This window comes from Talpa europaea (genome assembly GCF_964194135.1).
Source record: "Talpa europaea genome assembly, chromosome: 6".
Lineage (NCBI taxonomy): Eukaryota > Metazoa > Chordata > Mammalia > Eulipotyphla > Talpidae > Talpa > Talpa europaea.
The window spans coordinates 28,425,842-28,551,481 of record NC_140072.1 but is presented as its reverse complement, the minus strand read 5'-3'; the positions used below and the strand labels follow the sequence as shown (position 1 = coordinate 28,551,481).

General features: G+C 51.7%; 1 protein-coding gene across 1 annotated transcript; it reads right to left on the bottom strand.

The window, feature by feature from the left end:
• Positions 1-13,833: 13,833 nt before the first annotated feature.
• TTC7A (tetratricopeptide repeat domain 7A) lies at positions 13,834-115,594 on the bottom strand (the record flags this gene model as incomplete). Its single annotated transcript, XM_084235654.1, is given in 22 exon segments — positions 13,834-14,055; positions 24,974-25,176; positions 31,839-31,973; positions 33,612-33,709; positions 37,283-37,399; positions 51,752-51,912; positions 54,603-54,675; positions 55,745-55,802; positions 57,084-57,201; positions 65,716-65,820; positions 70,033-70,116; positions 70,792-70,929; positions 76,167-76,230; positions 76,783-76,940; positions 77,813-77,891; positions 90,434-90,549; positions 92,060-92,190; positions 101,505-101,595; positions 101,597-101,628; positions 103,074-103,242; positions 107,913-108,076; positions 115,411-115,594. Coding segments are annotated over 22 exon segments (2,700 nt in total).
• Between the last annotated feature and the right edge of the window lie 10,046 nt (positions 115,595-125,640).

The window sequence follows — 125,640 nt, the reverse complement described above, 5'->3', positions numbered from 1 at the left end:
TCGGGGCGTCTTCCAAGAGACCGTCACCTGGGTGGCTCTTGCAGCAGCTGGGATGGTCCCTGATCTGCTCCTTGTGCCTCGGGCTCTTTGGGTCTCAACTCCACTAGGGTTACACCCCATGGCCTCATGGAGACCTTTCCTTGGTGTGGGGTGGGGGTGAGGGGGTGATAGGGGGACCGGCATTCAGCCAAGGGCAAGCTGAGCTTGACAGGATCCCAACAGGCGGTTCTTTCTCAACTCCCTGAAAAGAACAATATTGATTCAACCTGATGAGTATTTGTGGTTTTAAGTCAACAAAAATATTTTGAGCATCTGCTCTGTGCCAGGTGTTGTGATGGGCTGGAGAGTGGGAGCTTAAAACAAAGTTGAATGAGACAAGTGACTAAGTTTAGGGAGGGTTGTTGGGGAGACAAGACGAGGAAGGTAGGCAGGGGTAGTCCTGGCTGGAGAAGGTTTTGAAATGCGTTTCCAAGCAGCTCCTGCTGGACACCTTGGGCTTGAAGCCCGGGGCTGCTACCACGTGAGGGTAGTTCCTCAGGAAGGAGCCAGGCCCCAGTGTCAAAGCTGCAAAATCACCGCACCTGGTGCACAGAGGAGCAATTCCGATAAGACCAGAGGGAGGACAAGCAGCAGGGCCTGAGGCTGTGGGACAGGACAGCCGCCTGCGGCAGGGCCGCTTGGCTGGCACCCAAGGGACTGGGAGGCTGAGATAGGCAGAGAGGAGCAGAAAGGGGCCAGGGGCAAGGAACCCCGTCTGCGTGAAAAGCAGAAACATTTGCTGGAGGGGAACAGAGGGAGCCGGCCCAGCTGGCCTAGCAAGAGGAGGCAGGAGGCATTTGGAAGAGGCTCTGTCAGAAGCCTGGGACCACGTGCAGAAAGCCAAGAAGCCGGCCCTGCTCACGGCACTCCAGCCAGACAAGCCTACGCCAGAGGGCCTCCTCTCAGAAGGGGGGGAAATTCTAGAATGCTTGACAAGTAATTTCTTAATCCAAAAAATTAAAAAATGAACAAATGCTTGTAATTGAAAAGGAGAAAAATGCTACCTTCTCTAGTCTTATAAACCCGTATACAAATGGGTTTTGGGGATCAAGGGAGGGTAGGCTTCGTCTTTTCACTGAATTTATTTATGTTTCACATTTGTGGAAGAAACTCCTGCACTGCATTGTTCTAGACAGAACAGCCACTTGGGAGATCAGACAAGTCTCAGGGGTGGTGCCTGGAGCCCCACTTTGATGAGGAGATGGCTGCAGGGCACTTAGCGCCAAGTTTTATTCTCCCAGTGGGTGAAAGTCCGCTGCAGGACCAGAAAGTAAGGGCTAGCAGCTCTGGCGGTGTTTTCTCTGGGAAGCCGTGTCTCAGGTCACATGTGATGCTCAGGGAAGAGGTTCCAGAAAGGTGCGAGGCAGTCACACCTGTCTGAGGGCTTATGACTGGAAAGCAAGTGAACCCCTCACTCAGCAAAGGGAGAGGAGGGGACTGAGTTGTAAGGAGGTGGGTATCACCCCAACAAGAGCAAACCAGGGGTTGCCAGGAATCCCCTCTCTCTTGCAGGTCCCATGGTCTCCCCTCCACCTCCCTCTCAGGCCTACTTCTCCTTCAGGGCGTCAACTTTACTATCTCTTTACGTGCAAGGACCTAATGTTGCTGCCTTAGCTTCTCCTCACACCATTTCCTGGACCAACACCCTGAAAGAATGTAGCCAGCCCCTCTTGGTTCCAGCCTCAGATTCCCAGGAGAGACAAGCCAGCTGCCCAGCTTGGGTGAGGGTCTGCCCCCTGGTCTATTAGCTGTGGGGCAGGAGGCACTAGCCCCTCAGTGCAGATGAGCCACAGGGGCCCCATGTGTGGGGGTTGTGTAACTGGATAGAGGCAGTTCCTGGTGATTTGGAAGAGAATGAAGACCCTCTCAGGATAAGAAGGGGAGGTGTGTTGGGTAGCCTGTGGAGACCTCACCTGGAGCAGGAGCCTCTCAAGAACACTCTACAGGACCATCTGGATCCCCCTGTGTTTTGTGCATTCACTGAGCTTTGCCTTTGGTGTCTGTGACGTACTGTCTTTTCCAGACCTGGGGGTGCCTGTATCTCAGCCCCGTCCATCAGCTCGTGGCCTCACCTTCCTCTATGATTTCGGATAATGTGCCAGAAGTGCTTGAGGTGTTAACAGAGGGCAGCTGACACAGAAACTAATTAGTGATAAGAGCGATGTTTTCTCATCTTTGACATATTCCAATATTCACAGTACTTCATACAGGTAGTGGGGAAATTTTCCAAGAGACCAGAGAGATCTGGAATGGCTTTTCCTGACATGAGCCTAAAATTGGGATGCTATCTGAAGAGCAGGGCCTCCTATTCTTTCCGAGAGAGACTGAACAGACCCGGGTGGATTTTGAGCTTGAGCTCTGAGCCTGGGATACTAACACCTTACAGCAAGGGCTGTTGCGTGCCTGGCATGACCAACCAGAAGGGCTTAGAAAGCTGCGGATGGAGGATCTGCAGTGTTATCCTGGTCCCTGCAGGGCCTCTTCCCCTCTCCCTGTTGAGGGCTGTGACACTGGCTTCTCCAGGCCTCTCCCTGGCTTCCCTCCCTCATATTTGCCCACTCCCAAAAACCCTCTGAATAGGGCTTGGCTCTTCTTGGCTGCAAATATTTCCATGCTATCCCTCCTCATTAAGTTCGAGCAAAAGGCAGAGTACTAAGGGAGACGGCTTGTCTTCCTTCCCCGTTCTCCCGCCCTCCTCCTCCCTATCCCCTGCCCCTCACTGCCTTCCAGGCTTACAGGTGACACCTTGCAGACCTGGATCAAGGACAATAGGTTGCCCAGGTGACTGGCGCTGTCCCAGGCACCACCTCTCACCTGCTGGATGTCACCTGCCTTCAGCATGAACGAAGCTGCCAGGACTGGGGTAATCCTGTGCCCAGGATTACTCTGAAACCCCTACTATCTTGAAAACACTATTCAAAGGTTACAAGTTTAAAAGCAGTGATTCTAAGCTGTATTTCAGACTCCCCTGGGGAGCTTTTAACATCCTGGTGCCTGGCAACTCCCAGACAGATCACATTGGACTCTGTGGGTAGAGCCCGGCCCTTAGCTGCTAATTTTTAATTTTTTATTATTTAAAATATATTTTAATAAAAACATTTTCTCAACATTTTTAAAAATGATTTGCATTTTTTAATCTGCAGCTGCTCAGGTCTTAGGACTTCATTGCCGCGTGGCCCTGAGGGTTTAGAGGCCACCCCGCTCCTAATCCCCGTGCTCCCGGCACGTGCTAGCCTGGAAGTCCTTGTGGCAACCTGACGGCTGGATTCTTATCAAATGTTGAACTGCTTTTCAGTTTTGCCTTCACTGGAGGGATAGTCTTATGCACTTGGAGCATGTGTTTTTCTTATCCAAGTATCTTTATCATCTCTTTGTCCCAGCATGGGTGTCTTTTTGGCCTTTGTTCTGGTAACTGCAGTGTATGAGGGAACTGTGGGTCCCCACCATATTTTTCATGATCTGCAGGAGACTGAAACACTGTATCTGGGGTTCTTGACTTGGTAGAGCTGGGACAAACCCAGTCTGTTGTCTTTAGAGGCAAAGACTGCTAAATCTTGTTCAGACTGAACTTCTGCACCGAGAGAAAGTTGAGCAGCTGGTATTTTTTTAAAGCTCCACCCCGCACCCTTCCCCACCCCCACGTGATTCCAATGAGCAGTTAAGGCTGAGAATCACCAGTGTGAAAACACCCGTCACCATTACTTGGCTGGGGTGCAGGTAACTCTCCTGATTGAGATTTAAGAGTGGGCCCTTGGCCTAGGAAGTCCTCTCCAGCTACAAAGAGGAGATTGACCCATCTTAGCACTTGGCTGAGTCCTAGGGGGAATCACAGCCCAGGGCTGGTTTTTCTGGGGAGAGAGAGTGCCTGGTGCCTTGCCAGGTGGAGGTGGTTCTATGCAGAGGATGAGCAGGGGCCGGAACCCAGCACCTCTCACCAGCCTGGCTCCTGGCTGGGCTCCTCAGACCCTTTGGTTTTGACCAGGCCTGCAGTCAGGCCCATATGGAGGGTTTTGGGCTCTGAATTCAACACCTCAGTGCCTGGGTGGGTACGTAGGGGCAGCGCCAGAGACCTAGACCATGGCTGAGCTCATTTGGAACCTCCCAAGAGAAGCCACAGCCCCGGAGGACAGGAGGAGCCCTGGCTGGATCCACGGAGGCTGGAAGGTTCTGGATGGTGAGTGAGAAGAGGGAAGGCGATGAGAGACAGGGGGAAAGGAGTAGCCAGAGAAAGAGAGGCTCGGGGCGTGAACACACCAGTGTCTTGCTGACACCTTGGCCATATCAGAGCCCAGGGGAAAAAAAAAGTCACCCCTCTCAAAAGCACCACTGGCTCCAGCACTGTCAGCACAGGGGGCTCAGCATAGGGAGGATGTAGCTTCGTGGCTACTCAGAGTGAATCAGGGAGGGGATTCAGGCCCAGGGATCTCGGCATCTCTGGCCAGGATGGCTAGTGTATGGCCAGGCTGGCAAGCTAGGCGGCAGGGGGGCTAGGAGGTTTGGCCTGAGCCCCCCTGAACCTCAGCGCTTTCTCTCTCTCGTGCCTGCGAACCGCTGATGTTCTTCATTTCGTAGTCAGAGTGTGCAGCCTCACCTCAGGGGGACGCTTCCTTTTTATGCTCACCGCTCAGCACAGGTGTGCACACTTACGCATGCGCCGTGCTCTCTGCGCCCAGGTGCCCACAGTCACAGGCACGTGTGCCCTGTGCTCATGCCTCTTGGCCCTGGAGGGCACAAAAAAGCCTGGTAACTTCATTTACCCCTCAGCTAGGCAGGGCCTGACAAGGCGTTCCGTTCATTCACCCACTGAAGTCCCAGGGCATGGAGGCCCCACCTGGAGACGGAGGGCCATTCACAAAAAGGGAAGTGACTAGAGCTTCCCTGACTCTGTAGGGCCAGAGGGGATCCTTGGAAACATGCCGGGCATGTTTAGGGTTCTAATCCCCAGTCACTCCCGGGCTGGGCATGGGAGAGACTGCAGAGTAGCCCAGAGCCTGGGGTCTACAAAGGCCTCCCTGAACCCTTTGTGCCCATCCCTGGGCCGGGGTAGCTCTTTAACCAAACCATCTGTCTTCATTTCCCGTCTTCCTATGGCTACAAGAACAAAAACTACAGATTTTGTAACTTAAGACAACACATTTATTCTTACAGTTCTGGAGGTCAGAAGTCCAAACATCAGCCTCACTGGGCTAAAGTTAAGCTGTCGGTGGGACTGGTTCCAGAAGGAGCTTCCTTCGAGATGCTTCTAGGGGAGAACCAGTTTCCTTGTTTTTTCAGCTTCTAGAGACCACCTGCTGTCCTTTGCTCATTCGCCCCTCCTCAAATCACCCCCTTCCTTAAATCACCCCAAACTCCCAACCCCAAACTCCCATCCCCACATGTCCTGCCTTCCTCTTAGGAGAATCTGTTGATCATATTGGGCTCCTCTGGATAACTCAGATAGTTTCCCCATTTCAAGGTCCTTGGTCACATTTGCAAGGTCCCTTTTACCACATAAGAGAACATAGTCACAGGTTTCATGCTATAAACACCTTTGGTGGTGGGGGGGCATGAACCAGCTTTCCATACCATCTATTTAACCTTTAGTGGGGTTAGCTAATCCTTCTGCCTGAAGAGCTATCTCCCTACCCCCACCCCCTGGTGTGCAAACTAGGCACCCCTCCCATCTTCCCCAGGGTGGGTGCCTCTCCTCAGTGCTCCAGCAACACCCAGATCCTCACCTGAGGCCAGCACTGGATTGCGGGGTCCGGGGTCATAGACTTGGGGCTGGGGCATTGAGTGTCCCAGTGCTTCGCACATAGCAGATGCTATATATTCCCCAAGACACACAATTATCCTCCAGAAAATAGAGAAGTCTTGTATAAAGTCTTTTCTGTTACGAAGGCTCCTTTGATTTTGAGCCATCAAGAATTGTTTAAGGAAGATTAGACCGAATAACCTCAGTTATTCTTGGTGTTGGATGCTGACAGAATTCATCTGATGAAATGCTTTTAAAAAGAGATAAATGTAGTGCTGATAGAGGAATCATTCGTAGAAGGTTGAGCCTAAAGTTGTGTGGGTGTGAAATGCTATAAACCGGCTTTCTACAGATCACTTAAAAAGTATCTCTGTTGAGAGGGGACAAAAAAAGTACCTGTGGGAAATGTGGTACAGGGGGAGAACTTTAATATTTTACAAGTATTACTTGTGGCGTTGGTGGTATAGTGGTGAGCATAGCTGCCTTCCAAGTATTACTTGTGGCTCCAGATTAAATCTCTGGTGGGTACAGGATTCCAGAATTATAAAGTGCCCTATCTTATAGTTTAGATGAAAATTGAAAAGAAAGCTGCTGGAAAATTGTGTTCATTGACCCACGTGTCCACAGTGTTGATGAAGATCCTAATGGTAAAGATTCTTGTTTATAAAATAATTTGTAGAGCAGGATAAGGTATCTGTGTAACTTTATTAAGAAAATGTAATGGCTTGGGACCAACAGCGGGCCTTTGAGAAGCCACGATAGACTCAGGCAGACTGTCTGCTGGACCCCCGCCCCACCAGGGTGAAGTGGGGTCAGGATGGTGTGTGGGTCAGTTGAGAGGGAAGGCTAAGACCAGCCTGTGGGTGGGGGCAAGGTGAGCTCCATCCACATTGTACCCCAGTTTTCCCTATCTCCTTAGGGCCCAGATGGCTCCCACTCATGAGGGCACAAGTAGGCGTGGTGGGGCCCAGGTGTGCGAGATGTGGGGGCCGCACCCAGAAAGCAGAACCCGCGGCACCTGTGCCAGCAGTCCTGCCAAAGCACAAGCATATGTCCCACAAGATGAGGGGTGGGTGGTGGGAGCAGGAGGGAGAGGCGCTTTTGGAAGATGTGGGAACAGGGCCTCGAAAAGCTCAGGGCCGAGCTCTGTCTTTACTGAGATCACCTGCTCTGGTTTCTGCTCCCCTCTCCCTGCCCCTCCCAGTCAGCTGCTCCCCAGGCTCCTCTCTGCCTGTGGCTCCCTGCTCTGGCTTCTGCTCCCTCCTCCAGCTGCTTCCCCTCGTCTGTGCCTCATTTGTGCTGCAGAGACGCCCTCCCCAGCCTTCAGCCACGACAGCATCACGAAAGGCAGAATGAGGTGGAAGATGTTCCAGGTGAAAGGTGACTGGAGAGCTCTGGCAAGGAAGTAGAGTAGGGGAACCAGGCTCTGAATAGGCGTGACAAACTGGCATGAAGAGGGTGAAGATAGAATCTTGTGTCACTGTAGGCTCCCTTGGTAACTCTGCTGTGGTTCCTAGGACAATGACCTTGTGCGGGGCAAAAATACTGAAGTTTTAAGGGGTCAAGGGGTATGATTGATGCAACCAGCCTCCATGGCTCAGGGAAAAAATGTGACTTTAAAAGCAGCCCACAATGACTGACTCTTGCCAAACTCCAGAGACAGTTAAGAGAGCGAGTGAGAGCAGGTGAGAACGTGAATGCCTGTTGGTCACCACCAGGCTGGGGAGCCTCTGTCTGGGGTGCCCAGACCACCTCACAGGCCATGGGCCATTCCACAGTGGAGGAGCTAGGGTTCAGCCACCCACCCAGTGGGTTGGGCACATGGCCAGCGCACAGCTCCCTGTGACCTCATGTGGATCAGCTGCCCCTTGCTTTGGATGGGACCTTTGGCCTCTTGAATGACCTGTTTAAGGAACCTGCTTTCCCTCCAGCAGCTGCACAAGGGGCAAGGGTGGCAGGCAGCCCTGAGCATCAGCCCTACCTTCAGGGGTGAGGTGAAGCCACCAGCGGATGGAGGGTGTCTGGAAATCCAAGAGGCCCTGCCCTGTGTGTGTCCCCTGTGAGGCTGCAGTAGAGGACTCCTGGCCTCCTGCCTCCCTCCTGAGGTGCAGTGCGCTGTTTTGCAACCATTCCAGACCTGGCAGGTTCTTGGCTGATTTGGACAAATGGAATTTTGGAGCCTTCAGTATCTTTAACATTCCTTTAATGCTGAGTGAGGGAACCGGACTCACAAGCAGGCAAGGAGGCAGGGTGGGCCTCCTAGCCCCCCATGAATCGCCCCCGCCAGCTCCTCAGCCCAGGTGTCCACAATTGTAGGTGTGCGTGTCCTGTGCTCACACTCCCAAGTGCCTTTTGCAATAACACGTTATCATGTGTGGGTAATGACTCCTGGGCGGCAAGCAAGCCCGCAGGTGGTAGCTGTAGAGCCCGAGTACCCTGTGTCCCCTATAAGGCAGCGGGGAGACAGCGGATCAACTGTTGAAGGGGAGGACAAAGGTTTGAGGCCTTGCTGTACACCAAGTAACTGAGTGCAGACACCATAACCTCTTCGCCTGCCACAGGACAACACCCAATGTTGTTGACTACCAAAGGGGCTTGTCGGAGAGAGTTGGCAGGTAAGCAAAGGGCCTTACAAACAATACAGGGCGGGTCATCCTCATTCCAAGGGGAGAGACAGGGCAGGTGCCCCCTCGGGTGCACCAGAAGATGAGGAGGATGGGGGGGGGTTGGATGGGATTTGTGATATTAAGACTTCTAAGTAAAATATCTGTTTGGTCCTCACACAGATGACCAAAATATGGTTCTCGTACGTTATTTGGTCTCCATGCACAGGTCCCGGCTCACACCTCACAAAAACCTTGGCATTTCCTAAGAGTTAAAAGCGTCTTGCTATGTTAGTTTGGAAAGCACCTGGGGGTGGGGGTGGGAGCTGGTGATTTGAATTCAGTCGCCCGTGGCCATTGAAATCATCAGCCTAAGGAATGAAGCCTCCATGGACCCCCCAGGGGAGGGGTCTTGGGGAGATGCCAGGGGACCCAGAGCATGTCCACGTGCCAGATTGCCCGACCCTGAGCGTGAGAACAGATGCGCCTTTGTTTGGGACCTCGACTTAGGTTTTTCTTCATCTGGCTGTGGATTCATAACCTTTAGCATACTTTGAAGTGAACTGGTGATCCAGTGAGTAAACCGGTTTCCTGAGTTGTGTGCGCTGCTCTGAGGAGGGGGTGGTGGGAAGCGCCCGTCTGTAGCCCCTGGTCAGAAGCTCAGGAGACAGTCTCAAGCGGAGGTCAGTCTTGGGAGAGGGAGCCCTTATCCTGTGGCGTCAGATGCTGTCTCGGGGTAGAGTCAGAAATGAACTGAGTTCTCAGACGCTCTGCTGGGGTGTGAGGATGGTTGTTGGCATAGGGGAGCCTCCCCATACTTGGTGGGCATCATTCTTGGGACACTGTGAGTTCTGTTGTTTCCTCCCCCAGAGAACCCTGTGTTGTATTCAGTGCCCAGGATGCGGCTCGGGGAGCGGTGGACTGATGCAGGGTATAGAGGGCTGGGTGACTGCCTGCCCCCCAACTCTGGCTGCTCCAGCAGCATATTTTGTGTCCTGAGGCCCGTGTCCTCCTCTCAGCTGACTAGATCAGCAGTCAACCTATATAGGCTCTTGGTGACACATAGGAAAATGAATGGGACCGATGGGATCCTGTCACCCAAGAGAGTCTAAACTGAGATATGTATAGGAAAGGTATCAGGCTTTTTTGCCCTCCTGCCATCAGGATTGATGATAGATCCCTGTGGTCCCGAATGCATGCCTGATGGCGGGCACCTGGAGTAGGGTGTGGGCATGCGTAAGTGGATACACCTGGGCTGAGAGACTGGGCTTATGGGGGTGGCGTCACGGGGACGCCAGCAGAACACATCACCAGGAGGAAAGCAGAGCAAAAGAGAAGCAGAGACCATGAGAGAAGGCCAGAGAGCCCAGAAAGAGTGAAGACTTGCTGGGGGCTAGGAGGCCTGCCAGCATCCCGGCCCCCCAGCACCCCTGCCCCCCAGCACCCCTGCCTCCCAGCACCCCTGCCTCCCAGCACCCCTGCCTGCTGTGTGCCCAGTAAAATCCTAAAAGCCTGCAAAAGCTACCAAGGCTCCAGGACTCCTCCTTACCCCGCCTGCTAGAATCAGAGAACCAGCACTGTGACATTCCTGCTGCTACAATATGCTATGCCTTCTATGTGTGTGTGTGTGGTGGGGAGGGGGGTGTTAGCAGGGAGGGTGCCACAGTGCTGTAGGTGATCGGTCAGCAGGTGTAGGGCTGGAGCAGCCAGGGCACATAGCAGAGGCCGAGAAAATCATCTTGTAGGTGAATCAAACTCCTGTGCGCCAGGCGCTGTTGTAGTTTCTGTTTTTCTCATGTAAATCATTCTAGAATTAGTGTTTTACAGATGAGGTTGAAGTCACAGAGCTGGCCTGCTCCAAGCTGCCCACTCGGCGGTGCTGGACTCAGGCAGGTGCTGACTCCATGGGACTGACCTGGGGCTGCTCTGTGCACTACAGTGTGCCCTGGGCGTCCTGGGCCTCTTTCCTGGAGACACCATCAGTGGGTCTCTGTTTTTTTTTGCAACTTAAAGTGCCTGATGAAAATTTCAAAGAAAATCTGGCAGGGCAGAGGGGGAAACTTTTGGTCAGGGCCCTTCTAAGCCTCCAGACCCCCTTGGATCAGCGTCACGAGGGTTGGTTCCACGGGTCACTTATTTGAGAGGCTCCCCATGGGTTACCATCAAGAGCTGGCAGCATGGGCTGGGGGCGGTTGCTTGCTGGGTGCCTCCCCAGGCCAGGAAATACTTGCAGGGTGATGACATGTGCATGCCCGGGGCAGGGCTTGAGAGCAACAATGAGCCCTGTGGTGCTAGAAAAGGAGTTCGGGTGGTGGTGGTGCAAATGCCATTCATATTTGTGTCTGCAGAGAAACACTATTAATACTGAAGGGCTGTGTCCTGGAGGGGCGGGTGGGTGGGTGGGAGGTTCGTGGGGGGTGATGGTGTGACCCCAAGTATTTGTTCCCACAAAGTCTTTGTTCTGGTAGAAGGGGTGGGATGTGGGGCTGGCTCCCCCCATCTCTCAGGAGGTTTTGTGTGTAAACAAGGGGTCTGTAGACCAAGAACTGGGGGACAGGAAATGCCTGGATTTCATAACATCTGACCAACTTTAGGTCAGCTGGGCAAAGCCCTCATCAGGAATAGCAAAAACCTGGCCTCCCTCCCTCACAGCCCCTCTGTTCTCTTCCTTATAGGAAGAGGCTTTTAGACCATTCTCCAAGGTTGGCCTACTCGCTGACATCACCCCAGGGGGCCAAGAGCTGTGGGGGGGGGGGTGTGGGAGGGATGGTAAAGGTGGTGACAAGTAATCTGATGCAGTTAAATCACTAAAGATTATTAATGTTTCCTTAAAAAAAAAAGTATCCTAGGCAGAGAAATGGAGCACCCTAAGGTTCTATGATCCCTTCTGACTAGGACAGCGAGAGACCCTGTAAGCTTGAGAATGGGGCTGAGGGTGGGGCTGGAGGAGGTCAGGCTGCCATGAGGCGCTGCCGCTGGAAGCTGTCTAGGCCAGCCCTGAATTCTAGGGGAAACTTCAAGGGCAGCTGTCTTCAGTGGGTGGTTGCAGCATTGGGGTACACCAGATGATCCTTTGGGTTACCTGATAAAAAGTGCTGTGTAAATATCATCCTTTGAGTTAAATGCATGTTTTATAACACACACAGGATAGCACTATTTGTGTACTCGTATGGCCCTCAGCACCCTGGCCCATCTAGCAGGGCCTGGATCCTCACCACACAACCCTCTTCTGGTTTCTCACCAGGTGCTGAAGGTGCATCATCCACCTCCCAGAAGGTGAATCTGGCCCTGGTCTCTCCCAGCTGTGCCAGTCCTCCTACTCCCCACCCCAGGTCATAATAAGTCCTACTCACTGGCCTGCAGGCCTCTCTGCCTCCTCCTACCCATCTATCCACCCACCTCCAGGTTTCAGCCCCGCTTCATACTCTTCCCCAAGCCCTGCCAGCCTCACTTTTCCTCTCATTGGCTCAAATCATAACCTCCTCAGCAACCCCCTCCCCGCCCCCACCTCCTCCAGGCCCCTGTGGCCAGCCTGGCCTTGGGACTCTGGGCCTCCCCACTCCCTTCTATCCCCTCCACTCCAGAGCCTGATCTAGGCTGTTCCAGGCCAGTGAATGAACACAATGCTTCAGACAAATCTGCTTTCCCTTCAAGGATCTCTTTATTCAGCCTTGGCCCCCTCTGAGGCTTCCTACAGGGGGAAGCTTCACGTTGCTATGCATTTGGTGCCTTTTCTAGTACCAACAAGTGACCACCAATATTTCCGGCAGCCCAAGGCAAATCAATGACAGCATTGGTTTTTTTTTTTTTTTTCCTTTTACTATTTTTCTAACAGAATTCCAGAAAAAAAAATAGATCTCTATCATATATATATTTATACACTCACATACACATAGAGCCAGCCCCTGGCCCAGCAGGAAGGTCAGGAGGCACAGCTCTTCTGGAAAGCACGTGGGGTGTGCAGGGCTTAGCCAGTGCGCGAAGGGGGTGGTTTTCCACTAGCCCGGGGAAAAAGATTGGGCTATGACGAACCAGGGCTGTCCTCACAGACCTTCCCACATATCTTAAAACAACTGTATCTGATAGCGCTTTAAGACCCAAAGTGCAGATAAAAAAGGAATTCCCTGATAGGCTCATAGGGGCTGACTTCTTGGGGAGAATTCCAAGAGCATTATGCAGCAGGATAGGGGAGCCAGTGGGGAAAATACCCACCCACCAGCTCCTGGGACCCCTGCAAACAGGGTGTCATGTACACCGAGGCAAGGGGCCCAGCTCTTGCTTTTTCCTGGGGTCTCCAACCACAGTCCCCATTTGGTGCTGGGCAGGGGGCACCAATGGATGGCCAGAGTGGGGCTTGAGTCACCCCATAAGGCAAAAATAAGTTATGTGTGGTGAGATGGGACAGAGACTGAATATCCACATTGCCCCTAGAGAAATCTATACTGTACACATTGTCCAGAAAGGTAAGGCTTGAAGGAATGACATGTTGATGCAAGGCATCAGAAAGGCTGGGTCCCCCTCTGGGGGCTACTGGTCAAGGGCTTGAGGGGGCATGATTCCAGGGAGCTGGGGCGGTAGGCATAGGTCAGTTAGGTCCGGTGCTCAGTGTCCCTGGCCAGACACCAGTAGCCCCAAAGGCATTTGACAACAAAATCGGGGGAGGGGGAAGCAGTGGCATTCAGTTGACCACCTAAAGCAAAAAGGGGCCACATTTGGCCTGATCCACTAACTCAAAGTCTAGGAGAGGAACCCAGACATCCCAAAGGCCTGCGAGTGATTAAAAATCCTATCCTGAGACTGGAGTGTGAGGCCAGGGCTATGGGGCTCCCCGAGGCACAGAGGCATGGGAGGGGGTGAAGGTCAGCTGTGAAGGTCCCCTGTCCACGCTCTTGGGGCGCATGTCAGTCATGACTCTAAGTCACTTAGGCTTCAAGCCGACTGTCTCCCGAGACACTGAGGGAAAACCTGGGAAAGCTCTCAGCTCAGCCAGGAGCAGCTGGGGGGTTCATCCTTGCTGCTGCAGACAGAGGTGAAGGTCTGGGATGTGGAGGAAGGGCAGCGCGGTACAAGGCCTTCTAGATGGGTGGGAGGTATCCGAGCCACACAGATCCTTACTGCACGCTTAGCTGCACAGCCACTCTGGGGAGGGTCCCCATGGAGATGTGCCTCCTGGCTACTTCCTCGCTCATAAATGACACAATGTCTGCCTGAGTCCCAAAGAGCAAGGGATTTGCTTTTGATACAAATCTGGTCCACCCAGCTCCAGATGAGCAGTTCCCAGCCAGCTCTGTAGGAAAACTGCATATGGGGGAGGCGAGGAGAACCAGGGCTGCAGCCTGCAGACATGTCCCTAGAGATGTATTTCCCCAAGGCCCCAGGCCTCCCCTGCCCTCGCTTGCCCCTGTCTGCCTGTGACTGCCCACCCCTGTTGGGCACTCCTGCCCGCCGGAGGGCCTGTCAGAGCTCTCTGGGGATGATGCAGAAGGGCAGCACAGGGCTACTGGCCTCCAACTCCAGGGCGGTGAGGAAGCAGTCGACGGCAGCCTCGCTCTGGCCCTGGGCCTGCAGCACCTCGCCCAGGCCCTGCCACGCCTCATGGCAGGTGCTCTGCCTCTCCACGGCATCTCGCAGCACCTTCTGGGCCAGGCTCTTGTGGCCCAGCCGACTCAGCATCAGACCCTGGGGAGCAAGGATAGGGCAGAGTTAGCAAGGGCATCCTGGGCAGGGACAGCCTGGTCGTGGCCCCAAGGCGTGGGAGGGGGCTGGCCCAGCACCAGTCAGGCCTTGACCCAGCCCTGCGGCCCATATCGCCCACTGTGGGAGCTGTTTCTCTTTCAAAGGACAGGCTTTCAAAACAGCAGACTTTGAGTCTTCCTGTTACCAGCTGGGGGAGTCCTGGAGAAGCCACCACTCTGGCCCTCAGTTTCCTCTCTCACTGAGAAAGATCACTGCAGCCACCCCTATGAAAAGCACCTGAACAGTGTCGGTGCATGTGAGCAGCACCAGGCCTATTTCTCTCAGGTCTTGCTGCTGCAATAAGGACCTGCCCTTCTCCCCAGGGACACTGCGACATGGAGGAATCTATGCTATGGGTTTTGGACTCAAAACTGGCAGGAAGAACCTCAAGCTGGAGGAGGAGGGTGAGGGGCAGTGCCTTTGCCTGCATCAGCAGCGTTTTCTGGGTACGTCTGGCCTAGCAGGTGAGGATCACAGGAGGCCAGGGACCAGGGGCAGATGCTGGGTGACAGGAGAGGCTCTGGGAGGACATGTCAGGGGTGGACAGGCCGGGGGTTCTGCTTGGCCCTGCTGTTTGACCCCAACAACATTGTTCCAACAACATTGTTGCCAGAGAGATAGAGGAAATGACAGAATTATCATAAAAAGGGGCTGGGAAGTGAAACTGGCACACTGTCCCCTCTTCATCCTCTTCCACCCACACTAGGAAGGGCGCAAGGGGGTGGCAAGCAGGGGGAGCAGTCAGGGCCCTCTTTCAACCTCTAGTCCAAGAAAGGCTGCTTTGTACTGCCCCACTGATCTGTAGTCCAGCCCCAAAGGCAGCACCACAGAGCCCTCCTCTTGCTCAAAGATATGAGGAAGAGCCCAAACGACACGGACTTCCTGGACAGGCAGGGGCTGGGGTGGGGAGCTGCCTTCTGTGTGCTTGGAGCCCCCTCTCAGGTGCCCGCCCACTTACGGCCATGTACATTTTTAGCTGGAACATTTTCCTCCTCACTGCGCTCCCCAGAGTTAGGCCCTGCGTTGCTATGGAGACCCACTGGGGAAGATGCACATGCCTGATTTCATAGAGCCCTCTGAGAGCTTGGAACAGGGCCAATTAGGCAGGAGTGAGATGGTGCTCAGGAAGCCCTAGGAAAAATCTCAGAGGTGCTGGCTGGTGGGCCTGGGGCAGGCAGGGGGTGGTGGTGTGTGAAAGGAAGGGGGCACGGTATTCATAGCATCTCTTCCACCTGGAATGAAGCAGGAACCATGGGGACATGTGGGTGACAGTGGAGCCGTGGGCAGGGCCTCAGGCAGGCCCATGGGCTGGCTAGATGGGAGCCATGCTGATTTGAGGCTGCCCAGAGCTGAAGGACAGTGCCCAGTCTGGCCAGCGGGGCTCCAGGCCAAGCTTTTTCTGCCGGGACCCTGAGCAGTTCAGGATGGAACAGGGCCCACAGGAAGGAGGGAGGCAGGCGAGATGACAGGCCGCCAGACACCAAAATTAAGCACCAAAAATGGAAGGTTCGAGCCCCATGAGTGCTGCCTGAGGGGGAGTGAAAGGACAAACAGAGGGCAGGCCAGCAGTCTCCAGAGTTGGGGGTGGGCCTGTGGTGGCTTTTACAAACTAAGTTTTTTATATTGAGCTTCCACAGGGGATTTGCATTGAAAAAAACAGCGCTACTGCTAACAAGATGTTTGAAAACCCCTGATCTCAACTATGTGGGTGTTTGGCAGGCTGAACAGGGGTGTGTGTGTGTGTGTGTATGTATGTGTGTTGGTTTTACGCTCAGTTTGGGAGGTTGGCAGTAGTCTCCTCTGCATGTTCTATGGAGGAAGCAGCTCAGGGGCCCACGGCCGATTTTTCTGAGCAGTGGTTTCCTCATCGGTGAACTGGGGAGCCAGTAATCCTTACTGACGGGCTGCGGTGAGGATTCTGCACTGGCGGACTAGAGAGCCCATAGCCAGAGTGAGTGGACAGCCAGTGGCAGTGTCCCCAAGATGAGCAGAACGCCTGTGGATTAGGGGGATGGGACAGCTGAGTTCTCCACAGGGCAAGGCCCTTTGTGGGGGAAGACTGGCCTGGGGGGGGGTGGATCACGTCCTCCCCACCCTGGGGTGCTGACCTGAGAGCCTGAAAGGAGACACCAGGCGGGTGGGGGTCAGACTGGGGCCTGGAGGCCCAGGGTCTGTAACAGGATCTGCTGCCACCTGCCCGAGACACCAGCCGCCTTCGTGTTTGGTAGCAACTCGGAGCTGTTTGCTGCCTGACAACTGGGCGGGGCCCACCCTGGGAAGATGTGAGGTCTCACCTGCTCTGCCCCCAGCCCGGCGCTGTGCCAAGGGCCTGCTGTCATCCCTACCCCTGGCTGCCTGGAGAACCTGTCCCCAGGGAGATGGTGGGAACACAGAAGCTGGACCTCGGTGCCATCCAATATCCCTGCAGACTTGACTCCTCCCGCCCTTGTGAGGGGCAGCCGGGAGACTAGCCCTCCTGAGTGATGCCCAGCTTTGACCCTGACCTGTGTTGCCCTCGGGCAAGGTTTGGAAAGCCCCATGCGAGTTGTACACGGTGATGGTGCAATGTGCCTTGAAGTGGAGAGATGGGTAGACTGTGGCGCTCAGGGCTATGATGGAGCTCCCCAGAAATTCCTGACAGCGTCCATTTGTTCTTCTCTCCCTTCCTGGATCTTAGGGAGGTGGGAGCACTGGGTCACATCTTGCCTACTCTGCTCCCACAGGAAGACTTCCCCAGGACAGCAGCACTCCTGCCCTGGTAAGTGACTCTGCTCTGCCTTTCCTGAGCCTGAGGGCAGGGGCCCTGGCCCCCGAGGCCTTGCTATTCGCCACAGAGAAGCAGCTCAGTAGAGTTGAGTAGGAGGATCTCAGACACAGAGTCAAGCACACCAGAGGCCCTGATGCGGGCACAGTACTGCGTGGGGTCACAGAAACAGGCAGCCCGAGAGAACGAGGGGGAAGCGGACCCTGTCTACCCCCTTCAGGATTTCCACTGCGCACCATCTCTGTTCACCCCATCTCTTCAGAGCCTGACATTCTTGTCCAGAGGGAAGGGGCAGCAGGAAGTTCCTGGCCATGGAAGCCTCTTTCTTTTGAGGGGAGGCTTGCCTGGGAAGCAGCCCCCAGTGCTAGGCCATCTGCAGGCCAGGCTGAGCGCTCTACCGCCCCTACCCTCCAGTATTTATAGAAGTTATTTTGGGAATTTTCTTTCTGAGCTCAAGGCACATTCCTGGGATTCTGTAACAGTCTGTCCAGCTGGTTCAGCTGGGAATCAGCTGGAGGCTGCTGGAGCCTCCTGGTCCCTGGAGCCCTTGGCTTGGGGACCACAGGGCTGTAGGGAGGAGTCTGTGGTGGGGCCACCTCTGAGGCTGTTCCACAGGAAGGATCCCTCCCTGCACCTGCCCTGGAAATGTGGCGCTGACACACCCTAAGAGGGAGGTCCACATTCCAGCCACTCATGCTCTTCAGCATGCTGGATTCTCCCAGGTGTGTCAGCCTCAACCTGTCCAACTAGCCTGGGAAGGCAGCCTCTCTCCAGGCCGAGTACCTAGTCCATATAGCACCACAGCCCTCCAGGCAGCTCCAAGGCCACAGCTTGGTCCTACTGTCCTATTGGATGAAGGCCAAATCTTTTTAGTCCCCATCTGCAGGCTCTCATAGGGAGAGGCCCCTGCTGGGTACCCCAGACTCACACAGAGTCCAGCTTAGATGGCTTCAGCAGAAATGGCTGTGCTTCCTGTGTGGGGGAACCCATGCCTGTCCCTTTCTCCTCCTGGGGTCCCCAGGGCTGAGAAGTTAAAGACCATTGGGCCTCTTCACTGAGGCTGGGGTGTGGGGGTGGAGCTCATGGGGCAGCTCTGGTTGGATGAAAGGCTGAGCTGCATCCTAGGAGGTGCTGCCTCTCAGCAGGGGGCTTGGCCTTTCCTCCTTCCCCTTTCTGGGCTGGTTTCACATTCTGGGCTGGCTGTGGGCTCCACCCACCCTGGAACATGGCCCAGCCTCAGGGCTTGGTCAGGAGGCTGCAATGAGGCCTCTGCATTCTGGTTTTGGAAGCAAAGGCTCAGCGATGGGCAGTGACAAGGGGGTTCCATGGCAAGAGCGCCTCCCTCTGAGCAGGAGGCAGAGACTATGGGGGTGGTGATGGCCTCCTGGATGAGGGAGGCAAGAACTGGACTCTGGGCATGCATCCTCTAGACACAGTGAATCTTTCAAACCATTGATTTGGGGGCTAAATTAAGGCGACAGTGCTCAACTATCATTCTGATCTGAATCGCTGACAGCAAGCTTCCTGTCCACTTCCTCACCAGGGTTGGTATGCACACACCAGCCTAAGGTTTTCCTAGAGTCCTGCACCCAGAGCCAGGGAAAGTTGCTTTCATTCACATGAAAGTCGGAGAGCCTGGGGCGAGGGCACAGGGTGTGTGCTGGGGACTGTGCCAGCCCCATGGTGAGCAGGGGCCTCTGAACACCAGCGAGGCCATGCTGGGGGGACAAGCCCTTGAACCTCCTTCTACAGTAGGCCACCAGAACTCTCTTCCTCGAGTTTCCCATCAGGGAATGCAGATCTGGGGAGGGATGTGGAAGAGTAAACTTACAATGAAACTAGGCGGTTAAGTGGCCCACAAGATATTCTTACTGAACTTCTGCCAAACAAAAGCAATATTCTACCACACTGGGGCAGGCAGGCAGAGACACCACTGATGAGGCTGTGAGTGCAAGGAGAACTCGGGTTCTCAATACATAAAGCTGAGGGCAAGACTCAGGCTGCCTGGCCCCTCCTGGCCACCTGCCACAGCTCAGGAAGCCAAGGAACAAAAAGCCTAGATTTAACAGGGTGTTCTGGACCTGTGCATGGTACAAAAGCAATAGCCAGCAGGACCCCAGGAAAGAGGCCCTGCTACTTGGGTGCTATCAGGCCTCATCTGGCATCAGGGAACCTCCAGAAGACCTGGGTCTGAGTTTCACTTCTCTGCTACTCAGGAAGCAGGAAGTGTTTCCTCCTTAAAGTCAGAAAGCAGAGACTGTACCAGCTGCCATGACTATAGGCCAGAGTGCGGGGCTGAGCAGGGCCACTCCAGAACCTGGCCCTCCTGCTCCTTCCCTCCACTAGCCTCAGGGCCTGAGCATGCTGCTTTAGCTGAGTAGTCTCACCCAACATAGGAAACAGTAAGACCAGATCTCAAATACCCCTGGTCCCTCAACTCAGATTCTTTGCCTATAAAGCAGCTTCTCACACTCTCAGCTAAGGTCAGGGACGCGCTTGTCTCATGCATGGGCCATCTGGAGTCAGTGTCCTGGACACCTGGGCCTTGGTCTGCATCACCTGGTAGACTGAATGAGCAGCAAGCAGCTCTCAGCTACACTGAGTCACTGGGCTTCCCTCTGCAAACCAAGAGCATGGAACCTGTGCTGGGAGTGTGCTTCAAAATGTGAAAATAGTAACCCAACTGCTGGACCACTAACTTACAAAATGATTTCGCCTAGTTCTAACAGGAGCCCTCAGCGCTTGGCATTGTGAGTCCTGATTTACAGATGAGGACACAGATGCTGAGAGACAGAGGAACTCAGGCAAGACGAAATAGCAAGTAAAAGCAAAGAGAGACTCAAGTCCGTGCTGTAGACTCCAGGCCTGAACCAGCTCTGCTACGGAGGCTTAAAACCACTGCAGCCCACCAGCCCTAGGCAAGTTGGCCCCATAGTCAATTCTGAGGTTCCTGGTCCCTGCCCAGCAACCCCCCTGCCTTTTCAGTGCCCTAGTGGCACCACGCTCCCCCTGCTGCCCGAGCACCCCCAGCAATGCAAGGAAATTTGAGCCAATGACCTCCCCCCCAAGCAGTCTGGTCCAAGTGTGCTCAGGTCACTGCCATCAAGTCTCATGCAAATGGTGACAAAAATGCCCAATGGTGATTCATCTTTTTTTTTTCTTTTTTTAAAGATTTATTTATTTATTATTTATACATGCACTGGGTACAGTCAGAAGCAAGGGAGGGTGAGAGAATTCACCAGAGCCAGAGCGGGGAGCAGAGCAGGCAGAAGGACCGAAGTACACTGCTGAGGGGAGCAGCGGGCGGCAGGAGAGGTCTGCGCGCCATGTGGGACCCTCCTCCGGTGGCCGAGGAGCAGCCGGGGATCGAACTGGTGCTGCAGAGGCTGCGGGCAGCTTCGCAACCCAGCGCTCAATCGCTGCGCCACCGGGGAGGCCCTGATTCATCTTTTTATAGCTCTTAGCTCATCTCAGTCCTAAAACTACTGTCCGAGGTTGCAGAAGCCTGATTCCCTAGCCCCATTTGACAGGAGAGAAAACTGAGCCAGGGAGTATAAGTACCCTCTGTCACCAGGATGACTGAGAGCTGGTAGTGGTCTTAGGTCTACTGCCTCTCCTGTGGGTTCCATCCCTCAGGGAGGGGGCTAACTGAGGAGGGTGAAGGGGGAAGATCTGTGCAGCTGGATGTAACCCTTAGAGATCAGACCTTTTTGCAGGATTACTGAAATGCTGGCAAAAGGCTCACCCCAGAACCTCAGTCATGCGGGCCCCTCCCCTAGGGAGGAGCAGGAAGGGCCTTGTGAGCTTCAGGGGACTTAAGATGTGCGGCTGCATGCCTCAGCCCGGGGAGGGGGTGAGAGGCTCCTGGGCCATCTGGGGATGCTGCATGCCATGACCATGCTCTTGATCCCCCAAACCCACTTAAAGAACAAGACAGTCTGCTCCATGCTGGGAGCAAAAGGGAACAAATTAAGGGGAATAATTCATCACCACGCTCTCATCAGAAGGCAACAGATGACAGAAATGCTGTATTCCTGTCTTTCCAGGGTCTGCAGAGACAAGAGGCTGGTCACACAGCCAGGACTGCTTCAGAAATTACATCCGTATCACAGGAACCAAAGCTCATGCAGAGCAGGCTCTCTGCTGCTGCAGGGGGAGGCCTCCCCACCCCTCCCTAGGAAGAAAGCCTGCAGGAGCCTGGAGCGCTGCTCCAAGAAGAAAGCATGACCAGGGGTACAGAGGCCAGTGAGGAGCAAAGCAGGGACTCTAGACAGATGCATCAGGGAACCCCGAACTCCTCAGTCTGTCCCAGGAGGATGCGGGCAGAGCACCACCCACAAACGCAGGTGGCAGGGATGTAGCCGTGCCTGCCCACTCATGGCTGAGGCTTTCAAGCTGTCTCCTGCAGTGAAACAGGCTGTGCCAAAGCATCCACACTCCCTGTTCAACCAACAGGACAGGGAAAGTGAGTTCATGTGGCCACGGCTGGTGATCTACCTGCCATCAAGGCCAAGTGACTGCAAAGGAACCCCTTTCTCAGGAGGGTACTCAGAGACTCCACCACTCCATCATTCACTCCCTGGGCTCCCTGCTGTCCCCAGGTGGCCCAGCTCCCTTGGAGGGGCTGATGCAGAGCGGGTTCTGGAAGGTGGCAGTGTAGAGACAGGCTTGGAGAAAGGTGGGTGCTGGCTGCCTGGGGGGCCCTTCTTGGCCACACCGATGCAGCCCTCTTGAGAGCAGTGTGACCTGGGAGCCAGCTCTGCTCATCGTGGGAAGGACCCTGCTCCCCTGCTCATATTTCCTCAGGAGGATCTTCCCTGAATTAGACTCTTCTGCCAGCAAATTCAGTTCTGAACACCCAGGCTGAGCGGGGTTTCGGACTGCCTGAGGGAGCTGAGATGGCTCTGGCACAGGCTTTCAGAACCTGCTTCTGAGATTTCACTGGGAATTTCCATCTGCAAGAGCACACCTTTTTCTTCCTGCACTTGGCAGACCAGTTCCCTAGCCACCCTCGGGCCTGGCAGAGGTGGTGGCCTGCAGAACCAGGGCCTGGCAGAAGTGGTGGCCTGCAGAACGGCACAGTCTCCTCTGGGACACTGCTTTGGGTGCCATGGAGGCCCCTCCGGGAGGGGTCTCTTTCCTGGCTGATCTGGTAGAAGAGCCTGCGCTGAGTCCAGCAAGAACCATGAAAACATCTTTCATTTCCAGGGCAGGGAGGGCAAGAGGATCTGCTTATGGGCCAAAGTTTATATTCTTAAAAATGCCTGAACCGTGACTCTTGCCTCAAACATTTCCACACTGAGAGGACTTTTTCCAGCCCTGGGAACCCCTCCTATTCCATGCACACAGCCCCAGGCCCTGAGGCTGGTCTCCTGGTACGTGCTGACCCCACCCCAAGGGCTACAGGGCTGAAACAGGCACCCACACAGCTCATGAGGGATGTAGAGCTCCGCCAGCCCAGGTTGTGGGGGTGGCCATGCACTCGGGGAGGATACCTCACCTTCCTCTTGTGCCCAGTGGAGGCCAATGTCCTCATAGAGGCACAGTGGCAGGGTAAGGATGTTTACCCTGGGAGCCTGCCCTGGCAATGACTCCATGGGGGAAATACCAGTTTCCCAACGTGTCCCTTTCTCTGGACTATTCCCCAAGGATGCCAAGTTCACAAAAGCTGAAACACAAATGCGTTTCTCTACCAACTATTTTTACAGTGACTTCCCTACATAAACGTTAACCTGATTCAGACCCACTGGCAGTGGCTCCCATCATGCTCTACTGTGGTGAAAAACTATCTGCGCTCAGTGGGGAGAAAGTGCTGTGACTGATCGGCAATGTCTGCCATGGGTGAAGAACTAGAGAGTGATTTTGGATATACTGTGTTTTGTGTTCTCTGATGTGGCACTGGAGATTTTCAGAAGCACGTTCATGTGCCTCACCTCATTTGGTTAGAACTACACTGGTCTAGGAATGACGACAATTGTTGTTCATTTACAAAATGAACAATTTACATCAGGAGCATGGAAGTTAAGTGTGTCTTTCCCTAAGTCACCCAAGTGAATTAGCGCTACAGCAGGATTATCTGGCCAGAGCCAGATGGCCTGAGTCTGGGGCCAGTACAGAGGAGAACTTAGATCAGCAAACACTGGAGATCAACATGCCAAAGTGTTCGCGTGTCTTTGGGGAAAAGAGTGCTTAGTAAATCTTCCCCAGGCTTGAAGTTTGCTATTTTTTATGTATGTGTGTGGGATGCTGGCAGGAACAGAGCATGTGGAAGCGGGATGGCTGCCCACGCCACCGCCAACTGCCCCTCTGGTTGCCTGCAACTTTAACAGTGCGCAGGCCTGGCTCCGGCTTGCTCCAATTTCATCAAATCAGCAAGGCACCCCGGGAGGAGAAAAGGGACCATTGCAGAAACATCTCTGGTGAGCCACTCTGGACAGCTATTCAGTTACCATGGAAACCCGCCCTTGGAAACAGCTTCAATTTCAGGAAAATAGCTACAAACAATAATAAGCATAAATGAAAAATGGTACACTGTTACTTGAAAATTGTACTTGTTATTGGATTTCATTGGGTTTGAGGGACTCAGATGGCAGACTCCTGCCTGTGCGCACAGAGGAAGGCAGATGTGCAGCCTGGCTGCAGGCCCAGCGATCCAAGTCCACATTCCCCCTCCCACCTCCATAATCAAGTTTTTGGATGTGACCTCCGGGGAGAAATTTATCAGAGGGGCTAATGTCTGAATTGTGGGAGGAAGGAGGATGTGCCAAGTGAAAAACAGACATTTGCTGAGCAGACTGGAAGGCAACACAGGGCTACGTGGAGGGGAGCACGGGCCAGGCTGTGATGTCACTGTGTGCCTTCTACAACCGTGGCGCGGAGTGGGGCCTCAGCTAGAACGCCCTAGAGAAGTCCCGCAGGGTAGGGATGATAGTTGTTCTCCAGGACTCTCAGGGCTGGAAAGGACCTTGTAAATATGGCCTGGACCAGTCCTCCCACTCTCCCCCGCCTATCTTTCCATGCTCTTGGCAATATCCCCACTAGAGGATTCCTGAGTTTGTACTTAGCCTGTTCTAGGAGTGGTACTATTTTTCCTGATACGGTGCTGACCTCAAACTCCCTGTAGCTTCAGCTCGTGAACACATCAGACTCCTCTTGGCATTATAACCCTTCACCTTCAGCCCCCTGGAATCATTCTCCTGATCTTTCTGTCTCCATGTGCAGACAGCAGTGACACCCCCATGCTGGTAGACCTTGCCAGGGGAAAACTGTTGCTAACTGGGTTCTTAAATTATACTTCAACTATCAGTGTACATGCAGATCCTGAAACTTATTCTGACAGCAGCTAAGGCAGACAGGGAAGATAGTCATCTCCACTATATACCATCTGTCCGAGCAGGTCCTCAATAAATGCAGCCTGGACCAGAGGCTTCCCCTTGCACAGACAGGTAAATCCCTCCTGTTCAGAGGAGTGGGTAACTTGCCCATCATCACCCAAGAACAGAATCGCAAAGCCAGGACAAGGGCACCAGTGTCCTGGTCCCTGCTCTGAACCTTCCCACAGAAAGGTCACTACTGCACCCTTGGGCATTCGCAGAATCCCTTATTCCGTGCCCCAGGATTGAGGGTTGCTGGGCCCTCATAGCCCCCCAGGGGCCATACTCAATGTGTGTTCGAGTCAGGCCTGACAGCCAAGCCAGACACATAATGAATCCCACCAAGGAGGCAGGAAGATCCTCCAAAATGGGGGAGGCAGTCCAGAGAGGGTCTGGGGATCCCCAGAAAAAACAACTTTTTAGTATCTGCCTCGAGCCTCCAAAGCAAGGATCTGGTAAGTCCAGTAAAAGCCCTTTGGGGCTAGATTGCCTTCACAGACCTTTAGAACAAAAAAGGAAGTCACAAAGAATGATAAGCAACCCTCTAGGACTTTTTCATCACCTCAGCCCTAATTGAAGATGAACAGCCTGAACCTGTAAGAGAGTGAGTTCTCTCTCCCAACACACCAGGGAGCTAGCCACCTCCCCACAAATGCCAAGCAACAGGGGCTGGAAGGCCTTGGCAGGCCATGGAGGGGATAGGAGGCCCTAAGGCCTGACTCACCAGGCTGTGCATGATGCGCACGCCATCGGGGTTCACCGTCAGTGCCTCCTTGTACAGCTGCTTGGCCTCCTCCAAGCTGCCCTTCATCTCTGCCAGTCGGCCCCGCATGTAGAGCACCGAATGCGAGGTGGGGAAGAGGCCCGCTGCCTCCTGGATGCAGAAACCTGCTTCCTTGAGGTGTTGCTGCTCCATGAACAGCTCAGCTGCGAAACCAGAAGGGCAGTAGGAGGTGAGGGGGGTGGGAAAAGTCAGAGCGGCCCCCCTCCCTGCAGCTGTTAGCCCCAAAGCTGGGAATAGGGCTTAGGTGACAGCAACCCTCCCACCAAGTCACGGCACAAGACGGGCTTGCTCAGGATGCAGTGGTAACCCCAGCAGTGATTTCCGAGTGCCCACTCAGCCAGATGCCACACTATGCGCTCCACACAGACCATCTCAGCCAATGCTCCCCAAACCCTGCAGGACAGCACTTTCATCATCCACTTCAAGGAGGAGGAAACTGGGCCTGAGAGTGAGAGGGACTTGCCTAAGGCCACAGGGAGAGCAGGCCATGAAGCAGGGTTTGCCTTGGGCTGTCTGACTTCAGGGCCTGGCAGTGGAGGTCTGGGTGGTGTCCCCTGGAGCTAAGCCTTTGCCAAGGGACCTTTTTTCAGTGTCCCTACACTTCACCATTCATTATGTGTCTGGGGTGGGGGAGGGAAGCAGATGGGTGGCTCCCCTCAGGTCTCAGTCTCTGGGGAGGGAGGCTGACTGGAGAACTAACTCCACCCTTGTGATCCGGATGAGGCAGGAGTGTGTGCAGTGTGTGCAGAGCAAGTGCCAAGTGATCCTGCCAAGGAAGGGGGCGGGAGGAGGAAGACAGAGTCTGGAAGCGTCTGGAAGGGGCAGAGCTGGGGCTCCCACCAAGGAGCGCAGTAACAGCCACAAAACCACCTGCACTTCCTGGGAGCCAACTGTGGGCCGGGCCCCAGCTCTGAGAAGCAGGTGCTCTGTGAGCCCCATGCTAACAAACCAGGCTGAGAGAGGGAGGACTAGACGGGGCCTGGCCCCCAGCAGCACCCACCTCCCTCCAAAGCTCAGGGCTTCTTCCATATGAAAAGGGAATGGGGGTAAGAAGGGAGTGGGGGGCTGCACATCTTTCCCAGTAGTCACAGAGGATCTGCCCATGACCAGTTTGCCTTCTCCCCAGATCAGAGTTAAATCAGGCCGTTTCTCTGATCCTGGACCAGCCTACATAAAAGCACATTTTAAACCCACACGGCAGGTACACCCACGGCAGGCGCTTTTAGAAACATGGCCTGGTGGGTTGCAGCTGGGCCTCGCGGCCCACTCAGCCTTCCTCTCATGGCAGCTCAGGGCTCAGCTGCCCCCTCCCGGGGTGGGTGCCCAGACTGAAGTCACAGAAGGCCCGTGCACAGATGGGAGCACAGAAGGGCACGCAGAGTCTGTGGTGCAGCTTTGCCAAGAGCTGTTCCTAGCAGAGGCTGAGAGCTGAGGTTACACAAGTTCAGATGAGGTCTGGGGTAGGGCGGGTAGCAGACATCCCCAAAGAAGTTCTCAGAAAAAGGTAGAAAAAGCAGGCCCAGACACCCCATCTTCCTGTTCTGCTAAGAAGCAGGAAGGCAGCCTCTCTAAGCCTGACTGCAAAGCACAGCACTGGGGTACTTAGCATGCAAGTTGCCTAAAGGTTCGTTGTGCAACAAAGCCGCTGGCCACATCCTAAAATACAACAGAGGCCTTTTTGAGCAAGGTGCTTTTCTTCCCTGGTGAAGATGAGAATTTGGGAGGATCCGAGAAATTAATTAAATACAGAGAAACCAGCTTCCCACAATAAGGGGAGAGAGAAAGGCTCCTGTCCCTGGAGACAGTCTTAACTGAAGAGTCCCAAGGCAGAAAACACAGGAAAGTGAGGCCAGAAGGAGAGGAGGTCTTTGAACACAGGCTCTTGCAGGGAAGGATGGCCCAGCAGTCAGGGGTTTGGTTATCTGGACCTCCGTTCTCCTTGGTTCTTGTTGCTCCCCTTCTGAGTTGCTCCCCTTCTGAGTTGCTCCTCAGGGCTGAACAGGTTGCCTTCATAACTGAGCGCCCAATGTACACCTACTGAGTACTGACTGTGTACCTGGCCCTCCTATGAGGAGAAAGATTGGAGCAGGGGAGAGGGGCAGCTAGGCCACCAAACTGCTGGGCAGGGCCGTGAAATGCAAGTGCCACTTCTGGGTACTCAGAAGGGGTCAGGTCAGCTGTGCTGGTGTGGTCAGGGAAGTCTTCTTGGAGGAGGTGGCATTTGAGATGGGTCCTAAAGGTACAGGGGCTTTTGTGTGGTAGAAAGAAGAAAGGCTGTGTAGACCCTGAGAGCACAGCTTCACCACGGCAGAACTCCCCCAGGTGATGGAGGAGGAGAAGCAGAGGAAGTTCAAGGTGTGAATGTTATGGGGGGTAGGGCGGGGGAGGGAAGCCTGTTTGGCACCAGCCCCTGTGACTGCTCTGTGCTCTGAGGCCCCAAGGCCAGGCTTCCCCTTCTTCTAGCCCTGTCCCAGAAGGCCTGCCCCAGGCCTGGTCCACCTGGCTCAGGAGTGGCTCATTAAGACTGTTTACAACTTGCTGCCCTGTCTCCCAAGGCTGTCCCTGGTGCCTCCCTTGGGGACACCTCACAGTGCCTTCACATCAACAGATTTCAATTACAGAGAGCCTCACTTCCCTCTTTCCTTGGGGCCTGAAGCTGTGTTGGGTGGCCACACAAGAGAACATGCCCTGAAAAATAGGTAGGGCTGCTTTGCTCCAGTGGACTTCATTACCAGTGAGGCAGGAAACCAGATGACACAGAACAGAGCCAGGGAAGAGAGGTCTCCTGAGGGCTCCTGGCTGTCTTGCAGACAGTCCCTGGCAGGCCTGGCCTCCAGGGCGGGGCCTCCGACCTGCAGACAGGCCCACAGGTCTAGGGGCTGCAGCTTGGCCCTTCTTCCTAGCCTCAAGGTCTGCAGTCTGTGCCCTCCTCCCCTCGAGGTTTTACCAAACACGGAGCTCCCCACATACAGCAGGAGCTCATGGGACTGAGCCTGCCCTCTGCCCCAGCCACTCCCCCCAGGGCCTGGCGGTGCCCACACCCATCCGGGCCTCCCTTGGCCAGGGCTGGATGAACACTCACTGTTTGTTACTGGACTTCCCTCGCATCTCAGCCAAGGTCATCACCCTGGTTCCCAGGGCCCTTGCGTCCCCCAGTCCTTTCTCCCTCCCTTCTGATGTTCTTTTCTCATCTCCCCTGCCTAGTGTTGACCTCCTCTCTTGCCCAGCTTTTCTTCCTCTTCCTCCAATCTCTCCACCCCTCCCACCCCCCTGTGCTTTCTCTAGGCAGGCTCCAAATGGAAAACATCTGTTCCCTGGAGCTTTGCAAGAGTCCCTTTTATTATTTTTTCTGAGGCATCCTGGTCTCACCCTGCACCCAGAGCTCGTTCTAGTCTTCCTACCATCCCTGCCAAAGCCCAGCCCCCTCAAACACCCTCCCCCCTTGCTGGGGGATGGGCCTACACTTCTTGAGCTATTTCCTTAACTCTTTACAGGAAGGGCCTTGCCTAAGGTCTTTTAGGGGCCTCTCCAGGTCAGGTGTGTGTCAGGTGTGAGTCTCTCCCAGAGGCCTTGGAAAGGAGAGGGAGGGGCCACCAGAGTTTAAAGGACAGAACCCCTCCCCCATGTCCCACCACAGAGTTAAGGTCTGAACTCAGAATTGTCCTTAGGTAGCCTTGGGCCTGGGGGGAGGGGGGAAGGTTGGGGTGTGTGTGTGTGGCCAAAGCTGCCCCCTAGAGGAAATAAGCAGGCCTTCTCAAGGAGCTGCCCCTCAGGACATAGACACTAAAATAAAGAGAAAGGGGGAGAGCACACAGGAGCAGAGGAGGGCGACTTAGAGAGACCAGGGAGGCCAGCACAGAGAAAGCCCAGGAGAATAAGACAGAAGCCAAAGGTCTAGAGGGATTTTTTTTCTAAAGCTCTCCAACCCCCCCACCCCCCCCCCATGTGTCTCAGGCCACTAGAGAGTGGCTCGGGTGTGTGGGCCCCCCACTTCCTGTCCTGGGAGTTCTCTTCTCACTCAGATGCTGGAGGAGGAGGTGAGACAGGCAGAGGAGGAAGAGGCAGCCAGGGAAGAGAGGATGTGGGAAGAAGGCTCTGAGGCAGGAGGGGAGCTGGGGAAGAGGGAGAGTGAAGGAAGATAAAGGAATTAGGGAAACTAAAGAATTAGTGGAGCAAATGGGACCATGGTGTCTCAAATGACAGGATTTTGAAAATAAATACAATCTTTACAGAGCATCCTGGCTGCCCCACCCCAGGCTCCCAGTCTGCCTGGTTGACACCTAGACTTCACTTGCAGGGCCCCCTAAAGAGGTGGGCCAGGGCCCGGTCAGAGGGCATGTGCCCTTGGAAGCTGAGACTCACCGGAAAGTCCACGGACCTCCAGGCCAGGGGAAGGCAGGTCCTTCCTTATCCCACCTTCCAGTCTCTAGCACAGTCAGCTCCCAGAGGCAGGAGACTGCTGAGAGCAGAAGAAAGCCCCTTTGCTGTTCTGGAAAGCACCTCTCTGACACTCAGGATCCTTTAGCATTTACCCAGATGCCTCTCCCCGTCTCACCTGACCACTGATACGCATCTCTCAGGTGCAAGCCCTCCTGAGGCTTCTGGTGTCTGAGTGAATGAGGAGGCCTGAAGAGCGGAGGGCAGGAGGAGAGTTGGGAGAGGAAGGATACATTTCCCAACCAGAGTGAATTAATGATGGCACTAACTGCAAAAACAAACCAGGCTGCAATTTACTGTTAACCAAACTGGGGGAGGGATGGGTTAGCTCATTCCAAAATGATAACAGGGGTTGTTTCTTGCTTCCTGCAAATTTGCTGCAGCTGGCGGACTCTTATGCGGAAGGGGTTGGGTGGGGATGAGGATATTAAGCTGGGTCAGGTTAAAACGGTTAGGGAGAGGTCATGGCCTTTGGTGATGTGCTCAGCAGATGCTTGCTGGTAACAATGGGGGCTGGGGGATAAGAGGGGGCTCATGGAGTGCAGATTGTTCCAGAATCCTCTTATGCTCAGAATGAAAGCCCTAGGACACCTCCTCACTTCCCTTTCTGGCTGTGGCAGCTGATCACCATTCTATTCCTCCTTCTATGATGATAGTTCACCTGACTTTTAATGAGACACATGGACACTCAGGAGAATGACATTTCCCAGAGTTCTTTGCAGTGATGTGGTCATGTGACTAAGATCTTGTGGCCAGTGGATGGTGAAGGGAAATCTGTGTGCGAATTCCTTATGTCCTTATGGAATCTTAAGGTGGTAGAGAGCAACCTGGGGCCACAGGGACAAGGGTGACCCCTCAGGGAGAGAAGAGCCACAAAATGGAAGGCACTGTCATCCCAGTCACCGCCGCCATTTCTGAATTGTTACATGAGAAAAACTATTCAGAAAAATGACTACTACCTCATAAGAAGCTCCTGCAGTTTGGATTGGCCACACACCCAAACCTGTCTCCTATGCCACACTTCCCAACCCTTCCCCGGCACCACATTCACAGCATTCAGATGTTGTTTCCGTAATTCTCTGTGGGCTGAATGTCTAGGATAATATCTAGAGAAGAAAGGCTAATGTGCAAATTATTGAAGGGTCAATGTTAACATCAATATTCCCAGGTCTAATTACAGGTTCAGGAAGGCCTTTAACCTGCCTTGAAGTTACCAAAACGCACTAGCATTCCTTGCAGAGGAAGGCAAGCAGGCTTATGAAGTGCAAAAACATTCCCCTTTGCTGATGGTAGTAAACAAGGCGCATCATTAAGACAAAAGGCTTCGGGAGCTCCGAGCAGGCAAAGCACTGCCCCAGAATTGGAGGGCAGTGTTACTGCTGCATTCCCAAGGTAGGTGAAGCCCCCTGCCTGGGTGAGCTTCCCATTTCAGGCACAGGTGGGGCCTTGGGCCCCAGTCTGGCTTCTAAGAGCTCTTAGGGCTCCTCCATGACTTAGAAGACTTCGGGGAGATTTTGCCTAAGAGGAGGCCTTGCTATTATTCCTCCAGATATATCAACATTCCTCCTCCTACTTCAGGGACAACATGCTGACCTCGGAACATGTCCCTCCCACCCCGGCATCCTAAAGGACTCTGATATGCTAACTGAGGCAATATCTGCATTATTAAAATGCTTCCCTGTCTGTCTGTGAATCCTGGTTTGATTTTCTTCTCCGGATTCAGAAACGGTGGTGGGAGAGTGGGGGCGGACTGCATACTAATGTGTCCGTATGTGAATCCAGGCAGCAGGAAACCTCAGATTCTCAGGGAACAAGCATATTCTAACGCTGGCTTGAAAATCTGCAAGTCCTGAGTCATTTCTCCATCTCTCCTTGGGGGCTTATGGGTACCACCTCCTTGGTGATATTCAGAGGAAGAGAATCAGAAAAAGGTGAGGTGCTATCAGAAGAGCTTGTAGCCTGAACGACAACCTGTGTTACCAACCAGAGCTCACTTTCTCCAGCGCTGCAGACCTCCCCTCTTGGCTGTCCTGCAGGCTCTCAGGGTCTGATCTAGTTCTACTCGGGAAAAGTGGGCAAGAAAGAGGGAGAGGGTCTGGTTTTGTGACTAGAAGACTAGCTATCAGTGTGGCAAAGCTTTTCTTAAATCCTCTCATATTTCTATTTGCTGCCAGAGAACGTCTCCTAGGCAGGCAGGCAGTATGCCTGCATGGCGGAGAAGTGAACCCACAGCCAGATAGATTGGCTTGCCTGGGGAAACAAAGAAGAAACAGCTGGGACTAGAGCTCTGGATCCCCCACGCCCAGGCATATCTTTTTAAGGGTCACCACATCCTCATACTTCTTCAGGAGGGGCCGGGGACACTTACCAGCCTGAAGCCAGATCTGTTCCAGCGTAGTCCACAACTGCATGGGGCCCTGCTTTAGGACAGAGCTGGGCACAGTCAGCTCTGACATGGCTTCCTCCAGCCGGGAAGCTGCGATGGATGATGCACGGCGAGAGCCTGTGAAGCAAGAAGGGAGAGGGTGAGCTGCGTAGTCAGAGTGACATGAGCCCCCAGGAACAGGGACTGTACCCCTGTTGGGAGAGACAGGACACACCAAGTATGGGCCAGGCAGAATGGCGTGGCCAGGCAGTTGCAAAACAGCTCACAGACCCATTAGGAAGGGCTCACCTCATGCCCTCACCACGGCTGGGGACAGGGTGCTTTCTGAGGGGCAATCAAGCAGTATGCCACCTGAAGGAACCTATCAGTAAGGAAAACGATCCGAACATTTGCAGAGCCGTACATTCTACCACTGCCAACAACAGCAACTCCAGAAATGCCCTGAATATCCAACCATAGGGATCGATTTAAAATAAGTGATAGTTTAGTCTCATAGGACTCTGCAGTCATTATGATAGGATGCACAAATATTGATATTGATGAGGCAAGATGTTCCCATGCAGTTAGATGGGGGAAAAAAAAAGTAGGTTGCAAAAAAGCATGATCACAAATTTGTAAAAAGGAAACATGGGTATGGAAAAAAGGTCTGCAAGGCTATCTGTGAGGTCTGGGTGGTGAAATCTGGATGATTTTCCTTTTGGTATTTTGGCTTTTTGTTTTCATGAGTGCAGGCAGCTGTTTCCTCTATAGAAAGCTCCCCTCCGAGGGGCTGTAGGGTGCTTCGCCAGGCCCAGTGCCCTATGCTGAACCTCTCCCATGACAGCTCTGGGTGACATGGGTCTTTGTTCAGGGCACAATTCACATGCAGTAAAATGCGAGCACTTTCTCTCTCTCTCTCTCAGAGCCAATAAAGACTCCAATAAACTCAGGTGACCTCTGGGCAAACCATGGATAATTTCAGTTTATGAGACAAGTGCACAAGGAGTCTTAATAACTCTGCTCAGGGTTCTTCCCTCTTTCTTGCAAGGGTGCTACCTCCCCTCCCTGCTGGCTCCTCGGATCAGCAGCCCGCTCCCAGCTGGCACTGCTCAGATGTGCCTCAGGTTGGGTGCCAGGCTTGGCACTGGGAATCAACTCTGTCATTTGACAATGAAGGTGCAACTTGGTTCATGTCCACAGAGGTGGAAAAAATGAGCAGTGCCACTAAATACAACTCTCCTCACACTGTCTTTCCCATGACTAACTCTTCTTGTGTTTTTGGGGGAAGGTATTCCATTTTAATTCCACTCTACTCCTTGGTAAAAGTTTGCAGTTCCTGAACTCATTTGCATCTCATAAGACATGGGTGTCTGGCTGAGTTTTTCCAAGAAACAATTTTGGGCTTAGAGCTGTAAATATAAGTCACGCTCAGCTCATCCCTTTCTATTTGACTGGATCTGGCAGACCCTGGAGTTGAGCTTTAGCCTACTAAGGGAAAGGGTTTTGTGCTCCACGGCTGCCTTTCCACCCAAATCTTCCCTGGCTCTGTTCACTCCTGCCCTGCAGGTAGGGTCGGTCCCCTCCTCCCACCCCAGGGCTGGCATCTGTCCAGACCAGGGGCAGCTCCTCCTTGTAGCTGGCAAGGAGGAAGCTGAGGGTAGGGGGAAATGGAAGGGGGCTGGCCGGGTTGTGCACATCCACTCGCCCTGTTTGTGCTCAAGTTGGGAGAGCAGGCTGTGACCCACACATATGGTTGCCCATGAGGCACAGTCTTACCAGAGTCTGCATCGTGGGCATCGGGAAGGGTCAGGTGCATGCCACTCTGCTTCTTCATCGTGAGGCCCTCGCCTAAGCTGCCATCCTTTTCCAGGCCACTGGAAGGCAAGGGAGGGCCAGGCCCAGTGAGGCAGAGGACTGGCAGGGAAAATGAGGGAAATTCATGCCAGGCAGGCTCTGGGGCTGAGAACAGAGCCAAAGCAGGATCACCAGGACAGATGGGAACAAGCAGAGACAGTATGGAGTAGAGTACAGGTTTGGGATCCTAGAATCTGGCTCGACCCGGTGGCTAAACTGACATATTGTTACTCTCCACCCCTCCCAAGACACACACAGACACATACAGACACACACACACACACACACACACACACGAGCCTGCACCCACTGTGGCCTGAGGGACCATCAGCCGCCTCACTATTCTCTAGCACCACCATATTTTGTTCCCAGGGTGACAAGCTTGCTCATGCTGCTGCCACCGAGAATATTCCCACTGTTCTCCTCAGTGGGCCCAAATCCCTCATCCTGCAGAACCCAGCCCGAGTAGGCTCATCTATCTGGAAGCCTCCTGTGGCTGCCTGCCCCTCACTGCTGCTTCTTCCTTGGCGCTCCCTCATCATTGGTCTTGGTTTGACATACACTGAGGATTAGAAACTCTCCATTTCAGTCCATTCCTCAGAGTGGGTGAGGCCAGAAGCTTCCCCAGGCAGATGTGGTGGTGGGGAGGAGGTAGGAGGTCTTTTCTACCTTTTCTTGACCTCACAAAGTCAAGGAGAGCCAGACACAGAGCAGGGACTGTGGACTGGCCCCCGAGGAAAGCCCAGTCTTCATAGGCCACCAGGAACAATGCAGCCTGCCCCTTAGGGAAGGGAGACTCAGTCCCATTTCTGCCTCAGGTGCCCCACTTTGGGCTGCCAGAGTGGCCCCCGAGTAGCTACAGGGGCCCTGGGGTGGTAGGTAAACAAGCATGGTGGTCCTGTCTTATCCCCCACCCCAAGTCTCCAGGTCCCTGAAGTTCTCAGAATGCTAGGGAGGTCCTTCTTCTTTCAAAGGGAAGGTGGGGGGAGCCTCTAGTTCATAAAGGCAGAATAGCCAGCTGTGCTCATCCTGGGGTGCACACAGCCTCAGTCAGCCCCTGTCCACTGCAGGGAAGCCCATGGCCCTTGAACCTATGATTGAGGAACTTAGAGGAGGACTGAGGTGGAAAGGGCAGGCCCAGCCTAGAGCCAGAAGCTTGTTCAGCTGAGAAGGGCACCAGACAATGATGCCACAACAAATGCCAGAGCTTCGTATCTTTGCCATCCTGACTCAGGCCTGTAGGTGCACAGTCACCTTCTTGGGCATCAGAGGAAACCATGTAAATACCACAGTGGGTGGGGGGAGTTCCCTCGCTCTCCTACTTTTCCCATTCCCAGAGGTACCTCAATGTGTACAAAAGAGCCGGAGACACTGGGTTAGAAGCAAAGGGTCACTTAGCTGTGTGATCTTCCGCATAGCTAGCTTTCTAGACCTTAATTTCCTCAGCTTGAAAAGAGCATGAGAAAGTTGACGTCACAAGGTTACCGTGAAGCGTACATGAACCCACCAGGGCAGGTGCCCAGCACATGCTGATTTGGAGCAGAGCCACAGGAATGGCTCCTCGTCCTGCCTTCCCTCCTAGGCCCTGTGAGGCCTGCATGTCTGAGGCTCTAAAAACAGCCCAATTTGGGCTGGGGTGGGGGCATGGGAGGCCTCGTGCCTCTTGGTTCTAGGCCAAACACACAGCTTTGCTCCTACCCTGAAGACCTGACAGCCAGATGTGGAGAAGAGACAGTCCAAGCTGAGCAATTAACAAAAACCCAGAGAGAGAGGGCTGAGCATTTGAGGTGGGGTGACTGGAGGCGCCATGAAGGAGAGGCAGCTGAGTGGGGCCTGCGGGGTAGTCTGGGCTGGCCAAGGCAGGGCATGGAAGGAGGTGTGCCAGGGAGCATGATGAGGTGGGGCCGACAGGGTGGGGAAGAGTAAGCCAGACCTTCAGGCTGTGGATTCTGGCCTTGATTGCTGGCTGCCCCAAAGGAGATTTTATAAGCCCTAGTTTCTGCTCCTAAACTGTGTTCATAAAGAACCCTTTCTATTCTTGGAAAAGTCTGGAGGGTATTGGATCCAGACCTCGGATCCCAATGTTTGGCCCAGGTTTCCAAGGAGTCGTGCCTCAGGCTTCCACTTATGAGGGGCTCCACCAGGCCCTCAGATCCTCAATGAGAGCATAGGTAGTGATTTGAAAAGACCCTGCTACTCCCACCCCCACGCAGGGCAAATCCCACCACCCCTGACCCAGTAGAGTGCCTGCCCATTCCTAGCTCTGCTGCCCAGAGGGAGGCACAGGCCTGCATGTGGGTAGCAAGAATAGTCTTACTCAGAGGGTCCTGGCAAAAGCGCCCAGAGGTGTTCACTGCCAACTCCATGGTGGCTCCAGGGCTGGCTTCTTTCCATAAGGGAGCCAGATGGTGCACCTGCCCTTGTGGCCATGGCCAGTGAGGGGGAGAGCAAAGGGCATCCAAATGTCGGTGCTTCCCACGCTGGAGCCCTGCCCACATATCCCCCAGTTGCCAGGCAGCTTTCCCCTTTTTTTCCTGAAAAGTCCTTTCCCTTTGAACATTCTTCTGGCAGCTTCTACCCACTGGTCCCCCTCTGCCCTGGATGTCCCAAGTTTAGAGGAGAGCAAAGAGAGGGCTGATCTAGAGCTTTCACTCCATCACCTACCCTACATGGAGTAAATTTACTCCTCTAAATTTCACCATTAGAGACACTCCTCTGGGGATCAGGGACACTTTCTGGGCTCCCAGAATCCCTACGAAAATGCAAATACCCACCAGAATCGGTTCTCTGAGGCCTTCGGGAGATGACACAGCCAGCACTCCCAGGGAAGGGCCCAGAAGGGGTAGTGCACTGCCCTGCATGAGGCCTTTTTCTGCTTTGGGCTCACAGGCTGAACCCCAATGTCCCAATGGTTTGGAGCAAAGACTGCCTGCAGATTCAGCCTGGATGAGAGTGCCCCGCTAGGGTGCAGGACAAGCCCAGGATGGCGGCTGCGGCAGGGGATAGGATGCTGCATGTAGAAAGAGTGGGTAACTGGGGAGGAGGATGGGGCCCTCTGGGAACTCTGCTTTCTCCTCCTCTTTGAGCTTCCTAGTGGAAGCAGGAAAGAGAGAGGCCCCGCGGGCTGGGAATCAGGAAACCCAGGTTCAAGTCACAGCACCACCATTTACAAGGCCAGTGACTTTGACAAGTTACATAAATTCCGAGTCTCAGTTTCCCCTGGGGTAGGAACAAAAATCTGATAATATATAAGAGAAAAGCGGTTGATGTAAAAGATAAAGCAGCAAGTCTAGCATCTGGCCCAGATGCTCAACAATGATTCCTTCCTTCTTACCCCTCTGAACTTTAGCTTCCTAAACGGATTTTTCATGTACTTCATAGATGACGGTCAAAAGCTTAAAATTAGCCCAAGGATGATGTCAAAAGCCCCAGGAGCAGTAAGTCCCATTCTCTCATTCAAATATCCTCACTGACCCTACCCCACGCCGCCAGGCATCTCGGCCACTCAGCGGCGGGCTGTTGCCTTGGCAACCACCACCTGCCAACACCACCCCACACTCTCCAGCAACCAGAGGGGCAAGGCAAACACTCACCCCAGCTGGGAGAAGTTGTACAGGGTCTGCCACAGCCGCAGCATTTGTCTGCAGGTCACAAGGGCTTCTTCCGGACCTTTCACAACCTGCTCCAGCTTCACCTTGGTGAACATCAGGCTGCAGGGAGGAACAGGACCATCAACACGGGGCCCTGTCCCCCTGGTTTTCCTCCAAGGCTGCAACCCCATGTGGTTCTGCCCCACTAGCGCAGCACCCATCTGCCTACCTCCCCAACCCACAGAAGGATGAGAGCCCAGGGTGGTGGCCTGGGCAATGCCCCTGGATCATTTGCTCCTTCTGCCGCAGTTCTCCATCCAATGGCCAAAGCACGCAGCGCTCTTCTGCATTCTCTGGTGACGGCAACGCTCACCCCGTCCCTGAGCACATGCCCTCTTGCCCCACCCTCTGGCACCATCAAGGATACTTACTAATCCTGCTCCTCCTACCCTCATCCTCAGCTACTCACCAGCGCCCTCATTGAACACAGGGCTGTCCCCCTCCACTTGCGCCTTTCCGGCTCTCGACGGGGACTTGTGTTAGAGAGAGACCCAGAAAGCGACTTTGAACTAAGAAATGAGGCTAAGCAATGAAATGGTGAATAGGGAAGAGTTCTGCGTCCCCCCTTACAGGCACGCAGTAGGTGCTCAACTAACATCCCCTAACTTGAACTGCAAACTTTGTTTCCTGCCCTTGGGTACGTGAAGATGGTATTGTTTTACTTTCTTATTTTTTTTAAAGATTTATTTTATACAAGCTTTGGGTATATAGTCAGAAGCGGGGGAGGGTGAGAGAATCCACCAGAGCCAGAGCGGGGAGCAGAGCAGGCAGAAGGACCGAAGTACACTGCTGAAGGGAGCAGCGGGGTGCAGGGGAGGTCTGCGCGCCATGTGGGACCCTCCTCCAGTGGCCGGGGAGCAGCCGGGGATTGAACCGGCGCTGCAGAGGCTGCGGGCAGCTTCGCAGCCCAGCGCTCAGCCGCTGCGCCACCAGGGGAAGCCCAGTATTGTTTTATTTTCTCAAAGACTCTTCACTGAATTTCCTAAGACAGGGATTCCCCTTATATAGTCAATGGGATTAAAGCTACATGAGCACCTACTCAGTCACCACCTGGGAACACAGCTACTGGGCAAAGGAAGGGAGCAGCATCAGGATTTCTTTCCACTTGAGGAATGTCCTCTGACCAGAACCATGTGGGGGCGTGGCTGCAGAGGGAAAGGGCTGGTCCACTGAGAGGCAGGACCACACGAGGGGCCGATGTCTCTCCCTCTGCCCTGGACGCAGCAAAGGCTACATGAACACTGGCTCACCAGAACCAGGGTGGGCATCCTGGATACCCTGCTGTGCCAGCTGTTTGGCCTTGAGTTGTTGGGGAAGTCTGGGGTCCTCTGGAGGGTGGAGGCAGCTGGGGACACTTAGAAGGCCCAAGGAAGTGGCTGTTTATTTATGGAAGCACTCTGATCTTCTTACCATGGGCACTGCCAGCCACAGAGATGCACACCAGCTGCCTGGGCAGCCTGCAGAGAACTTGGCTGAGTCACTGAGGCCCAAACAAGGCTGTGACCCCAGTTCTCACTGGACAGTGAGCAGGAAGCTCCCCCTCTAATCCCCATAGCTATCGGGAGAATCCACACAACTGTCAGGCCCTGAACTTGATCACTTTCACTGCTAGGTGGCTCTGCCACCTGAAGTTGGCACTTAGGCCCCCTACGGATGAGTCTGCATCCCTGTGATCCGAGCCCCACCCCCAGACCTCTCAGGTTCCAGCAAGGGACAGTCCCCCCACCCCCCACCCCAGGCCTCTCCACTTTCATCCATCCCCCTTGTCTGACTTTGAGTCCCCAGAAAGCTTTCCCAGACTCTTAGGATGTCCTGTGCTCTTCTTAAAACAAGTACTAGTGAATCACCTGCCTATGTGATCCGAGGGCAGCGTGGACTGCATGGGCCTGGGCTGGCACCTTGGTGGGAGGCTGCTGGAAAGGACTGATTCTGCTGCCCCCACTCTCCTTTCTAGACTGGAGAAGGGTCCAATCCACTCCACAAGTAGACAGAGCCTCTGCTTTACAATTATGAAGACATGATTTCTGCCTTCAAGGTAACCTTTAGGGTTAAAAATGACAAATTGCCTAGAGAATCAAGTGCTGTAATTTTGGCTGGAACTCAGTGCAAAGAAAGAACAGAGAAGGGGTCTTGCTGGAGCTGGTGTTTAATAAAAAGGAGGGTGGGCTGGGGCATGGCTGGGAGTAGGTGGAGAAGACAGTGAAGTTGGGAAGGCCTGAGACTGCTGGAGCAGCAGGCCTTGGTGAGGAATGAAAGCCCCTTCCTGGAGGGATGGGGGACACCCAGGCTCAGGCAGGCTCAGTTCTATGCCAAGGCTGCCCAATTCTGAGGCAGTGCAGAGTCTCCTGGGCAGCCAGACTCCACACTGTGCTTGTTCCTGCGACAGCTCCCTGGGCTGACCTGCAGATTTCCCTGTGCCAACCCCCCCAGACAAGGCTCCTCTTCAGCACATTCCTCTGCCAGGGCCCCTCCCCCACTTCTCTCTGCATCCCAAGAGCCACAGTGGTCCATGGCAGACCTGACCACACCATGTGCTGGAACAGAAGTAGCTGAGAGCTGAGCTGGCATTACAGTTCTACCAGCGCAGGCTATTATCCTCACACTGCTGACATTCCATTAGCGTGAGATACCCACAGGGGAATTTCTCAACCCAACCGCATCCTTTCTGGGCTGGGGTAAGCACTCCAACAGACACCCTGTGGTTGGATCCTTCACTCCCCGATGCTGGGAGGCTCCAGATTAGCTCCTGAGATTTCCTTGGTTTGCAGCTCAGCACTGCCAGAGAGATCTTTCTCAAAAACAGCCCTGTCTGACGGCCCATGGCGACATCCAGATGCTTCTGTGCTGCCCTCTATTCCTGCCATGTGCGTGACCTTGGGCATCGTGTGCTGCTCACATGGGCATCAGCAGCTTTCTGAACTGTGCCACTGGCTCCTGGATCACTTGTGCTTGGCTTCATCCCTGCTGGGGTTCTCCAACATTCAGGCAACTCCTAACCAGATGTCACCCTCTGATCGTCTGTGTCCCAGGAGGGATGTGCACACTTGCCAGGGGAGCCTGCACATCTGTGCACCTGCAGGCAAGGCTCAAACTCACTACTGGACTCCCCCACCTTGAAACATGAACAACAAACAACTCCACTCCCTCGGAAGGAGCCACTCTGCTGCACTTCTCAGACACCAAACAGCCAGCCTGGTGGAGCACGGGAACCCTCTTCACTCTGCTGAGGGGCCGCCCACTTCTTCTGGGGTGCCACCCTGCCTGGTACCTCATCAGAATGCTGTGTCTCCCGGGGGTGAAGGGGGTGGCATGGCGGCTGCTGGCAGCAGGGGCTGGGGGATAGATGGTTTCCCCACCCACAACTGCCAGTCCCTGACTTTAAAATAGCATTTGAAGGAAGGATTCTGAGACTCTAAAAAAGCCCATGATTTTAATCCAGAGCCCAGGCCTCCCCTGAGAAGACCTGAATGCTAAGGCTGGCCGTCCTGTGAATGTTCAGAATAGTCTTCAGTTAGCACTTAATTATACATATATTTTTCTTTTTGTCACATAGGATGTGAATTCAATAATAAGGATAACCTCCTATTAAGCATTTTTAAACTCAGACACTCCAAGAAAGAGTTCAGCCGGTCCTGCCTATAGACGGTAAAAGCCCCGTGCAGCTCATCCTGTGTCCCACCGTGTGCACCCCAGGAGGTGAGCAGCTGCAGGACAGGGCCCCTCTGGCCATGTCAGTATTCTCCCAACTTCTCCGGGGCCTGGCAGGGAGTTGAGTATGGGTCTCCCATTAGTACTATTAAAATGGGTGTTTCAACAACCAGCTAGCCACGTTTTGGGCCTCACAGCCCATGCCAAATCAGACCTGGTTTCTGATACTACCCTTCCCGATGCTGGGAGATCAAGGAGTTCTGGGGGCAACATGAATACATCTGGCTTCTTTATCCCAGGCAGAGCCAAATTCTAGCCATGGAGAGCCTCTAGCAGCCCGCCCACACTCAGACAAAGCCATTCTGGTAGCACGGCCACCTTGCTGTCCTCAACCCCTGCACTGTGATGTCACTCAGAGTGGAACGATACTGGCTGAGGAATAAGAAACTCCAAGCTAATGTGCCAGCCCTGTTGCTGCCAGCTGGGCCCCACACAGCGTCCATGGGAGAGACGTCTCCCACCCGGGTGCCCAGGAACTCCCTCAGAATGAACTGAGATGACCTACAAACAGCAGCTGAGGAACTCACAGCTGCACCCAGTCCTTGAGCACATGTGGCCAGTGCCCAGGGGGAGGAACTCCTGCTTTGAAACTGCAGACCTAGCAAACTCCAAAGAGCAGTTTCCAAACCAGCGGCCTCTGAAGGTGCTTAGTAAGCCACCAGGTTTCATGGCCTGTTCAGCAAGACAAGCTGTCCTGTGCAGTCCCTCAGATCTAAGATAGGCATGAGACGGGAAGAGGGTCGGGGGACAGACAGACCCACAGTTGACTGGGTCCAGGTGAAGCAACCTAAGCTGCGACCCCTCTCTTGCAAGCACTTTCTTCTAAGTTTTAGAAGTTCACATGCAATTAAAAAAACACCGAGGTCCTCTAGGGCCAAATGCCCTGGCCATGGCATTGCATCTGAAGGCAGATGTGAAGGGGTAGAGCAAGAGTCAGTGTAAACATGCCATGAACTCTGGGGCTCCAGTCCCAGGTTCTGGCACTCTCTACAGGCCTGTCCAAAAAGACCTAGCACGTGTACCTAGGTCATGGCCAGAAGGCCCAAGCACTCTACCCTCTCTGAGTGCTGCCAGAGCCTCAGCAGCCCACGCTAGCCATGGGCATCACTGCACACCTCTTCTCCCACCACACTCTGGTCAGGCCAGGGATCTGACACCTCTTGTGTCACCTGCACAGACCAGCACCTGGGGGACACAGAAAAGGTGTTCAGCCTCGGAGCAACCTAAACAGAGGCAGCCACCGCTGAACTGTGAAATACCTCAGCCCTGCTTAGTCCATCTGTATGTCTGCATCGAGACCAACCCTCCTCCATAAGGGAAGACAGAGACTGGCATTTCTGGGTTTCACCTGAGGTGACAGGTCTTTGACAGTGTTCCTGGTCACTCAGTCCAGGGCTGAGGATGGAGGTTCCCAGGGGAATGCACAGGTGGGCCTGTATCTGCCTCCTGTTTCTCTGTCTCTTCCTGGGCCCTGGCTGGCCTGCATTCCTCGGCAGGATTAGCCTGCTAATTATTTGTCAGAAGGATTAGGACCTGGAGCCATTCCCATCCAAGGAAAGATAAATCATTTCTTTCCACAGCCACAGAGAGAATAATATCCAGGGTGAGCTTCCTCAGAACTGGGTGAGCATGAGCCCTTCTAAGAACTTCTTTAAAAAAAAAAAAAGAATTTGTAAAAATAAATAAAGAATTCGTAAGTACGGGATATTTTTGTGGCAAACATCTCTGCCTAAGCAAGCACTATCCTGGGGTGAGAGGTCACCTTCCCCATCCCCTTTCCTCTCCAGTCCCCTCCTTAGCTGCTCACCCAGCTCTCCCTCCTGGTGGCAGGGGCATGTGGGTAGAGCAGAGGTGATTGCAGGGAAGGACAGGGGTTGTATAGGTGGCAACACAATGGGCCCACATTTTTACTTTCATGCTCCTGAAACAGTTCTCTATAAAATTACTGAGGATGGCAGTAAACACTTGTAACCAAGGTACATCTGAGGGAGCCACCTCTGGCCCCTGGCCTGCTTCCCATCAAACACGAGGACTCTGCTGCGCTGAAACATGCCCTTAGGCATCAGGTGATGTGGGTACACTTTCAGGCCCTGCTGCTTCTTAGCAAAGGCCTGCCTCTCTCTGAGTGCTACTTGCTGACTGGGAACAGTCCTGGCACCGCCCAGGAGGACCATTGAGAGGAGGAAGGGCCAGAGGGTGTTTAAAGGCAGCGGGTTCAGTCACTTTCGGAAAGGCCAGTGGTCAGCCTGTGACATCTGTCATTGCCAGTTCTCATGCTTGATTCTGTGCTGGGGCAGGGACCATGTCTTTCTTACATTTGTATTGCCAATGCCTGACCTAAGGTCACTCAGAAAATCTTTGCTGGATAACAGAATGACTGAATCACAAGAACTCACTGCAGCCAGGAAAGCTGTGGGTGTTCCCAGATCGGGCCACGCCGAAGGAATGAAGCTGCAGTGGCCTGCAAACCTTCTTCATCTTGGTCCCACTGGCTCATCTGCACATTTTGAGGGTCCCTAAGGGTCCCTTCCTGATCCATTGCTACCTGGTCATCCCTTGGGAGCCCTATAGTGGGGGAGGGGTGGCGGCAGGTGTAGCGAGGGCACAGAAGGGAGTATTATCTCTTTAAAGGACAGTAATTAGTAATTCCAGCTGATGGCTGTGCCGTGCTGTTTTAATGAGGAGTTCTATTTTTAAGGAAAACACATAATTGAGTGAAAAAGCAGGCTATTCTCTGAGTCAGACAGCCACGCCTCTGGAAAGTCTAACTCCTTGGCCAGGAGGCCTGTATACAGGGGTTCCACAGGAGAGGGACCCATCCTGGACCCACTCAGTAGTGAAAAGTAGGGTCCAAGACTGACGACCCAGGTACAAATTCCACGTGACCCCGGGCAAGCCACTCAAGCCTCAGTTTTATATTTATAAAATGGGATGGACAGTAGCTATCCGCCCTGGGGTTGTTTTGTGAAAATAAAGTAGATAAAGAAGCTTGGGGTGGGGTAGGGGGTGGCACCTCATAAAGGTTTCAATCCACGATTGCCCAGTCAATGTGATTTCCCTACCTCTGTATTAATTACACCCCTCAAGCCTCATCTGTAAAGAGGGAATAGGCAAGTTCCTCTACTTCCTAGGGTTGCTGAGGAGATAAATGCCTGGAAAGAGCTTAGAGCCGAGTCTGGCACACAGCAAGCTTCTGATATTATTATTATTTTTAAAGATTTATTTATTTATTTATACAAGCACTGGGTAAAGTCAGAAGCGCGGGAGGATGAGAGAATTCACCAGAGCCAGAGCGGGGAGCAGAATAGGCAGAAGGACCGGAGTACACTGCTGAGGGGAGCAGCGGGCGGCAGGAGAGGTCTGCGCGCCATGTGGGACCCTCGCCGGTGGCTGGGGATCGAACCAGCGCTGCAGAGGCTGCGGGCAGCTTCGCAGCCCAGCGCTCAACCGCTGCGATATTACTGAAGCCTGTGGGGTTCAGGCACGCCACGGCTGCTCAGCCAATCAGTGGTGTGGGCTCTGGTCCCTGTGCTGCTGCTCATCCGCTGTCTAACTTTGGAATAGCATCTAACTTTCCCTTGAATTTCTTCACCTTTAAAGTAGTAGGGTTGAAAAGACCAAAAAATAAGCCAATCAAATCCAAACATCATCAAAACAGGAGAGGGAGAGCACTCTGAGGACAGTGCGGTGCTAACGTCCTTCCCTTCCTTTCTTTCAAGAGAGCAAAAATCCCTCCCATGGTCTCCCCATCAGAGGGTCTACTGGGGTGCGCTAGGTGCCCACAGTGAAGGGGGAAGCTGAAACAATACAGCTGGAGCAAATGTGAAACAGAAGGAAAGAAGAGAATCAAGTACTCCATTGACTGTTTCGGCTCTGAGTGTAAAGTGGAGCCTTTGGGAGTCTCTGAGCTCCAGCAGGATTTGGAACCAAAGCCCAGGTGAGAAGGGCTCCCCAGAGGCCTGGACCAGCAGGGAGGTGGGGTGGGAGACTGAGCTGGCACAGGGGCCCCATTTGAGGACAGCGAGGGTGGGGGCTGGGCAAGAAAAAGTAGGAGAGGAGTAGGCCTCTTGAGCAGGATCCAGCATGTCCCCTCACCCCCACCCCTGTTGTAATCACCTGGCCCTTGAGGAGTGCCCAGGGAAGTGCAGAGCTACGCAGGTCCCCCAATCTCCTCCCAGCACCCACCACTGCCTCAGGGAGAGACTTCACCAGGGCAACTGACTAAACTCACACACATGCTCTTAGAGGATCTTAAGTAAATTAAATGGGAGCCAACTCCCCAAAGGGGAGAGGTTGTGATTAGGTCCAGTTGTCTTACCACTGCACCGGCTAATCCCCAACATGGAAGGGATCCTTATGACAGATCTTCTTAGCCCTAAAACCCACAGCTTTTCCTGGGATCCGTAGGATTACAGTGACCCATGTCCCCTAATCTTTTCAGGCTCACACTGACCCTCCATCTCTTGATGAATGTATTCAATGTGAAATGACTTGAAAGCATAAAAAATCAACAGCCCACAAGATGTTGCTTCTTTAAGTCAGCTCTTCCTTGTTTCAAAGGCCCTGGCCACCTGGATCAGCTGCAGAGTTGACCTGGGCAGTGTGTATCCAGGGCCTACCCTGGAGCTGGCTGCATGGCAAGGCCTTCTTGTCTGTGCTGACCGAGGGCTGACTCAGCAGACAGGCCTCCCTCAGCTGCAGGCCACCTCCAGTTACCTCCATGAATTCAACGTCTTGAAAGATATGAACACAAACCACACAGAACCTTCCAGAGAGAGGGAAGAACTTCCAGAAAGGCAGGCTCCCAGCATAAGATGGTATAAGACATCAAGAAGCAAATGCCTTGGCTTTGGTCTATAATCTATGATAGGGAAGAAACCTTTGGGATCTTAAGACCATCCGCTACAGAGAGGAGGCTGGGCCTGCTTAATGGGCATAAATGCACCTCCTGGGCCATCTCCCAGGGACAGAGAGGCTCTGTCTCTGGTTGGGGCACCCCTGGGCTATGATGCCTGCCTCCAGGAAATGTTGATAACAGGAGGCCAAGGGAGTGAAGGGTCCGGAAGCAAAGGGCTGAAACTACTTCAAGGCCAATGAATTCCTTTCGGAAAAACCTGTAAACACCTGTCTTTCTCCTGTTCCTCCCTCTCTTGCCCAACAAACACAACTACCTATGTGGTCTTCCTTCCTAGTGGGAGTGTGAGCAGACCACTAGGAGAGCTGGGGACTGCAGTTCACACTGAGCAAGATCACAGGACGCTCCAGCGAACAACCAGCAAAGGGAAATGCTGAATGTCAAACCAGCTTAGCGGATGAGGAACTGACCTTTGGGAACAAGAACGCAGCAAACGGTGCCAGTGATTATGCCTGGCTTAACACCTCCCTCCACCACATGGTCTGCAAGTATAACCTCAGCTCTTGTCCTCATGGGAGGATTGGGGGGGTGGGGGGGTAGGGTGGGCGGAGGGAGGGGAGGCAGAGGCAGCCAAAAATGTTTAATGAACACAGCAAAGTGATAAACTATGTTTGTGCTAATACCTTTGATTCCAGCCTCCTCACTGGTGTGTTGGTATTTAAAGCATTCTTTTGATCTCCGACAAGTTCCTAATAAGAACCATCCAATAAACACACTAGGTTTAAGTCACAAATGTTAACAGGAGCACCAGGACTAGGATCTCTTTTGTTTGGGGGGATACATGCCTAGAAATGTATCACAGGCAACCTGAGAAAAAGGTGAGGTGGACCACGTAGATGGGAGAGTTGCCCTTGAGGGCCAACCTTACCCTGAACTGAATTCAGTCAAGGTCTGACCCAGCTAAGTGTAGTTATCAGGGCAAACATTTTCCAAAACAACCCCGGTTTCCTGGGGGAGATGGCTCTGCTGGTTCCCTTTGTTTACACACAGCAAGCTCCAGCCATATTGTTCCTGAGCTAGGGAGTGCCCCCTAGGACTCCAGCACACCTTCCCGTAGGGCCTTCCAAGCTCCATAGGACCTGGGTTGGGCTGGGCAGAAACTCTCAAGAGGGACTACCCAACAACGGGTGGGAGGAGGCGCCTTGCACCATGGAGAGGGGAAGGGCAGCCTGGTTGGCTGCTAGTGCCCGCCCAATGGCCCTGGCTTTCCAAACTGGTCTGGCAGGCTTCCAGGCCTGGGGTGGGGGCAGTGACTGACAGGCTGGTTATTGGAAAGCTCCCATCATTAGCCCAGGAATGTTGTTTGGTTACCATGGTGACCTTCACTACAAGCAGCCTGACTAAAGCACAAGGAATCTGTTACCTAAAACCAGAACCCCAGGGAGCCTGCAGCCTGTGGCTTTAGGAACCACGTTTATCAGCACCATTCCCCTTGACCCCATATTCTTGTTCCTCCCTGACCCGGCCTCACAGCTGCCTCCTATACCCAGGAGGAGAAGAAAGGACTAGCAAAGGCATCTCCAAGCTGGCATAAGACCTCTCACATTCTGAGGTCTGTCCTGGCTTGGAACCTAGGTCCAAATAGGGAGCGAGGCCCCCCAGAGGGGACAGGCCGGCCAGCACATGTGTCCCGGGCTTAGTTGGAAGCCCTTAGGATTGCAGGAAGCCACTGGGGTGTCTGGTTCCCACTGTGCCAGGTTCGCACTGTCCCCAAGGGGCTATCAGTCTCCTCCTCATCACGTTTCTGCCTTTTAAGACCAAGCTCCATAATGGAAGCCTGTCCCACAGCATGGAAATCAAGATCCTCTTCATTTTACATTTTTATCCCTGAATGCAGAAGGATTTTCAATGGTTCAACTCCACAAAAGCTGGGTTTTTCTCTAGGAGTCTTGAAGCCGGCAACGGGGAACTCTTGGGAAGAAGCTAACCTGCCCTCAGCTCAATGCACCCCTACACGGGGGTCCTCCTTTATCTCCTGGCCCACCTGGGTCCCATGAGTCCCTTGGGTCCCATGTTCTGGTCTTTCAGACCCTGCTTGCAGCTGCCTTTATAGGGCGGTAAACTGGCTTCCAGAGTGTCTCTTGTGACTCTCAGAACAGACCTTGCAAGCTGAAGGGGGCAGGACAGATGCCAGTCTTTTAGGCACAAAGCAGGTATGAGCTGTTGGAGGAGGTGCAGCTAATGACAGGCAGGACCTTGTGAGAGTGGGGACCTCACTGTGGTCCTCACTTGCAGATAAACTCACAATGAAAGAGGTCCATTCTACCTCCCAGCTTCCTCCCGGTGCCAGGCCTCCTCCACCCCTGCTACTGGCCACTGGACACACAGGCAGGCTCTGCAGAAGAGAGAAGCTTCTAAAAGACCTCAGCCACCAGGCAGAACCATCTGCGAGGTGCTGCGAGGTACTGGGACCACTGGTTTCTAAGTGCCTCTGAATACAGACCTTATTGGGGAGCTGAGGTTGGGGCAAAGGGGGTCTGATTTTTCTCTTTTGCTGCAGTGTATTTACTGGACCACTCATTTAATTTACTCTGTGGTAACAGCTGGAGCCACACAGCTTGTTCCCGTGCAGGGAGCAGCTGGAGAGCAGGATGCAGTTTCAACTGAAGAGCAATGACATTTTTCAGTGATCCCTGACCGGTAATGGACTCAATGACATTTCCTGCTAATCCGTGGTTTCTGTCCTCTGGGGTTTCATCTGTGGGGGACAGTATGACTTATTCGTAAAGAGCTGTGCCTCCTTCTCTACAGCCACTCCACAGACCTGTGTGATAGGTGGATTTTCCACCTCCACTCCCAATTATTTTTCATATATATATGAAATCAAGATCCGTAAAGTGGTTTTTTTTTTTTTTTTTTCATAAAACATCAGAAATGAATTCTTTTAGTTTTGGAGACCAAAAGCTCCCTGTATTTTTTCTAGCCTTGTAGAACCGGCTCAGGTAAAGACCAAGCTCCTCATGACCTTGGAGGTGAGGGGCTCACAGTGACTCGGAGAAAGAATTTGCCACTATTTCTTCAGCCCTGCTGCTGACAACACAATGGCCGACAACACAAAGTGAGGCACCATGGAGTGGGGGGTATGCTGCTCCTCAAATGTCCACAGCATGTCTCTCTGAGGTGACAAACAGAAGAAGCACACGGAGGCTGCAGGGGACAGGACTCGGACACTTTCCTTCCTTGGGCTCTGACCTCAGACACGTCTCCATGCTGCTGGCCCCAGCCCTGAGAGAGTGGGGGGTCCTGTTTCCATGGTGGAAGTTGCACCTGGCATATCACCTTTTTTGGGTTTTGGACCCCACTGAGGATCTGCTGAAAGCTATCTCCCTGGAGATAGGCACACAGGTAGAGATGCTTTACTTTACACAACAGAGATGGATTCTCTCACAGACCTGTAGCCCAGAAGTTCCCTACATTTTTTTCTAGTTAGTTCTGCAGTGTTTCAGGGGTGCTCAGGTCAAGTCAGAACTTCTGGTACAGTTTAGGTCCAGGCGTTCCTAGAAGTGCAGAAGTCCACTGACAGCCTCCACTGTCCCGAAACCACCCCCCACCCCCCGGGAGTCATCAACCTCAAGACAAGGAACCCAACCCCATGAGGATATGTCCAGTAATTGGGCACTCCCTGGTAAAGGAGTCAGCACTGGAGTGAGGTGGGAGAAGAGGGGACAGTGCACTTGGAGGGATCTGGCTTCCTCACCCAGCCTCAGAGCAAGGAGAATGGATGGCAGGAGAAGAGAGGAGGCAGGAGGCGCCACCCTGGGATGGGTCAAGGGAGCCAGGAAGACCCAGAGGGCCCCCCACCCTTCATATCAGAAACCCCCTTTCCTACCGCACAATGTGGGCTTTAAGCACATTTTCACAAAGTGGCTTGAAGCCTCCCCACCTCCGGCCCGGGAGGGTGATGCTGCCAGCAGAAAGCATTCAGCTGGTCAGGAAGAGACCCTATAGGCAGATGCCAGACCCCTGGCATTGGAGGAGAGCTGAGGGGCCAGCGCGCAAGCCCCCGCCCTTCCACCAGCCCAGCTCTGCTCCTGTGAGTTCATATTCTCAATTCTCATGTAAGATTTCACTTGCAAAAGGGACTGGCTGATAAAACACTCTCTGATGTGATACACAGCCCCAGGGTCTGGGCAAAGGGCCCCCGCTCCACTCTAGGATTCTAAGTCCCTTGCTGACAGTTTCTGTTTCCACCGAGGCCTGACTAAATAGAGCAAACACACACCCCTGTGCCAGCAGCCGACAACAGTTCTGATGCTCAGCCCCCTGCCCCATCCAGGCTCGAAGATGGAGTTTGGAAAAAACAAAGTTAACCGGTACTGGAAGGGGAGAAACTGTCGTTTGTGCATTTTCATTAGAACAAACTACTAGCAATACATACGCAGGATGAATTCGACAAGGCAACTGATCCCTTGTCTCTCACACTGCTTTATCTGTTTTAGTATCCCCTAAGCTACCTGCCTCTTGAAGTGATTTCAGCTTTAATCATCTCTCAAATGGAGGGTTCAGGCTGAGTCAGGACTCCTGAACACACCAGCTCTGCTTACATGGCTGTGGGCGGCTGGGACCCACGGGGCCAGGAGGGAGGTAGGTAGATCAGAGGCGGTAGGGGTCAGAAGTCAGGTGCTGTGGCCAGAGGGTCAGTCTAGATTAGAGTAAGCGCGACTGACCTGCAGGATAAACACCACCCCCAGTGGGGCATATGGGGGAGCTTTTGATTAGGACATTCTGCTATTTCCAAGGCATCTATCTTGAGCCTTAGTGAGAAGGGAGCATACACAGCAAAGCCCATAACAAAGCTACCCTCGTATCTTCTGAAGGAGGCCAAAGGCACAGGAAGGTCTGAGTCTCCCCTGGGGTCAGTGCTGTCCCTAATGGGGGGAGGTGAAGACACAGGCTCCACAGGTGAAGGGAACTGTCCCGGGCAAGAGCAATTGCAGTTCCCTTTATCTCCTATCACGCTGTGGCACCCACCAATTTCCCCTAATTCCTTGGAAACCTGTTGACATTGTCAGTGTGAGTCACCTCTCAGGGTAACCAGGACCTTGCCTTGTTTGGCTGTCTTAGCAGGACAGCCTTTGTTGGTTCTAAATGGTCTTCTTCAGACCCTTAGGCGGAACAGGGTGGGGTGATCAGGGGCCCCTCATCCTAGATTGCAGAATGCAAGGTGTACTACACCCCTGTGCTCCCTCCCACAGAGCAGCACACTGTCTCAGCCGGCCTAGCTGGCTTGTCTCCAGTGTCCTAGCTGGGTGGCAGCAGGTCCTCTGTATACAGGTGGAGGGGGGTCTAGTCCTGCCTTTACCCACCTGGGTTAAGTGGAGCACAGTCCCCACACCAAGAGCTAGGTCTCTGGGTGACATGGTCAATGGGAGGCTATGGAGGAGCTCAGGACAGAAGGATGGTGCACTTGACCTCTGCCAGCGCAGTCAGAGTCCCACCCTTGGCTGTCTGTGCCACAGTTATGATTTGTCACTGTTGACCAGCTGTGAAGCTCAAATGTAGAGTGATGGAAGCAGCCTGAGCACATGCACTTGAGCATAACCTTCTCAGTGATCCATGCAGCCCCCTGTGGAGTCTGCAGGGCTGTGCAGAGCTTACCAAGGCCACCTGCACAGAACACCAGCCAGTCACCAACCCTAGGGGTCCTCATCCTGTCTCATCTCTCCAGTCAGGGAATGTGCGTGCAGTGGGCGCATAATTGCTGTGTGGCTGGCTATGTGGCAGGGAGGAGCGAGCACCACGTCTGTGGCCAGCAGACCTCCAGTTCAGCAGGGCTGCAGGGAACTCACTTGAAGTTCTCAGGATACTCGGTGATGGCCATGTTGATGACTTCCAGGGCAGGCTGGTAGTGTTTCTGGGCGGAGAAGAGGAGCGCCAGCAGGTGGAGGGCGTTGGCATCATCCCTGCACACTTTCAGGGCCTCCTGCAGCTGCTCAATGGCGCTGGAGATCTGCCAGAGAAAACCGCCAGCTTAGTGACCTTGCCCCTGGGACTCTGGTGCCAGGTGCCAGCCACCGCAGACACACCAGATTCAAGTGAGACCCTAGGCACTGGGGGGCTGAGCTGAGGCTCTGATGAGAAACCACAGCCCCAAATAATAAGGCAGAGGGATCTGCTGCTCCACATCACGCCCAGGAGCCACTGCTGTTGCCACAGGGAGTGAAGAGGAGCAGGTTTATGGTGCACCAGGACGGACTTGGGTAGTTGGGAGGGAGGGTGGAAAGGAAAGGACACTCAGGCCACGAGTGTACAGGCTTTCCTGGAGCTGGGACACTTGGGCCACTGGTGCCACCCAGAGGGAAGGGAGTGATTGCCCTCCATGGGAGGGGAGATAAAGGGGCTTGCAGCTTTTCCAAAGGCAGAAGGGCACACAGAGACTGCGCCCACAGAGAGGACTAAGCCTTGAACAGGTGGAGTCTACTCAGATGCTAGCCCCCCTGCAGGTGGTCTGAGGAAGCCTCTCCTTGTGATGGAGGCAGAGCTCGAGGCAGTCAGGAGGTCAGAGATCACCATGAATCCCAGGTTCACTGGCTTGGGCTTGCTGCCTCCATTCTCAGGGTGAGGCACAATGTGAAAGTGGGCAGGCAGAGGCTGCCCTGAGGGCCTGGTGGGTGAGCCCAGGAGGGGCAGAAACAGCTGGGAGGAGCACCTTCACTGCCTTTCACACCTTACTGCTCCCTTACCCCCACCCCATCTAGTCTGAGATCCTCAGTGATTTGCCACTGAGGCCTCAGGCCCCATCTTCAGGCAGTAACAGGGTCCCTAGCACAGCCTTCACGGAGACTGTTTCAGGTCTAAGACCACACACCAGCCCACCGTGCTAGGGGGGCTCCTGCTCTTGGGTGGGCCCAAGGGGAGAATGGGGATGCTTCAAGGATCTTCCATTCTGGGAGAAATCATGATCGGCACAACACCTGCCCCCCCCCCCACCACATGGATCCCCCTGGATGCAAAAGACGCCTGCACTCCACTTTCCCCTCCTCCGACCCCACCTCAGCATTTCCACCCATGGCACTGCTCAGTGGGGAGGTCACGCTCTCAGGCACACACCCCCTGTCGCGGGTGTCCTGGCCTGTGGCTCACCAAGGGACATACCCCTGGCAGGAGAAAAAAGCATGTCTGCAGCCACCTGTGTAAACACTCTGCTTCAAAGACAGATCAGTGACAGGCCCCATGAGAGCTCTAAGCAGCCCACCCAGACACGACTCTCTCCCTCTACCAAATGTACCAGAGCGCTAGGCCTCCACGCTGTGCTCAGTTGCCGCCCTGCCTGGTGTGGCTGTGGCCCACCTTCCGGCTGGCCGGCGTCTGCACAGGTGGGTCAGGCTTGCTTGGGCAACTAGGCTGTGGTAAGTGGAGTGCTGTAATTGTGAATTGACAACATCTGGGTTCTAGAGTCAGCTCTGCCGCTTGCTAGCCTTAGTCCCAGCTGCTCCCATCTCAGAATTCATTTTCCAGATATGCAAATTAGGCATATGCTTTACCTCTGAAGGGCTAAAAGAATGCATGTATTTGCAAATGAAAATGCTTATTTATTTGCCAGTGCTTCTGTCTTTCCCCCATGCTTCAAGGACCAGCATGGCAGAGCTGTAAGCAGCAGAGCAGGGGCTCCCTGCTAAGCCTGTGCTGGTGCACGGGAGGTCAAAGCCCATCCTAGGTCAAGACCAGTCTCTTCTTAGGTTGTGGGTCCACGGTCTAGGCACAGCCCTATTGAGAACTACCTCCTCCTCACCCACAGATTCCAGGTGCCTCCAATCCGTACCAATTCTCCGGGATGCCCGAGTCTTCTCTCTCTCTCACACACACACAGAGCAGAAACTAAGCTCAAGTTCCTGTTGAAATGCCAATCTCCTCCTTGCCCTTCAGTCATCTAACCTGTAGCAGGTGTGAAGGCTATGACCATGTGCGGACAGAGTAGTTTGGGAGAGAACCTCACAGAAAAGTGGAGGGTAGAGGGTTGGGGAAGGCTTCAGGGATCACCAAAGATAAACCTTGCTGGCCTGATCCTCTTTTGGAGATCTAAAAGGTCTGGGGAATGGAAGCCCTGGATGGGCGGCTGCCTGGCCTCACTCCCTGGACACGAGTGTCCTGGGAACTGAGAGCTCAGCTGCTCTACTTGGGGAAGGAAGGAGGGTGGCCCTGGAGGGGTGTTGGGTGGTAGTAGTGGTCCCCATGGGGTGAAGGCAGTCAGTGCACAGAAGCCCCACTAGGCCCCAGGGGCTGATCCTGACTATGGTGTCCATAGGTCAGGGAAAAGCTTAGGGATCAGAAAGAAACAGCTCCACCTGCCAGTCACTCTGCACCCCCCAGACCTAAGGGAAAGCTCAGTGGAAGGTGAGGATACAGACAAATGCTTATCAAGGTTACTCATCAACTTCTCAGGAGGTGGAAATGTTCTTGGGGAAGTGAAGGCAAGACGAATCCTTCCCTGTGTGCCAACCATGGGCCAGGGGCTTTACCACATTGTTTGACTCCTCCTTACAAGGGCCCTCTGAAGTGGAGTACAATGGGCACTCACAGAACAGAAAAGGGAACAGGCACAGAGAGGTCAAGTGACTAGCGAAGGGTCACACAGCTAGTAAAAGCATCAGTGCCAGGAGAAGCTCAGGGATCTGGAGGTTAGGAACTGTGGTCACCCACCTGGCGGACAAGGGCCAGCTGCAGGGAGACATAGAGGATGATCTGGGGGTCGCCGGGTGCCAGCTGTTGTGCTCTGGATGGGGAAAGAGAGGAGCAAGTTAGACACCAAGGCTTGAGTAGCCAGTGTGTGATGAAACCTCAGGAGTCCTGCCAGGCCACGCCTGGGACGGTGCCCAGCTGGGAGATGATGGATCAGGCGGAAGGTCCATGGGCAGCTCGTGACAGGGCAGTGGCTCTGCAGGGGCTGACTCCTGCTGAGATGGGGGCTGTTGGGGAGGGAGAGTTGGGTGGGGTCTGGGCAGCTGCTGGCCTGGCCTTATACAAAACGTGGAGCCTGCCCTCTTCACGGAAGGACAGAAGGGAATATCCCTCCGAGGATGGAGGGGTGAGAATGACCTCTCTGGGCCAGAAGGCTTGGGAATAAAGAACTAGGGGAAAGGAGGGAAATGTCCTTATTACCCTGGAAGCTCAGAGAGGGGGTTGAATGTGCTCTGGATTGCTCTAAGTTTCAAGGAAGCTACCTAAGCAGTGCGGCAGTGCGGGGCAGTCCCCCTGCAGGCAGTACTTCCACAGCGGGGTTCACCCAGGACTTCTTAGGGCCTTGCCATGGGCCCTAAGAAGGAGAGGGGGAGGGACACAGGCTGCTCTGGATCTGTGGTGAAGATAGGGGTCTTGTAGGAATGGACCTGAAGGAGGAGTTTCCCTGCCCTACTCCCCTTCCTTTGCCTGGGCAGCCAGGGACTCTATGTAAGGATTGGGGTGGGGTGAGGCTAGGAGACCAATGCAATTTTTGAGCCCTTGCCACATGTGGGGCCCTGTGCAGGTGCCTTTCCTGCTTTATGCAGTGTAATTATCAAAAAAATAATAGGCTGTTATTCCCAGTTTAGAGCCCTGAGCCCTTGGAGGAGGGGGGCTGAGCAGGGGGTGCTGTTAGCCCGCATGGGCGTTCCACACAGTTGAAAGGCAGAGGTCCAGAAACCAAAGGTCTGGCCCTGCTTCCAGCGTGAGCGCCGAGGGCCTGGGTTTCCTGGTCAATGTAATGGGGATGGAAACCTCTGCTCCTGCGCCAGAGGGTCCACTGAGATAAAAGCCCATGAACATGCTCCCTCGTGCCTTTGCTGTGTAGAATCGGGCGTGCTCACCTCTCCAGCGTCTGCAGTGCTTTCCGGTGCAATTCATCCTGCTTGGATTTCAGTGTCGCTGCAGAGACAGGATGGGGCAGAGTCATGAGGGATAGCCGAAGGGGTGCTGCTGCAGCCCTGTCCCATCCCAGCGCAGGAAGAGGCCCCACCAGAACCCTAGCTGAAACTTACATGCAGCAGCACCGAGCTGATTCCACCCACGACTCTGGCTAGGGGGCGGGCTGGGGTGCCCCAGGAAGGGTTGGGGGTGTCCCTCTTGGCCATTTTTGGGCACAGTACATCCTTCTACTCTTTTGCATTATTTGCCACCTGAGTCAACTCCACCTTTGCAAAGGCCTAAACCTCACAAGAAGGGGCGCCACTTAGGACCTGGCCACAAGGCTGCTTCTTTTTTAACCATTTAAACAAATTTTAAGGGTATGATTTGGTGGCACGAAACACATTCTTGGTGTGGTGCAGCCACCATCTCACAGAACTTTTCATCCTCCCTAATGGCGTCAGGACCATTCAGCACAGTCTCCCCTTCCCCAGGAACCTCTGTTATGCTCTCCCCACAGGTTTCTTGCTTTAATCCAAACCAGGCACCTTTCTGGTAAAGTGAATCCTGCTTTAAATGCCCTAGGCCAGGTGTTTGAAGCACTGGCTGCAGGCTGAACCACTTCAAAATGATTCATCTTCATGACTTAAAGCTTCACAAAGGAAGATTTAAAATAAATGCATGTTGCCCAGCTCCAGCCCTGGCCAGGTCAGATTGCTCTTCTGGGTTTGGTCTGGGTGGGGCCCATTCCCTCCTTTTCTCACTGTGAAGACCCAGAAGTAGGTGGCTGCCTGAAGGATGGGGGACACATGGCTGGCAGGGTGGGGGAGAGAAAGGTGAGCCCGGCCAAGCAAGGGTGAAATCCACCTGGCAAATGCAAGTATTTATTAGGCATCTATGGTGTGCCCAGCACTATCCCATGTATTGAGGGGGCTTTAAAAGAAGATCGTAGCAGTGCTGAGAGGACAGGTGAACCAGAAAGAAGACACTACACTGGGGTCATGGCTGGGGGCATGTTACAGATGCAGGCACCACCGGAGCTCTAGGGGCAGAGACAGGCATGCTTTGGGGCTAGGCTGGGCCCTGGAGAGTGGGAAGAGCTGGGTCGGTGAAGGGGGCACCTCTGAGACATGAAGACGGAGCACAAGAGTGGAAAGAGGACTGAGTGTGTGTTTGTGTGTGCATCTATCCGGGAGGAGTTAATGGGGTGTGTTTGGAGGACACTGATGGGACAAGACACCTGGGAAGCAGTTAGGATGCCCATGTCACCCCAAGCAGAAGGCCCTAGGCCTCAGCACCCACCGTCAGTTGCCTGAAGGCTGTAAGTGAGACCCAGCGCCAAGTAGCCCTTGGATAGGAATTCCCCAGCTTCCTCCCCGAGATCGATCACCATCGTGGCAAAGTGCTCGGCTTCTTCCAGCTGCAGAGAAGGGAGACAAAGGTCACTGCGCGGGAGGGAGGGTTTCCTAGTCTTGGCATGAAGGATGCTTGCAGTTACCAGCAGGACACACAGAAGAGCAATTCCTTACATGCGAGTAGCGTGAACAGAGGTGTCAAGTGGCCATCTGAGTCCATATAGCTACTGAGCAGAAGAATTGAAACTGTTGCCTCTACCAGTGACTCCCTAGACCTCTTCCCACACTGAGGAATCTCATGTTCAAGGTCACGGGGGCAGCTGCCCTTGCCCCAGAGACCCCAGCTCTGTGGACCGAGGACCAGCCCACCTGTGCCAGCTCCTTTCCTCATCCGGCCTCTGGAGGCACCTGTGTTATCCTGCCCTGCTCAGCAGAGAGAGCGAAGCCTGGGCAGGGGGCAGGCAGGGATCAGGGACTGGCCTTGGGGACACTGCCAACTCTGCAGAGAGGGCAGCCTGCCATTCTGGTTCGTCTCTGAGCTCACACCCTGACAGAGAGAGCCCAAACTTTTCAGGGGAAAAAGTCCTGGGGCTGTTTTTGTCCTGGGAGTAGGAGGAACTGTTCCAGCTGGCAAGGGACCAATCAGTGCGGGTCACGTGCACACACATCAACACACACAGCATGTGACATGAAGGAGGCACATGCAAGGCAGGACTCACATGTCCTCTGGGGCACACATGCCAGCATCAGGCCAGTTGGGGAGTCAGGGGACAGCTGGGGGCCTCAGCTGTGCCCATTTACGGCCCGCTGGACTCAAAGAACCCTCCCTCGTGCCCAGTCCAGGAACATCCTCTGCCTGTAAGCCTGGCTTGGTAATGTCACTGAGAACAAAGATGGGTGCCACCTCACAGTCAGGGGTCCGAACAAGAGCCCGGAGTCCCACAGCCACAGGATGTCAAGGCCCCCTCGTAAGCGGCATCTCCCCAACGGTGGAAGCCCACAGTCAGTCAACTGGGGAGCTAGATTCAAGTCCAAGTAGGCTCTGGCACCCAAGCCAGTGCTGCCCCTGCCCCGTTCCAGTACCTGCCTTGGCCCGCCTCACCTGGCAGGATTAGGTAGCTCTGAACATCTCATGGCTTGGCCACAGCTGGAGGAGCCAGTGGACTCCATTCCCCAGACAGTGAAGGTAAGATCAGAGGGAGTGGCAACTTGAGCTGAGTCTGACATTTGGGCACAGCTGTAGTAAGCACCATACAAGAAAAAGGCCGAAGAGCAGAGTGGAAATAATAGAACCCAATGAGAGCAGAGCTGCCAGTGCCAGCCCAGAAAGTGGCTGGAGGGGACTGGATCCCTCTGTGGCTTGACTGCCTTCCCTGACTTAGACCAGCCTGGTAGATGCTGACCAGGACAGCCCTCCAGCCGCCTCGTAGTTAAGCTGGGGAGGCTGGTCAGGTAGTCACTGAAAGGATGAGGGAGTGTAGAGAGCCAGGCCTGACATCATCAGGCCCAAGGACTTGAGGTTTGGGGGAGGCCATAGCTCTGGAAATCCTGCAACTATTGGCTGTCCAGCCTTGGTTGGCTAGGTGGGCCCACAGCACCTGACCCAGGACTCAGGAGAACTGTGGGGGCCAGAGTTCAGAGTCAGGTTGACAGAACAGCCCACAAGTCTCTGATCCTGGCTTAGCACCTTTCTGGTTCCATAAAGTCCTCTGCAAAATGGGGAGTTGGATGACCCCACTCCATCTACTCATCCCCACAAACCTCCACTGAGTCTTCTGTAGAACCAGGCTCTGCACAGGGCTCTGTGGTGATGCCCAATGACAAGGGACAGAAAGCCTTGTGACATGCATGGAATCCCTGTGAGCCCACACAGAGGAGGGCAAGACCCCACAGGATGCAGTGTGGCTCTTTGTTCAGGCTCCATGGTGCGGTGCTGGCCTGGGGCTCCAGGAGAGGCAACTATGTGACTGGAGTTGCTCAAGAAAGCGTCATAGCCAAGGCGGTAAGGGCAGAGACACCAAGGGAAGGGTAAGTGAGCCAATGGCACCTTTCATCCTTCCCAGAACCCCCACTGCTGATGTGGCTCATTTCACACGCTGCCTTGGGACTCATTACATCCCACCCAAACGGGAACAGGCGTTCTCATAGAGCATCAGGTATAAGTTATAAAAAGAATGCAGAAACCCACTGCACTCCATGCAGATACTCTCTCCACAGCCATGTCCTTCTGCTCAGCATAAGCCTCTTGCACCCGAGGAGAGAGGCTGTCAAGAATGAGGTTCAGCTCAGCAATTACCGGTAAACAGTAAGAAGTTACTGTCACGAATGCCATACTCCTGACAAATATAGCTCACCATCCTTTAGCTTTAGAAAGTGAAAGCATATATCCTTAGCTTGTCCAGCTTGTGGTTCACATTGACTCTCAGAGGTCAGTACCTTCCTCGGTCAGTTCCTGGCAGCCCAGCGCCTGCAGTGTAAGCAGGCATCAGCAGTTGTGTCTCAACTCAAGACTCACTAGGCTTCAATGTACCATTTCCTTACATGGCCAACATGGTACTCACTTCACCTCCCACAAAGCACTTTGTGCACATGGAGTCAGTGCAGTGATGATTAAGGAAAAGGACTAACAGTTCTATTAAGTATGACAATATAGACTATGAGAACATGGAGTATTAATATACATAGGACTCTAGCCAGCAAGAGGGAAAACTGCTGTTGTTTTAAAACAAACCCAACATTTATATTTATTTTAAATGTAAAATATATACAAGTAAATTATATATATGTATATGTAAGTGATATGTATGCATGTTATCATACATAGTATACATACATACATAGACGTATACACACACACATGTTACAATTCCCCTTCATCTGATACGAGAATGGGAATCCTAAAATCTTTGAGAATGTGGCTTTGCCACCTTTTTTCTGAAGCACTGTTATTCCAAGTTCAGAGTCAGAGCCACATTTATGAATAAGCTTTCTACACAGAGGGCAGGGCAGCCTAGGAGCTAAGAACATAGGCCAAAGCCAGACTTTGTGGGCTCAGTCCTGGTTTGACTAGTTACTAACTGTGTGGCCTTGGGCAAGTCACTTCACTTTGCTGTGCCTCAGGTCCCTCTTCTGTGAATTGGACACAGAGTCTGCCTCAGTGACATCAGTTGCTGGGAGGACTGAATGAGATAAGACACAGTGACGCTCACAGCAGTGCTCGAATAAACACACAATTATGATTAGTCATACTTTTATATCTATGACTAGTTTAATCTTTCAGAATTTTTAAGTCTCAGTCTGATAGATCTGACAGGTGCCACCTGAGTCGAGTCCATGTCCCCAATCACTACATGGCCTCACTGACAAATGAGGAAGTGGCATCAAAGACCCTCCTGGAATTCAGGAAGGGCACACTACTGCTACCTTTTGTCTCTGGCCTGTGCCTTTATCACAGCAAAGGAGTGACTGTGCCCAAGGACAAGTTGGCCCTACAGCCCTGTGAAGGGTTGGGCAAACCCTCTGACCCTTACCCATGGTCCAGGACACATATGCATAAAACCACGAACGACCCATCATCACAAAACTCACCCCTGCGGTGGGGAAGCCACTTGGGTATTTTTTTTTTCTAGCCACTTTTCTATTCCCTGATAATCTCTTTCAATTAAAAATAAAAAGTTTTATTGCACAACCCACGAATGGATCTCAACCTGAGATCTGAAAAATGCTGCTCTCATCAAATGCAGAGCCTGCCCACCCCATGCTACCCAAGTCACCTTTCTCCCTGCCTCAGACCTCATGTGCCCTCTCCAGGCTCCAACTGCTTCCTCCTTGTTTCCTCAAAAGTTACCAGCCTGTGGCTTGGAACTTGTGGCCGCTGCTTCTACAAGATTTGCTCAGGTTGCAGCACTGGGCTTTGCTGACTCAGCAAAATACTTCTAGGATGAGGGATTTCAAAGCTCTTTTCCCCATTCTCCTCCCAAACATACATGGCTTTTCACAACTCCTATACCCACAGCTGCCACGTAACTTTGCCAAAAAACCCAGGTGAAGATCTCTGTGCTTCCACCCTTGTGATTCCAGAGCAACATGGTCTCACTGGCCTAACAAGCCCTGCAGCGCCCTGCCAGGCTGGCCCTTGCAAAGCCCAAGGTTCTGAGGCACAGGCTGCTGAGGGGACCTAGCCAAGGTCATCCAGTTTAGTCAAGTGGCTGAACGGAGATTCCAACTCAGGTCCCCTGATTCTAAGTCTGGATCTTGTAGAGCTGCCTGATTCAAGGCTGCCCTCTGTAGTTCCTCAGTGTTCTCCTCATTGACCCTTTGGAAAAGGGATGTATTGAAGGATATAATGCTTTGCCCCTTTGTTCTTGTTTCTCATAAGGAAGGGAAATGTCCCTGTGATTTGACAAGTTTCTGTATCTCTCCAATTTCACTAATTTGGTCCCTACACAGATAGGTCTCTGGTGTGCACTTTGCCCATTCTCGGGTTGCCTTCCACTGCAAGGGCTGCCTCCTCCTGCAAGGGCTGCCTCCTCCATCAAAAGGCTGCCATCCTCCCAAAAAGGCTGTACACCAGAATCTTCCTGTCTTCTTCCCTTGCTGAGAACCAGAGAAAGGTCACACAGATGTGTGAGCCTGCAGAGCTTGTTTAAAGAGCACCTCCCGTTTCTCCGAGGTCCCTTTCCCACAGGACTCAGGACCTGCCGCTGCTGCTCCAGTGAAAATACATCTTTTCTTTCTGGGGAAAGCAGGCTCTCTTCCTGACTTCCACAGGCTAGTGGCAGGAGAGCTGGCCCTCTTTCTTTCCTGCCTCGTAAGTACTCAATCCATCGTTCTGGCTCTGCCCGCCCCTGAATCTGAAAACTGAAGGCAAAACACTAACGTACATCCTTTCTGGGCACCTGCTGTTTTGAAGGAGCTGTAATGGGGAGGGCTGCACCTATTAGGCACCTGCAATGTGTTAAGCGGGGTCAGACCTCAGCTCTGGGCTTCACAGCTGCCTGCAACAGCGGATGGGATTCCCATTGGAGGTTACAGTTAGGGCAAGAGAAGGTAAATGACTCCCCCAAATCACACAGCTGCTAAGTGGATGGGTACATGAACCATATTTCCCCCCGTTCTCTAAAGGCTGTGCCCTCTCTGCTCCCCCGACAGGCCCCGGGGAAGTCCAGAGACGGCATCATAAACCTTAGCAAAGATGAACATGGCCTGCTTTCTCCATTTTACAACATCCTCTCCTGTCTGCACAGCACACTCTGCCCCCATCCCATCCTTCTAGAAAAGTTAAACTAAATGAATTTTAAATAATTGTGTTTGGAGGGATATTAAAAAATATTTACATCTCCCTTTCCTTCTGCTCCAAATAACTGTCCATGCCGAAGAGGAGGCTGTCATACACTGCTGTCATCAGGTCAGAGCTAGGACACCCTCCTCCGGGCTACCCCAGGGACCAGTGCACTCCCACCAGACCCCATTCCTGCTATAGCTGCTCCCACCCTGCTGCAAACCCCAGGTCAGGCAGTTATGTGACCATGCAGGTGGCTCTGCCCAGCCCCCATCCTACCGCCCCACCAGAGGGCAATCTCGCTCTCAGACCTAGACTCAGCCTGGGTGTTGTTCTATGTGGCTCTGGGCACAAACAGGACATGGGGACAGCAGGTGCTCCGCCTCTGGGCACAAGGCCACCCAGTCCAGTTTCACCCAGCACAACTCGTTTTTCAAATGTCCCAGTTTCAGCCTCCTTCCTGCAATGCGGGCCAAACTGTCCACCCCCAGATTGCTGGGCTCTGCTCCTGGGCCTTGGCTGGGCCTGCTGGGGGCTGACGTGAGCCAGCATTGCAAAGGCAGGAGACGGAGGTGGCGTCAGAGGCCTTTCAAGGATCCATGCCCTGTCTCCTGCCGCAGCACCCCATGCCTGCAACAGTCAGACCCATTCTCCCTGAGAACAGAGAGTGCTGGGCCATCCTCTCCTTGGAAAAGAGGCTGCCCTTGGCTCTGCACAGCTTACCCTCTGCCCAGCGCCAACCTAGGGAGCCAGGGAGAACCGCTGAAGCAGGCGCAACCCTTCCACACCCGTCCTCCATAGCTTGCTAGGGGGTGCCGCCCTCTCACCCAGTATAAGTGGACCGAAGTGCGGGCAGGGTTCTTTGTGGGGGAGGGGTCAGGGTGCAAGACATGGTAAGTACAGATGATCCCCATCTAGCTGGGAAGGCAAGTACCATATAAGGCAGAATTTGTTGCCAAGTGATAGCATTCACGGGCAAGAAGATCTATCCAGTACGAAGCAGGCATTAACTCTGGGCTGGGGAATCAAGAAGGAAGAGAGATGGTTCCTGCCCTCAAAAAATACACATGCACTAAGAACGCGAACATGACATGCTCAGTGTCCACGGCAGGTGAAGATGCAGAGGGTGAGGTTCCAGGTCAGGTCACCAGGGGCCCCTTAATCCCAGCAGGACCTCACTTGAGCTCCTACCCTATTTAAACCCTGGCTCAACCAGTCCTCAAACCCAAATATGCTGCTCAGCTGAGGTTAAACTGCTCATCCTCCTCCTGAATTCTGATGACAAATCTGCCTGTTTAAGTTTCCTTCTGGGCTTTTCTATTTATGTTGTCATTGATTACTTTGCTCCTAACTCATCTGATTTCAATTTGGACTGATTTGATCCTAATTTTATTACCATGTAATCTGAATGCACATAATTACTGTAATTATGCTGCTGAGGGAAACAGCTCCTCCACGGCGGGAAGACCTAAATTTAGGGCTTCCTGGCAAGGGCGGCCGTTGGCTGGGTGGACCCACCGCCACCTCAGAGCTGGCAGCCTGTGGGAGCACAGATGCCCTCCCCACCCCACCCTTGGGGAGGTGGGTATTTTGGGCTTCATCCAGAGATGGTTTTGAGGCTCCGTTCAGAAGCATGGAAACATGCAGGGGTGTGAGTTAGGGGTGGTTAGCAAGTTCAATCTCTCTGCATCCTCCAGTTCACACTTCTGCATCCTCTACTCACACTAGCACCCTCTGTGTCCTCCATTCACCAGTACCCATCGCACCCTCTGCTCACACCAGAACCTTCTGTTGCAGTGCTCAATTTGCGTGTCTCCTCTTCTGCTGGCACCTAAAGACCGTCTATACTCAGAGAGTGCCCTACCTCTAGGGTGTAAGATGCCAACAGTTTCCTTGAAAAACTGGAGAGCAAGGGGTTTCCCCACTAATCCCCACTAATGGGCTGAGAGCAAGCTGCGATGGAAGGGCCTACTGCTGGTCATCCCCACCTCCACATCCCATTCAAGGCCTTCTCCTCCATGAAGCTCCTTGACCTGTCCAGCCTTTCCATCCTTTATGCCACATACGAGGAAGAGACTTATTCTTTCCATGCTACAAATGTGGAAACTGAGCAGAGTGAGGTTATGTACCTTATTCAAGGGGGAGGGTGGTGAAACCCTTACCCCCATCACATTGTGTCTTCCAAATGCTGAGAGCCTGAGACAGACCAACATGCATCACTGCAGGTGGGTGGGGTCATGGCAAGACTTCTGAGGACCAGGGAGGCAGAGGAAAAGGCAGGAGTTGGCGAGGCTACAGACTGAAGTGCTGGATGCAAGCACTGACAGCATGCTGCCTTCAGCATGCCAGGTACATGATGGCAAGAGGGGGGGATGGGGTGTTGGGACTACAGGAAGGTGGGGTGTGTACAGGAAAAGCTCCTTCTTTGGGAGCCACTGGGCATGGTGGGCAGATGAAGGAATTGGAGCTAATTAACCTGAAGAGACATGTTGGAGGGCTGAGCCACATGGACACATGGGAGAGGTGCTGCGCTGCCGCTGTTGCTCATGAGGGAGGAAAAAAGGACCAGCCCTGACGTAGGAAGCCGAGTGGGCCTCAGGAAGCTGGGACTGCCAGGAAGCGTGCTCTGGGGAGGGTGGGGAGAAAATATCCATGGAAGAAGTCAAGGGAGCCTGTGGGAGGGGATGTCAAGCGAGGCAGGGCTTTGGGCGCCTCACTCCATGCTGCTGAACCTCCTTAGGGGCTTCAAGTCACTCAAGCGACAGCCGCTGAGGAGGGCACATCTAGTAGGTGAGCAGCCTCCGCAAAACAGGTAAGAACAAGTGAGTGCAGGCCAGGGACCTGATTGACAGGAGAGGCACCTTCTACTCTGCAGAGGGCTGGTTGGTTCTGACCACTCAGAACTGAAACTCAAGGGCCATCTGTCTAGATATTAGGTGTTCTGAACCCTCTAGAATGATGGATTGGCCCAGGTGACTCCCAGGTCCTACCACTTCTCCCACTATGGGCAGGTGGGGGGCACCTCTACTTCACAGTCCCCAGTGGCCCCTGGAACCACATTTCAGGCACATTCACACAGAGACATTGTCCTGAGCTGGGGAGCCTGGCATCAGAGATGAAGCCTAGCCTCCTTCTCCCCGACCCAATCCTGTCTGCCTCGAAGCTTCCCCCATCCCTTATCCACAAAGTAAGATATGCACCTCCCTTCTCTTGCCCATCTGCCACTATCCACCCTCAGGATGCCACCAAGGACCCGGACCTTGCCCCTCCTGCCCCTCCTGCCCCAAAGCTCACTCACCCAGTGCAGGGACCCGATGCAGACCTTGGCGGCCATAAGGGGCACGGTGGGGTCTGAAGGCCGCAGCTTCACACACTCTCGCAGCAGTGACACAGCATAGGATGACTGCAGTGGAAAGAGCAGGTCACACTGTCATTCGTAGGCCTGGACTGCGAAAGACTAGGATGCCTCATGTCTAAGGTGGGGGAGGGGTCCCCACAGCCAGCCCTTGCTCTGCATGCTCTCCGCCCAATAGATGGGAAGAGACCCAACGGGAGTTGGCAGGCAAATCCCTCCCTGACCTCGTCTCATATGGATGAGGAAGGCTGTGGCCCCTGCCTCTAGGGGATGTGACAGTGGCTAAGGTGGCAAAGGATGGAAGCTCTTCAAAAGGAAAAGGTGAACCCCTGGGATTTTAGGGATTAAAAAGTGACCTCTCAAACTTCTGAGCTCAACACCTTCAGTTTATAGGTGACAAGCAAGGCCAAGCTCAAGGCCAACCTCAAGGCAGGGTGGGTGGAGATGTATAAAGGTTGGCAGGACAGAAGCTAAGCTGGCAGCCCCAGAGGAACCTCCAAGGCTCCAGAGACTGAGTCACAGAGATGGGGTCAGATGGGCCCTCCTGGGGATGACCAAGTGTAGGTGGAGGGCCAGCAAGGGAGAGTACCCAGAACCAGCAGGTATATCACCAATTCCAGTAATAGAAAACCAGCAGCTAACACTTTAGCTATTACTACATGCAGACATCGTTATAAGTCAAAAGTCAGCAAAACACAGCCACAGGCCAAACCTGGCCCTCACCTGCCTTTTTTTTTTTTAAAGATTTATTTATTTATTTACTTATGCATCTAAGAATTGGGCTTTTGAAAATAAAGTCTTATTGGAGTTTAGTTATTGTTTATGACTGCTTTCATGATGTCAAGCCAAGGACTTGACAGTTACCACGGAGGCCTGCAAAGGCAAAATGCCTGCTATCTGACCTTTTACAGAAAAAGTCTGCTGACCCCTATTCAAAGTGCTTTATAAATCTATTCACTTGATTTCCACATCTCTCCTATGAAGTAGGTGCTGTGTCCCTACTTGACACGCAAAGAAACTGAAACGCAGAGAAGTTAAGTAGCTTGTTCAGAGCTTCCCTGCCCATAAGTGGCTGAGCTGGGGTTTGAACAGTCTGGCTCTAAACTCAAAACCATTATCCTATTCTGCTTCTGTGTGAGTACTTTGGCCAAAGAGGAAACCTCTCTCTCTCTCTTTCTCTCTCTCTCTCTCTCTCTCTCACACACACACACACACACACACACACACACACACACGCATGCACACACGCACGCACGCATGCAGCACGGTTGGAACCTTCTGGTTAAGCCCAGTGTTTTTCGAGGAAATTCAGCAGCGGCCCCCCACATGTCACAGCCAGGGAGGCAGGGCATGTGACTGCAGTTAAGGTGACCCCCATGTACTGGGCCTACTGTGGGCTGAGGCCCCTGCCCTCAACTGGCTCTCACCCTCTCCAGCAAGTCCAAATGAACTTTTCCATAGTGCAGTGAGGAACTGGCAGGTACAGACCTGACCCCTCTGTGTCCACAACAGACCTCCTGGCTCTCTCCTCTCTCTAGCCACCCCTTCTTTTCCTGTTGGCTAAGGAAGAGCTTTTCTCAGTCCATATGTGAAGGCCAGAGCTTCCCTAGACTCTGGGCTCAGGCTTATCAGGCCAATTCCAGGTGTCTCCACTGAGGCCCTGTTCTGTGCCCCATACTGCAGGCCATGACTCATACTCATACCGCTCACAGAAAGGTAGGAGAGAGAAGATATATACCACCAACCCCCAGAATTTTCCTAGGAAATAAATAAGAGAGTACGAGACCAAGCACAGGAGGATGTGAGCAGATGGCCCATGGTGGCTGGCCCACATGGGGTGCCAGGAGCAAGAGGGGCTCAAGGAAGCTGCCAGAACATGCACCTCTCCAGAGACCCTCTCCTGGGAAGGCCACTCCCAGCCCCTCACCACAGCCCCTCCACCTACACCTTAGCAAGCCTCGGGCTTTCTCCCTGTCCTCCTTCCTTGGGCCACTCACCTTTGCATCCTTAAAATACAGGCTTCTGCAACCCTGACCCTCTGCCTGCCACCCCCACCCAGACCACAAAATGCTGCTATTTAAGGAGCCATCTGAGGACTCCAGTGGAGGGAGCAGCAGCAGGCCTGCCTTTTTTTTTTTTTTTTTTTTTGTCATACTGGTTTCCTAGCAACACAACCAATGCAATTGCTGCAGAGACCAAGGGAGGGGACGACCTAAATCATGCCGAGGAGTTCAGCCTATCTTCCTGCAGGTTGGGGTGCCAGATATAATGATATCCACTGGGCCTCACCTTCTAGAAGAACTTTCAGGCACAATCTCAGGTATAAAACTTGATTCCCACTTTAGGCTCTTGGCAAAACGGAGATCAGGCAACTCTTTCAGGGCCACCTGGGCAACTAGGCAGGCTGATTTGGTATGCAGGGGCTCCCCAGGGGGTGGAGTGTGCTTCCAGAATAATCCCCGTGCAGCAATTAGGGGGTGGGTATGACCTAGTGTCTCCAGCCTGTGGGGCTCACACCTGCAGACTCACCAATCATCCCAAGCCCCCTGTCTAGAAGCCCATTCTGGTGCCTCCTTGCTGATCAGTGAAGGGGGACTCCAGTTCCCTGGCTGCCGGGATATGCCTGGCTGTATGCAGACCTTTCTGAGCCTGACGGCTTCTCAGTAAGGAGGTTAAAGGTCATACCTCCCAAGCTACTGTGACACCTTCTCCTGGGCCTGGGGTGTTTCCAGGAGCACCCCTAGACATTAAAGCTAACTTCCATGTATGGTACATGCTTCTGAAGGGGGATCCCAGCTATCTTCAGCTTCTCCAAGGAGTCCATGACCCACAGAAGGGTGAGAAGCACTGTCCTGGCCTTGGGCCTATCTCTGATGCAAGTTTGCTATTATAGGATAGAGGCACTTTCTGTTTCCTGATGGGTCGCAGCGGCTGCCTCATGTGCCCTGAGCTCTGGCTCAGGCTCCCATAAGGCCTACTGCATCCCTGCCCTCTAGCCCCTACCTCCACAGGCAGGCTGGGGCTTTCAAGACCTTCCTGTTCCCACCCAACCACCCACCCCTCCACCTTTGTTCCCCTGCATCCTGTCTGGAATGCTGCCTCCTCCACTTTCCCCCATTACCCAAATCCTGCTTTCCTTGGGCGGTTCTCTCATTTTCTAGCTCCAGCCTCCCTCTGGGTTCTGAACTCTCCCTGTACTAAACCCAGAGCCAGTCCATTGTGCTGTGACTTCAGGAGGCTCTGGGAGGTAGCCAATGTGATGGGGGAGTGGGAAGAGGTTTGGGAAGATAAAGGGGGGGCAGCAAAGGCTGTCCACTTGATTCTCAGTGACACTGTCTGGCCCCTGTCCACATGCCAGGCTGCAGCACCTGCTCTTCTTCCCTCTCCCCGCCAGGATCTGGCAGCACAACCTCCAATCACGGAGGAGGCACTGGTAAGCCTGGGAGGGCCCTCCTTGGAGACCGCTGCAGGGTTAGAAATGGAAGCGGCACAGATGGGCTGTGGGGGGCGGGGGCGAGGAATTCCCTCAGCCCCACGAAAGGGCTCTGGGTATTTACAGCTCTTGGAAGGATCTGTGAGCTCATGCCACCTTATTTCCTGCATTCGTAGCATCCTCAGCCCCAACACCCTCAGCACCCAGCTCCGGAAAGGTTTTCCTTTCATGTCAATGCTTAAAATAGATGCTTATGTAAGTGTGAGTCTCATCTGAGGAAAAACCAGGGGAATAGGGCTCAGTGGGTGGAGAGTAAATGCAGCCCTGGTGACCCAGGATCAGGTTGGTCCCTGGCTCTGGCACTGCTCCTCTGGCCTTGTCCTTGCCAAAGGGCCCCCCACCACATCCACCATGTAGCGCTCCCTCCAAATCTGGTGGGTGCTGCTGCTCCACTCCCCCAGCCTCTCCCTCCTAGACAAACTAGACAAGTTCCGGATCTCGGAGGAGCCTACATCCACGCCTATTTCCTGTAGTCATGCCCACTGCTCACGTGCTGGGTGCCCCACGTGTACACACACCCTCCAGTGAGAAGCAGTCACAGAATCATGCTTGCACACCTGACACACTGGTAACAAACACATGACCTCAGATTCATACCAGGCTCTGTGTGTGGCCCTCCTGTGTCCCTCCCCCTCCTGGAGATCAAAACCAGTTGCTGGATAACATTTCTCCATCACTCCCCTCTGGGAGGGCCTAGGGGAGAGCAGAGTCCCCCTGAGGGGAAGGGTATAACCCCCACCCCACCCTTTGCACACCCTGGGCCTTACCTTCCCACAAGCCACCATGGAGAGGGCCACTTGGTACCAAAGGTGAAATTCTCCAAATGCAAACTTCATGGCTCGCTCCAGGCACTGGGGAGGAGGAGATGGTCAGCACTTCCTCACCAGGAGTCCTTCCACCCTAGACCAACTCATTTCCTTGCAGGGTAGTCACCGCCCAAGTAATGTTGACCAAGCACTTCCTCCAGGAGTCTTATACTCAGTTCCCATCAGAAAATTCCAGGAGTACCCTATTCCTCGACTGGCATGCTGTGTGACCCTGTGCAAGTCTCTTACCCTCTCTGGCCCTCAGTTCCCATTTTCCATCTCATGTGAATTATCTCACAGGGAGGTGATGAAAAGCAAATGAAATGAGATTGGAGAATGTGCTTTCAAAATGGAGATGAACAATAAAAACAACAGCTGATATTAGTTTTTACTGTGCATGGCACTGTTTGCAGCTGTGCATCTGTTAACTCATTTACTCCTCCCAACAACCTCATGAGGTGGGTTCTTTATCCCCACTCCACAGATGAGGAGTCCCGGGCCAGTAAGTGGCAGCTCAGGCTGACTGCTTCTGGACCGAAGGCCACCCACAGGTGAAGGCTCTTCTTCATTCTGCTGTCCTCCATGATCACAGAGAAAATCCGCACCTCCACTGGCTGTCTGATCCCATACACCCCCAAATTGGGGCGGGGGTGGAGAGACAGTGGAGGAAGACCACTGAAGCGCCATCTACTCTCCTCTGTGCGCTCCAGGCAGTCATACCTCCGAGAGCATGACAAACTGCCCGCGCCTGCCCAGAGTGATGCTCAGGAGATCGTAGATGGTGGCGGCATTCTGCAGGCTCACCGCCCGGTCCTCCTCCTGTTCCGGCACCCGGCTCAGCACCACGTCACGATTAGCCTGTGGGGGACATGGTTTGGGAAAGAGAGAGGACAGAAAATGAGCAGATTTCTGTCCCCACAAGGCCCTGACCTCGCAGACCCAGTGACCATCACCTTTGGGCCGCTAACCCAGGACACACGTGGTCACATCCCAGAGACAGCCACTGCCTTCCCACCCTCATGAAAGCCAACCCAAAGAGAGGAGCTTTGGGTTCGGGTGAAGGGGCAGTTCTGAGGGCTTAAACTCTAGGTATTCTGCTTTATTCTGCAACCTTTCAACCTCCCAGGAAAGTTGCAAGATGGTTCCATAACAGTAAACGGTACACATCTGCCACATTTGCTTTGTCTCTCTATAATACAGAATAATAATAGTTATCATTATTATGTTGTCAGACCATATTGGAATCATTTACAGGCAATGTGACCCTTCACCTCTGAATACAAGAGAACATTCTTTTTATAACCACAACAGGAATGCCAGATTCAGGGAATGTAATGCCAGTGGTAAATCATCTGTTCACATTGGTGCTTCACCACCTGTCCCACTGACAGCCATTTCCTCCCTTCAGGCCTGTGCCCCTGTCTCCCTAGAGCCCTCACATCTGGAAGACCCTGCAGCGCTTCTCTGTCTTTCACGACACCAGCTTTTTGAGGATACAGGCCAGTCGTTCCGTGGAACAGCTCCCAGAGTGTGACGGCCAATCTCAGAAATAGCTTCAGACAACGTGTGAAACTGCCGAGATTAGGCTGTGGCTCGGCTGCTTCCCTCACAGGAGTGGAGCCACAGCCCCTCAGAGCCCACTTCTCTTCCTCTGCAGGTCCCCTAGTCCCTCTGAGAAGGACTCCCTATACCTCCGTCCCACTACCCGCATGTCCAGCCCAGACTCTATCCTCAATTCCTTCCAGCCACGTAACTCCCGCTTCTGTCTCTGCCAGAGGGGTCTCTTCCCAGTACCTTCCCCCTCTGCTGAGGAGTCGGAACCCCTTTTCACTTGTGGGGACTCGTCTTCCTCTATTTCCTGACACAGGACCTCTGAAAAAAGGCCTCATTCTTCCGGACAAAGTCCAAGGGAGCTGCTGGTCCCTAAAACCCAATCCCACAGATCAGAGCTAGACAGCCCTTCCCACCCATCCAACATGGTCCTGGCAGCCTCCCTCCGGCTGATGAAGGTCGCCTCTTCAGGTCAGGGGCTGTGGCTCCCGAGGGGGCGTGTCTTCTGAGAAGCCCAATGTCTTCTGAGTTGTAGGCTCTAATGTGTGTTGCTGTGCAGGCCCAAAATGTGTTCCCAGAGGCTTCTGGAAGCCAAATGCCTTGAAATCCAAGGAAGTGACTCATCCATGGGGGAATTTTAGGCAGTGAGGCAGGCCAATGGCCATGGGTCCTAATGGATGTCCAGCCAGCCACAATAGGAGGGTGCTGCCCACAGCCCTCTGCAACATGGGTGACTCAAGAGAGGGTGCCGGGGGTGCCAGGAGATCCCTAGAAAGGCTGAGCACGACTCCAAAGGGTTAAGGGAGAGAAGTGGAGAGGGAAAGTGCAGAGAAACCCCCTCCTTCCCAGTGAAATCCACCCACACAGGCACCAACAGGAAGAGAGAAGAAAGTCTAAGGAGCGGCTTGGCAGGAGTTATTTCACCGAGCAGAGTGGGAACACACAACTTGCTCGGTCCCTGGAATGCAGCTCCCACCCCTCCACCTCCAGTCTCCACCTCCTGCCGCTCCCCAGTTCTGGTCACCCAGGGTGGGGCCCAGGCAGCAAAGGAGGGAGGCAGGGTAGGAGGTGGCAGAATGAGAGGGAGGACAGGAGACAGTCCCTGCCCTCAGGGGATACTGAGGAACCTGGAGCAGCAGCTGTTTGCAAGCTGTACCCAGTGGAACCTTCTGGTAGGAGAGAGAGGGCTGAAGGGGGCAGGGCAGTCAATCTGTTGGTAGCTTTGCTGTGGGGTGTGGGGAGAAGCCTGACACATCCAGGACCTGGAGACATGAGCTGCAAGTAGTCCCCACAGGCTCAGCTCTGGTTGACCTGTCCTTGAAAAGCAGCCCCTGCCAGACCCCAACCTCTATTTCCAGACACCCCTGGGGGAAGTCTAAACTCCTTTCTGTGCCTGACTGCCCAGCTGGCCAGCTTGGGGACCTCCCCACCCTCTGCCTCCTCAGAGTCCCCTGCAGCCCTCTATCCTCACCATGGCCCTGAGGCCCATGGCTCCTCCCAGTTCAGCTTAGGCATCATCCCTTCAGCCATCCCTGACCTCTTTCTAGGCTAGGCCAGGCCCCTTCATCCTCTCAACACAGGGTACACGCCTCCATCTCCTGATGCCTCATGCTCCTCTCCAGGCCTCCAGCACAGGCTCACAGACGGCACAGTCCTTAGAGCACTTGTGCCTTAGACAACGACACAAGTAACACTTGAAAGATTTCATGTGGAAAGTTTCCCCAGTCAGCCTAGACCTTGACCTTTAAGAGAAGTGTCTCTGAACGTGCCTGGTGGGAGGAGGCATGAATTCTCAGCACTGGGCACAAATCAGGTCAGAACGGGGACAAAGAGAGGATGGTGGCAGCATCTCCACAGCCCAGGGATGGGACCTGCCAGCAGGCAGATAGCAGGGGAGGTATCTGGGGGTCAGGGCCCTTAGGACTTGGCATCTGTGCCAAAAGGGAAGTGTGGTTCTCCAGAGGAAAGTCAAAAGCAGAAGTCTGCCACATTGCTATGGCTTTGGGGCAGGGCTGCGGGTGCAACACTCAGCACTTGCTGGGCAGCCTGTGTGAGTAACCATGACAACGGGGCGGGGTGGGGAAACAGGACAGAGGAAGGAAGTCATACGAGGCTGGTGACAGGGTAGGAATTTATCTGCAGCTCAGGGGCCAGAGAAGCCTCAGAAGACAAGGCCTCGGACACTATGGGGCTTCAGGTCTCTGGCCAGGCCACACCAGCTCCCTCCTCCCCTGAGCTCACTCCCCTCAGCCATACTGCCCCCCAGCTCCAGCAGAGCCCACCTCACTCTTTGCCTTCCATCTCAGACAGCCTCATTAGGAAAATCCTAATGAAAGTGAGATCTGAGAGCTCCTGATCCTTAAAGCAGCGTGTGCATACTAAATGTTCAACTCATCACCATATTCCTACCTACTCTTGAGATAATGGCAGGATAGTCTCCCTGCCACAACCCCCAGGTCCTGCTGCATGGCTCTTGCTTAATCCATACATTTCATCCTGATCAGGGCTTAGCAGCTGTCCCTGCTCCTGGCCTTGGGCCTTGTGGCTGTCCTCCCAGCAGCAGTGTCCCTCAGACTAAAGGACATTTACCCCAGACCTTCAAGCAGGTCAGATAATGGGAGGGCAAAGTCACATGCTCCCCCACATTCCCATCATTCGGTGGCTCATCACTGTTAGCATGACACTCTCAGTCTTTGGATAAGCCTCCATGATGCAAATATGGGCCCTTACAAGAAGGCCCATGGGAGGTTCTCTACTTCCCCAGGCTGGCCAGACCCTAAGATGGGATGACGCTAGTTCAACAGCTACCCCTTATGTGTGCCATGCATCAGACTTCTAGGAGCTAATTCTTCACATCTAATTTTCATCTGGCTTCATGGAGGAAAGCACCATACTGCCTTCGCAGAGAGAAACTCAGAAGGTGAACTAATGACAACTTGTGCAAGGTCCCCAGGAGTTGAGGCTGAGTATCCAAGGGCCACTCCAGGATAGTTTCTGCTGCTACCCTGGGTTCTTGCTGCCCGAGAGGCCTCCTCTGCCAGCCCCAATCCTGACCCGCTGCTGACTCTGGGAACATGGCCTGTACTTCTGCCTAGCCCTGTGTCCCCTGTCTCCTCTCTAATTCTGGACACAATCAGTCTAGGGGAAGGAAAAGGAAGTAACTGTGGAGCCCTTTGTAAGTGGCATCTCACAGTTCTCACGACCTTCTCACACACCACTGCCCGAGCTTGCTGATGTCAAAGCCCAGGGCAGTCAAGCAGGTTCCCCAAGGCATGCAGATAGGAAGTCAGAATCAGAACCTTGGCATTCTGACCTCACCCCCTGGCTCTTTCCCTGCCTCTGGAGGCCTCCAAGGAAATGTCCAATAACTCGTTCACATCATCAGAGGCCCTGGAAGAACCAAAGCAAAACCCGAGGCGGGCTGCTTCTCTGCACAGCACAAGTTTCATGGGCAGCTGGTCCAGGGGCCTCTCAGTTCTGTTCTCAGAGAACAGGGCTCCCCAAAAACCCAAAAACCCAGCCTCTGGGCCTATTGCTGGCACCCAAAACAATCACCCCAGAAGGGAGTCCTCTGGCAGCATCTGGGCCTGTTGTCTGCCCCTCCCCAGAGGACACTATCATGCTCCGCTTGTGCTGTGGTCGCCACCTGCAGTCATAATCACCACTGCCCTCCAGCTGCCAGTCCATATGGCCAAGAAATAACATGCTCTGTGATATGTTGCATCTACCCGGTGACCCGAGCCAGGCCCATGACAGCTCCCACCCTCCTGCCTGACAGTCTGGGCGACAGGTGCTCTCCCTGTACTGAACCGAGACAACCTTCATGGAAATACCTCTGAGCCTGGGGGACCCAGATTAAGCAGAGGCCACAGGAAAATATTTGAGGAGACTTAACCCAGGCTTGCTCGCCACTAAGGAGAAAAATGATGACATTCTCACATGGACAGTCATGTTCCTGTTTACAAAGCCCTCCCTAACCCTTGCTTCACCTGATCGTCCAAATTTCCCCCCTTGACCCTTGTACACATGAGGAAACCAAGAATGAGAGCTGCAGTTAAGAGCAGAATCGGGACCACAATCCAGAAGCTCAGGTGCCACACCTGTGCTACGGAAGCTATTGAAGATGGATGTGACTTGAATCAAGGCTGCAAGGATTATTAAAATGTGACCTTGACCCAGACACATACCTGTCCTGGGCCTTGCTTTTCTCATCTATAAAATGGGAACATATTAGAATAAATCATATGAAACTGTTATTTTTCACACGGGTCAACATAATGCTCACATTATTTCATAATCTGAAATAATCCCAGAAGAGGTGGGTAAGGACTTAGCTCAGTCCCAACCCATTCGGAGGCAGGACCTGGGCCCCCAGATGCAGCCTGCACACCCAGACCCAAACCTAATGAGCCAGCCTCACAGCCCCATGGGGGGAGCAGATTAAGAATTCTGCACGGGCGTGTTGCTGGGTGGCGAGTTCCACCAGCCCTGTGGCTGAGTCCGCAGCCCTACCCCACTGGGGAGAGGAAGGCCCTGGAGCTTACCATGGACTCACTGATGAGGAGCAGCAGGAGGGCTTCCTCGATGTTATCCTTTGGGCAGTAGAGGCTGAAAGACACAAATGGCAGCGTGGCTCAGGCAGAAGCAGCTGGCCCACCACACTGGCCCTTGTGCCCTGGAGTCAGCACTGGCCCTGGAAAGGTGATGCCCTCCTGCATAATTCACAGGCACTGGATACCACCTGCGGTTCTCTGCATGCCCCTGAGTTACGGATCTGAAAGGCTGCAGTGGGCAGTGGGGCTGGAACACCGCAGACACTCCTGGGGAAGAGACGGTCCCTCCAGCCCCCAGTACAACATGTCACCAGGGCCAGGGAGGAGCAAGGAAGTTCTGCTGGGCTGATCACAGAGCCCAATTATTGCCACCACCAAGAGAGAAGGTATATTAACAAAGACTATTAAGAAGGCAAGTAACCCCCAAATAATGTGTTGGCCTCTGGGTGATTTATAGGCATCTTCTCCAATCCCCACCGAAGATCTGCCTTCTCTCGTCCACTTCGCTCCCGAAGAGCCTGCCTGACAGCGAGCTGGGGGGCTGATGAAGGGTGGGGCAGAGGGGCTCCCAGTGGGGATATAGTCCAGCAGGGCAGGCAAAGCTTACCTGTCTCCTTCGTAGAGGTGAGGTTTCCTCAGCGACTGCATGATGAAGGAATTCTCCTCCTTGCTCATGAACTCTGGCAGGGGCTGGGACAGGGGGCTCCAGTAGCACTCCTCACTCAGAGAGTGCAGCAGGACCCCTGCCAGGTGCTTGGCGGCCATCTGGCAGAGAGGGGGCAGAGAGGCGGGGGAGCTCAGAGCCAGGCACATTCCACTCTCCTGACAGAGCCTAGAATGCTCTCCGGGCCCATCACCACCACCCACTACCAGGTCAGCTCTGCCTACCTTGCAATGTGCTGCCCCTCTAGGGAGCCCCTTACTTCTCTGTCTCCAGCACTGAGGCCACCCCACTCCTCCTGAGAGCTCCTACTTAATCTTTTATCCTCTCTCCTCTCCTGGACAAGAGGTGTGTTTCCTCCTCCTCCAGCCCCGAGGAGCCCGGCACAGCTCTGAGTACTCAGAGACCCTCAAGGAGCCCAAAGCTACAGGCACAGGCAGCTCTCTCTACCAGATGTCTTTCTGATCTTTGGAAATTCTAGAGTGAGAAGCAGCTACCGTTCTCATTGCAGGTGAATCATAGCCTAAGGCAGGCCTGCGTTGGGGCAGGAAAGCTAGTCAAGGTTATTGATAAAAGTTATAAAAAAAATCTCAAACAAGCACCCCACCGTGGTAGGAATGGTTGGCAGTGGGTTTCAAGTCTGATCTGTCATGCTGGGGCGTGAAGGATGCTGATGGTTCTTCCCAGGAGTAGTTGGGAAGGACTGCTGAGACTCATCCCCATGGCGGCCGAGAGCAGGGATGGGGAGACGGAGGCAGGCCTGCCGCTAGCCTCTCTCCTACCACTCAAGTGCTTTCCCAACGACCAACCACAGTTTCGACTGTCAAGTCCGAGCACAGACTTCTCTCACTGCCTTTAACGGCCTCTGCCCTTTTCATCAGGTACATTCGGGGGCTGCCCACTAGGCCTTCTGTTTTCTCCTGTCTAAACTGACCCTGATTAAAGTCAACCAGCCGTGGGGCCTCCTCCACATTACCACTTTGAAGTTCTGGGTTGCTTTGGTCTCCACAGTCCGCAGGACCTCCCGGAGCTCCCTCATGCCTTTTACCACGTTCCTAGTGCGGAGACAACAGAAGCAGGGTCATTACCAGCCTCATTCCCACAAAGAGAATCTCATCAAACCTGCAGATACTGCAGGAGCCTGTCTGGGTTTTATTGGAAACATACAGGAATTGGAATGAAAGATTCAAGTTGGGCTGACTCTTGAGGCTCAGGAAATCATCCACAGCCTCCTGGAAATTCAAGCTTCCAGTTTACCACCCAAAGGGGACCATTGGATTGAGTATTTCAAGCAAGATGTTGTCTTGGTCCAAGAGTCTTGGGCTGGTGTCAGACTTTCTGACTTGATCAGCCTCAAGTCTCCATTGTCACCTATCCCATCTGGTCAATGTCATCACCCTCACCTCTGTCCCTAGATGATCCCACCGAAGGATGGGGTCCTTGAAATAGTTTTCCAGCTTTAAAAAGTGTAACTCATAGTAAGAAATACATTTGGCATTGCAAAGCAGTATCTACATATACTTTTCTGCCATAAAACTGAAGCGAGTTTACTGACCCACCCCTATTTCTATTCTGTGCAACCCGCTCTGATAGTTTCTATTGAAATCTTTCCCTTCTGCCCTCTTAAAATGCCGGCTGCAGCCCACTAAATAGACCCTACAACCCAGTTTGAAAATTGCTCCCACTAGTCTGGTGGACATGGAGGAGTCATCCTGCACCTCCCCAGGCTGGCCCCTTTGGCAGCACCCCCAGCTGCCCCAGCACACAGAAGACAGTCCAGGGCCTAAGCATGGGGTCCTGCAGCGCCAGCCTCGGAGTCCCCAGGGATCTGTTTCTTGTCTGAAAGTTCCAGGAGGAGCTCAAGTGGCTGCCACCTTTAACTTTTCACCCTCTGTGATCTTTCATTTCTAAATTTGTTGGGGCCCCCATGGTCTGCTCCTCTATAAAATCAGGATTCAGTTTGGATCCATGTCTCCCAGACTGTGTCATCTGCATTCACATTTACCATTTTTGCCCTTAGCTATGCACCACCAGTGTTGTTATTATGTCATACTTTTCTTTATATCTTCTTTCTTTTTACTCTAGCAAAGACCTCACCTTAATCAAAAATACCTAAAAGCATGGGTTTGGTGGGCTATTTTTTTTTTTCTTTATCAATTGCTACTATAGGAGTATTTTAAAAAACTTAAAGCCATCTTGTGTATCACTAGAGGTACCTGTCTCACTTTGAGAAACTATGGTTTAGACCACAGGTGTGGTCCTTGGATCGTAACATCCGCACCCTGGGAACTTACTAGAAGTGCAAATTTGAAGGGTTGCACTCCAGACTTGCTGCATCAGAAACTCTGAGATGGGGGCCCCAGCAAACTGGATTTTATTAAGTCTCTTGAGAGTCCTGATAGTCACACAGTTTGAGAACCAGCAGTGTAGATGATCCCCAGTGACTGTTAGTTCTCCTGTGCTAAGAAGTCAGGTTCCAGAAGCTTGACAAGGAAATTCTAGCTGTGCAATCAGATCCAAAATCTGTAATCTTGGGAAAGTGAGGCAGCATCGCTGAGTCTCAGTCTCCCTGACTGCAGGAGGATTCCTCATTTGCTCCTAGCTGCCAGGAAGACGAGCCTACAAAGTCCTGGGCACACCCAAGTATGTGGTAGAGGGTCACTAAATATTAGTTATTTTCCTTTCCCCTTCTACTTTGGGTCCTAGCGACCTTACTCTAATGTTTTGATTTGTCACATTTTTTTGCTTGGGTGTTTAGGAGCTACGAGTAGTGGGAGTAGTGGGAGAGGACAGAGTGCCCGAGGGGCTCCTTCAGCTGTATCTATCTTTCTCCACCAGCCCCTGGCCCTGAGGGAACAGGACTCCCTGTTACACCAGCCATACCCAGAAATAGGCTGGCGGCCTACATGGGCCCAAGCAAGAAGAGCCAGCCACGGGGGAACCTTTCATTCCACAGAAGCCTTGGGCTTAGGAAAGAACCCCCAGCTGGACAGCAGGCCACAGGCCAGACCAGCCGAGGGAAGAACTGGCACCAGGCATCATCACCAGCAGAGAGAGAAACGACAGACGGCATGAGCCACCAGAGAAGACGGGATGGCTGACACCGGGAACTCAGTCTGCAGGAGAGCTCTGCCCTGGTGGCCTGGCCAAATGACCACAGGCTGGGATGGGGCTGGATCTGGGGCTCCCCCTGGGGCCTCCGGTTCACAGGAGGCTGGTGGCTCCCAGGGCCTGTGGGTGATTTTCCACTCTGTAGGCTACCTGCCAGCCTCCTCCCTGGCAGCCTGGGCCAGGCGATACGAGAAGGCTAGAGCCAAGAGGGACCGTGGCCCCATTGTCCAGTCTGCTGCAAAGACTGTCCTCCCTCTGCCTTTGGTCATCCTATCATCGAGGCTGTGAGAGAGATCTGGGTCAGCAACACTGCACTGCGGGCTTTGGAGAAATTCAGACTCCGAAGGACCCTGCCTTCCCCAACACACGCACACAATGAAGGAATCAGCACTGCACTTTAACAAGACCCTATATCCTCAAAGTTGTGTATTTTTACTATTTTCAAATCCAGAGGGATATTTTGGTATTTAAATAAGCTTCGAGGACTTCTTCAGCAAAGCAAATAATCACCCTCAGGCCTCTTTGGTAAATTTTAATTTTTACTGGATACATGTGAAGAGAAAAAACACCAAAGGTTCAGTGGCCAGGGCTGTACAGGGAGAGATTCCGGCTCCTAGCTGGCCCCAATCCTTTCTGAGATGTTGGGAACATACCTCTGCCTCAGTTTACCCTTCTGGGATATGGGAATGCAGACAGGACTCCTTAAGGGCTCCCCAATTGGCCATCCGCCCAAGCAATCCTGCCTTAGGTCTAACGTTGCCTGTGCTAGGTGGAGCTGGGGTTTTTCCGAAACCCCATGAGGCGCCAGTTTGAAAGATCTCTTTGTTCTGGTTTCTCACACTGACCTTTCTGAGCATAGCTGCCACTTTTAACAATATCCAAACAGGACCTCAAACAAACCCTGGCCCCAAAGCAGGCTGTGTGGGGAGAAGCCAGGAAGCCACTGGTTCCAACTCAAGGTGAGCCTGGTTGGCCAGGAGCAGGAAGAGCAGACATGTGAGGCAGGATGAAGGACAACAGCTCTCCTTAAGGAGGGCTCTAAGAGGGATGTGTGTGCGAGGAGTCCGCGTGTACCTCCAGGGCCTCATCCCCAACAAGCAAACTCTCCAAGGCACCTCATCTTATTCAGTCTTCACAGCTTCTGAGCGGGTTTGGAATTCCAGGTACTAGCACAAGGCTTGTGAATAGAAGTCACTCATGAAGTCATTGTGGAATAAATAAATCCCCATTTTCCTATGGTAAGATAAGAGCCTGGCAGGCAGCCTGCCTTCCTAGGCCACCACTTACCCAAAGGAGCCTGCCTTCCTAGGCCACCACTTACCCAAAGGAGAGGCAGATTTAATGCAGGCACCAAGGGGCTCAGACATTACTCTCTTTGAATTAAAAAGACCCCCCCCCCCCCCCCCCCCGAGAAAGGCAAAGGCTGCTGCTTTTGGACATGACACAGTTACAATTTCCTGGCCATTGAAACGGGAATTTCAGGGATTCAGCTGGCTAAGGTTTTACAAAGTGCCTACTCATACCAAGGGCCAGGTCACCCTGCTCTCAACAGGCCTTCAACAAACACTAATGGAATGAATGAAGAGGCACATGAGTATTGAGTATCTCATTCACGGTCCCACACCAATGTAAGAAGCACAGTAATCTATTAAATTAGCCATACCCTTGATTTACTCAGAGCATAGCAATGAGTTTTGCATACAGTAGATATTCACCAATTTTTCTTGTTTTGAAACAGAGGATGAGAATGTACCGTATCTATAGAGTGGAGGCCTCAGCAGGCACCGGTGCCTAGGGCCCTGCTAATCATGTGGACAAGGTTGATGATCAAAGACCCAGAAGAGCACAACCCGTTGGCAGATCCTAATAGTTTGAGGGCTGAATCAGGAGACAAGGTCAGGAGAAGTTCAAATGGCTAGCCAGCTGTTCACTTCTGCCATAGACCCACACACACCATCAGCTTCAAAAGTAATGCTCCCCTCTACATCACTACCTCTGCCCCTCAAAAGTCTGTGACACTTAGAGGGCACTGAGGATGTCCAGGCAAAGGGATCTTTCCATTCTAGTGAGGTGGCAGACGGGCAGTGGGTCATGGATGCTAACAATGAAGGCTGTACATTACGAGAGGCTGGAGGGTATACTCTCCCCAGAGGGTCTCCAAATTTTCCCTGTGCCTCGAAATGTGATTCAGACCACCAGGAGGCTCTCATGGGTATTGCTGCTGGGTGACTGTGGTCCCCGAATCCCCCTTAGAACAATCTGTCTCCTGCCCTCCCTCCAGCACTGCAGATACTGGGTGCCTGTTGAGAATAAGACAGAATTGCTGCTGATTGAAAATACCCCTCATGAGGTCATCCCAAGCAGGAGGCAGGGCTTTGTAAAGTGCCTGCTCATTCGGCAGGACACCCCTCCCCCCACCCAATGGCCATCTGCAGCCCAGGCTGCCTTAGCTGCCTCTCCAACTCAGCACCTAGCTGGCACGGACACACACAGCAGAAAGGGAGAATGCTTTCATAAGGCTGAACAACCTGCCAAGCCCCGGGAACTCCCTTAGAAAACACACACTCCCTGCTCTATTGTTTGGTTTTGGTATAGTAAGCACATATTGCTTTAGTAATTAAAAACAATTTTTTTAAATAACATACACAAAACATACAGCCCACCTGGTTTAACACATTTGGCCCAAGTTTACTTTTAGTCCTGAGCCAAGAATGGGCTCTGCCAGGTCTAGGCAGAAGGGAAAAAACCAACCCAAAGAGAATGACCCCCTGCCTCCTCCAGGTGGCTCAAGTTCTTGTTCTTGGGAGATGCCCAGAGACTGGGGCCTAGCGAGTTCAGGGCCACTGACAAGGACAGTAGGTTTCCCTGGCATTGCTTTGTCCCCAGTTTCCCTTGCTGCCTTAATCCGGGAGCTGCTTCCAGAACTAAACCCTGCCTCTTGCCCCCTCCTTCCTCCCCTTGTCAGAAAGGTGCCCCCTCCTGGCGACTGGCAGCCTCAGAGCAGCCTAGGGCAAGGCTCCAACCAGAGTGCACAGCTGCCCTCTGGTGGCAGAGAGGGCAATCTGCCCCAGGTGCTCTCTGCCACTGATATCTGGGAGGGGGGTTCCCAATACCTGATTGTCCTTTCAAACCAGTGTGTTTGGTTCCAGGTCAGTTAGCCACAGAGAGAGAGGCAGGAGTCTTCTGGGGAAATTCACTGCTGACCAATAGGGCAAGGCCCTTGGAACAAATGAGTCCCCCAGACACACTGAATGAGTAACTGGGCAGCAGTGTCAGACCCAGTCAGCATGAGGGAGGCCAGGCTTCACAGAAGGTCAGAATGAAAGAGCTGTCTGGTGGTCAAGCAATCATTACCCACTCTGCACACGGGAGAAACCCATTCATCCTCTGGCCCTGCTGAGGGCCGAGTCCACTCCAGGCCCACATGTAAATGAGCTCTGGGTCTCAGATGCCAGCCCCGAAGCAGGCAACTCTCCCTATGCCACAGGCTCCAGGAACCTCTCCTAACACTCAAGCAGCACCTTAGCCCCAGCCCTCAGGACAAACTATCACCTTGAAGCCTTGGGAATCCACCTTGTCTCCCTCTCTGCCTCTTTTTCTCCCTAGCACAGAGGACTAGCTGGTGTCTACACCTGGTTTCTTGGCTGTCAACTCTACGTTGGGACATAAGCTCTACAGGGAGGGACCCCATCCTGTTCCCGGCTGCAACCCATCAGTGAGGCAGGCACCTGGACACGGGGCTTTCAGGGGCTACCTCTGAACTGAATTGCTGGGCCGTTCTCTGGTTTTTCACCTTAGCCCACACTCCCTACTGGGCCATGGCCTCTCTGAACAAGGGAAGAATTTCTCCCTCTTCCTTAACATTCCAGGAGCCCAGACAAGTTTGGCCAGCAAGTAATGGTTCTGGCACCCTCTAAAAGACCTTTCAGAGCTGTCCTGGAGAAGATAATCTGAAGTCAGGTATCTGGGTCCTAATCTGTCCCGACTTTTTCTCACACTCAAATAGGGCGGCGGTCCCTGAATGGGGACAATTTTACCCCCACCTCAGGGCATATGTCAGTGTCTGGAGTCAGGGGGAACCACTCCTATATAGTTGGTGGAGGCCATGGATGGCACTAAAACCTCTGATGCACAGGACAGCCCCCCCCCCCCCCCCCCCGCCCAAGGGAGGGCTATCTAGTGCTGAGGCTAAAGAACTCTGGTCTAAAGAGACTTTTTTTTTTTTTTATCTTCCTAATAAGAACAAACGTATAAGTAAAATATTGAAACTGGTGACTCACCTAGGGAGATGAAACTGAGACCTGAGGACCATGATGTATGGTCACAAGAATTCACTGACACAGACCACTGTGGGCAGGTGATGTGCAGGCCTGGGACTGCAGGATGAGCATGGCCTTGGGCCATGGGGTTGGACAGACCCAGTTCTGCACCGAGCTCTCCCAGCTGTTAGCCCCATGACTTTGGGAGAGTTACTTAACCTCTCCTTTCCTCAGTAAATGGGGGTATTACTAATTCCCACTTCACAGAATTACATGTAGGGCATTAGCAGCCTGCCTGGTAAGCACTGTACGTTCAATAAATATTAGCTGCTATTAAGAGGAAAGATGTAAAGGAATTATTTAAAGCACAGCCAGCACACAGGGCTGCAATCCCTACTTTCTGCAATCCCTGCCTCATTCTGAGGCCACTTCTGGGCTGGACATGGCCACGGGAAATTGACAGAAAGGCTAAGTTACTACATGGAGACTGCTGCTCACACTTGGCGTTCAAATGTTTGAGCTGTTTGCTGGAAAAGAAAGGATTCCATTTCCATTCCTGCTGGTTATTGGGAAGAGGCAACATCCTGGCTGTAAGGACTGAAATTTGTGCTTCAGGAGGGAAAGAGGACTGTGGGAGGGCAGCAAAGTGACAAGAACAGAAAAGTAACTGAAGTGATTTGGGCTTTCCTGGAGAGGTGATGGTTAACCACACAATTGTGCACACACACACTCACATATGTGAACACATATTCAGACATGTGCGCTCACACACGCATGCAGTGCACATATGGATGCACACATGGATGTGCACAAACATGTGTGCATATATCCACATGCATGTGCACCCACATGTTCACACACAGCCTGAGAGCGCAGAACACAATGGGAGGAAACAGGCCCACTCTGGGAAGGGGGCAGCCTCGGGAGGAGTCACCTCTGAGAGTGACTCTGAGAGTGGTGACTCAGGGTCCAGGGATCGAAGACAACCACCAACACCGGGCCAGTCCTCCTCCCACACTTCCCATGGGCTGGCCAGGCTGCTCGTGCCTCCCCAAACTGGAAACAGCCTGGGTTTCCAGACCACTCAGATCTGAAGTTGGAATCCCAGTGGGTGAGGTCAGGCGAGTGACTCAACCCCTCTGAGGCTCTGGCCCCTCACAAGTGAATGGAGTTCCACGACTTCCGGCAGAGGGCGCTATATACTGGACACGTGGGTCACCCTGGCAGGTGTATATTTACTGCTGTTCTCTCCCTCCCTTCCTTCCTGGGCTGTTTCTGACAGTCACTTAACTGCTTCATATCTGCAGAAAATGCAGCTGTGGGGAAAGGGAGCAGGTAGCCCCCAGGGGGAAGGTGGGGGCCCCAGTGGGCTGGGAATTAGCAAACTCTTCCAGATCATACTCAAATAAATGTCTTTTCATTCCTTTCTTCTTCTTGCATCTGCACACCCCCAGCATGTAGGACAAACAGAGCCCCGTTAGTGGGAGGAAGCGAAGGTGGAAGGGTAGAGGGGGTACTGGCTCAGGGTGACTGATGGCCTGCAATTCCCATACCCCACCCTGACTTCCTCCAGGTGAGGGTGCCGGCACAGTCTTCAGACCAGAGGCTGGGACCACAACTACCAAACCCAAACATACTCTGGAGCTCTGAGTGCCCCGCAGGCTGCAGCAGGGTCTTATGAACCCCACAGTGTCTGCATGCATAGGACAATTCACGATGTCCTCTGTGCCTCAGTTTCCCACCTATAAATGGGGATGCTAACACAGCACCTACCTCAGCGGACTAAATACATGCAAGCAAAGCACTTAACAAGTGCCAGGCACAAGTCTGCGTTTACTCTGTGGTGCCTATTAGTATAATGGATATTTGTGAATGAATGAACCAAGAGGACAGACCACTGAGTCAGAACTGTTCTCTCCCCACAATATTTCCTTCTCCCATAGAGAAGAAGGGCACCTTCACCCTTTGTGCCTGCCAGAGGCCCTGGGCAGTAGCAGACTTCTGAAAAGGGCAAGATAGTGACTATTTTAGCCTTTGCCATTCGGTCCTTGTTGCAACTACTCAGTTCTGTGGGTGAGATAATACATAATTGAATGGTGTGTTCCAATAAAACTTTATTTGCAAAAACAAGCTGCAGCTGACCCTGCTGCAGACGTTCAGCTTCCCCAGGTTCACTTTGGGCTCCAGAAGGTGTGGAAGAGCTGTTGGGTAGCAAGTTCTGCCCTTCCTTCCAAATCCCTGCAGGCAGGAGCTGAGGGTGGCACCTACTCATGGCCTCCATTCATCCCTGATAGCTATGACTGCAGATGGAGGGGTGCCCTCGGGGAAGAGGCAGGGCCAGGACCCCAGCATAGCATCTCCAGCCAGAGAGCAGCAGGCAGGTGCAGCTGCCAGAGCAACAAAAACAGGAACCAGCCCATGGGGCTATCAGCTCATTAAAACCAAAGCTCAGTAACAGAAAAAGGACAAAACAAGCACACGATGGTGGAGCTGGAGCAGAGGCAGCCTCCTCCCCAGGCCCCAACTCCCCGGCTACATGGTGGTATGAGGACCCCAGGGATCCAGGGTCAGTGCGCCACCTCCTCTCTCTGGGCCTCCCAGATCCACATGTCCCAGAGGGGAAGACCATCAATAACCTGGCCTGGCAGTTAAGAAATTAAAAAAGTGAAAGGTGAAGAAGAGGGCTGCAGCTTGTGCAGCTGTGGATGTCCATGAAAAATGATACAAATAAATGATAACAATGCCTTTGATTTTCCAAGCAGCTGTGATAAACAGGAGCTCTGGTGGTGTTTGAAAATGAGGAGAAAGCAGGGAGACAGCCTGTTTCCTGGTTGGGATCCTTCCATCCTGTTCTTACCATTTGGAAGAGGCCTCGTGCAGCACCCAGAACACCCTAACACAAGGGCAGAGGGGAGAGGAGAGCACGGGTCTCCTCTAGGCCTAGGGTGCTCCCCACAGGCCCATGTCCACGAGAGCCACCTCAGCACCTCTGCCTCCTGGAAGTGGCCTCACCAGGACACACTCCATGTTCTGGACAGGGGAGCCTACTTCATTCTCCTCCAGGCAGCTGAGCACTCAAGTACAGGTTTCCAACATCCTGAAAAGGCTGTCATTCTGATGGAACAGGACTGCCAGGCTGGACGGGGAATCTGCTGAATGGGAAAGCCCCGACTGGTTCCCCAGAGACACCCCCCCCCCCCCCGAACAAGGCGCCATATCAGAGGGAGTCTGGAAAACTTCGTGTCTCCTGGACATTGACTATCTTCATTCATGCTCCTTTGAGCTTCTTTCTCAAAGGCCTGGGGGTCTTTAACCCATTGCTTCCCAAAGATACATGGCACAGATCCTCCTGCAGATCCCCATCCTATCTCCTTCACCCAGACTTCTCCTGTCTCTGACTTTCAGGGCCCAGCTCACAGTCTAACAGCATGTTCCACTGAACCCCGAGCCCATCTACAGAAGGGGTCTTGGCCATTTTCTCCTCAGCATTCACAACTCTCACAGCCAACAACTTGATGAGAAAGAGAGGTAAGCCGGAATGTGGAGGCTCACAGCCAACCCCTGAGTAGGCTAGAGAACAGCATTACTATAGGATGCCATCTGGTTGGTGATTTTTAAAAACAATAAAATAAAATAAACATTTGTATATCTGTCCACAAGAAAATGAAAGACATACATAAAAAATTAATAGTGATCACACAGAGCATGGGATGGGCAAATTTTTCTTTAAAATACCAGATGGTAACTATTTTGGGTTTGGGGCCATGTAACTCTGCTTTGTGGCTCCAAAGCATCCACAAATAGAGACTATACCAAAGTGAGTGGGTGAGCTGTGTGTCAATAAAACTTTATTTATAAAAGAAAGGGGCTGGCTGGAGGGCCATAATTTGCTAATCCTGGATTTAAATATTGAATACATGAATATTTGACTTTCATTTTCCTATTTTATATTTGTATGCTTTCCCCTAATTTTCCACTAGGGGGAAACCTATAAGTTTTATTTATATGTGTGTGTATATACATATATCTACATATATGTATATGTATTTTTTAGGGTACAAACAGTTCTTAAAACATAAAAATATTAGCAAACTCATTCCTAAGAAAAATGGAAAATTTAAATGATACTGAGAGCCCAGATTTTACCATGACTGATAAAACATCAAAAGCTTGCACTTTATTCTGTGAGTTTTGAGAAGCAAGCTTTCACATACATCCTGGTGGAGCAGAAACTAGAACAGCTTCAACAAGGTGCCATTTGCAATCTCCATCAAAACAACCAATTTTTCTACCTTTTGACCCACAACTTCCCTACGTAGGAATTTAGCCCACAAATGCACACACAGGCAGGTTTAGTTGTGGACTCTGAGGCAAGCTAAAAAGAGTTCAGGCCATTTCCTGTTCATCAGTTTGGAACTAAATAAATTATACATCTGTTCTACAGAATACTACAGAATACTACATAGCTGTGCAAAAGAAAAAGCAGCTCTGATGTGGAACAATCTCCAAGAGGTATATTTTAAGTGAAAAATCAGGGAGCAGAATATGTCTTGACAAAGGAAGAAAATACTATATGCGAGTAATTGCTTTTGTATGCTGGTGTTATCTTGGAATGATACTGGAGACTAGTAACAATGAACACAGACAAATGGGAGGCTAGGGATGGAGGCGGAAAGCAAGCCTTTTTTTTACTCTCTAGTTCTTAAGACTGTGCCTTTTCAATTTGGTATCATGTATAAGAAACACCTAATCATGGGCCTCCCCAGTGGCGCAGCGGTTGAGCGCTGGGTTGCGAAGCTGCCCGCGGCCTCTGTGGTGCCGGTTCGATCCCCGGCTGCTCCCCGGCCACCGGAGGAGGGTCCCACATGGCGCGCAGACCTCTCCTGCCGCCCGCTGCTCCCCTCAGCAGTGTACCTCGGTCCGTCTGCCTGTTCTGCTCCCCGCTCTGGCTCTCGTGAATTCTCTCACCCTCCCGCGCTTCTGACTGTACCCAGTGCTTGTATAAATAAATAAATAAATCTTTAAAAAAAAAAAGAAAAGAAACACCTAATCATAAAAATGTTAAGTTTAAAAAAGTGAAATTAAACAAATCATACTAAGAATGAAATATGGGTGTCAAAGGGCTCTGGCCAGTCAGAGTAAAGAAAGCTCTGTGACCCTGAGCCTTGGTTTCCTCGCCCATGAGGAAATGGTGACACCTCCTTGGCTGACCCACTGCCACCTGGGACCCAAGTGAGCGACATGTGTGCTGAACTCCATGGTGACTGGCTGTGTCTGAATATAGGACTCTTCTCTGCCTGCCCGGGATGTGCTCAGGTCCAGCCCACAGCGTCTGCAGAGGGTGGTAATGACACCGAGAGGAGTTGATGGATACAGGAAACCCCTGCTCCCATCTGGCAGCTTTCCTGGTGGGCAGCACTGAGCTCTGCAGGGGTGGCCTAAGGGCGAGCCATACATAGCTGCATGCAATGTGTCTGCCTGATTGCATAGCTTCTCCCCTCCCCTCCCATGACCACCATCCCAACATACCCCACAAAGCACACTCTAGCCTGGCTCATACACTACCTAACCCTCTGCTTTGGCTGAGCTAGAAGCATCCATTGCATCCTTTAGGGAAGGAGGGCATCCTGCTTAGCCCCAGGAAGCAGAAGACTGGGTCTGAGGTGGGGGAGGATCCCCAGGGTCCTCCAGTCCTCTACCACCTCATCACTCCCCCAAAAATGACACCAGGCCTTTATTTTCACCGCGCTGCCCCTCGTATGTCACCACCCCTTGAAAGTTAGAGTGAGAGGGACTCACTCTTCCCATTTGATTTTGGGGGAGACTGAGGCACAGAGAAGTGAAATGACTTTACCCGACACCTCCAGCAACCAAGCGCAACACAGACCAGCACTCACCGCACAGCTCACTGTCCTTAACTCTTTCCACATTACCTTCCAGCCTCCCTTCTAAAAAGAACCATCTGTTTTTCTTCTCAGCAGCTTTCTCCCCAGCAACGTGCAGGCCTGATCACCTCAGTGGTTTCCTGAAGCCTGGCCCTTCCCACTGAGGGCACCTCAGCTTGCCTCTGTGGACCAGATGTGAACAAGCAGCCCCAACAACCCTCTCAAGAGCAGGCACGTGCACACACAGGCCAGATAAGGAGGCCCAACTTTAACTCAACCAATGTCAAGAGCGCCCAGCCCAGAGAGAAACTTCCAGATCCCGCTCGGCTGCTGGCAACCTACCCCTTCTTCAGGTTTGTCACAAAGGCGCTCTGGAGGGCAGCTTCCAGGAAGTAGGTGAGCTCAAAGTCAACTGGGGGAGGGCCTTTCAGATGCCGGGAGGTGGTGTTATTTGTGACCTGGGGAGGGAACACAGAGAGAGCCACTGTCTCTAAGTTCATTGGCAGAGGGGCCATGGTGAGGGGCAACCCGCAGAGGAGGCCCATCACCATCCCAAGTCCCCAGGCACCTCAGTGCATGTGGTGCGCTTCTCAGTCAAACTCAACCTAAAACTCGCTTTAATGGAAAATGTGTCTTAAGTATCCTCTCTCCATCTAAATACTGGTGCCCGCAGTAGCCCTACGAGGTTGATTTTGTCTGATTTTAGGAAACTGAGGTTCAGAAAGTGTCTAAGGTCACAAAATCTGGACCTCAAACTCAGGTCTGGCCAGATTCCAGGCTATCTGTACCACTTATTAGTTCATTCATTCATTCAACAAACACTTGAGGGTCAACCATATGACCCATATACTGTCTCTGTCAAATCACCATGGGATGTACAACAGTCCAAGGGCTGAGCTGTCCTTAAGCCTCAACTCTTAGGGCCCCACCCAACTCCACAGAGATAGGCCTGCCTTTTCTAGGGCACCTCCCTTCTCTGATCCATTAAAAAAAAAAAAATCAATGAGTCATCCACCTTATCTTTCAGAAATCAAAAATTTAAAAGAGTTCCTCAGAGGTTGGGCTGGGTCTTAAGAGGGATACAGCATTGCATGAATGACAGACTTCTCTGTCCTGCCCGCCTTTGCCCTGAGACAACCAGCTGCCTGGGCTGTCTGTGCACTGCCACTGGGCTCTGCTTTCAGTCCTGGACACCATTACAGTTTGTCACCTTACTCCCCCTTTGAAAGTCCAAAGCACCCAAAAATAAATAAATAAAATAATAACAACAACGACAAAAGGGAAAACAAAGGAAAAAAAATATAAAAAAGGAAAACAAAAAACGGAAGTCCAAAGCCTAGGCTGCTGATGGAACATGAGACTATCTTTTTTTATCAAAGTTTCCTCTAAACTACACATAATCCAAATGCAAAGACATCCTAAAAGGTCAACTCAGGTTCCCAAGTAGACCTGCCAGGGATCACACTCCAGTCCTGTTTTTGCTGAGCCACTTAGTCCCTTCTCTGTCCCCTTGAATTGCAACTAAGCAGGAGGCTGTAGAGCAAGGACTGTCAACAAGTGGGTGATCTGCCCTCAGGGACATATGGCAATCCCTGGGGTCAGTTCTGGTTGTCACACTGGGGGTTAGGGCCATGCTGGCCAGCCTCTAGTGGATATAGGCCAGGGGTGCTGCTGAATGTTTTACAATACACAGGACAGTCCCACAATAAAGAATTATCTGGCCCCAAATGTCAGCAGTGCTGAGGCTGAGAAGCCCAGCTTTTTGTCATCACTTTTATTGGGCAGTCAAGAGTCTCTAACAGAATCAGCATACTATAATCTTTCCATAGATGCATCCATCTCTGGATGCTGATGGAGAGGGTGGCTTTTTCTAATTTGCATGAGAACCTCTAGGTTAAGTGGGCCATATATACAGGTGCTTGATGGAGAGCAGCCATGACCACGACGGTGCTATGATTCCCAGCTCACCTTCTCCAGGTCCTGCAGGAACACCTGAGCGATCCAGGAGGCCCTCTCAAAACAGGCGATCACTTCCTCCTCCCTCTCCGTCAGGCGGTGGCGGGATGCTATGGAGTTGGGGAGGCGTTCCAGGGAGAGGCCTGCAGAGGGGAGACAGCATCTTAGACCTGTGCTGTGGCAGGTGGGGTGGACCCTGACTCCAGGCCCTTCCCAAAGACCCAGGGTGGGCTCATCTGAGGAGACCTAGGCTCTGGAGCAGCCAGTGGGAGGCGGAGGTCCATAGAAGGGAAGGAGAAGCTGAAGCCATGATGGTATTAGCAGCAGCAGCAGGATCAAGCAGTGGGCTGACGGCAGCAGCTGTGCCCATGAGGGGAATCTGTGGTACGCCCATGTCCAACCCCTGCCTGTTCTTACAGCTCCACCAGCAACTATTCCTGACCCCTCCTTCCAGTTGCTATAAGAAAACATCTGCTCCTGGGCGCTCACCATTTCTACACTGTATAGTGGTTATTTACGTGTGGCTCTCCTTCCCACCAGGGGCTGAAATCTCTGTGTGGACAAAATGTGAATTTTTGGGGGACTGCCACCCTCCCCAGCAGACAGTAGATGCCTGAGTTACACAGGATTTTATACACACCCCTCCCGTGGAACCAGTTTCGGCCTCACCTAAGTTATCTGCGTTCAGGTCTTACTGCACTAGATATCTGTTATTCTCAACTCCTCAGCATCTGCTCCCCATTCTTTCAGCAACAGCACCTCACTGTCCCTTTGAGCACCCTTCCCACGGTCTCTGGAGGGCCATGACCCCACTTGACCTCCAGGGGAGGTACATGAGCCAGCTGAGCCCATGGTCAGGGCCAAGAAGAACCAAATCCAGAATTTTCATTCTTTCCACTGGGCTTGTCAACCTGGTAGGAGGCCAGTCTGGAAATGTTAGGAACGCCGGTCTTTGGATGAAGCTGCGCCTTGAGGATGTAGTCAATACGACTGAAATGCACACTTGAAAATGGTTAATGGTAAATTTTATCTGCTGTGTTTTTTGCTACCATTAAAGTTTTTTATATAAAATTAAAGCATAGTTTTAAGGAAAAAAAAAAAAAAGCCACACACAACCCCCTCAGCCGAAAATTTGTAAGACTCCAAGAAGGGCAGGCATTGGTATATTTACTGGAAGTGAATGCTACAAAGGAAAACAACACTATTTGGGTCCATTTCTTCTTAAGCAGGAAAAAGAGTGAACAACAACAACAAAAAGAAGTCCACACGAGTATAGATGAGGCCTGATGGGGAAGGGTGGTTTCCTGGGGTCACTGAGCACCCTGCCTGAGCGCTACCCCTTGACACTTTCCATTCTGTAAGTCAAAGATCTGACCCACTGCTGCCATCTTTTTTGGGTCCAAGTCCGTTTGTATTGTCTTTCTGTCCCTGTAACTCTACAGACCTGACTAGAGAGTGTACTGTCCTGGGCTGGACTGTGGGCTCCCAATGGGCAGAACCAGGCCTCTCTCACCTCTGTCCCCCACATAGCACTCTTAGATAGTGGGTGCTCACCATGAACAGACTTGGCTCTCGCCTGCCCTTCAGGCTTTATCTCTCATATGGATGAACGCATTGGCCTCCTAACTTGCCTCCCTGCCTTCCGTCTTGCTCCAATCCATTCTTTCCAAAATGCCACTGCATTTGGGGGTTAAGTTTCAAACTACTTGCCCTCTCAATTCACATGTTGAAAATCTAATGCCCAAGGTGGTGGCTTGAGGAGGCAGGGCCTCTGGGGGGTGATGAGGTCATGAGGACAGCACCCTCATGAATGACAGTAATGGCCTTGTAAAGGAGGACCCAGAAGAGCCTTCCTCAATCCTGCCACATAAGCACACAGCAAAAAATCAGTACCCTGCAACTTGTTAGAGGACCCTCACCAGAACCCTGCTGGCTGGTACCTTCTCTTGGACTTCCAGCCTTCAGAAACCTCTATGGTTATGGCACTTTGTTACCACACTTGGAGCTAAGACACCACACTGGGGCCTCCCTGGTGGTGCAAGGGTTGAAGACAGCGCTGTCAAGCTATCACCAGCCACTGCAGCACGAGTTTGATCCCCGGCCAGGGAGGTGACATACTTGGTGCAGCAGACCTCTCCTGTCTTGCCTGCTGCTCCCCTTAGCAGTAGATCTGCCTGTTCTTGTCCCTACTCTGTCTATGGTGGATCCTTTCAACACCCCCCATCTCTGGCCTGTACCCCAGTTCTTGTATGCATAATTTTTTTTTAAAGACATCATACTGACTGCATCCACACTCAGACTCCTGTTCCCAACTGCTGACCTTGCTCAATTTCTCCTCCTGCCTAAAGGCACCCCTCAAATTACCACCCGCCTTCTGACCCACTGGGTTCTGCCTCCTCTACAGAGCTCCTCCTGATATGCCCTGGAACAAACAGCTGTTCCCCTCTGGGCACCGGTCTATACATAGTCCCACTGCAACATTTCTGATCCTTATTTGCTTTCATGTTTGCCCAGCCAGACTAAGGCTCCTTAAAGGCATGGTTTGTGTGCACCCTTCTACAAGCTGGCGCACAGTAGGCACTCAGCAAGTACTGGCGGGCTGGCTGAAGAAAGGGCAAGTCTGATCCTGCCTGACAAAGTACAAAGTACTCTGCAAATACAAGGTAAAGAATTACTGTTTCCCTTGGCCAGATTCCAACTCACAGGGATTCAGTGACCTTGCCCTCTGCCAGGCTGCGGTGTGAACTGGTCCAAAGGTCAGGATGCCTCAGCCTGGGGGTAGGCAGACACAGGACTCCTTGCTTAATATGAAGACTTAGTTACCTGGGTCACCAAACGTCATTGTACCTGCTGCCAATGCCTCAACCTAGAGGGAAAAGCTCTTCGCCTGAAAGGACTAGAGGAGAAAAAGGACTACAGGGCACACTGGAGGAGACCTACAGGGCACACTGGAGGAGACCTACAAGGCAGACAGGAAAGGCAGACCCCCTGTTCACTGCCAGTGCTGGCCCAGACAGAAGGTGGGACAAACACATGAACCATTCAGAGGCCTCCAAATGTCAGGCAGACCAGTCAACTCCTGAAGACACAAGGTGGATTTGTTTTAATACTCTGTCCTGTCTGTTCCCCCACATAATTTGCTGACCTGTTTCCCTTGCCCCACTTCTGGACCAGAACTGGGATGGATGATGCCAGCTGCCTGGCAGGTCCAGGCTGCCAGACCCACGTGTCGGGAGGGCTGGCCGCTGCAGAGCAGTGAATACAGTAATCCTGGTCTTGGGGCCTCCACTTTCCCTGTGCTTCATTAGTCCCTTCTAGTCCCAGCCAGGCCTCTCCCGCAGGGTCTCCTCATCCTCTACACGCCACCCTCCTTGGAAGCTCTAAGCAAAACCACCTCCTCTCTGAGGGCTTCTTAGCCCTCCTGACCTCAGAACAGCAGACAGTTTCAGCTCTGCTCCTCTGCTGTGCTTCCTTGCTGTGTTGTAACATCCCCCTGCACACTTCTGATTGATCTTCACACCCCGTGAGAGCCCGGCCTGGTGGTCAGTGAGTGAGCAAGAGGACACAGATGAATGTGCATGCTCAGCACTGCTGAGTGTGGAGTCCTAGGCAGGATTCTCCCACCCCCTTTCAAAAATGCCTCAAACTGTGGTATATTTATACAAAGGAATACAAGTCAGAAATAAACAAGAGGATAAAATTTTGATAGGCACAACATGAATCTCTGATTAGTATGCTGGGCAGAAACTAGATATAAAAAAGTACATGCCGTATGATTTACACGACAGTTATTATGAAAATCAAAAAAGACAAAATTAATCTACAGGAACAGAAAGAACCAATCACTACCTGGGGTGGAAAAACAATCTTTCGAGGGAACTTTCTGGGGTGATAGAACTGTTCTTTGTCTGTATTGGGGTGTTGGTTACAGGGGTATTTATACTTGTCCACTTCATCATATTATACATTTAAGGTCTGTGCACCTCACTTATGAAAATGTATCTAAAAATAATGGATATAATCCTTTTTTTAGATGAAAGTAGTTATCATTCAGAGAACTGAATGATCAAAACAGAGGTGCTTCGGTCATTTAGATTTTCCTCTAGAAATAAATTTCTAACATAGATAAGACCAAGAAGTTTTCTGGAGTTGACAACAGCTTCTCACTAGGGCCACAGCCCAGGTCCCAGTTCTCTCCATAAAGGGGGGCTTCTGTACCTGCTTTTTGCTCTTTGACTCCTAGGCAGGCAGATCCATTTCCCCCTCCACAAACATCTGAGTGGAAACTCTTGGGTTTCCTCCGCCTCTACCCTATGAGCATTTCTGCACAAGTGCCAGACAACAGCACCAGACCCAGGATGGAGCGGGGATCGTGGCGGTTAGAATGCATCCTCATCAGGTGGGCAGGATGTTAGGGGCTGCCAGGAAGCTCTGGGCACTGCCTCATGATTCCCACCAGCAGACAGGCCTTTCTATGAAAACACCCAGCTCCACTGGGTGCCGGGGTGGGGCTGGGGGGCACTTACTTTTCCAATAACTCACAGAACTTTCAGTTTGGAGGCAAGCTGATCCCGGCACAGCCTGGGGTTCAACACCCGCCTGGCCTAGTCGCCTCAGCCTGAGATGACTCATCACCTCCCAGACAGGCGCCCTTCCAAAGCCCCACCCTTGGAGCCCTGGGCCCTAGAGCAGAGGTGGAAAGCACAAAGCTTCCTCTACAAAGGAACTTTCCAGATGGGTGGACACTTCCTCCCACCTATCCACCTGGCCCAAGAGCACAAGGCTCCCAAAGAGGGCTAAGCCCAGTGTTGGGGGAAGGGGAACAAAGAAATGCCAGTCACTGCTCAGTCCTCAGAGAGGAAGCCTCAAGGCCAGGTTGGGGAAGAATCCTCACATGTCATATTCAGAAGCGGGTAATTGTGGAAATGTAAAATGATGCGGGCAGCTGTGGAAAATAGCCTGGCAGTTCCTAAAAAATTGAAGTACCATGTGACTCAGCAACTCCACTTCTGTGTACATACTCAAAATAATTGAAAAGAGAGTCTCGGAGAGATATTTGTATCTCCATGTACAAATATACTGTTTGTATATTGTGCAATACTATTCACGGCAGCCAAAAGGAAGAAGCAACCCAAGTGTCCACTGCTGGGCGAGTGGACGAAGCTAAGGCAGTGTAGGTATACAGTGGAACAGCCTCCGGTCTTCCAGAAGGAAATCAAATCCTGCCATTGTATTCTATAAAATGGATGACTCTTCTGAACATTATGCTGAGTGAAATAAGCCAACCACAAAAAAGACAAGTACTCTGATTCCACTTCTCTGAGGTAACCAGAGTAGACAGATTCATAGAGACAGCAAGTTGAAGGGTGGCTGCTAGGGGCAGGGGGCGGGGCGAAAGGGCACTTGTTGAATGAGTGGAGTTTCTGTTTTGCAAGATGAAGTTCTGAAGATTGTTGCACAACAATGTGAATGCACTTAACACTGCACCAACTACACACTTAAAGTGACTAAGACGGTGCATTTACTCTATGTTTTATGTTGCCACAATTTAAAAAAATGATTTTTATGGCTAAGTTTTATGCTATGTATATTTTATCAATTAAAAAATCTGGGGAGAAAAAAAGGCAGCAATTTGTTTCCTTGTGTCAAAGTCTCCAAAACCAGCAATACCCTTTGATTCAGCAGCTCTACCTTTAGGAATTTATCCTAAAGTAAAAAATTAACAATGTAAGCAAAAATGTTGCTTCGGGGATCTACCCACTACTGCTGTTTATAACTAAAATGCACCTTCAAGATTCAATTCCTGTCTCTATTAGCATCTGGTGGTGACAGGTGGCCCGAACTCTGGTCTCCTGGTTACAAGGCAGACCACACCCACTTCCTCTCCAGCTCCACGGTTGCCCTTCTCTGAGTCTCTGTTTACCATCTATATTGCAGCCCTGAAGGCAGTCAATGAAGGTTTGGTTTACACACAGTTAACACACTCAGGCCCCTTCCAAGACTCTCCAATGGCAGCCTGCTTGTTATTCACCATCTGGAAGCCAGGTTCTCACTGGGGACCACAGTTTGGGGCACTGCAGCAGTTACCAGAAGTGCTGACCCACCTCCCTACCAGGCAAAGGGTCCACGCCCTTTTGAGAAGGAAGCCAAAATCAACAGCTAATTCCTGCCATACCAGGATTAGAAATAAACAAACCCAAATATGCCACCATATCCTGTCCTTGGAGTGCCCTGATTTCCTTTGAGAAACCACATCTCCAATTTGGTCCACAGATTCAAGTAGGGGGAGTTCCACCCCGGACACTAACCCAGTAACTTAGGTGCTGGTCATCATCACTGGTGCAGGGTTTACATGAGACCTGACCAAGTCAATGAGAGCCTCCCCCGAGGCACTATCTCCTCCTGAGGTGCTGAGTGCAGTTGTCGCAGGACCATGTAAACCTGGAGCTGCTGAGAAAGACGCTAACACACGGAGCCCCTGAATCCAGCTATGCCCGACGCCACCTACTCCAAGGACTTTCTAGTTACACAGGCCAGTCCCTCCTCCTTCTTGCTACTGTCTTACCAGCTGGTTGAAGTTGCATTTTAATCATTACAGCCCTAAATCTGTCAGAGAATGATTCCTGAAGTGCAGGACTGGCCATGTGGAGACCGTGAAGATGCTGACAGCAGCAACGCCAATTGAAATGCTGCCTGTTTTGTTTGGAGACAGACCTTGGGCAGTGGTGTCTGGTATTTGAGGGCATTTGGTATAACAATTTAGGTGATTAGCCTAAATTGGATACTTTTGAGGGTCTGGTTAAGACCTATAAAAAGGGGGCAAGCATCATTCCTTGCAGCCCCTCTGAACAACACAGCCTTGACAAGGGGCCTTTTCTGCCTATGTATGACAGTACAGATGGCTAAGGGTCAAACCTGATCATAAGGGCTGGACATTCTCTGTTCCCATTGAAGATGGTGCCAGAAGTGTAAGAAGACTAGAACCACGAGGCACTAAGGCTGGGGCCTGGGAAAGGCCTGATCCCCCAGGGCTTCACAGGGCCTGTGGTGGCTGTCCCGTAGGAAGCCAGGAGCCCTTCGGCCCAGACCATTGCTTACCCATTAAATGGAGCACTGGGGGTGGGGTGGAGGCACGAGGGTCGTTGCTGAGGAATGGAAACCTCTAGGCCTGACTCTAGATACAGGGCTTGGAGTTAACATAGTATTAGACTCCAGCTTCTCATCCACAGAAACGCTCAACCTTCAAATGCCCAAAGGCCTGCTATGGTGAACTCAAGGGCGCTGCAGAGCCAGGCAGGCCCCAAACCTGACAAACAAGGCTTCAGAGTGCTCAACTCAAGGCATAGGAGGCCCCAGGTGTGACGTTCCCAACAGAGGTGGATGTTGGGGAGCTACAGCTCAGAAGGTCTTTTTACAAATGGCCCCTCTTGGGTGGCTAAATGGCTGAGAGCCAAGGCAGAGGTGTCCACAGAACAGAACTGGGGGCACCAGGACCAGGCAGGAAGTCTGTTGTGCTGCTCTACCATGCTGTGATCATAAACTACAGACCAGTTATCTCTGGGGTATTTCCATTTCCTGCTTTTTCCAAAGAGCAGATATCCCTGACACCATGCCAGATACTGGGCAGGAAAGGGTACACTAAGTAGCTTATGACTCATCAGTTCTGCCAAAGCTACTGCACGCTTAGCACCTCCTTGCAAACTGCCACTTCCCCAGCACACACAGCCGGTCCTGCTGGCCTGCCTGCCACTCCCACAAGGGAAGGGACCCCTAATTGCTCATGTTGTCATCCCTGGCAGGTGCTTGCTGACTCAACTGCCGGCAAATTTTACTTTCTCCTGTGGGAACTGGGCCAGGGACCTCGAGGGTACAACTACAGGAGGGCCGCTGTGACTTGTAACTGGAGAGACTGGGCATTCACACACTGGGCCAAGCTCCAACGAGCTTGAAGGAGGAGAGACTGTTGTAGGTGGAACCAACAAGGGAAGCTTCCCGGTGGAAGAGGCATCTCAACGAAGAGAGTGTGGGGCCAACTATGTGCAGAGGAAAGAAAGAAAGCATGGTAGGTGAAGACAGTGGCCCAAGACAAAGTGAAGGGACATAACTTGGTAGATGACATTGGGCACAGGGGCTGACCCGCACACACACTGTGCCTCCAGGTCTGGGTAGCTTGGGCTCTCCTGTGACATAAGGCCCCATCTTCCCTCCCTCCAGCCTCGTGTGCCTGAGAACCAAATCCCTGCCCCACTGGGTGGCCCCAAATGCAACCACAGAGCAGAATCCAATGCAAAATGGTCAATACATTGTGGTGTGATGGCGTGGCCAGCTTGAATGTTCCGGAGAAGGCAAGGCAGCTGCTGTGGGGGTTGGCATGGGATGGGGATGGAGGGGGGGCTACCTGGAGTCTAACAGAGGCTGACACTGAGAGGCTGCCTGGGGTGGAACATTCTAGTTCAAACTGTGTCCTGGAAAAGTTGCTTCACTTTTGCCAGCCTTGGTTTCCTCACCCATAAGATAAGGGGTTGGTCATTTCCGTAACTACTCTGTCTAGAATTCTGAGCAGCACTATTAGGGTGTTATAAGCTCTGGCTGCCTGGGTTCCAGTCCTGGCAGTGCCACTTCTGTGGGACCTTGCTGAGTTCCTTCACCTCAGCTGTGACACAGGAATGACAAGAACACCTACTCAGAGGGTAACACTGTGGATTCGGGGAGGTGCTGGCATGAAAGGAGGACTCAATGAATAATACTCCATGGCCACCTGCTGCCGCCATCCTTGCCGCAGACAGAATGTCTGTGTACACCCCTCCCCAAATTTCGATGTTGAAGCCTGAATGCCCAATGTGATGACATTTTGGAGATAAGGCCTTTGGCAGGTGATCGGGGTTAGATAAGGTCATGGGATTGGGACCTCATGATGGACTTACTGGATTCAAAGAGGAGGCCACACAGAAAGGCAAGGCCATAGTGAGGACACAGTGAGAATATGGCAGTTTGTAACCTAATGAGAGTGCTCACCAGGTGCTGACCCTGCTGGTACCCTGATCTTGGATTTGCCAGCCTCCAGAACTGTGAGAAATAAATTCCTGTGGTTAAGCTGCCAGTCTCTACTTTTTTGTTAACGCAACCCAGAAGACTAAGACAACCCCATGCTCACAAACGGAGTCAGGACGGATGACCAGGCAACCTCCCACCCTCTCCTCTGTATGGGGAGACCCACCGGATCCTCCCACATGTGGGAAATCCACATCATGCACACCCTGGTGGCCGAGTGCAGCCTCGGGCACACGCAGGGTCAGGTGAACCTCAGCATGCCAAGCAGAGGGGCAGTCATGGCAACAGGAAGGGAAGAGGCAGAGAGGACGCAGGCAAGTGGGAGGCCACGTGCAGTCAGTGAGGGGCAGGGAGCTAGTGCAGCCCATGACCGAACAGCCCCCGCCGGCGGTGCCCGGCTCCTTACCTCCCCTGTAGGGCCTCTGACCACCAGGACTGTGTTCCCCCAAGAAGCTGGAGGCGTGCTGGAAAGAGTAGGGAGCAGGAGACAGGGAGCGGTAGATACCGAGGCAGGTCTACAGGAGAAAGTAGTGAAAGGATCCCCAAAGCAGGATGTTAGGCTCAGGGAATCCATGGCAGAAGTGGTCTCCGAGAGGCCCAGGAGACCCAAATGCCAAACAAAGATTACCCCCAAGAATGGTGTAGGCCAGGGGCACAGACAAGGGGTTGAGAGAGCAGAGGGAAAAGAGTACCCCAGAGTGGACCACGCCTAATGCGCTTCTGGCTGTCCAAGGCTGGCGCCAGGTCTGTCCAGGGTGACACTCTCAGCAGGTTTCTGGGGATAGAGCAGCCTCTCCATGGGGAGAAGGACCCAGGGAGTCAGTGGTGGACAAACAGCCCTCAAGAAACCCCAGGAGGCAGGGTCAAGGAGGCTGCTTTCTGCACAGAGAGCAGTCAGCCCCCTGGGGCCCAAGAGAAACAGGAGAAGGGGGGCTCATTTTCCAAGGAGGTTCTTAGTCCTGGCTCCACAATCTCTGGGTAACTCTGGGCAAGGGATGTGTCCTCTCTGGGCTCCATATATGAGCTGGGGAGAATACTCCCCTCTGCAATAAACAAGACAGTAATAAACATGTTCCCAGTGCCAGGGTCCAAGTATCCCCAGGGTTGTGTCCATTTCTAGATTTTACTCTGGGCATTCGTTTGTGCTGCAATAGGGGATGATCAAATATTCAAGATTCCTGGGCTCCCAGAAACTTACTGCCACCGAGGGCCACTCCTCGAGCTTTAGGACCCCAGGGCTCACAGATCCAGGGAAGAAGGAGCCAGGAAGCAACATGTAACACATTCAGGATCTAGGTCAAGGGCACTATTCCCCCATTGGGCCATCCACAGCCTCCTGTCATGAAATTCCAATCGCTGACTCGACGTGCCCAGGCCACCCCCTCTCCCAGCGCACCCCCTCTTTGGGAACTGCTTCTGTCCTGCTCTTCACTGCATCCCAGCTCTGCCACCCACGGCCACTCACAGCAGGTGCCCAAGGAGTGACAGGCTGCCCTGGGCCATCAAGAACTTGATTTGTAGCCAATGCCAGTCACTAGAAATAGCCTCATAGCAAGATGGCACATTTTTTAAGCTTTTTCAACCTGGTTATACAACTGGTTCCTCTTGGTCCTGGTAATCCTGGTGAGGGCAGGTATTACAACCCTGTCTTACAGGTAAGTAAACTGAGGCCAAGCATGTGAAGAGGTAATTTGTACAAGGGCGCACAGTTGGGTAACTCCTAGTCGACAGCCAGGGCGAGAGCCTGGGTCTACTGACATCTGACCTGGTGCCTGCCGTGTACTGTTAAGGCTGCTTACCACTGTGTTCATCTGGCAGGTTCCTGCCTGGGCACTATCAAGGGTTAAGTACCTTGGATACTGGCCCTCAAACCAGTGTCTGTAGCCGTAGAGCTGCAACCTATGCCTGGCACATGGGTCGGCATGTATAGAGCTAGGTGTGTTGGGGGGAAGCCATGGCTGGCCCCCACACCTACCTTTGATAACAAATGCCTCAGCCAGGAGCCGCATCTGATACAGGGGCTTGTTGTCCATGGCCATGTCATCAATTCCGGCCCGTGCATACATGCTGATGGCATCTCGGTACGAGCCCTCCATGTAATGCAGCTTGCCCAGGATCAGCATGGCCTCAGACATGTACTGTGGCTGAAAAGACAAGGAGCATGTTAGCACCAAAGCTCCCGCCCTCACTCCCACCAGGTCCTCTGGGGTGAATACTCCCTCACTGAGTCATAAGCCATGATGATTTGTCCAAGGCCACTTTGCCTCCTCCAGGAAGCCTTCCCTGATACCCAAGCACAGGCTGACAGCTCTCTTCTCTCCATACCTCTGGTCCATGACCAACACTGTGATTCTTACTAAAGTCCCTAATTGTGTGTGTGTGTGTGTGTGTGCATGCACATGTGTGTCTGTGTGTCTGTGTATGCACGTGTGTATGTCTTATGCTCCCAACTAGACTCCAGGCAGCTTGCTGGCAGCATCCTGGCTTCTCTCTCTTGAAATCCCCAGAGACTATAGAGCTTCAATAAAGTCAGGAGTCAGGAATCCAGGCAAGCTTTGAGGGGCCTGAAACTTACACACTGCGGGAGGTTGTCTTTATATGCATATTTAAATGTAAACTAGGTGGAAGGTCTTGGAAATAACCTTTGCAGGTGAGGGGCCTGCAACTGAAGTCAAAGACACAGGACAGAAGGCAGGCAGAGGGCCAAGGCCTGCTGGGTACTGGCCTCACCTTATCAGGCAAGGGTGAAAGTGCAGAGCCCAAGATACCAAAAAATGTGAATTCAAACCTGTTTTCTTTCCCTTTTTTTCTTAAGTGCTGTTTACACCCAAATCTCCACCCCACACAAGAACTCTCAGGGTTTCCCTTAGGGCTAACCAGCCCTGCCACAGAGACCTGGCCTTGGACATGGCCCAACCCTGATGCAAGATCTCCCACCCTGTGCGGTCACTTGCTCTAGCCCACTGCCTCAGTTGTGCGGCCACAGTCCCTTTGGCCCGACATTGGGCACTGCCCCCTAACAGCACAGCATTGATTCTGTCCACCAATCTTACTGAAGGTGGGGTGCTGGTCCCAAGCCCTGGCCTCTGTCACTGATAAGAAGGTCCTGGCCCTGACTCCCTAAGGGGACAGCATAATCTGTCTGGGGTACCTGTGATCCCTGGGGAAGCCTCTACCACTCCCCAACATCTACTGCCCTCTCAGAAGCCAACAAAGAGGACGGAGCGTACAAAGCCAAGCTCTCTTCCCTCAATGGTTTTTACAAATACACACCCTTCCTTTGCCTTTGCTCACACTGAGTAAGCCTCAAAGGCAAAAGCTTTCAAGGTCATATGCTAGTCTCCCCAAATAGCTACCCCTTCCCTGGGTCAGGGCTGCGGGTTCCATACTCCACGGTTCTTCCAAGCTGGGAACCACTCCACCATTCCCACACTGGTCTCAAGCCACGGACACATTTCTTCTCTGCTCAGGCCTCCTTTTCCTCATTGGTCAGGGAGAGATAATGACACCCATCCCTCACCTCCCATCATCGCAATGCTAAGAGCATTAGTAGGGCAGAGCCCAAAAGAGCTTTGAACTTTTCTTTAGAAAGGATCTAGATAAATACAGGGCATGAGTATAATTATTATTATTACTATTTACTGTTATTATCCTCTTGTACTATTATAAATGGGGACAGCTCAGAAGGACACATTGCAGGGTGTAGCCACAGTAAGTCCACAAGAGGGTTTCCACCAAGCTGGGGGAAAATTAAGAACACTGACTGAATGTTTCCTAAAGCTAAATGCGTATTATAAAAGCCCTTAAGATGAAAACATATCTGCCTTGCTTTTTGGTGCTGGGATGTGCTTTCTTTTATAAAGTGATGGTAACAGAAGATGATACAGTTTGGGGGTTGGGTGTTTTTGTTTTCTTTTTTTATTATTTCAATGTTCTTACTTGGCAGAATTAGAAGTTGCCTGTGCTCTGACAAAGCCCCTGCCCAGCAGAAGGGTGCTGTGCAGGGAGGCACTGAGCCAGGGACGTGGCCCCCTGCTGTGGGGTGTGGGCCCATCACCTAGTCTTTTTTGAGCATCTCTGTTAATACAAAGGGAAAGATGACCTCTTGTGGATTCTCACCGAAGACAAGAGAACACAAAAGGAAATACTTCACGGATGCAAAACGGGACCTATAAAAGCAGGAGTGTCATCATCATCACTAACATGAATCCAAGTTTCTTAGTCTTCACTTCCACTCCAGTACTTAGGGAGGCAGGACCAAGACGTGGCAAAGAGCATTAGAGCTTGAGATGGGGAGACAAACAGGCCTGCGCTCATGACCTGCAGCTGCTACAAGGTCCTTGGCTAGGTGACTAACCCCTTCTGGGTCTCACTTTCTTCACCTGGAAAATGGTGATAATAGTAAACACCATGGCAGAGGGTGACTGTGAGGCACCAGTGAGATGGGGCAATGCCTGGCACTCTGTGGCTAAGAGAAAGCATGACCGATGGCTCGTTGTCATAGAACAAAGCTAGACAAAATCTTACGGATCGCCAAGAGTCTACTGTCCGATTTCAAACCGCCCAAGGAGGTGCTCAGCACTAACCTCACCCATATCTCATTCCGCAGAACTACTGAGGATGCCTGGCATCTGACTGAGACTTCATATGGTGCCAGATCACCCCACTCACAGCCTGGCCTTTGGGTAGATCACCCCACTCACAGATCACCCCACTCACAGCCTGGCCTTTGGGGTAGGACAGAGAATACCATAAACTATTTCTAATATTTTACTTTGCCAGCTCAACATACAGTTCTTGACTCTGACCTGGGTAACAGTGAGTTCCCCAATGTTACTAGTGCCTATGCATGCCTTTGATTAATAAAGCAACATGAAAGTTGTACATAAAAACATGATTTGGTAGACCAAACAGTTTCATGACAATACATGTGGATACTATTTAGCCAATGTAAAGAATAAGGTTTTGGCAGCTCCAAGTGAAAGTTCTCAATGAAACAGAACCACCTGTCAAACACTGATATGTAGCTGATGAGTCTAATGTGTGCGTATGTGTTGTGAGTCTAATGTGTGCGTATGTGTTGTAACTGCAAAGGGAAAGGCAGGTGGAACATACACCAAATGGTGATGGAACTTAGCAGACAGGAGTGGGAAACAAACTTCCTGTTTATTTAGTAAATTTTTTTCATAAAAACCTGAGTCATTTTTATTTTAAAATGTTTTAAATATTAATGCAGTCTATGGAAAGGAAAAAATTAAAGGGGTTTTGGTGGGAGAAGATTGAGACCCACTAATTAAATCCAACCCTTTAATTGGAGAGTGAGGAACAGGAGGACCCAAGAGGTCAAGGGACTCACTCCAGGTTAAGCAGCTCTTTGATCTAACACAAAACCTTCTAGAACCATGATAATCCATGTCAAGGAATCTAAAGACTGTGACTTTTAACTTCCATGTATACTTTTCCTCACAAAATATGCCCCATGCTTCTCAACCTGGTGTTCCAGACCTTATCCTCTGGCCCCAGTGATCCCTTTTAAACTAATTACCCACTGTTCCCTTTTGCTCCTGCTAATTGACAGACTTCCATGAAATTCCTATAAGGAGCCCTTCAATGACACACTGCATCTTCAGCTTGGAATCTCTGTCTGATCTCTCTGTCTACATCCCTCCCCCCTTCAAAGTTCAGGCTACAGAAGGATTCAGTTCTAGCACCACTATCACATGCGTCAACGCCCCACCTCACCCTGGGAGTGTCTCTCTTGGACCGGCCTCCTCATGTACACCACTCCTGGGGCGCATGTCACAGTCTACCTTGGACAACTTGCTGATAGGACTTATCATCCCAATATATCTGCAACGACGCTGAGGGCAGGGTCCATGGGTTCATCTTTATTGCCCTTGGAGTACAAAACACAATGTCTTGCACACAGTAGGTTGTGATAATAAGTCAGTAATTTGGAACATCTCTTGAAAAATCATATCCTCTTTTGGTCCCTAATGATACAACTTTGTCTCTATTACAGCTCAGAAATTATACTCTAGAACAGTCTCACATTTTAATGTGCATGTGACTTCCTGGGAGAGCATGTCAAAATGCAAATTCTGATTCAGAGTTTGCATTTCTAACCAGCTCCCAGATGATACATACACTGTGGTGGATGGGCCAGATTTTAAGCAGCAAAGGTCTAGAGAAAGCAGTAACTCTGCTTCTCTCCATACCTCCCACCAAGCCCGGCACAAGGCAGGTGCTCAGTAAATGTTCATGGACTTCAGTGGTTTGCCCTGGTGAGCTGGCACCAGCCAACTCTGCACATTTGCCTTTGTCATCATACGCTCACTAAGCTTTGTTTCCCTGAGACCCCCCAAAAGTCCAAATCACCAGGCCCATAATAAGTCTAACAGAAATACACTTTACGGTGCAATGTAAGCCGTACATATGTAATTAAAATTTTTCTAGTCACATTAAAAAAGGTAAAATTAATTTTGTAACAACCTTCATTTAACCCAATATACCTAAAATTTTATTATTTGACAGGTAATCAATAAAAATGATTGACCATTTATAGTCTTTGTTTTGGACTAAGCCTTCAATATCCAGAGTATGTTCTATGCTTATAGTACATCTCAATTGGACTAGCCACATCTCAAACACTCAAGTGCCACATGGGGCTAGTGGCTACTGTACTGATCAGCACAGGGGCACCCCTTAAGTGACCAAGTGACCCAGGGAAAGTTTGACAACTGACTAGGAGACAGGAGAAGAGGAGAGGAGGCCTTGGACTGGGAGGGTGGGGAAATAGTGGCTGACCACTTACCGGCAGCTTCCCGTGGTTAAGGATACCGCTCAGATAGTTTCTGGCTTCATTCATTTTTGGCTCATTCTTCTCCGGCAAAGGGATGGAGTCTTTTATCTTGGCATGGTTCTCCTTCAAACACTGCTCCACGAGGGCCTCGGCCAGAAGCAATTTCCCCAAGTCATCTGAAAAAGAAGGCAGGGGTCAGAGAGGGTACGGTCACAGGGGCAGCGGTCCCCTGGATTTGGTAGATATTGGAGACTGCTACATGCCCCTGCACACCCCTGTCACCCCCACCCTAACATGTACATGGCCCAGATCTAAGTAAATAAATAAAGTTTCCATAAAGTCAAGCAAATTTGGGCCTCCCTGGTGGCACAGGCAGTTGAGCGAAGTGCTGTGAAGCTGTCCACAGCCTCTGCAGCACCGGTTCAATCCCCCCCGGCCTCAGAGCAACCCACATGGCGCACAGACCTTTCCTGTCTCACCCGCTGCTCCCCTCAGCAGTGTATTTCAGTCAGTCTGCCTGTTCTGTTTCCCGCTCTGTCTCTGGTGAATCCTCTCACCCTCCTGCGCATCTGGCCTGTACCCAGGCTCTTGTATAAATAAAATAAATCTTAAAAAAAAAAAAGTCAAGCAAACTTTAAAGAAAAAACACAGGCATTCTACTACGATCACAGTACAAAGAGCCCTTTTGGGTTTATTTTCTGTAGTTTAGCAGTTGGGGAGGCAGAGTTCCCAGGACTTGGGACAAATTCCCAGAATTTTAGAATTTAAAACAAGGAACAAAGTCACACCCATGCCCTACTACTGGTAAGAAGTTCTTAAAACCAAGAAGGAATTTCCCCCAAACAATCTAAGAGGAAAAACATATGAAGTAGTTTAATAATACATGTTCATGTGCTCCTAATTTCAATTTCAATGTAATTTCAATTGGCTTATTCTGTTTGGGAGGTATTTTAACATGACCCAGGGGTAACCTAGCAGCCAAAGGGAGATGGTGGGAAACAGATTTACTTGTTTAGTGAGGCAAATCCTTGAACACTGAGTACTGGCACTTTCTGGATTCTCTCATGTTAGCTTATCTGCAGACCTCCCTGCCTGGCAGGTGATTTTATTCTGCTGGGTTTAATTTGCTGCCTTTTCCTACAGCACTGAAAACTCCAGTCTTGTGACCACCACATTCCTGCCATCTGCAGCAGAGGTGACCTGGGTGTTCTGTGGGCAGGGTTAGACCAAGCACGGTTTCCTGGAGGCCTGGGTAGCTATGCTGTGTGACTGGCTCATTGTGCCTCCCCCACAACCAGGGTGGGGACAGGCCTTCCATGACACAGGCGACCCGTAAATAGCTGCTGAGTGAATAGAAGCATCATCATGACCCCATGGGTAGGCCATGAGGTTCAGGAATTTACATGTCGGGAATGGGTGAGTGCACCCTTCTCTTCACAGAGTTCTTACTGCTGCACAGATGGCTATTCAGAAATGTCACTCCCTCCTCACTCCCAGGACCGCTGCACTTTGCTCACCACTCAAAGCCACTGTTCCAAATCTGCAAATCTCCCTCCCTAAGGGAAATCCCCTACCGAGGACAACCCCAAAGCCCAGAATCCCGAAAACAGCGGAGATTCTCCTTCTGGGACATCATGGCCTGTTGTTGGATCCTTTGCTATCTACCTCATGATTTCTAAAATTAACATGGAGAGTAGACAGTCCAAAAAAGTACCTGTTTCAAACCATCATCCACTGCTGGGGGGTTATGGCGGGGGGAGAGTAGAAGTTGGGTAGAACCTCTATAAAGGGCAATTTGGCAACATATATCAAAATTATTTTTGTACATTCCCACTGACTCAGCAATTCCACTCCTACAGATGGTCTTGCACAGGTATAAAATGACCAACATATAAGGTCGTTCTTACAATGTTATTTACACTAACAGAAAATTTATATCCCTAACAGCGGGCTGATTAAATAAAGCATGATACATCCACAGAAAGAGACAGCAGTCTACCATACAAAGTAGTGCAGCTACTCTGGATGTGCTGCTATGGAATGAACTCTAAGATAAATGGATAAGAAAGCAGAGTGCACACAGTGGACGGAGTGGGCCACTGCGTATTCATGCATACATAATGTGGAAGGAAACACACATCTGATAACTTGTTGGCATATGAGGAAGGCTTTTCACTCTTTGTGGCGTCTTTGGAATAATGGCCCATTCGAATATATTTCCTAATCAAAAATAAAATTTAAATCAAACAAAAGGCAATCTTCTCCTTTAATTCTAAAGCACAGCTGCTTAGCAGCAGGCATCTGAGCAGCAGCTCTCAGATAGAGAGCTTGAGGGGTGGGGGGCGGGTAGGGGGAGTGAGAAGGGGCTCTGGACAAATTCTCCTCCCCAACTAACTGTTCTGCATCTATAAAGCCAGGGTAGGTTAGGAACTGCTCCTCCCAGAGAACCGCCCCTTCCCAAGCCCGACCTCCTTCTGCAACCTGGTGGACCCGAGCAGCACTGGCCCCATCCTGGGCTCCCCACAGCTCCTTGGCTCCCCAGCTTTCAAGCTCAGAGAAAGCAGCTTCCTTTACTTCACTTGTGGAAATACTCCCCAGGGTGGGCTCCTCACCTCAAAATAGCTGCAGTACTCTCTGAACACATGTTGCTGAAAGTGTGGTCATGGACTCTGTGTGTGTGTGTGTGTGTGTGTGTGTTGCTGAGTGTGACCTAATCCCACAGAAAGGAGTGCAGAAATTTGGAGTCCGTTCAGAAATGTTGATAATGTCACAGAATAATTTTAGATCTGTTGAATAGAATAAAAAATTGGGAGGTAGCAGTTTATGTATCTTATGAAAGTATCAGAGCACAACAGATTGGGAATTTAAGAAAAACAAAGCCATTAAAAGGATTCCTCACCATGGGTCATTTGAGAAGCCCTGCTCTAAACCGCAAGAATGCTTTTTACCGTGAAAGGAGGACTGATGTTTGTTGAGGGCCCACTGAGTGCCAGGTACTTCATTATGTAGTAACACTGACTATGCACAGCCCTTTATACCATTTATAGATATAATATTGTTACAGTCATATTTCACAACAAGAACATAGCCAAAGAGCAGTCTGTCTATCCTGTCTCCCATGCAGAGCAGAACTTCTGATAGTTTAGAAACAAAGAACAGTCTAAGAGCTATAATCAGTACTTTCAAATCTAACAGTAACTCCAAGGTTAGGAGTAAGAATTGTTCTCATTGTCATATATACCTGTGAGGTTCAGGGCCTTTTTGCTCTTGCTCTTCCCTCCCCACCTCCCCAGCTGGTCTAGTTGTTTTCTTTTTTTTTAAATTTTGTTTTATTTTTTTTTTAAGAGGCATGTATTTATTATTTATTTGTTTGTTTGTTTATTTATTTATTTGTTTGTTTGTTTATACATGCACTGGGTACAGTCAGAAGCGCGGGAGGGCGAGAGAATTCACCAGAGCCAGAGCGGGGAGCAGAGCAGGCAGAAGGACCTAAGTACACTGCTGAGGGGAGCAGTGGGCGGCAGGAGAGGTCTGCGCGCCATGTGGGACCCTCCTCTGGTGGCCGGGGAGCAGCCAGGGATCGAACCGGCGCCGCAGAGGCCACGGGGAGCTTCGCAACCCAGAGCTCAACCGCTGCGCCACTGGGGAGGCCCTGGTCTAGTTTTTTTGTTTAACAGACACTCAATAGGTATTGGGAATTTTCTTTCTTTTCTTCCTTGTTCAGCTCTCCTTTTCATCCCACTATTCTCAACTTGTCAGTCTATGGTACTGAAGGATATTTTGGAATTAAAATTTCTAGACTTTCAGTTATTAAAAGTTCTAGATTTTCAGTTATTAAAAAATATTAATAGTTATTAAAATAAGTAGGTCTAAAACCTACTCCCTCTTCCAGTTTGTGTTCCAGCTTCTCCTTTCCCAGAGTCATCTGGAATGACTTCCTGATAGTGAGTGAAACAGACTCTGGGAGTCGGAGGCTGATTCTAGCAGCCCCATCCAGTCCCCTGCCCTTAGCAGAGGCCCAAAGGATGCTCCAGTCTCCCCACTCCTCTTGTCTTAAAGCTCTTTGGTGGCTGGTTTCCTGCACTCCAACTTCATTTAGTTTTCTCTCAAGGAAGGATATTTGTACATAGAACCCACATTTGCAGGGCAATGCTCCCATCTCCACAACCTGCCAATTCACGGTCTGGAAACCTGGGTCCCACCAGCCAGTCTGGTGATCAGTCCCTTCCCCACCAGGACTCTGCAGCTGCTCACCTCACAGGGTGAGCCACAGCAAGAGGAAGCAGCAGCCCAAACTCATGAGAAGCTACTGCCTCCCACAAATCCCTTTCTAACTTCAGCTGAAGAAATGCTCAGAACAATCTCTTCTTAAAAAAAAAAGAATCACTCTGTTAAAAAAACAGATAGGAGTTGACTACAGGTTAGGAGACCCAAGACAATATCCAAATCTCCACGGTAGGTATGCCAAACGCACAATTCTTTCAACTTGAAATATCAAATATTGAAATGTACACATAAAATATTAGGGGGGTGGGAGAAAGACCCACCACTCTATCAACTAAATGCAATGTGTGGTCTTATTTGGGTCCTGATTCTAACAAACGAACTGTAAATTTTAGTCATTAGATATTGGGGGGAGGGGAATGGTGACAATGGTATGGAAGTTATATTTTTCAATAGTAACTTAATAAACACATACTGAGGTATTTCAGTGTGAGGGAGAATAAGCCAGGGTGCTGCTCAGACAAGATTGTTCATGAGGCCATAATTTCTGAAGCTAGTTGAGGGATACATTGGATTGGTTCTATTTGGGGAATTTTTCATAACAAACTTTTCTTTTCTGTTTTACTTAACTGTTGGATGGGGTGTTTGTTTTCACATGAATAAACCCTATCATAGTGAGTGGCACTCTGGGGTTCCCCTGCTTCATCCAGGCCGGATGTGAGTTTCAAAGAAAACACACAAACAGCAGCAACCAACCCTCCCAGGTTTGTGGTGGGGAGCAGCCTCCCCAGACAGGAAAAGGGCGTGGGGTTCCCTTCTGCCCAAGGATCTCTTGATCCTTCACTCCCACCAGACCAGAAAAAGGTCCCCCTACAGCTGGGTTCTCTCCTCCGTCCCCCTGAAGTGAAATGTATACCCTGGGAGCTATTATTATTTATATTATTATTTATAGACAGGGCCTCTGTCTATAAAATGGGGTTCAACTGGGGTTCAGCTTCCTTCCTCAGTACCTTCCTCTTCTCTTCCAAGTTATATAAAGGTTGAAGCTTTTGGTCACTGGCTGTAGACTCTAACAGGCCAGGTGGAACTTTAAGCACGGACCGGACCCTCTACCCCACCCCCGCCCAAACAAATTAAGTAAACAGGCTTTGTATTCCTCCAGTTATCAGGGAACCCAGTGGAGACCGAATGAAAATAAGTGACAATGTAAAATATGCTCTACACATGTCTTTGGTAGCTTTTGGTTTTCCTTCCTCTGTGTGTGTGTGTATATTGTATTTTGGGGTAATGTCCCTGAACTGAACAGTAGGAGAAAAACTGCTCATAGAACCAAAGCCAAACCTCCCTCCTGGTGCTGGTCTAACTCCCACACTGAAGCCAAATCTGGCTTTCTGCTCCCCACTCTGCCATAAATGGACTTGGTGGGAAGGAATCAGATTGGGATACAAGCTCTTCCACATACACATTACATGACCTCTCTGGGCCATAGTGCCCATATAGCTAAAGCATTCCTGCCCTCCCTACAGGTTTGTTTACTAAAATAAAAAACAAATACAGAAACTATAATTATACCATGCCACTTATAATCCGTGCCATACCCGTGTTTCCCGATAATGCTTGATAGAATGTGGTCCAGGCAAGTATGAGAAATATGGTGTTTACCCTCTAACCGTGGCACGCACGCCACACCAGGTGAGCGTATTAGCCGCTCTGACAAGATCGACAGTTAAAAAAACTCTCTAAAATATTGAATTCCTTAGGTCTGATTCCTTAATCATTTTGGTTCCTCCACCCTTTCTCCCTGGGATATCCATTAACTAACTACTCAAGATCCTTGTAGGAAGTACAGCCCCTTGTGAGCGCAGGACACCCTTGTTCCTGGCCCCGAGCTCTGTGTGGGTCTGTCTCCATTTCCACCCTCACAGCTTCTCCCACGCATACACCTTGAGCTCTGGTCACTGCCCCTCACTGCCATGCTCAGATCTAGCTCAAAGTCTCACCGATGGGCCCTCCCTGCCTCCTGGCCCCCTCAGTATCCACCCTTCTACGCTTCCCTGGGGCCGGGCAGACACTCTGCCCTTCCCAAACCAGTCAGAGGCCAGTACACATTCTGGCTTCTTGAAGCCTTCTCTTCCTCTGAGCTCCAGAGCCTAACACAGGACTACCCTCTAGTCACCCCCCTGCCTCCTTGTTCACTTTGGAAACTCTTCCAGCCCGGATTCTGTGCTATACATCTTTAAGACGTAATACTGTACATGACTTAAAGAATGTACACAGAAACCTGGGTTCAAATCCTGGTTCCCCCACTTATTGGCTGGCTCAAGTTACTAAACTTCTCTGTGCCTCAGTTTTCTTATCTGTAAAGTGGAGCAGAGAAGAGCACATGGGGTTGTAGGGAGGAATTCATGAGTTGGCTAAAGTGCTAAGACAGGGTCTGGCATACAGTGAGCGCTAGATGGGCCTCAGCTATTGCTATTATTCTTCCATCTCCCCCACAGAGTCCACACAGGCTGGGCAGTCTTTAAAACTCTTTATATCTGTGTTTGTTTACTCTCTGCCCGCCTCCCCCAAGTCTCTGAACTGGCTGTGCACAGGGGTGCAGGGAAGACTCTCCAGGCTGAGACCAAGGCACCAGGAACAGGACTGGAGGCTGGGGCGGGTGTTTCCCCACTGCCACATCAGGGTGATTTCCCGCCCCCAGCACAAGAGCCCGGCCCAGACAAACCAGCCCTACTACTAAAGCCAGCGGCAGTGGACCCGGAGTGGGACAACGAGGAAACCGAGGCGTAGCAGGCCTCTGTGCACTTCTCCGCCTCCCCAGCCTGGCGCTCATGAACCCCCAGCCTGTCCGCTGTGGACACAGCTCCGTTGTCATCCTGACTTGGGGGCAGGAGGAGCGCAGGAAAGACAGTTTTTACCTGATGGAGTTTAAGGAGTGGGGTGGGGGGGGGGGCGTTGCAACAGTGGCGCAAGCGTCCAGCCCTTGCCCAGATCAGTTTCACGCCGACACCACAATTTCACAGTAAACAGAGGTGCCCCGTGATCCTAAAGGGCAGAGAGCAGAAGCTGCTTGTCTGTCTCCCCACAGCACCCAACCTGTGGAGGACTCTTTCCCCTGTGGCAGACCCTTCCTAACTCCTCAGGCCGCTCCTCAGATCAGCACGACAGGAAGAGTAATTCCCAAGGCGGCCGTCGCCGTCCGGGGGCAGTCGGGGAGCGCTTCCTGGAGGAGGCGGCGCTTTTGGCGCGCTGGGCGCTCGTGAACCAGCCCCCTTCCCTCACTCACCGGTGTCCAGAGAGGAGAGCGCGGCGCTGGGGCTGGCTCGCCGGTTGCCTCCGCCGCTGGGCACGACCAACGCCTGCATCTGCCGGACCAGCTGGGGCATGCGGTCCCAGTGGCCCTCGGCGCGGCAGCGCTCCAGCTCGCTCTCGATCTTCAGGTGGGAGCCGTGTGCGCCCTTCGCAGCCATCTTCGAGCGGGCGCTGTCATGGGAGGCGCGGCCGAGAAGTGGAGACCCGGCCGGGGGCGGCGTGCCGGCTGAGGCGCACACGCGGGGGGTGTCGGCGGGGGCGCGGGCGGCGGCCCGGGCCCGGGCGGCAGAGGGGGCCCCAGCGGCAGCGGGCGCGCAGCAGCAGCAGCAGCAGCAGCACCCCGCGCACCGCCCGGCGCCTCGGGGCTGGGGCTCCGGCTGCGCGGCCCGAACGCGTCCGGGAGCAGCCTCCGCCTCTGCCTCAGCAGCTCCTGGCGCTGGCGCTGCCGCCGCTGCTGCAGCTGCTGCCACGGCCCCCGCCCCGGGCCCGGGCGCCGCCAGCTGCGGGCCGGCCCCCGGCCGCCGCTCCACCCCCGCGGGGGCGGGGCCGGGCCTCGGCGAGCGGGGCGCGCGGGCGGCCAGCGCGGCCACGGCTGCCTGGCGCGCAAGGGGCGCTCGCGGCCGCCGCGGCGCCAGCCCCCGGCCCCGCGCTCGGCGCTCACTTTAATGTTGCGCTGACCCCCCGCGCCCGGGGGCGCCTCGCGGCCCGCCCCCTCCCCATCCCATCGGGGCTCTCGGCCTGCGAGACCCCCGCCCCGACCACCCGGCTTTATGTGGTGGCGCCGTCACCACTGCTGCCCCCGGCACGTCACAAATCCGGGGAGAGGCTGGCCGGCCGGGTGCCCCCAAGTCCAAGAGGCTCCCCTGGGAGTCGGTCAGCCCCTCCCGGGTCTGGCCCGGCTGGGACGCACGGCCCTGCGCGTCGCCCGGGAGGAAACCCCGGGGTTCCGCTGCGCTCCACTCGGGACGCCGGCTCCCCGATCCCTGCGTCTTTTCTTTTTTTACAGAGTTCCTCTTTCTAACTTGACTCCCCCACTCACCCCCAACTGGCTGCCTGGCCTCTGCGGAATCTCTGTTGCCCTGGATTTCTTAAAGGTTTTAAAGCCTGTCTCCAACTTGGTATTTATTTATTAATTCTGATGTCTAAAGACTGTGATCAAAGCTATACCGAGCTCTTGGCAGCGGTCAGCCAGGCGCTGTGGGGCACTAAGAAGTTCAAAGGATTATTACAAAGCAGCAAGGAGCGAGGAGGTGGACAAACACCCGCTCCTTGAAGACCAACTGCGGTGACGGCCGCTTACAGTCCAGGGTGGGCATTGAGGCCATCACACAGAAATCACAGCAAGACCAGAACCCAGATCCAAACCAAATATCCCCTGCATCTAAGTGGCTTATTGTATGGCACAGGCCAGAGACTCCAGACAGGAAGGTCAGAGCAAGCCTCTAAGTATAGTCTCCTGAGTTAGGCCCCGCTGCTTGCTCATCATGGGGGTCTTCCGTTGTGCACCTGTGACTTGGGAGTGAGCCTGAACTTATATGGTGTTGAGAAACACAGCTTTGTGCTTTGTGTGTGGACAACGTGGGAAAGTTTTTATTTCTGGCAGGCACCTGCTGCTTAGTCCCACAGGGCCCTTTCTTGTGTAGTCACAGGGTTACCTGCTGAAGGCAGTCTTCCTGAGCCTGCCTCCCTCCTCCTCTTCCAGCTCTGGTGACCAGCAAGGGCATGGATCAAGGCTGCATGGATATCCTTCTCTGCAGGTTCAAAATACAGCTTTACTCCTTTCTTGGCAAAGTGGGCGGATTTCCTGACCTTGGCTGCAGTTTTGAGCACCTGAGGTCTTTTCTGAACACCCAGACTGAGTTGACAAGATAGGTGAAGTATACCAGGACAGCTTGGACAGATGGAATTTAGAGTCAAGTTACTCAATCTACACAAACTCCTTGCTGGCCTTTGGCTACCCTTTGGCTGCCCTTGCTGGTCCCCAGAACTGGGTTTCTCTTGGAGAGAGCTGTGCTTGTCCTTTGGGTTAGGGTGGCTTGAGAAAACCCTGTGGTGTTGATGTCCCAAGTCCAGCATTCCCAGGAGTCTCTCCTGGGAACCACAACAACAGAGTTGATAAGGGGAGGGCAATCCTGAGGAAATAAGGAAATTTCCCCTCTCCTTCTCCCCCCAAATCCTTTCCCATCATCCCCTACTCCCTAACCCCATACAGGTTGCAAGACACTAGGGAACTAATGGTGGAGAAGGGTGTTGCTATTTCTTCTTTTGACCCATGCACCAATATTTGTGTGGGCATAGGGTGTGGAGGTGAGGTACACAGTATCACAGCTCAAACTTCCAAAGAATTGTTCTTGCCACTGCAAAACCCCTTCACTGTTATTTTCCAGAGAGACAAGACCCTGGCCCACTAGTGACTGACATTATTCAGGGGAGTAAGAGACTGCAGGAATAAGAACAAGGAACAGCCATGACTGTGGTCATGATATTGGCCAAAATAAAAGACATATAGTAATGTTTTTATTTTTTAATAAATTGAAATCTCTTATATAAGAGCTTAGGAAAAATTTTGATAAAGAGTGCTGTTATTTGCTAGCTTGAAAATGCTACCAAAATAACTTGTTGATAAGGTGAAGCTGAGTTTACTTTTCCCAGAGCAAGGGAAACCACTGCCAGGACAGTCTAAGTTTTTTCTTGCAATAGGCTCACTGCTTCATGAGCACAGAAGCAAATTATGACACTAGAGTAAGAAGAGAAAAAGCTTTGTGAAAGTCATCTGCAAAGAAGGCAAGAGGAAAAGCTCAAATTTGCCTCCCTGAGGAAGGGGCTTTGGGCAATACATATGGGCAATATTAGGGGGCTGGGGAACAAAGTATAGAAAACCGTAGTTGCTAGAGTGTGATTGATTACTTTTCCCTGAATTACGGTGTAACTCAAATTTGGGTTCAGAATTGCAATAAAACTGAGTGCTACAACTTCTGAAAGATGTCTGTTTAACCATGAGCCAGGCATTGTAATTATATTTTCTTAAGGCTATTTTTTGTTCTGGGGAGTGAGAGGTCAAATGTTCTTCTGGACCTACGCTCTGAAACACAACTGGATAATGTATGAAAAATCTTGGGTTTTTCCCTTTTAAATAGATATGGGTATTTTTGTCCCATTGTTTTACTCTCCTAAGCCAGCCCTGCTCATCTTGCAAAATAAATATAAACAGAAAAGGACCACCATGGTTTCATTAGTAGTATCTCAGAGAGAGTAATGAAATTCACAGGAGGTAAATCAACCCCTGACAAGTGGATTAAGCTAAGTCTGTAAAGAGTGTATAGCATGAGGTACCATCTGTTTTAAAGGAAACTCTAAAGCCAAGGCTGACACAAGCCTCAAGGTTTAGCTGCTGCCCCTAGAAAGGTGGGGAAGCTTTTACCGCTGGTTTGCCAGACAGGCTGTAGTAAGCTATTGGTGTTCAATTTCATGAAGTTAGGGGCTTGTTGAGATCTCTCATACACTTATAGGTAGAAAGGTTTATGATATTTACTTAGACCCAGAATGAGAGAGAATGTTGAAGAACTATGTTGCACTCACAAAATGACTGTTCATGTTCCCAGGAAAAATATTTGGTTACTGACGGGTTGGGTAAGTCAAATAATGGTGTGGGAATTTCAGAGGAGTTAGGGACACACTGCCTGCAGTGGCCAGTGAGACCCAGGAATCCTTATAATTGTCTCTTAGTTATTAATGATGGACCCTTTGTACAGTTGATTGTCTAGAGTAAGGGATTTCCCTCCATGGGATAAATCTCCTAGGTAATACTTTGCTTTAACTTCTGTATGAAACTTTTTATCTTCTCTAAGCTAAAAGAGTAAGAAGATAGATGAATCACTCTTAGAACTCAGTTCATCTTTGGAACACAACAAAAGTTATCCACATGCCGGATAAGAATAGATTCGCAGAGCAATTTAAGCCTCTGGAGATGGTGGTTGAGGACCTGTGATCTGAGGAAACTGATACATAGCTGTCCAGTTATATTGCTGATTTTCCCTAGAAAAGCCAAATGAACACTGACTATATTAATTTAAGGAAATACCAAAGAAAGTACAACATAGAGCTACAAAGACTCCTTAGGCCCTGAAGATAAAATAGTATGAGTTTGGTTCTAAAGGGAAGCAGATAGTGAATGATTTTTTTATGGCTCTGGGGCCCTAGATGAATTTATGTTCTTGCCCGCTGGGTTTTTTTTTTTTTTAAAGATCTATTTATTCATGCATACAAGAACCGGGGTACAGTCTAGAGGTGCAGGAGAGTTAGAAGATTCACCAGAGACAGAGCCAGGAACAGAACAGGCAGACTGATCGAAATACACTGCTGAGGGGAGCAGCGCGTGAGACAGGAGAGGTCTGCCGCACCATGAGGGTATCTCGCCTGCCAGCTGGGATCAAACCCATGCTACATAGGCTGGGGACAGCTTCATAGCACTGCGCTCAACCGCCTGCGCCACCAGGGGAGGGCCCCCTCCACTGGGTTTCTTGATTGAGAAGATGAGTATGACAAGGACTGGGACAAGCTATAAAGACTCCTTTCTATTTACGACTTTATATTATCAGTTTTATTCCTTCTATGGCACCTTGTTTTGGAGGCTATTGTGCAGGTTTGGGTAGAGGTTCTCAGAGGGTCAGGCTGAACATTGCTGGGCATAACTGCAGCAGATTATCAGTAAAATTATTTGCCTACCACATAGCTTCAATCTATGCTTGCTTTCTACACAAAAGTATTGGTATAGCAATATCTAAATTAGCCAGCACTTCATTATGAAGGTCTCGGAGGACTGGTCTCTTGAAGAGGCCATCAGAGAGCATTTAATGTGGCAGTTCCAAATACACAATAAATCCCTTGCTATTAAGTTAATGAGTTTACACTGTCACAAAGGAGAAAAGAACATTCCTTGGTTAAAGGTTCAAGGCTGACAGTAAGGACTGGTGAAGACTGAGATATCTATAGATACATGACCACAGCAGTTTGTTGACTCTGAGAAAGAGGGTATATAATAGTGTTCAGGTTTAAATTATTGTGTTTATATCAACATCAAAATTGTCAGTGTGTCCTGTAATTTTTAGAGAAATTTTTTCTTGTGGGTTTAAGGGTAGAAAGGGAAATTGAACACCTTTGTTGATAACTTCCCCCCTTCAGTTTCATTTAATCTTTTCAGTTATCTTTATTATGCCATTTATTTTACTGTATCTGGGTTTCTTTTCTACTTCTTTAACAGCCAAACGGGCCTAGTTTATGCTGCGGTAACAAATAATCCTCCCAAAATCTCAGGGCTTTCAATAACAGAGTTTATTTCTCACTCATGCTGCCTGTTCCATCCAGGTTACCTGGGTCTTTCTCCACATTGTCTTTGCCCTGGGGTTCAAGATGACAGAGCAGCTAGTCTAGAACATTGTCAGTCATTATGGCAGAGGAAAAAGAAGCCGTTTGGTCAACTATGTGCTGACTCTTAAAACTAATGCTCAGATATGTCAATACCCATTAACTATCTTTGTGAATAGTAATGTACGCTCCCAAATCATATTTTAACTTTGTGAGATAGAATCTTAGCTCATTTATTTTCAACCTTTCTTATTCTCTAGTATTTGCATTTAAGGCTATAAATTTCCTTCTGTCAGCTATATACCATGAGAAGTGAGCTGTAAAAATTTTGTTAACATTCAATTAAAAATATTTTCTAATTTCCCTTGTGATACATTATTTGACCTAGTGTTATTTAGAAGTGTTTCTTAATTTAAAAAAAAAAGTGAAAATTATTTTTCTAGTGTAACAGTCGTGTGTTCCCAGTTAATGACAGACCTCATATATGGGTGGTCCCATAGGCTACACCATGTAACTCAGGGATATGGGCTGTATGTACCATCTAGGTTTGTGAATTCTATGACATTCACATGACAAAATCATCTAATGACACATTTCTCAGAACTTACTCCCTTGTTAAGTGACATGTGGCTGTACTTTGTATGATTCTGAGTCTTAGACTGTTTTTAGACCTCACTTTCAACCATATTATCTTGGAAGAAGACCCTGAACCTCAGATGACACTCCAGCCCCAGCCAACACTGTGATTTCAGCCTGTGATACTCTTAAGCAGAGAGCCTAGACTGCCTGGACTTCTGATCTACAGAACTGTGAGATATAAGTGGGTGTTGCTTAAAGTTGCTAAATTTGTAGTGATTTGTTATGCATAAATAGAAAAATAGAATACAGTGTTTCTGCAAGTAAATAAATCACTCAGTTTTTCTTTGTCTAAAATGCCTTTTCATGTTACCCTTGAAGGATTATTTTTAGCTGGATATAGAATTTTAGAGTAGCAGTTTTCTTTTAGGGCTTTGACTATATTACACTGTTCTCTGGTTTCTACTGTTGCTATTGAGAAGTCAGCTATCTGTCTAATGGATGCTCTTTTTGAAAATTATCTATCTTCCTCCTTTACCTATCTTCAATATTTTTTGTTTTGTTTTCTGCAGATTTTTAATTAACTGACCCAATGGTAAATTTCTTTTAGTTAACTTTGCTTGTGATTGACAGTTCTTAATTGATTCTGAGTTTGAAGTCTTTCATTAGTTCTGGAAAATTGTTAGTTATTATCATTTCAAATACTGTCTCTGCTCATTCTCTCCTCTCCTCTTGGGATTCCACCTAGATATAAGGCCTTCTCACTGTATTCTGTTTCTTAACCTTGTTTTATATTTTCAAGCTTGACTTTCTTTACTTCATTTTAGATATTTCTTCTGCTATATTTTATAATTCATTGATTCTCTCTTGTGACTAAACTGCTGTTGAACCCACCCCTTGTTGTAATATCTCTTGTGTTTTTCTATTCTAGAATTTCTAGTTGATTCTTTTTCCAATCTGTTATTACAGAGGGAAGCCTTCCTTGACTCCTCCCCATCCTCACTTATTTACATGCCTCTCCTGTGTGCTCCCATACAAGCTGGGCTTCAAGGCATTTATCATATTGTCCTACATTCTCTCCCTGATTAGACTGTCAGTATTTTGAGAATAGTGGGTACCTTTTCCTCTGTTTCTCCCGTATTTAGCACAGTACCTGGGTGAGAGCAGTTACTCATTAGGTGTAGTGGAACTCAACTGAACTTTAATTAAAGAAACCTCCGTCTGCACTGCCCCACTCTGAAAGGTGGCAAACCTTCAGTACTGTCTCTGCTACTCACAACTGCTCTTTCTGTGAGGAGAGTCTTCTATGGAAAGAATTCTAAGCAATGCTGGTTTCTGCAGAGAGACTGATGTGGGGAAACAAAACACACAGAAATAAGAGATAAGGGTACCTCAAGTAAGTTTCTGGGAATGAGCAGAAATTGTTGGATAAGCTCAAATTTTTTCAGGCTTGGAACTGGCTAGGTTGAATCTCAGTACATTCAGACCACCAAGGATCAAGGTGCTCCGAGCTGACCTTTGGGCGAGACTGCTGTAGTGTATCCAGGAACTCAAGGCAGAGTGTTTTTGAAGAAAGGAATCTTGTACTACCAGTACGCTGACTTGTGGGTTGTATCCACCAAAGCCACTTTATTTTGTCCTCCACTGCCTTGTAATCCCTTCCAATGGGGGTTGGGATGGTTTTTTTTTACTGGCTGTGAGTGAAAATGTTACCAAGTTCATAAATTTTCTGGGCGCCCTTAGGTAAAAGTCCAAGGGTCATTTTCAGTCACAAATGTAGACTTAGTTCAGTACTTACAGGGATTCAGTCCAATAAACTAATCAATATTTAAATCTTCATTCAAAGATTTCTGCCCCATTTCCCCACAGCTAGGGCCCCATGGCAGGTGGGCTCTCTGCAGCTGGGGAGGGAGCCATGTTCTCTTTCATTTTTTCTCCATCTAGCTGCTCTTTCTGACATTTAAGGTTGAAATGGGGAAAGAAAGAGGGGGAAGTAGGACATTCCTGGTAAAATGACTTTAAGTTTCCTACATCTAGAGAACCATAGTGCAACAGGGTGGTCCCCAGGAAAGGGGGAGGTTCCCTGCCCCACCCAAGGGAGGGTGGAGCTGAGCAGGAAGAGGAGAAGCTGCAGAAGAGACTGAGGAAGGAAGCAGGATGGAGCCAGGAGACCTGGAGGAGGCGCATGGAGCCTAGAGACACGTAAAGAAACTGCGCTTGTCTTTTGGTCGTGGACTGGGTGACACAGATGTGGGTGAGACCCGTGGGGAGGTGACAATGGCAGCTTTTATCTTGATGTTGATTTTGCTCTTTTCCTTCCGGGCTTGTCTGGTTGTTTCTGACCCTTTGCTGTGGGTCCCCACTGGAAGATGCTTTAGACTTGTGGCAGGCTTTGGGGCCTTGCTCTGGGCTGATCCCATATGGATGGACTTTTACCCACGAGGGGACGGGTAACTTTGGGTGCTTCATTTAGAAACTAGACTCTTTGCCTTACCTGTATTGTTTCCTAGTTTTATTAAAGATCCTTCCCATTAGTCTCATGTGTTTTGTGTTGATGCGGCGGATGGCAGAACCCATTTAGAATAGGCAGGTTTGCGGGGTTTGGGCTGCCCCTCTCCCTGTCCTATAACAATAGGTCTCTTGGAAGATGTTTAAAGTCAACTCTAAGGGACCTTGGAGAGGTGCTGGGAGACTCCCCTGCTGGGCTTTTCTGATTCATCATCCTTTCATTCACTGGCTTCATCCTGTCCCCTGCTCCCTAAAGCCTCCACCCACTGGGACTCTCTTCTCACTGGCCACAGTCTTGGTCAGGCTTCTCTTTATATGGTCCCCAGGATTCTTGTCTCATTTGACCTGTACTCAGTGGCACACCAGGTCTCAGTGACCTGCCTGTTCTCACGCCCAGGCCCTGGTCTCTGCTAGGGCTGCTTAACCTTCCAGAACCAGCCAGCACCAGGCTAGCGTGTGTCCAGCAGCTGGGAGTACACATGAAATTCCTCAGGCGGGCATGACAGTGCCCTTGAAACCTCTTTCAGACTGGAGGGGTGACCTTTGAGATTTTCCTAAGAAATTCCCTCCAAATTCCCGAGTATCCCCTCTTCTGACTTTTGCATCCTCTCCCTGGGTGAGGGAATCTAAGAGATAACTTGATTGAAAACTTCCTTTGAAAATCTGCATCTTGGGCCTCCCCAGTGGCACAGCAGTTGAGTGCTGGGCTGCCAAGCTGCCCGCAGCCTCTGCAGCACCAGTTCGATCCCTGGCAACCGGTGAGGGTCCCACATGGGGGGCAGACCTCTCCTGCCGCGCTTGCTGCTCCCCTCAGCAGTGTCCTCCGTCTGTCTGCCTGTTCTGCTCCCCACTCTGACTCTGGCGAATTCTCTCACCCTCCCACGCTTCCGACTATGCCCAGTGCGTGTATAAATAAATAAATAAATAAATAAATCTTTAAAAAAACTTACATTTTAAAAAAAAAGAAAATCTGCATCTTTATGGTCTACTTACACCTTACTTCGCTGCTCAATAACCATTATATCTGGGAATAGCAATCAAAACTTCCAAATTCCTGTTGTTTTTTATTGAAATTAAAAACATTGTTTTTTTCTGATTATAAAATTAAGGCATGCTTCTAATAAAAATTAGACCCGTACATAAATATAAAATGAAGTAGTGACTCAGTGCAATACTGTCCCATTTTTTTCTTTGAAACATTTCTACTTTAATAACAAAAAAAGGGATTATAACGTATATGAACACCAAGGAGTCTTTTTCCTACCACCACAAGAATATGGTGTCCCTGCATCCCCTATATACCTAAAACTATCTTGGAGTGGAAGAGGACAGAGAAAAGTGGAAAGACCAAGCAATTACCTGAGGAGACTATCTAAATGGACAGTTTACATTATTGAATCCAGCTGATCTAGTGAACTAAATTTAGTTTTTGCTCACTTCACACTAAGAGGGGTGCTTTAGAGGAAATAAGATCTGTTATAGAAAAATCAAAAGGCTACATTTGTGTTTGCACCAGCGAGTACTGTGTAAATGCAATTGCTGGGTTTGGGGATATGTACCTTTTAAGTCTTTTGATAAGCATTTCCAGTGCATACTTTCCTCCAATATACTTGTAACATTGGTTATTTACATTTTTGCCAGCCCAATAGGTCAAAATTAATAATTGAGACTTTCTTTGATTTATAATCTATTTGAGCAAATTTTGCATTAGGATATGATATTTGTTAGTCACCAAGGCAATATGCACCTTTGGCCT